We start from the raw sequence: 144179 nt of genomic DNA, 5'->3' as shown, positions 1-144179 counted from the left end.
TCAATCTTACAAGCAGTTACGAGGGTTGACCTGGTGTTTTACGGCATATTCATACAGAAAGCAAATTTTTGCCTCGTGTTCTGAGTCTGACTACGTGTGTTCATTCACCCCAAACAGTCACAATGCCTTACCATACATTAGCTGTAAGCTAGCAAGCAACCGCGGTGTGCCTTTTCATTTGTGTTCAGCTCAGCCTTAGACTGAACTCAGCACCCACCAGAGACTCTGGTTATTTATGTTATTTCCCTCTAGTCTTTTCGTTTCCCCTCTCATCTCTGTATGTTCATGAAGTAAAGTACATTTCCCCTTCAGTCAGCAGTCAACATGGACGAAGAGACTAATTACGGTACATTATAACATCCGACAGTGGCTCGCTGCTGCAGACAGGTTGAGATGCGAGAGTGAAGATAAATCCACTTTTTAATGCCAGAAGTTCAAAAAAATGAACTCTGGGGTCTCCTCCTGCTGCTAAACGGCTTCGGATCAGAGCGGCATCCGGTGTGACTCCAGGTGTTTATCCTCCGGAGGCTCCAGCTCTGCCCTCGGCTCTCTCCTCCAGAGCTCCTCAACGCTCAGGAGCTGAGTAGCTGCTCTGTCCCTCCGCTCCACCCATATTTTGCTCAAAGTTGAATAGCTTCAACTTGCGTAAATGATACGTGAATGGATGATTTGCATCTTCGCACCTTTGTAGGTAACTGTGCAGCACGGGAGTTTCGCTTCACTTCACACACCTTTACAGAAGATGGTGACCATATACTCTAAGTGCCATATTGCCCATGACTCCATTAGGGACGCGTCTATTGTTTTTTAACAACTTAGATGAAACTACACCCATATGACAAAAGCCTCTGCGATTGCATTTCCGTTACGTCCCTTCAGCTACTGTCATGCTTACACTAGCCAGCTAAGTCTCGTCTCATTTGTGTAAATTCATCAAATTAAGTGCCTCAATGCTATTTTCCATGTTACACATAATACGTCATCTATGCTTGACTCAAACTGTTGACTCATAGTCCTTCATGTTTCCCATTACTCAGCAACAGACATTCACTGAACATGCCATTAGGAAATAGCATGCTAGCAAGATAACTGTCTCATTTGTGGTCAGATAAAAAGTAAATTCATCAAATTTAAAGGCCCATTCTTTCAATTTTAACATTTTAGGGATAATGCCACTTGGTGGTCAATTTTTTGACGGGGCAGCATACTCGATAGACACATTAACACCTTTTAGGCCAAATCAGCATTATAAGTTGAGTTTTTTTGTTTTATTTGTTCTCTAGTTTATCAAACACTCTTTGCTCAGTTGACCTTCTCTTCTCAGAAGTTCACTTCGTCAAAGCTTTGCAGCATTGGCACATCAGGATGTGCTTGACTAAGTCGAGTAGATATGTTAAACAGTTGTAAAAAACAGCTCGATTTGCCAGCAGTTTATATCAGTGGTTACGCGTGCAGCGTTTCACTTGAAGAAAACACACTTGTGTTTAAAACCATGCTGACAGGAGGCAAAGGAGAAAATGGGCAGCGCATGCAGGGCATCAAGGTCACTGTGGCCACAGGGTGTATCTTTTTTTGAGGGTCATAAGGCCAAACTGAGGGGGCATGGCCCTCGTGGCCCCTGAGAAATTCCTGCCCTGCCCATATTGGCATTTTCCAAGCAGCTGTAGCTTAGCTTGGAACGTAGCTTTCGCCATGCTGTAGTGGCATAGTTTCATCTTAAGTGGGTTGAAGAAATGATAGACATGTGAGGGGCGTTTGTTGCCTATGAGTCCTCCCGTCTCTCCCATAATCAGGTGCATTGTTCGAAAGCTAAACACACTAAGAGGTCCCTGGTCAACATATGGGCAAAAATACCTGAGAAAAATAGTCGAAACACAGGGTGGCTCTAATAAATGGTGTACAGCGTCCAGTTAGCAAGCAGCCATCAGTTCTTCGGCTACTCGCCCGACATAAAGCTGTAAATCAGAGGGAGTCAGCAGATTACCGAAGCATGGCGTGTGGTTAGAGGCTTGCTGCAGGTGTGCGTTCTCAAACACGACAGTCGGAGGGAGAGAGAAATGGAAGAAAAGCCACAGCAGAACTGAGAGTGCACTTGGTAGATATGGTCACTTCCCTCGTCTCTCCAGGTGCAGCGTCGTATTGTTGGAAAGAAAACAAGGTCCCCCAGCCTCTCGTGTTCTAATTTTTTCCACATAACCATACGCATGTATAAAAAAGAGAAAGAAAAATGCATATGCTGTGTATGCTAACACGCATTGCTTTGAATGATCAGAACGCGGGTCTACCATGGCCACTCTTTTCACTGTTGTTTTTCACAATTGATGAGGATGCTAGGACGCACAGTCTATATGTGTGTTTTTCTTTGTGCACAACGTGTGTGTGTGAATGAGTCCCAGAGGGTACATCATGCTCTATGTTGCACACTGTTTCATCCCTCATTGTATATGACTCAAACACTAGCGTTCCCGTCCATGTTTATGCACCCCTCCCTCTTGATCGAAACAAACACAGCCTCATTAGACGCGAACACGCTCGCACACAGGCACATGCATACATACATAGAAACATACAAGCAGGATACATAATGAACACAGAGCCAGGGAGTAGGACAACATCCTCCTCTGGGTTTCAAGGGTGAGGTTTGACAGCAGCAGCTACAAACAGTGCTGGGTGACGTTACTTTATTACCCACAGAGAAAAGTACTTTTGCGAACCCCTTTGTGAGTCCTTACTGTATGTATGCTGCTTATATTGTCCAGGGGGCTCATTGCTTACTCTGCATGTACCTTTAAATATATTGACCCTACTGTCATTGCGTAGCCAGTCTATCCCTTTTACAGCTTGATATTAATAATTACGTTTGATTAAAAGCAAACATAAAATCAATAGGAAAACAGGCCTCAGTGCATATAACCAAACAATGTTCATGCAACATCAACTTTGTCTTTGCAATTCAGCTGCAATGAAAAAAAGATGAATTATCTGAAGGACGTGAAAGTAAACAGAAGCCGAGGGGTGCCTGAATGTCGGGGAGCTGTGCTTAGCTTGCAGGTGCTTCTCCAGTTTGAAGTAGAGCTCTTCGCAGCAGACAGACACTCACCACCAAGGCAGGATTTGCATTTCACTGTGATGTTTTTGTCCCTTTCACCCACTAATTCAAAATAATACTTATCTGACGTAAAGGCTGCTAGCTGGGATACATGCGCACTGACACAACCTTAGGATTGCACACCTGCCATTGATATTGCAGCTACGCCCAAGAAGCAGGAATAAAGCAGCAATGCATCTGGGATTTGTTTTTGTTTTTTGAGGCAACAAAAGAAAGAGCGAAATCGGCTAAAATTTTCACAGTAACAGGTTTCTTATTTGAAAACATGACTAAATAGCTGATTACTTGAACTGCACAACAAGAAAAAATCTGAGTTACAAACCTGTTTCCCCAGCTCGAGTCAAAGGCTGCAGAGCGTAATTTAAAACTCAAAGCATAATAAAGCAAATAGAAAATCCAAGAGTGATTTGCATTGCAATGGGAAGTACTTACGGGCATGCTGAACTGCTAATTCAATGCGCAAACGTGCACGGTGACGCTCACACATATCCACGCGTCCATGGGAATTTCACCTGTACAAGAGATTACCACATCGGCTTGTATCTTATAGATTTATACAACTATACAGGCAGCTGGTGCTTTCTAAACTTTATCTGAGACAAGGAGAAGTGAAAAAAAAAAAAAATCTACACCAGCAGTCTCCACGAACCCACTGGGTATAAGGAACGGGTGGGGGAGAGTTTGAAGAGACTGTAAAGGTGAACAGGTGAAAGAGAAAAGCAGACGAGTGTAGCTTTGCCTGCCACCTCTCTGCCCTTCATTGCTCCCCCCATCCCTGCATCACCTCGCCTCGGGGGGTTGAACAACTGCTCTTGATGGGGGGGCAAGTGTTCTCTCTGTTCTTTCTCAGTGCCTCTGGGTGTACTACCGACTCTCACTACCCTGGCGATCTCCTGCCGCCTCACACTCTCAGACTTTCGCACACACGGAAACACAAACACACGTACGAACACACAAGCGCTGTGCAGCATCTGAACCCTCTTCACTCTCTGCTCCCTCTCATCTTCCTATGTGGGGCTCTTTGTAGCCGCTGTGCCTGAGCTTGGTGAGGAGAACAGGGAGAACAAAGCCAGGGAAAAAAAAAAAAAGAAGAAGAAGAAGGATGGAGAAAAGAGGACTTAGGTGGTGGAGGAGGAAGTGGAGAAGGGAGGGGATGAATGAGAGAGAGAGGGAAGGAGCTAATGTTCACATCGCATTGAGAGTGTCGCCTGTTGTTGCTCACCGACCGATGTTCTGTGAGCGTTTGTGTGCCACAGCTTGATTTGGAGGTTGTCCCCAGCTGCGCATGGAGACAGCCGTACGGAGACGTGGCAGAGACTCTAATTAGACGGGCCTAAGTGTGCTGAACTGAGGGAGAACCCTGGAGCGTGAGCAAACGCTGCTCAGCCCCCCTACAAACAGAGCGGGAGGAGACCCCCAGCAGTAATTACAACGTTTCACAAACCAAGCAAGACACCTCCAGGAAGTTTTCAATCAGAAAAATCCTCTTCCACTCGCTGGGGAGCTGGAGAGGAGTTGCATTTCATTAGCCCTCACCATAGGGTCCTTTTAAAGAAGGGGGGATTAAGCTTCGACTGGGGGAGGTCATCTTGTTGTGTCTGCTGTAATGGCACGCCGTCAACTGTGATTCAGCATTGTTGGCAAAAATGCGTTCAACGCAGCATCTCCAGGGAAAACTGCAACATCTTAATAAGGATTATGTGAAATCATTCCAACACTCACAGTGCAGATACACAAAACAGACTCTTTACGGCACAAATACACACTCAGATCGCACCAATCATACCGGAGTGCTGAGAACATTCAGAAGCTGTTCAAAAAGGTGTAATTGCTGCATTTAAGTGTAAGCTCCCAGTCAGCAAAATTAAACTTCGTGAAGGAGTGTTTTGGTGTAATGGAAGTAACAACCCAATAATTTGGTATGACTGTGATGAATTGTTCTGGGAATCAAGATCTTCATTTGGTAAAAAATGCACTCTGAATGAGAATATTAGCAATTTTATGGCATGCTAATGACGCTCTTTTGAATGAGTGTTAAGCGCAGTTTGCGGAGTGATCTGCAGATCAGGAGAGGTTATTTTTTATAGGACTGCTGCTTTGTAGACAAGATGATGCCACATTCAACAACTTTGTCACGTCTCTTGCAGATCTCTTCAGATCTTTTGCACACAGTTTAATCATGGAATATATTCACACTAATGTCATGAGGGCAGAGTTGTCAACAGCTGGACTTTGAATGACATAAAATGATAAAGTTTTTTTTTCATTTCAATCCTTTGTGTGCTTGTTCTGCTCTGTGCTGCTGGAAACTCTCAGGAATTGATTGAAACTTGTAAAACAGAAACAGAGACTTCAGTGGTGGATCAACCTGAGTGCATATGTTGGGTATTAAGTGACCCTGGACTGTTATAGTTTTCATCCGCAGTATGCTGGGTGCAAGAGATAGCGGGTAACACTGTGTTTTCCTGTTTCGCCTCATGATAGTGCTTCTGTGTCGCTGCTGCTATCACTGCTGAAAAAAAGTTTGTTTATATTAGCTTGCAGTCACAGTAACATGATGCTGCAGCATCTGGGTGTCAGGTTTAGTGCAGAGCAGGCGCTGTAAGCTTCTGATTTATGAATCAAATAATTTAAAAGTGGAGCTGGAGCACGAGAATGATGAAGCTAGCTCAGATGACACGAGGAGACAGTGGTCCAAGTGGTGGTCCCAAGCAACGGGATATCATCCGATGGAGTATAAATAGAGATTTCACGAGTCATGTTCGCACATTTCAAGCTTTTCGTGTGTCATTTAATGCTGTTCAATCCACATGCAATTCCACTGTGAAGAGATGGCACATTTTTTTATGAGTTTTGGATGTGCGTGAAAGGGCGATGTCAGGTGACCTTCATCGTCATTGTGTGGCCTTCGTCGAAATGGTCAAAGTTATCTAACGTCATGTACGTAACAAAAGTAAAGTACATACGTTAAAATGAGTCTGTCGGCCCATCCAGCCACGCTGCCTTGCTCTTCATGCTACGCCTGAGATTTTTCTGATATTCGCACTTAAAACGACACCACCTCAAGAGACTAAATGGCACAAAATGACACGCGAAAGGCAAAAACGCATGGTGATAGCACGCGCATCACTTATGTGTGGTTACCTCAACATGTCTCAACCTTGCTGCTATAAACACACAAGTGATTCTCCAGGCCAAATTTCCAACTTGGACGGCCGGATCTCACAAGCGAGGCACTTTCCAGGAAAACCTTGGCTGCAGAAAAGGAATGAGGTGCCACGACTTCCAAACGCTGATGGATCATCTGAAAGTCTCTGGTTTGTCCAAAAAAACGCCTCAGCTGAGGAACTCCCACAGAGACGCCGGAGATGCCACATGTGTCCATCCATGCTCGACCGCTAAACAGCGAACCAGTACAGCACGCAACCATGGTGCGATTACCACGAGCATGTGATTTAAGATTCCTGTGCTGAATAATTTAGGTTTGGTAGGTGTTCAGGAGAAGTTACAGGGAGCTATGTATAAGATAGTACAGTATAAACATGAAGTAGAACAGGCTATGTTGGGAAATATGAATTAATTAACTTAGAAAAAAAAATCTGACTTCCATAAATGATACATAAAATGTCATAAATGACAAAAAATACATTGTTTGTGTTTATTGTTGTTATAAGACACGCAAAATGATTTTAACACTTGTCTTAATCTGTCTTCAACTTGCCTAAACTCTGAGGCGTGTAAAAAAAACACCATGACGTTAAGGGTTAACTGTGATTACAAATTTGGGCCGTGCTCTGATTTCAGAGTTCAAACATTAATTTAAGTTACTGAACAGTGTCGTGTAAGTTCTACAATACGTGCAGTGCACACTGCGTTCACAGACACAGTGGAGGTGGGATGGTGTTTTTTAACTAAAGCGTGTGTGTGTCACTGCTCTGTGTGTGTCGTGTGTATGTGTGTGTCAGGAAAGGTGTGAAAGCACGCTCGCGTGTCTCAAGCCAGAAGCATGCCAAATACTCTTATATGCACGCTCTCTCTCACACACACACACACACACAAATACGGTCGTGTTTCCATCACTTCTGGGGACATTACATAGACTTGCATTCACTTCCTGGAGACCTACCCGAACCATAACCATAACCACTGCTTGTCTAGCCCTGACCCGTACCCTACCCTTAACCTAAACCTACCCTTTCTCCAAGTCTTTCCCTTAAAATGACATGATTTATTTTAAGGGGACTTGAGCTTTGTCCCCAGAAAGTGAGAGTCCCCACAATGTGACTGTCTAAACAGATTTATGTCCCCACAACATGGGTAATACACGTCCACACACACGCACACACAGATGCATATGCACGCTGTGCCATGCATCACGGATAACAGATGTGCGATGAACAACGCTGCATCAATTATCCTACCAAGTTCACTCTGTAAATTAGAAAAGGATAATTATGTCGTACTTATTTTTCTACCGTGTCTATCTTTTTCACTTTTTCCTTTTTGGCATGGGTAGTGGCAGTTGTCATGGAGTGCATGTAAAATCATCTGTGCAGGTACAAAATGTCTAATCTATGCTTTTCCTGTTGGGATTAGCCAAGGATGCTGTGGTATGGCTGTCACAAAGTATTAGGGAGGCAAAAAGAGGAACAGCAGTGATATGGGACACCTACAACTTTACTGCCAGACCAAATTCAGTATTTTATATATATATTTATATATACTGGTTTGCAGTTTCAATGCACAGCAGTGGAATTATTAAACATATCTTGAAATGTTGCATTATTAATTCTTATTATATAAATTGTACTTCAGTGATAAATGAACAACTAACCCTCTTTTCACATACATGTTTCTGTATATTATTTGCTAACATCTGAAATATGAATTTGTATCAGCTTTATGTGCTCTTCCTCACTAAACCCACATGCTTTTACTTCACCGCAGAGATGGTAATTACAATCGCACTAAACAGGCTTGAACCGTATCAAAAATTAATTAATATCAAATTTATTTGGGTTATCCATTGCTAAAACACATGGTTTTTGCATGCTAATGCCACATATTTTGAAGCATTCCTGCAATTCAATTACTTCGGAATATCATTAAAGGCAACAAATTTACAGTTTAATTTGTGTGGACTATTTAAGTCGCTCCAGAGCTACAGAATCCCCTTCCTCTGTAAGTGGATTAATTAATTTGAATCAATAAAGTCTCTTAGTCGGGTTGCACCACTCCCTCAAAAAATAACTAACTCCACACAAAGCCTTATCAGCTGCAGCGGAGGTCCAAGCCCTCGCTATTCAGCTCAAGAAGGAAGTTTTGCTGAGACAATTACTGGCAGATGATTTCCGCCCTGTCTTTTGCTCTTACAGCTTTTTAAAATGTGCAGAATGTTAATTTGTTTGTGTGCTTGTTTTTGCAGCATGTTTTGTTTTGTGATGTTGTTTTTGTGCAGTCAATATAAAGTCTGTACATGCAGAGCTCTTTGCATTTACTCTATGGTAAAAGTTTTTTTTTTTTTTTTTTGCATATTTAGAATCAATATACTTTAAAAGAAGAGTTTTAAAGTTCGTACTCGTAATTATCCCATCAAAATATCCCATATAGTTAAAAAAAATAAAAAAAGACTTGTAAGGGGGCCAAAACATACAAACATAAACTCTTGCTGGGTCAGCCAGTGTTTGGTGGTTTGTGGTTCCATTTGAATACAAGAAATGTTGGTGTCACGGGGAGAAGATGAAGACGATGGTGAGTTTTAATTACACAGAATGCAGCACATTAAAATAATCATGCAACCGTGTTTGACAGTATAGTTTTTTCATACTTCCAGTTTCTTGATAACCCCGTGGTGTTCGGTGCAGGGTATGCACAGACATTTCTTATTAACCACCTCATTTTCAGTCAGCACTGAGCACTGACAGGTATATTAAGGTTAAGGCAGTGTTTAAATATATGATACCATCCAAGTTATAGCAGATTTAATGTATTTTAACAGTGACTAAGGAACCTTTATTTTGTTAGCATTTACCAGCAGTATATCCCATGAGTCTCAGCCGCAGATGCACTGTCCAAACGACATCACATCTGTGGTTGGTGATTGCTATATTTACTACCCAGTACAGTAGAACTGTACATACAAATAGATCTAAGAATGTGGACAGTAATGCACCACAGTGATGTATGTAGTATTTTTAACTCTTCAGAAAGAAAGCAGTTAGAGTGAGAAGAGAAAGCTAGCAGAGCAGAGGTTAAGATGGAAGGAGGCCTGCATGGAGGCATGTGGGGACAACTGTCTCAAGCGTTTCTCAACACAAAACAATGACTTATCCTGAAACATGGCATCAATGACTGAATGTAAGACAACGGCATGTTTGGGGATGGTGACCCTTGTTTCAAAAGATCTGTTATCCAGCCAAATGCTACATGTCCAAATAGTTGCAAACATGTCTTTTTTCCCTCTTTGCAGACTCAGTATGGACAGCCCCAATGAACAAACTACCCAAAGACCCTTTTTAATAATTTGGACACTTCTCAACTTCTATTCTTAAAATCTGAAGGAAGGATGGGAAGTAGGCAGAGCAGCCGCCTGCTGCAAGCCAAATTCTATGTTTAAGAGGTCTGGACACATTACTGAAACATGAACTTGTTGGCTGGATGGGAAATAGAACATTATTTTGCCACCGAGTTAAGCTTAAGAATACATGGATAAAAAACACTCACCATTTGACAGGTTTTGTGCTAAACAGCAGGAGACCGAGTTGCTCGATGAGTCACTATGACTACCCTGCAATGTAAAATTCATGTAAAGAACAATATTCAGCCTCCACATGTCAGTATTAAACATTGGTTTTGCTGTTTTAGTGTCATTTTACATTATTGGAAAAGCATAAAAGTGCCTCGCTACGCCTTAACACATAAAACAGCTCCATTGGATTACTTTTACATTTCTGTGCGCTCATGTTCATGGTACATTTGAATCCTACTTTCAATTAAGGATTTAGAACAGCTGTCTTTAAGCATAAAGATTATATTGTGTGATTTGTGTCGACTTTCTCTCCTGGTTTCTAAAAGCAAAGCCCAGTTTAGTTTGATACTTGCAGCCGCAGGAGAGCGGGTCTGAAAATAGTGTTGACAGATGACTCTCGTTCGTAGCCAGTCAGAGGATGTTTTGAGCAGCACCAGAACAGAGTGTTCATCAGTGTGCTGATTCTGTGTATTTCCTGAATAGACAGGTAGCAACATTATCTTATATTAGTGTATATATACTGCACATACACAGTATTAATACGTACACTCTGTCTGTTTCCCCCTCCCTCTCTCGCTCGCTCCTTCCTTCAGCTGTGGTGAGGAATCTGATGCAGAGGTGTTGCATTTCTGTTTGTTTAAGTGTCTGTCAGAAGTCCAGTTGGGAAAATCTGAACAGCTACACTTGTCCCCGAACCGAAAGCTGTTCAACGCGGAAGGCTTGTGACAGGAAGCATTATTTATCAGACAGCCCGAGCCAGCGTGTGCCCAGGATCTGAGGACAAGAGCGTTGTGAGAAAAAGATGAGAGTTTGGATGAGGATGAGATCAATGAAGTGACAGACTCTCTGCAGAATGGTCTCAGGCAGTGTTTGCCTCGCTCTGTCTCTCTTTTGTTGGCTGGAGCTGCATTTTAGGTAGCTGTTGAAAATGTGTATCGTCAACAAATTGCTATTTCCATTTATTTATTCCTGCTCCCTTTTATTTAGAGCCAAAGGTAAAGATATCCCCGTTTTTTTTGTTTACTTCTCAACCAAAACACAGACCTTGGCGAAATTATACTTGTCATTCAGTGCTATCCAGCTGCCTGAGAAATGAACACATATAAACACGGAGCATTGGTTTAAACTCCTCTAAAGGTTACAAAAGAAGGGCTGTTTTCTGATCTGGAGACCGTTCGTTGTGTACCTTTTTAATTTGGCGTTTTAAAGCTGCAGCCAAACCTGCTCCAGAGGAAGAAAATTTAAACATGAGTGGATGTCATCCACTTTCAGAAGGATACGCACATCCCAGTGAATAAAAGAAAAGAGAAAACATGTTTATAAGAAGCAGACATTAAGTTTATGTAAGTCTTAAATTGCTGTAGCGGCAGTGGCTCTCTGATGTTTACGACTGAGGGCCGTCAGTCAAATGGTGAGATCGCTGGAAAACGACACCATGATTAATTGTGCAAAATAGATTCATAAAAATGTAATTGCACACAATCATTTTTTTTAATATATTTGTTTGACAGTGTCTGTCAAGCAGAATTATAACCACACTTATAATGCCTCATGTCTTTCAAAAAGCTCTATAGAGGCTTTTTACATCATATCATGTATAAAACATGCATTATAATGCCTGTATGTATATAATAGCACAGATCTGTGTTTCATAGAAAGTGTTGCCTTTTCTCCACTGGAACGAAACCTTTTGTATATCTCTGCATTCGCACAATTAGAGCAGATGAATGCGTCTTCGTGTGCCGGCCTTGGCTCCGACACCCTCTAAGAGCTGATGGATTGGATCAGGTATTTGAGTCAAAATCAAGGACACATGTTCCATTTTAAAAGATCCCTTAGATCTATTCTAATGAGTCTGAAACCACAAGCCAAAGCTGTTTGATTTGCCAGCAGGATTGAAGCATCACATTTGTTCATAACAAAGCTGCATTAACTAATTACTCTCTCAGTGTGTGTATGCGTGTTTGACTAATGTTTAAAAATTACCATGGCAGTGATTGCTACTAATATTTTAAATGTTATTTACATTTTCATTGCCAGGTAATCACACTGATTACATGTTCATTCCTCCCAATGATGCATCTGAAAGTTGAACTTTTTGCAGGTAACTACAAAAAATATAAGATAGCTGTGTGTTTGCTATGAATATATAATAGTTGCACATACAGGATACTGTATATGTAAATTTAAATACCGTTGAATGGGAGTACAGCTATAAAGTATCTGGTCATGCAGTGCATTTTTCAATTCATGTCAGTTCCAGAAATGAAAAATGAAAGAAAGCAGAAGGTGCCCGGCACCATTCTCTGTCATTTCAGGTGATTTTTTTCCGTTAGGAGAGTGGTGGGCAGTTGGGCACTTTAACCTAAAACACTGTAATGGGTGACGACGCAGGGTTATACTGGCACTCCACATCCATCTACTCAGAACAGCACTACCAGAAACTAAGCTCAACCAAGAGATGCCCTTTCAAAATGCTTTTACCCCTCAGTGGCTCCACACAAAGGTGGTAAGTTCTTTTGAAATGACAGAAAATCAATACTGAGTAGAATCAGAGGCACAAGCAAGCACAAGTAATCACTCTGTAGTACTTTGTTTGGAGTAACTCGTCAACCTGTGGAATGCTTAACGTTAAACCTACGAAGAAATCGGAATTTTCTTTTCCGTCACCTTTTCCTCAAATCGAGAACATGCTATTTTTCATCCCGAGCCTTGCTCCTCCAGAAAGCTCCTATTTCTGCTTTGCTTTTATAGTATAAAGAAATACATGGTTATCAGCAGCCATTTGCACTTCCAATAACGACAGCAAAAATCCAGCCGGATGTGACCATAATCCACCAGCAGTGCCAGGGCATATGGAAGATCCAGAGACATGCCTCTCCATCTTGGTGGATCCATCTGTCAGTCTTTGGCGGTGCTTTCCTGCTTTCTCTGGCACATTTGACAGCCCCACGCCTCGGCTAGATTAGAAAATTACACAAATGTAAGGGTGGAAAGGTGTAATTGAAGATGGCAAAAGGGCTGATTGGGAGACATTTAAATGATTATTCTCCAGTGTTCAACACGGAGGGCGTGTGGCACACACTTTGAGAGAAACACTTTGAAATTATTACTGTTCCTGACAGGTGGATGACAAGCCTCGCTCTCTCTTTCTTTCCGTGAACCTATGCATACCCTGTCAGCGTATGTATGTACATGCGTGCCCACTGTGTGTGTCATTGCCTGCATGCGTTGTGTGAATGTGCGCCTGATATGGCTGGCAGGCATGCGTATAAGCCCTGTGGAGTTCCTTACTCAGAGCCACCACAAAGCAGAGAGGATTTACATCAGACAGATTACAGCACTGCCACCATGACAGCAGCTAATGGAAGAAACAAGACACCTTTTAATGAAGACGCTAATTTAAGAAACATCGCACTGTGCTCTGAAATATAAATCAGAAATGTAAATATAAATCAGATGAAGATGCAGCAGTCGAGGGAAGACATGGCCTGACACAGGGATGTCCCATCATATTTAGCTGGATTCAATACTAGATTGCATCTAATGAAGCCCTTCAAATAAAGTATTTTCCTTTCAAACTGTTGCTTCAAAAAAAGTCTTTGAAATGTTTTGCCAAGCTAATGGATTTCAGTGTATTCAGAAGTAATTTAATAATCTTGAGCAACAAATAAATTCATTAAACAGTTTGTTTATGTAATGCACATGTCCGTGTATGTGTGCAGATAAAGATCTTTAGGAGAAAAACAGAGAATTGCAGTTTCCTTTTTCCAACAGCTCATCACAGCAATTCACTGTTTTCTTACTTTTTCTTACTATTCTTATCCCGTTCTGTGTTGTCGTTTGTATAGCTTGAGTTCTTTTTGTACAGAACATCTGAACAGTTGCTTTCTTAAAATTGTTTCTGTATTTTTTTAAACAGGTTACGACTTCCACTCCATTGCGTGCGTGGCAGTCGTACAGAATACGCCACAATGAAACAACTGACATATCACTTTTTCCCCTGACATAGTCAGAAGTTTTCTATCTATGTGGTCTGAGTCAGAGTTGTGTTCTGTCATGTTAAATGCAGTTGACAGAAGAGCCAGGCAACACCCTAAACCTCTGGCCTGAGACTTTGTTTTCCCTGGGCACCGAGGCACTGTGCTCCCTCAGGCTTTGGTCTGCTGTGAGCTGCAGGCTGCGCTCCTCCTTCTACAGTCTCTCATGTCATACATTTGACATAAGCGAGCGTTGCACTCGTTTGTCATCAGAATCTCAAAGGGTCTAGCAAAGTATGGATATCCCTCAGTCGTCATATAATTTTACCCATATATCACTGCACTCACTACAAATAGCCTACTTACAATAGCTTCCCGAACTTTACATTGCCAGAAATACTGCAAGGTGCAAGAATAGAAATTTTATTACATCTCAGTCTGACTTTTTGACAACGACCAACTGGAACAGTTTGGAAATTAGTTGTGGAAGCAAAATCTGGATTTGGTCACTCCAATCATTTATACACACGAAAAAAGACATAACCGTGCCATCATTGGCATGAGCGGCTAACCGCTGGACCGTAGAGCCGTGCTGTACACGACACCAAACCCACACAGGACATGACGGTCGGGCATTTTTATATGTCTACTCACATCAACAGTTACATTTACAGAGTCAAAATTTAAGAAATTCCTTTCAGACTCAGGTTTAGATCAAGGGATCGACAGTTGTCTGAAACGTTCTCTCATCCACATAAAAGTTAAGCTGAAGCGAAACCACAAAGACCTCTGAAATTTGAGATTTGCTACTGAAAGCATAAATACATCCAAATAAATAGAGCTCAGCTGCTGATGGTGATTAATGAATCTGATGCAGATGCTTTACTAACTGAACCCAAGCTTAAGAGAGGAAGAAAATTAGTCATCAGAGTAATAAATCACAACACAGGAAAAAGAGGTCTTAAAACCTGGAAGACTGACTTTTCTAGTAGGTGTGTATTAAGGAGAAATGAAGAATGATTTCCCCTTAGATTATGCCAATAACCCACGTGAGCCACACACGGACACCACAATGGTTTCATTTCTCCTCACTATGAGAACATAGAAATATTGATTCAATGCATTGCTTTTCCCCCACAACTACTTAAACACATTTCCAAAAAAATATACTCAAAATCTAAAAAAAAAACACAACCTTTCAGACTAAAATGGCTGAAAAACATTTTTTGTCATCAGCAAACGTAAAGACAAAGGATGTTGTGCCTGTAGAAGCCATGTCTGTCAGTAATTGTAAAGAGAACTGTAATCTCTCATTACATGTGACTCCCCATCCAACTTAACATGCAAAAACAAGATTGGTTTAAGAGAATGAGATTTTCCATATATTTTAGGGTTCTTCATGTGGTCGGCACAGAGCTTCAGCATATGGACCAGCAGTAATCATGAGACACGAAAGTACTGGGCAGACGTACAGTTCGAGCCATGCAATGTTAATGACACACATGTGCACTAATGCACAGTCCGCAGAGAAAATACACTGCTAATGACTTCTCAAACATCTGACTGAGATTTCAATAAGCTACAGCGGGTGTTCGCAAACTAACTGATTTGCGACACGAAGAAGCTCGACGTAGTTAAATGCACTGACGTGACAAACATATCTGGTTATAGCAGAGTATGTAATGCTCTGATTCAACAAGCTAAGGATCTGCTCCTTATGTGCTGATGCTAAATATAGCCTTACTTTGAAAAATACACTAATAGGCAATTACTTGGCATGCTTTCAAAGGAAGTCGGGATCATATACTCAGTTAATATGGCGTTATTGAATATGGTACAGCATGTAGTTAAGTCTGGTTCAAATGGCATCACAAGTTCATCACTGTCTCACTTCCTATTGGCTTTCAAGTCAAAACATCTGCCATGGAGGTTTACTCAGGGGTGAAAACACCCAAAGAAATATGAGGAGAAAATGAGAGTTAAAGCTTTGAGATTTAATTGAATGATGTGGTTGCACTGTATCCAACATCAATGATTAAAACTTAAAGCGTGAATATTAATCAAGCGCTCATTTTTGATATTGTGGGTTTGGTCTGATCTACTTGTGAAAGCTTATGAAATGCGGCTAATCGAGAAGTCATCCTATTTTTTGGCCTTTCTTAGTCTTGCGCCAATATCTTTGACGTTTCCCCTAAATTGCAGATATGAAGCTGACGTTTCAATTGGACCACCCGTCACTTTAAAGATGGTGCCCGAGGACATAGTTTGAATCACACCATGCTAAGAAACGAGGAGAGCTTTTTCTGCCTCTCAGTCCTCAGACAACACCATATTATATATGTTTCGTTATTTTATTTTATTTCCACGCAACAAATATGGAGCCTTTCTTTTATCTGTATTTATTTCATTCAATTACAAATCATGCGCCGTGTGTGATTTATATTCTGAACGCCTGATAGTAGTTGCAAGACTCACATGTATTTCCTGTCCGACTGTCCTTTAGGAAAAATGTCAGAGCGGACTTACAGAAGGAACAGTGTGGGATAAAGAGTTAGCCATGGCACCAGTCATAATCCACCCTTCAAAAGAGCCAGATGGGGAGGGTAAGGTTTCAGTCATAATATTGTTTTTGGATTGAGGTGTGTACTCGCGCTCTCACTCTCGGGCTCTCTCAATCTCTCTATGTCCTTGTCTCTCTCAATCTTTCTCTCTTGTGCTCTCCAGCTCTCTTTCAAACCCTCCTCCTGCTGTGTTTTATCAGATCCTGTCACAGGGGGCCTCTTATAAAACCAACAGAGCTCATCAGGATCGAGCTCCAGAGGACCGGTTCGGTCAACCCTCGTTAATCTACCGTGATCCGGGTTGGGTTAAGGCCTCGCCTGGTATTTATCAAGCGTATCAGATTTTGAGTGCTGATTTTAAAGTCAGCGCTTGAAATCCTTTTCATTGGGAGTGATTTGTGATGAAAACGATGGTTAAAGGGACCGGAGCAGTGGTCCTAAATCAGCAGTCTTACCCTGAGACGCTTGATAAACATACAGCCCCTGGGTTTGTGTCTGGGCTGGTGGGGCTGTGGGGCAGAAAGGTATGTGCTTAGTGGTGATTGTGCGCCGCGGCCTCCCCTCATTCTCCGAGGCCGAACACACACAGAGCGACCTTGTGTGGAGCAGAGGGCTGGGCAGACACGCTGAAGTCAGCTCACGCCATGCAGTGCACTGTTGGCAAAAAAAAAAAAAAAAAGAAATGATCCTTCTGGATCACACACACATGCACACACAGCCGTGTTTCCATCACTTTTGGGGACATTTCACAGGCTTACATTTATTTCCTGGAGACTTACGTTAACCATAACCAATGCATGTTTAAGCCTAACCCAAGTCTTCACCCTTAAATTGAATGATGATTTTGATGACGGTTATGGGGACGTGTGTTTTGTCCCCACAATGTGAGGAATGCTTGTTCACACACACACACACGCAAACACATACAAATATTCACCAAAATCACAATATTCTGCATTATTCATTTTCATTTAAAAAGAAGTTTAGAAAACACACACACATACAAGTCTTCTTACAAACGATGCTCATCGTCATCAGCTTCGAGCCAGACTGTAGGGTTGCCCCAGACTACTGTAGAGTTGTTATGAAAGCGCTCATAAATCCACCCCGAGTTACATAAACCTGTCAGTGGGTTCATTACAATAATTACTTTAATTTTCTGTTGATGATTTAATGATAAAGCAACAGAAAAACAGAGAGAAAATAAAACAGAGTGAATGGAGTTTCAGAGGAGACGCCATGCCACGTTTCCTGTTGAGCGCCTGTCACCTCTCAGCTGACAGAACACTTTGTGCTTCGCCGCTGGCGCAGCCCACAGTGGTGTGAGCCACAGCGTGGACTCGGCCTCAGCCTCAGTGACACACACACAAACACACATGTACTTGCAACGCACATGTATGAACGCACACCTAAATACATAGGCTGCACAAAATCCTTACACCCAAACTGAACGGAGTGTGTGTGGACTGGCTAGTCCTCGTTTGATTGGAGCAGGACGGTCTCTTGACGTTTACTGACTGTGCTGCAGCCTTGCTGGTTCTTGTGGTCAGCAGTATGTCCCATACTGCTTTGCTGCTCTCTGGTTTTCCCCGTCTTGACCCTGACAACCAGTCCTTTGTACCTCAACACAGTCCCTCCACCATTAAAAAGGGAGATGAAACAAAAATGCCCTCTGACCAGCATAACGTGCAGGCGGTCGCGCAGTGCTCAGGCAGCCTCAGCTTCGTGGGCGAAGCGCAGCTCATGCCACCGTGATGAAGTTACTTTGATCAAGACACTGAATCCCTCCCTCATCCAGGGATGTCATAATTAAATTAACTCCCACCAACATCCATCAACCAACCCCCACCCCCACCCGAAAGATCACAGGATTCCTGTCCATGAGGTCATCACAAACACAGGCCGTCATGGTGACAGAAAATTTAGAAAATAAACAGATTAGCTGATTATCTATGCCCAGAAACATGTAAACAATACAACCGGATCGATACAAATATATTTACCTGTCAGAAGTGTGTGAATGCCTATCATCAGGGGAACACCACTGCTTCACCTGCCCGTGGTGGATTTCCTCTTTTGGATGTATTCTGGGAAAATGTCAATCTATATTCTACTCATCTTTCCTTTATATCGTCAATCTCTACATTAGCTTGGTTGATTTAAGAGGGATATATAAAACACTAATTTGGGTGTATCATTAGATTTTGGCACCAGGTATAAGACCTGACTGGAAAGTACTTGATAAAAATACAATTACCCCTGTGCCGCCCCCACAAAACTGTGCTAATATGAAAACAGTCACAGAGGATATTACGATTTAAGCTTGTTGATACTTCTGTTCTCCTGAATGTATCATTTAGAAAGAGAAATGTCTTACAGTCGGGATGCCAGCAGCTTAGGGAAACTCAAAACTTTCCCCTTGGATGAAGATGTATGATTTTTATCAGGTATTAATGAAAAAATTACATTTCCTGAACACTGTGGTTCTTTGGGGAAAAAAAACAAGACTGTAGGCGGCTTTTAGTCATAGATATACTCATTCAAATGAGTTTATAATTACCAAATTATAGGTGTACACCACTGCACCTGGTATTTTGACATTTGACGAGATGCTATCAATGCCGGCTAATCTCTTCCATTGCACAGTTTATTTATGATTCACATCGATTGCACTGATGCTGGTTATGAAAGGGGTTATGGTATTTGCATCACGGAAGTTTATTGGAAATATTTTACAGCTGTGATGCTCTAGGTCATCAAATTACGCAAGTACTAATGTTTGAGCTCTTAATCTGGGATCATCCATAATACAAGTCTTAACGAGCTGGCCCATTTTAATATGGCATCTTTTCTGTTAGATGTTTGCGGATGTTTATCTCCACCTGTAACAGCTCCGTCTGTACAGTTTTGAGTTGTCAGTGTGTGAAGGGGAAAGGGGGGAAGGGGAGTCTTTTTTTGCCCCCTCTGAAGATGGCAGCATTCTTGGGGGGGCAATAATCCAGGGCATATATGCCAGTGCTGACAAAGGTCTGGTGGGTGTGTGCTTGAAGGGGGGGACTCAGTGATCCCTCAAAGGCTAAATTTACTCAGGAGTGATGGGAACAGGTGGATTCAGCTGGGACAGAGGGGTAGGGGTAGGGGTGGTGGTAGTGGAGGGGGGCACTGGAAAGAACCAGACCTGGTTTCAGTTCAGAGAGAGATCGGGGGCAAACACACAACCCAAATCGGGGGTTTCTATTCAAAGCCAGCTGGTCTGGCTTTATCACATGCAGGACATTCATTTAAGACTTTTATTTTTTTGGTATTTTGTTGTTTGCTTTTTGTCACTTTTGTTTTCTGATCTTTTTTTAATTTTTGAACCCTTTGATTGAGCTGGGCCTTAGCTGGTGCTGCAGGGTGTGACTTCCTGGGGAAGCAGAGAAACGGCACGGGTGAGTTTCCACAGTACACCTATTCCCTTCCTTTTCCCCTCTGCTCTGGATCTCATTGTGTCAGTGGAAAACCTGTCTCTGTCAGGACTTCAAACCATACTCTGTGCACTGGGTCATGACATGTTTAACAGATTAAGCTGTAATTTTGATATTTGAGCTGCTCAATTTGAACTGCTCTGAAATGTATTTTGAAGGGCTCTTGCCTAATTGTTTCATTATAGCCTTTCTGGGATTTATGAATGATGTCTTTGTCATGTAGCCCAATACAGAAACGACTATACCAGTACGAACAAGGCCAAAAGATACACTTAATTGGTGTTTACTTTGAGTTTTTCCTGCTCTTGACAAAGTAGAAAGACACCAGAGAAGCTCGAACATTGCTGAAGGAGGTTTCGGGTCCCAGCTGTTGCCAATAACCTCTGTGGAGCACTTGCAGAATAGCTGAATGAGGCTCCTGGAACTGTGCGTGTTTAAGTTTTAAAAGTCTGCATTTTTATTTCTCTAAGGCAAGACAAATGGTTTAAGTCACTAAAGTGGAACTTTATATTGTGTAGTTTCTCTGTTTCTAATTCTTCACAGTCAGTTTAGGTTACTGGTACTTTTAAGGGTAATTGCTCAGAACATCTCATTGCACAATCTGGAATTATCAGTGAGAGAAAAGAGCACGGCCTTAACATGCTGTTTGCTTTAGAAATGACTCATTCCCTCGAGGTAGCTACCTAAGTGGCAAGTACACACTTCAGTAGCGATATGTGTCACACAGTTTGGTGTTTAAGTAAGACATATTGGGCAAACTTTTGATGCGAAGGAGAAACTTTTGTCATATTAAATGAACAGAGGGGTTTATTCCTAGCCAAATTGCTTCGCAGGAGACATGAGAATAGGTCTCTACTACAGGGCTCTCGTCCCAAAACAACCAACTGGAATTTGGTACTAAAGCAAAGGCTTTGTTTGATTGTAATGAGTGGTGAACAACTCTTGGATTTTTTCCTTCCACATTTGATTTAACCGATCTTGGATGAAGTAAGAGAAGTAATTATTACTCCTTAAGTATTTCTCCAGAGTTTGATATCCTTGTATATCCAGTTTAATTTCTGATTTTAATTTGCATCCCATATCTTTATTATGCTATTCGCTAACACAAATACAATTAACAATAATAATGACGATCAGAACTGTAATTGTCCATTCCTGAGCAAAGTTCATGCTGAACTGTACCAAAGCAAATTAAAGGAGATGAACAGGTTGAAATATATGTAAATCCATAGGGAGAGATATAAGTAGACATGCACTTATGTCCCTTATTTCATACCTGGGGAGGGTAACTGTCCTCATGGTATTAACCTTAAGAGGCAGGACCTGAGAAACTTTGACCCAGTTTACAGGAACCGCTCGGCCCTCACTTATTAGCTTTTCTGCCCCTGAATTCCATGGCTTATTTTCTTTCTCTGTAGGGTGGCCGGCGCATTTACGCATTCGTCTCTGAGCCTTTGAAACTCTCCTCATCCTGTCACTTCACCTTCACACTCTGCTATTAGTTTTATTGTTGCTGTTCTTATGCAGTATGAATAGCAGGGGGACGTTTGTTTATCTTCCCTGGTGATGTCTGAAATGTGAATATAGATGAAATTCAATTTTACTCAAAGTTAGGACGTCGTTCACAATGCAAGGGCTGAAACTTGCTGAAATGCGTTGAAGACAAAGAGATTTGCGGTCTGTGCTTGTTTGGTTTTCAGTGGAATGTTATTCAGTGGAGACATGCTGCTTGAATTATTCACTGTAAATTAATAGAAAGGTTAAGATACGGCATAGAAATAATTTGCCAGCATTGTCGGTAGTTTCCATGGTTATTTGGTGGGCACCACGGATCCAGATGCTCTTGAGTTACCTGAGACATGTTACTGTAGAAAGTGCATTTCATTTTTAAACAAATTATCACTGAACCAAGACCTATTACACATATGGAAGCAGTTTCAATTGCAGTGGCTTGGAAAGTACAAGTATCTTTGTTCCACTGTAATGCCTGACTGTAACAGCATGGTAATTTCCCTCTTATTTTTCCTCATTCTCTTCTATTGTCGTTATTATTTAATTTTGGAAGATTTCCAGCAGCGGTCCGGCCTCCTGTATGAAAACTCTCTTTCCATCTACCCCCCTGAGCACTGTTGAGGCCAGAAAACAGTACGATGCTCTGCCGTCACTACACAACGCTTGTGCGCCGGGGCCGCCTAAATCTACAAAACACGAGTGCTGGCGCGAGGCAGCTCCTTTGATCTGCAGCTAATCTCAGTTGCCTGCCTCCCCTCTGATCATGTCTGAATAAGAATGAGTCGGGGTGATCCTGAAGGCACAAAGAGCTTTAGACGCTGCCGCTCGTCTGCCGAGCTCCACCGTGTAACGTGAGCCTGCGCTGATGGTCGCTAGGCCCCGCTATCACACATCAGAGCTGGGGATCCCTTGTTTAGACACACATTATATTCCGCTCCGCTTGCTTTTCTTCACACTGAGATGCTATCAGCTGCTTGTTGAGAGTGTGGGAGAAGTTGCATATCCATGCTGAGTGATCTTTAATTGTCAAGGGAGTTGGCTGAGGCCAGCAGCTGCAGGAGGGACTTCTGCTGTGTAATGGTTACTATGGGAATCGGAAACAGTGATGACTGTAGGCTTTTGTGCAATAGCTGAATGCATTACAACATACGGGTTAGGCCGACCACATTATCAGTGAAACAGTGATCAAAAGATGAAAAGAATAGAATAGTAAATGATAAAATAATCTTTTGTTGCTGATGCAACTTCTCAACAGATCCTCTGTTATCTAAACCCTGATCTGAAACCTCTGAGACGACGCAACTGGTCAGGAGTAAAACAATATTTTATAGAGACAAAAGCTTTAGTCTGCTAGTCTGAAACCCTGTTTTTCCCATACCTTCACAGACAATGAAACCTGCTGAAGTGGCACTTACAGTATTTATGATATGATTAATTTGGCTGATGATGCTTCTCAACATCTGCAGACTGATGTCTGTTTTTTGAAAAGCACTGCTAGCCCCGCTTACTTCAACTATACAAAATGACTGCTAAGTAAATGGAAGATACACCAGAAATCCTCCAAGCTAAACCACCACATCCATTACCATTACCTTCTAAAATAAGCCACATTAGCATTTTCTGATCCGTCTCCACAGAGGGACAACACCGTGCCTGATAGACATTCATATAATTATTCATATATACTTGAAGATGACATACTATGAACGTTTTCTGGACTGTCACCACCATGGGTAAAATTTGTTTAGATTTAGTCACAAAACCTACTCGGTTAAGGTTCAGGAAAGACGGTGGTTTGAATTTAAAAAGAACTGTTGCTTAGGTTAGGGAACTATTGTGGTCATGGTTAAAAGAAACCAGTGTTGACAGTTATAGAAAATGGGAAACAAACAGCGGTCTCCCATGTCAGAGTCACATACTACACAACGTCACACGAATTCCACCTTTGCTCCTGAACCAATAAGAGTCGCGATTTGCACGGCCACAAGAGGTCCTCGTCAGGTAAACGGGGTCATGTTAGGTATTTAAACAAACAGCCAAGCCTGGCATTCTTCTGCTGAGGTTGCTAAATAAATATGTAGTGTAACAGCTCTTACTTCTCATCATTAAAACTTTCACATGTTGATCATTGGACTTTCTCAGTCTTGGGATCTATTCCATTGCACATTTGAACATTTAACACTAACAGTTCAGGAAACACCGCTGGGTACCCCTTAAACAGAGACAAAAAAAAAAGTAACACTGGCATCTCCCCTTTATGGGCACAATTAGAGAAAGGGCAGCGAGAACAATGAAATAACTGTGCCTGTGCTGGAGCAGTTCATAGGGAATTACTTTCCAACCATTCAAAAGGAGGAAAAATCATTAGCAGAAAGTGAGTCGTCGTCGTCGCCCCCCCCGCACATGAAGCAATCTAGATCTGGAGACAAAGAGAACTTTGAGCCCCTGATATACAGAAAGAAAGTCTGGCAAATACACTTATGCTACAGCAGAAGACACAGGAGGAGGGGAGAGGAACGTGCCAGTGTCACGGATTAGAATAAAACAGCAAGGAAATTAAAATAAAATTATTCAAATGTTTGTATGTGGGATAATGGTGACTGATATCTCATTTCTGTTCTGTCTAGATGATTCCTCTGAATTAAAATGTCATTACAATAGGCTATCGACCAAATTAGCACAATGTAGGGTTCAGAAATACTTTGTTTGGGGGAGCCCTCCAGTTAACCCATGCAGCTTATAGACTGGCAAGGGTGCAGAGCTCCCCTGCAGGCAGCACATTTAATTACACAGCAGTGTCTGAATGCACTTCTATAGGCGCAGCGTGCTTTTCATATGTAGCAGGTGGTGCACTGATGGCGCCTGTCTCGTGTATCTTTATGGCATACGTGACATTAAAGCAGTTTGATTGTAAAGTCAGTTATCAGTCTCGGCAGTTTCATCAAGTTAATTAATGTGCAGGTATCAAGGCTGAATAATCAAATAATATATGTCGACAGCAGCTGCTGTTTGGATTCTAAATATCCAAATTTTGTTTATCTATTATTATTCAACTCAAGAGGAGGCGCAGTGCGCTCTTTGAATTAAATGTGATCCACATAGCGGATAAAGTTTCATGAGGGACACAGCCTCATTTAGGTTAGTATGTGTGTCCGTGCATATATCCGTATCTACATGTGCACATATGCATGCTCGTACAGCGAAGAAGCAACAGGTCTGATCAGCAGCTCCCCAGCGGCTCTGTGTCTCAGCCAGTCAGCACAGTCACAGGACCATGGGGCTTTTCCTATGATGTAACTGGAGCATCAGGCAGAACAAAGGGATAGCTTGTTGTTCAGCTTGTGCCTCATCCATAATGCATAAAAGGTGTACAGACAGAAAACTGTTGGTTAAACACGACACATGCAAATCACCAGCGCTGTCTCTTATTTGACACTGCGCAGTAAGGGGTCGTTATGTGGCCATTACAGTTTCGGGGGCCTTCTGATTCTGTTATTATTGCATTCGAGTCTGTTTTGTATGGTTTGGTCCAACAGGGTGCTGTGAACTATAAGGACAAGGAAATGTATGAAATTACAGTGAATTTCATGCTGGCCAGACACAGTTAATGGCCAAACCGCACATAAAAAAACTGTTGTTATTGAAAATAAAGCTCTGTATGGTTTCACTGAAAAATGAGTCATGCCATTATGGAACCCAGCAGCTAATGATAAGTAGACAGAACTTTTTATTTCATTTCATTTTTGCTTGGCTTTTGTCCTTATTTTGAAAACTACAGGAATTACAGCCGACCAACGCCGTAAATTACTGAGGTGGCCGAGGTTTATGAGATATGTGGGATCATTTAATGTCCAAGGCAAAAATCTGTTTATTGGAGAGTGATTTCTTCAGTGTTTTAAAGTGACACAGATGGAAAGAAATAAAACGGCTGTATTATTTAATAAGCTGTCCTTCAAGTGCAAGACTTGGTAATTGACAGCAATTTCCATAGTAACATTTTGTACATTTGTATATAATGTATATCAAAATATGTCATATCTACATATATATATGTAACATATTTTTGCAAAGGCAACTGCCACCAGGCGCTGGTGTACATGGTAAAGACTCAAAAACACTTTAAACATACTGCATGTGGTGGAATCATCAAGGTGATATTGCCTGCAATCTGAATTTAGGAAGGGGAATGTCACCTTCAAATTACAATGGCTCATTTGAGTGTACAAATAAATATTTACCCAGAATCATGAATTTCTTTGTTTTATATATTTTGTAATATGAGGACATACAGTTTCAGTTAATTAAAAATGATTTTCCCACCTTTGCGCCCCTAATTATACTGTACAGTGGTACAATTCCTGTGACTGTAATTACTGATGATATTGCCCTCTGAGTTTCATTATAAGCCTTATTAATAAGGAGCTCCAAATCATGTGTAATATAACGCTTTGGATGACTTACACAAAGACCAAGCGCAGATCGGCGGGGAAATGTCTCTCATCTCTCCTACAAAGTGCGAGATGACTTCTAAGGCAAGTATGTTTTCCCTGAGAACAGAACCCAGATGTTCAGGCTGATCAAGTCCTGTATAATACGGATGTCATCTGTTAACATGAACACCGAGCGTAAGATAGTGCAGTTTAAATGTGTTAGATTTTTTTAAGAACGTGTAAATTATATGTTGCATAAATGCTCAAACATGCATGAAGAGCATTACAATCATTATGCACTCAAACACACATGGCACTTACGCTGATGATTTATCAGGCTGATGGCCTTTACAGATATGGATACGGAGCAGCTGGTGTCATACATGACATTTTGTAAATGTATTCATGCTTATATTTGTTGCATTTTGTAAAGAATTTCTTAATCTTATTTCTCAGTTTCTCTCTTCAGGCTTGTGTAATTTTTCCCAGGTTCTCCTACAGCTAAATACGTGGAGCAGAATTTAATCATACCTGATGGTGTCGAAGCGTTTTCGGAGGCTTTTCCATCCTGTCAACAATAACATTTCAAAGGAAAATTGCTATATTTACTGCGAATATTGCAATTGAATATCAAAATGATGTATTGATACGACAATCTAAAAATATTAGTATTTGGACTGCACCTCAAACATCCATATCGGTGTACCCTTAAGACACACACACACACACACACACACACCTACACACACGTGCAGAAGATAGATCCCCAGCTGAGCCTGTGATTTAAATTGGCCTGCAGGTCTTTCTGTACCCCCTGTGAAGAGTTTGGTCGTCACATCATGTCGCATCAATCTAGTGTCAAAACAGCAAATGTCTCTCAAATTCATTAGGGAACGAACGCAGGAAGAATGACTGAAAGCAGTAAATACCAAATAAAGCTGGAAGCATCCTCAGACATATCTGACACACAACAAATGTGTCTCGTAGTGCTTCCGCAATAGCTGGCTAATTCTCGGGAGCAGCGAGGCAGAGTGCTTGACAACATCATCTACGGTGACAGGCAGATTGTGTTTTCACGTGAGCATGATCGACAACAGATTGCACTGAGCCCGGGCTGTTCCTGTTTGCCCTGGAAATGTGTTTGTGTTTATCTTTTGCTTGAGAGAGGCATTCCTTTCTTTCTCCCTCCATTACAAAAAAAAAAAACACACACACATTTTCAGGCGAGCTGTTCTGCGTGTGTGTGTGTGAGTGTGTGTGTGACACATGCTGTGAAGTGACTGCCAGGAGAGGCTTAAGAAACAATCCAAGCAAGATCAATATCAGCAAACCGCACTTATGTGTTTGACTTTACATGCAGTCGCAGTTTCCCCTCCTCTCTTTTTTTACGCACGACGGATGCCAAACCTCACGAAATTGAATTTGCCCAAAAGCCTAAAGTGTGTATACGCGCACTGTGACATATTTGAAATTGTATAATTGTTTTGGCAAACTGTTGATTTTTCTTCACCAGGCTTCGATGAGACTGTCAACCCACACGTGACACACACACACTCACATCAAAACAGAAGTTCTGGGTTGGAGAGTAGGAGCGAGGGACAATGGCTAATGAGTGAGAAAGTTTCAGATAGGAAGGAACTAATAAGCTAGTTTGTTTTAATTAGGGGGAAAATACTGAAGATAACACAAATGCCACATCTTACAATCCTTAACATCTTCACACTTCTTGTCTACCTGACTGAATTTAGCAGCTTTAAAGGGCTTCACGTGACAAACTCTGAGCGACATAATACAATGTAAGATTAATCTGGCTATAATGCTTCAAGCTGTTTCAACCACATTCAGATGTAGTTGTAGACTCCCACTTGGTAATCTCTAGAGCAAAATACACTGTGGGTCTTCCCTACTTTGCATTAAATGTGTGAGAGCATGGAATGAGGCTGTTAGTATGCCTTCAGTATAAGTTTATCCCTGTAGACAAGTCAGACAGTCATTTATGAATATGCATGAGCCAGTGTTTGCCTCGTTTAATGATTTTTCACCATTCAAATATATTCAATCCACCCCCCCCCCATTTATTTCTTACTATTTCACATAGCCAGTGAACACACAAACACGCATGCACATGCACGCAGATGTTAACATGGATCCTGTTCACTAGGTGCAAGGTGCACGCAAACAATTACCATTTCACCGGCAGGTTCACTCTCTCTTCTCTCTTCTCCCCCTCGTGCTTTCCCATGTTTCGCCTCCTCCCAGGTGCCAACCAAAGACAACCTCAAGCATTGTGAACACTGAAAGGACCTCTCTGATGAAGCGCTGACAGGCAGCATAGAAAGCACCGAGACTGAGGGCACGCAAGACTGCAAGCGAAGGAACACTGAACGTGGTATGTACGAACATGCAGGCAATGTATGGGTGTTCATATGTCAGTTACATATTTAATGCAATTGCCAGTAGCACACACTTAGAGGTATGAAAGGAGGAAGTTGTGTCTGTTAAGGGTTTCAGATCTTTCATACACGAGGACGTGTGATGCCATTGATATCTGCCATGTTGCATTTATGAACCCACGGTGTCTAACAGACTACACCTTATTGATTACCATGGAGGTCTGGGGGCCGGAGGAAATGCTATTAAAGATTAAAGGGTCAGGTGATGTGAAGGTGGTGTCCCGAGTCATCAGACACCAGCAGCTTCAGTTACAAGCTGTAATGTCCGCCCGTCAAGCAGATTAGCCAGCTTGATTTATTTATTAACTGATTTCATGTCCCGCCATTTCCTACCCTGACAGACTGACTGGGTGGCTGGCGAGCTGCGTACATGGCTTATGCTTCACAGGTGAACTTCAAAGGAAGGGGAAGATTAGGGTGCTGCTCGGTGTCCACTTACACTTCACGGGCTCGTACTGCAAAGCTAAGCTCGTAAGCTTGGTTGTTTGTCTGTATTTGGATCAAAAAGTTTACGAAGTGACGTTAAACTAACATTTTGTGTAAAAAAAAACTCGATTTCCTGACGAAGGAAACTTAAAGGCCTTTAACTTCTTTCAGCATGGAAATGCTTAAGATTATCATCTGTATGTAAAAGCATTCAGAAGTATTGCTAACAGTACTTGTGTTCATCTAAAGATGGATGAATGAAAACTCAAGAGTGAGACCTGCAAGACTTTAACAGGCTTCATTCAAGACAACCATTAAAGTCTTTAAACTGATAGGGCAGCCATATAATGTGAGTATAATAGAACCGCAGTATTACAAGGCCTATCTGGGATGCATCTCTGTGCAGAAAGCCATTGCGCTGCCTGTCTGTGTCTTATCTGAAGTGGCAAACTTGCTCTTCTAATTGTTATCTTCACACTAATAGAGTGGATGTTTTGAAATCATTTGGTTGGATGGATAAAGGCTTGGTAATTCCCCCATGCTTACTGTCTGTGTCAGGGCTTATCTATGAGAGATAGCTGGGTCCTGGAGAATGATTGGCGGCGTGCACGGAGGTGGAAAGTTGATTCAGAAAGGAAGCAGCGTTCATGTTGCACAGACATGGAAGAAATATGCTGAGGAGTGAACGACTGTGTTATTTGGGGCTGAGTGAAGAAGATTAAAAAAAGGAGTTTATCAAACTTTTTATTGTCATCACACTGTAAGAAGTGTCTATCATTCAGTGTAATGTCTTAAAATCTCCTTTTTCCTTAAAATAATTCATTTTGTCCTCACAGCAAAATGACTCAAATCTTCACAACTGCTGCATTTTCTTGAAAGGAGAGATTTGCCTTCTCGGGCTTTTTCCAAAGTCTTCTAAAAACAAGTGTTTCAGGAGATTTGCTGCTTATCCTGTTGATGTTTTATTTGGGCGAGTCTGACTTCAGTTTGAGCATACTTCCCATTTGATGTGACATGCATGAAGCTGAGTGCGCCCCAACAAAAACATCAACTTTTGCGGCTCGGATTTAGCTGTCTCAAGTCGGCTGCAGACGCTTAACGCGCTCTCTGTTGGTTCATTAGTTAAAGCACACATTCCCCATCATGTTCCTCTAGTGGTCCTCTCTGAGCAGTTAATTGCGCGTCCACTCTATCGGGGCTGGCGCGATAATAAAGCATTAAGAGCCGTGCCTCTTTCATTAAAGTAGAGTTGGGAAATGTGAGCCCGCCCCCTTTCAGAGTAAAAAAAAGAGAGAGAGAAAAAAAAAATCGATTATTTCTCCTCGCACAGGGAGAGGAGAGGGTTTGGGGAAAGACTCGGTCAGGATTGTGGGAAGGAGCAGAAACAGCTTCTCAACATCAAGCTCCAGACGTCCAGCAGTACACCAGCACCACCTCCAACCACCGCCGCCGCGCCGCTCCACCGGGTCCGCTCACCGGCACCTCGCACAGAGACCAGGCGAAGCGTCCCCGCCGCCTCCTGAGCAGACACTGTCCGATCAGAGAGAGAGAGAGAGGGAGAAAGAGAGAGACAGAGAGAGAGAGAGAGAGAGAGGGAGGGAGGAAGAGAGAGAGAGAGTACTTTTCTCTGACATTATAGAGACTCATACCACGTACTGTAGCTTACTTTTTTTTCCTCCCGGCGACGTCCTCCGCTAAGTTGCGCTCCTGGATTTTAAGTGCGTCTTGGCGAAGTCCGTCACCATCCAGCAGCGGCTTCAACCTCTCCGTCAACCGGCCGGACCGAACAACCGGCGGACCGCTTCCCCTGTCTTTCACTTCAGCCGGACAAGATTTCATGCGAAATAAAGTAAGTACGGCGCTCGCACCACTCGCCACCCAAACACCCACAAGACACGTCGCATCATAGGAGCTTTATTTCTAATGTTCCGGAGGGAAACTTGGGGGGTCTATTCTGACGCGCGCTGCCTCAACAAAGTCTACTGCGTCTATTGATTTGTTGTGACCCCGATCGACTCATGCCGGTGACAACTAGCCCGTGTCATATAATTACAGGCTGACATCAAATAGCTGTTTATGGCCCGTTACAAGAGTCGAGGTCTGCCGTGTTTTAGTCAGTGTTACAGACGCGTCGACCTTGTGGAGCTTTCTCATGTCCACATGCAGGCGCAAAGCCCCAAAGCCACAGCTACTGAACAGGCTGCCCTCCCTTCATACAACATAATACATGTTGTACTCTTCTGCGCTGTGGGATGGCACAGGAAAAGTTGCACAGCTACTTTAAAATCTGCCTGATTTGTACGATTTGACCGAATGTCATAAGAAGAAACTTTAAAAAAAAGAAAGGAGAAATACATGCAGCTGAGAAGTTTTTCAATTTTAGATAATTTGCTTCGGAATAAAGGGAAACCCAGCACGTATTCTTACTTTGTGGAAATATAATTATTTGCCAGTTTGTTCAAACAAACTAAACTGAAGTGCACCCATGATCACAATTAGCCTGTTATTAAATCAGGATAAACTGTCCAGAGGCAACTTTCATAAATACATTAAAGAAGACAGAGTGATGTAAAAATTAATATTTTCCACACTACAAAACAACAGACCACACTTTGTTAGACGTGAATTCACGCAGACCAGACACACAGTGATAACAGCCCTGTAAATCTGTTTTAGGGAAGGCTTGGCGTGAGCAGGGAGAATTATAATTTGTTCTCTGTCACTTTGTGATTGAGGCTATTTAGATTTAACCCACCACAGCAAGAATGGTGTATTTTTACAGCGAGTTCACTTCAGTCTTGTGTGACTCTGTTGAACCTGTTGCAGTGAGAGGATTAAGAATGACACCATAATTAACCTGTGGCAACTTTCACAGGTTGCAGCTTTCTAAATAAATTTAGATGTATCTGTTTTGGACTTCACATGTGGATACGAGGCCTGCTGATGAAACGATGAGCCGGGGATGGTTGTAAAATTTAAAAGGACCCTAGCACACTGTTTTAATGCAGACCGATTGTGGAACTGACTGGGCTGTGTGCATTTAACTCATGCTCAGTCATCTAAGCATGAAAGTAAATCTGCACACCCGTATTCTTGTGAATTTGCTCTAAAGCTAAACAGCAATTTTAACCACCAATATAAGTAGTGTCCATTTAAAAAGTTTTTTAAAATGCCATTAATGTAGAGACAGCTCCACTTTCTCACTATTAATAAAACTAATGTAATATTCACGGCACATTTTCAGATCTGGAAGAACTATTAAATTTGAAATGCGGCTTATTAGTGACAACTTTGAAAAAGTAGAAAAATTTAAGTGATGAAGTGTTGCTGTCTACTACAGCATATCAACCTAATTTGTGACTCTGTGAAAAGCGTTCTGCAGGCACTCAGTCATTTACTGCATGATTGCTTTTCACAGTTATTTCAATTTAAAAAAAATTACAGCCTATACAGTGTAATGGGTATGCAACATTCGAGATGCATTATTGAATTTTAAGAGGCTGTCGTGCATTGTCACATTACTTTTTATAGTCCTTTATGCGTTTTTTTGAGTTGTTTAGTCTTGATAAAATATATAAAAGTGTATTTATCTATAAAAAGATTTTACACATGGCCTTCCCTCTCCTTCCCATCGTCAATGAAGTTGTTCTGTGTGGCCTGTCTGGCCTGTTGCTCTCTTGGGATTTAGCGTTAGGTTAATCCGCTCAGAGGAAGGTGAGCGCTCGCATGTGGACCCACGATTACACACAGAGGACTCTGTCAGCCAAGCTCTGTAATCTCAGAGACCCTGTGCAAACACACACACACACACACAGGCACACACACATGCATGCACGTATGCAGCCGCACTCAAACACACAAATGCATGGACAAAAGCATGGTCTGCCTCCTCTCTCTCTCGCTGTCTTTCTGTTGCACACACACACTCTCACACACACTCTCACACACACATGCACACACTGACACCCACGCTATCTGGCCTGCGCTGCTTTTGTTTCTCTTATTCTCTTAAGACCTCTCCCTCTTGACAAATCATTTGGGATTTTGGGCGCTGATTCACAAAACCAACAGTGACAACACACTCTTACCCTTCTCACAGAGAGGGATTAGAAGGTCACGTGTCCCTGTGATTGGCCAGGGCATTGAGCCGATTGTCAGGGCACTTTGCTGTACACCAGGGGCTCAGTGGAGCTTTAGTTAAGTGAAGGGAAGGGACACATTGAGTGCCATGGTCAGGGTCTGGCCATGTGCTTTTAAAGTGCTCGGACAAAATCAGCATGGGATGGGCTGTTGCTTATATCTTTAATCATGAATCTGTAATATAAATCCCATTAATGTGTGAATACTTATCTGAGTGCTGTGAAATATATGCTATCAAACTTGCATCTTTTTTAAAAAGGAGTAAAGTATAACACTGTGCTGCCTCTGAGCACAGATGTTTAATACTGTACAGAAGGCACATTTCAAGATTCCCTCCTTATGGAAAACCAGATCTGTGAAAACATTATTCTTAATGGAAACATCAGAAGCATTTATGTTTAAGCAAATAATTTAATAGCCCCTTTTGCTATGCTTTAAAGTTTTTTTTTTTTTTTTTTCTTTAATGGTTTCAAATATTTTGGAAGGGGTTTGCAGAGTTTGCTCAGTTAAACATCAGTAAAACACTCATTTGCAGATTGCAGGCTGGCAAGATCTGCAGGTAGATATTGAAGTACTGTAATTGGACTTCATGCCCTTTGGCTCAAACGGGAAGGTAATATAAGAGTCAATTGTAGAGAATCATATTTACCTCATATTTAAGGAGCATGTAATATCGTAAACCGTCAAGAGACATCTCTGTGTATCCTGTAAATAATGCAGAATATTTTGGTTTACGTACTTTCGCATAAATGCCACATTGAACACCTAAAATCCAAATGTCATAGAATAAAGATCTCCTCAGTAAAATTATCTGACTCAAATAATGCGGAAAATTGCTCAGAATAACTTTTTCTTGCCTGCTTATAAGCAGATGAGAACGCTTAACTTTCATAATAACCAAGGGCTTGTTGTATTCTTGTTTATTGCACAAGGCAGGTGTTCCCTCTTTTGCTTCATGGGAGGAAAAGTCTCTCTCTTTTTTATTACTTTCATACATTTTTATAGAACTAATGAAGAGTGCAGGGCTCGGCCTCGCCATGTGTTTACTTACTCATTTTGAACAGATCTCCCTTTCATTGTCCTAACTGTTGTGCATGTCAGAAATGTTTAGCCAAATGTTTGTTTGCCTTAGGAGCTCTGTCTGTGTGTCTTCATAAGAGCTGCAATTACTCATGAAACTTAAAAAATAATAATCTAAAGTAAATAACACAGTCCTTGAATGGTTTATAGTGGATTGAATGCATATATTTGAATATGTCCTGGTTTTTGCATAATGATGCAAAGTCTTCTTCTGTCTCTATCTAGTAATTAGCGGTGACGTTCAGCAACTTTCTCTGTATGCTGTAAGTGGATGGGGGTGTATGGGGTTTGTTCACTGGGGTGTTAAAGATCACAGAGGAATATATCAGCCTTTGATGTTTAATTGTATTGTAAAACACACTTTAGAATATTTCTGCATAAAGTAGACTTCTGGCTGTGCTGTGCTTTGTGTTTGCTGTTTCTTTGTGTGTTTGTCTGTCAGTATGTGCTGTGTGTCTGGGACGTGTGTGTGTGTGTGTGTGTGTGTGTGTGTGTGTGTGTGTGTGTGTGCGTGCGCGTTCAAGTTTGTGCCTCGTCTCCGTCTTTTTTTGCGCGTCAGAATGTTTGTGCTTTTGTGTTTTTTTCTTTTTTTCGTCTGAGTTTTGTGAGGTTGTTGCTGGTGTATATTCAAATGAAAATGCGTGTATTTCTTTTTCTCCTTTCTTCTCGCGCTGAAGAGGGGTAGGATTTGATGTCTTGGATGATGGAGCAGTCTGGAAAACAGTGTCAGTGTGAGTGCTGAAAAGGCAAACTGAGAAGACAGATGCACAGACAGACAGAGAAAGACACACACAGAGAAAACGCAGATCGAAATTTATTTGAGCCGAGGCGACTTGAGAGCACAACCAAAGAATATTTGCCCCCCGATCAGGTATTCTTCATTAAAGAGTGATGCCTTCGTGATGTCACGCTTAACACACTGATCTAGATGAACAGGATGTCCTGCCTTCTTCTTCCTGTTTCCTGTTTCCTGCCCAGCCTGCGGGTCATTATGGCAGCAGCTGCCTGCTGGGTGGTCTGTGCTCAGCAGTGCTGACCACACAATCATATCGTCAGCTGCAGCCCACCTAAAGAGACACCCAAAACACCTCACCATACTTGAGGCCTGCTCCCTGAAATATTTGGACAGGCAGAGAGTCCTGGGAGGCGAGGAGGCTGAAGCAGTGCAGGGAGCAGAGGACTTTGAATGATAAGACAAAGAGAAACATTTAGAGTAGAACAGAGGTTGGATTTCTTTGTCCAAACATTGGACGGTTCAGATCAGGCAGAGTGCCTCAGCATCGAAACGTAAAGGTTAAAATGAGGATTTCATTAACTTCCTCACCAGACACCTACTTTAGCTTTACCTCCTGTGAGGTTTTTAAGTTTTATTCAGGATCCAGGCAGCTTAGCGCGTAGACTGTGTCATACCTGCTCTAAACATATCCAGAATTGACCGGGAATCCTTTTTAGTGAGTTCTTGGGGTTATTTTGAGGCAGAAGCGGTCCCATCTTAAAACACACTGCCTCACCTGTGAACGGTGATGGGGTAACTTAATTAAAATGTGTTCAGAGAGAGACCCCCCCCATCATCTTCTGCCTTTTTGGACTACACCCAATGCCAAAAGAAATAAAAAAGAAAAAGAAAAGAGGTGTGGAGAAGGGGAGGGGGAAAAAAGTAGAAATGTTTTCCAGTGGCTGTAATTTATCTTTGTCACGACGGCAACGTAGCCGAGTCACTCTGCAACGTAGTCCGGTGAGACGCACAGAGGTAGCTCTGTGCCTTGGCCTCACACAAGCTTACATCCATCTGAAACCTCTGCTCGCTCGGCCGCCACAGTCTGCGCCGTTGCCATCCACGCTGCTGCCGCCGCTGCTGAGCTTCACCGCGTATTTTTAGCAGATCTTGTGTTCACGCTGGATTCAGAAGAATAAGGTCTCGAATTTTACCCAGTCAGGCTTTTGTGTGATGTTGCTCTTGTAATGAAACAGTGTCACACTAAATTGCCAATAATAGGCAGCACGAGTGACGAATCCATCACTTTTTTTCCCCTCTTCTAAGGAAGAATATTAGAGACTTAAAGATGGTGCTTGTTTTTCACCGTGGAGTTTCAGATATCTGGGCAAAGTCTGCAGCATCAGGAGGTTTGCCGTTCAACTCCGAGGGGACCGGGCTGTTGAAAATGCTGTTAACACCATCTAAGTCGAGAAACAGCTATATAAGAATCTCAGTGCTCTCCCTCTTCCGCAGAGCACACAGCTTAACCAGGCGGTGTCCTGCCAAAGTCCACACCAGTGTTCCTTTCCACTGTCATCTGTGCCATTCCCACACCAAAGGCCAGCCTGTAAAAGAATGCGCAGCGCAGGACTGCTCGGAGGGCCTGCGCTCGTTAGCTGACCAGGAAAAGCCGAGGAGGAAGCGGGACAAAGAAATGCAGAGAAAGGAAAGGTGGCTTTGCTGCAAAAAGAAAGAAAAAAAAAGAAACTTTTCAGCTGAAGCGCATCTGAAATGAAACTTAATAAGACACAATAACATACAGCAATATGAAGTGCCCTGAGGGTGGAGAAGGGTGAAGCAACGCCCCCCCACACACACCCCTTTTCTCTCACTCTGTCATTTTTTTTTTTTTTCACATTTCTCTCGTCCCGGCTCCTTCTTCCCCGTGATGTATGGCTTTTTCCTACAGTGGCTCTTCCAAAGTGCAGCTCGTGATGTCATTAATTTTATTCATACTTTATGGATGCTCTGTCTGGAAAAAAACGAGAGAAAAGGGAGAGAGAGAGAGAGGAAGAGAGCGGCCTAGAGAGAGAGAGGGGAGAAGAGATGGTGTTGCGGAAGGAGATTTTCAGTGCAGTTGCATGTATAATGAATGAGGGGGCACTTTGTTTGAAACTCCAGCCCGGCGCTTCTCTTCAAGGTTTGCTGGGCAGAGTGGGGCCTTGTGATCTCACACCAGCCACTCTCTTTATCCTGCCAATAGATGCTTTCACCTGGCACTGTGGTTCGAGCCAGTGGAAAAACAAATAACCTTGTGTGTGTATAAGAGAAACAGAGAGAGAGACAGAGACAGGGAGCACTGACAATGGAACGAGGGGTTGGTTGGAAAGGGTGAGGAGCGGGTGAGAGAGGAAAGAGGTGAGTTTGTATAACAGCAGCAGTGCAGTGACGCCCAGACGATACTGAGGAGAATACTGGCACCCAGCCCACACTTCCTAAATAGTGCTCTCTACAGAAATAGCTCAGCCTTGATATTGACTTTTGTTTGCTGTGCATGTGTGTGTGTGTGTGTGTGTGTGTGTGCATGTTTGAGCATGCTCAATAGGAGGACAGAGATGTTTTCATTGTCTGCTGAGGAGTTTTGGACTTTGTTAGCGTGTTATTAATGTTTGTGTGCTGCGGATGGATATTTTCTGCTCCTGGTGTGAGCATTAAAGCATGTGGGTGAGGGAGTGAGTCGGCTTTTTTTTTAAAGTTTGGGATAAAAATGGCCTCCGTCTTATTTTTGGCCCTGCGCTGGACTTGTGGCTGTATAAATAGCCGAGGAAGTGTGGGGGATACCTGTCGTGGCTCCAGCCTCCCTCCAGCACGGTCCCAGCGCCTCCACGTCACATCCATCCACCACCGGCCCACTGCGGTCCGCGGCGGATCAGCCCCCTCGGGGGCCGAGCAAACAGGATGGGACTCAAATTGAGGGTGTGAGAAAATCAGTCTCTGGAGCGAAACACAAAAGGACTCGCAGTCCAGCACGAGCAGCCCGGCCGGCACTGTCAGGTTTTGTAAAGTGCGGATTAGTTAATTTCTTTTTACAAACACGGAGCAGTTGGGCTTTAAGACGAGTGTCAAGATGGCAACACAATAGAAAGGCTTCAAAATGAGAGCCGTGTTTTTTAGACACTTAGTCTGCCAGCATAAGGTCATAGGGTGGTTTTCTCTCCTCTGTGCCATGTGTATGCCGAGGTGTCTTGTTAATTTCATCTCTGACTGTCAGGCATATGCCATGAGAACAGCACTGAGAGTGTTAACTTTCTCTCTTTGCCTCGCTGCTGTACACTGTTTCCCTCACATTCTGCTCTCACTTCGTTACGGGATGATATGGCTCCACGTTTTTGAGGGTAATGAGAGTTTTGGAACGATGGAGCCCTCAGTTAAAAAAGAACGTGTGAACCAGCTATTGCTTCACTGATAATGATGTTAGGATTGAGAGTAGAAATTACTTATCATAGCCTGTTTATACTTCTACATATACATATAACAGTTGTTTATCTCTGAAAAGGTTCAGATTATCCAGGGTCAAACTAAAGTGTTGTGTCTCAATTCTGTTATTCCTGTTATCCTTCACTGGGCATCATATTCCTCTATTAAACCATGTAATTATTTGGTTTGAATCCACATTGTCACCATGAGATGCTCTTTTATCTGTTTAACTGTCATCCAGCACAAGTGGTTGAGTCTGCCTCGCAGAAAGTTGAAAAACAGTACACGTTAAGCCTGTAATTATATCAAACACAGGCATCATCCCTGCTGCATATTGTCCACCCTCTAAATGAGTGGCACTCTACATTTTGGCCCCTCATAATCGGGGCCCCGTGATCACGTTGGGTTAGGGTTAGTGGGACGGAAACAGAGAGAGAGAGAGAGAAATCTTTGAAAAGCTTTGCTGCCCTTAGTGGCCCGTCTTTACACGGCAAAAGAGAAATCTGTCCTTTTTTTTCTCAATATGCTTTTTTCTCCCTTTCTCTGTGAAGGGAATTGTGCTGCCTGTTATTAATGTGCTTTTGACAGCTTAATTTGATAAGCGGGCTACTTGTTAAAGAAGCCTTGGATTGTTCTCATAGAAAGAACACGCTCTCCCCCCCGCCGCCCCCCTCCCATGTTCTTCAAAATGCTGCCGCACAGTCTGTCGATGACCCAGTTCTGAGAGATGGTCGAAAACAAGGAAGAGCAGTGCAAAATCCACAGGGAAAAGGAAGGAGAGAAGGCAAGAGGGTAGCGGAGAGGGAGAGCGAAAGATAGAGCGAGAAGGGATACTCTAAGTAAGAAAGGCACTTGTGGGAAGTTAACTCAAATGCCTTTCTTTCTTCTCTCACCTCCTCCTCCTCCTCCTCCTCCTCACTCTTCCTCCTCCTGCACTGAGCAGCCTACCTTCTTGGGCTCCTCTTCCCTGTAGCCTAATCGGAAGAGAAACGCTGGGAACGATAACGGGGATTAGCTTCCACTGCTCGCCAGCTCCCCTTGGTTAAGTACACGTGTAATGAGTTGTTTATTTGGGATAATGCACAGTAGGCGCAGCAGAAGCCCAGAGCTGCCCTTGCCTCCCTCCTCCTCCTCCTCTGCTCACACAGACACACGCAGCAGAAATATGTACATTAAGTAAATGTATAACACATGCAGTTACGCAGCAACATACGGAGTGTGAACATTGGCGTGTGCAGGTATGTGCAAATACATACATTCACACACTCCCACAAATACACCCACCCGGACAAATTCCCACACACAGCTGTGATGCAGGTCACTTGCTGTGCAGCGTTGTACATAGGGAGAAACACACGGAGTTTGGAGTCAGAGGGGTGGGTTCAGAGTGTGTGTGTGTGTGTGTGTGTGTGGGGGTGGGTGGGGGGGTAATGTTCTCAGGCCTTCCTTGGGTCATAAGGCGAGGGGATTTTTCTCAGGGTGAAGAGAAGGGGAAGAAATTGAATGATATGAGAAAAAATGAAGGGAAGGAACCAAGAGAAGGGAAAGGCATACGGCGTGCCCACTGGTGCGCGCGTGCGTGCGTCCAGCGCTGCCGTGCGCGCCACGTCTGTGTGTATGTACGTGAAGTGGAAAAAGCTGTTGCCTCGCGGAGGGGACGTGCTCTGCTATCATTAGCTTGAGGGGGGGGTAGTAGGAGGGGGCAGGCGAGGTTATGTGAACGGTGCAGCTGTGTGCGCAGCAGAGGGATTTGAGTGGAGGGTGTGTGTGTGTGTGTGTGTGTGTGTGTGTTGGGGGGGGAACTCCAGGCAGCCAGGTCCTTCAGTGAACCACCAGCTCGCAACACAGCGGAGAAGAGAAGAAGAGAAAATTCAACCAAGCAGCAAGCCTTGTGAACCAAACACAACTCGCCGCCGCCCCCTCCGTCCGCCATCCCTCCACCCACCCCCCCGACTCCTTCACTCCTCCGCTCCTCCACTCTAGCCCTTTACTTCCCAAATAGGAAAAATAAATAAATAACGATTGATGCTTGATGGCAAAGATAAGAGCGCAAGAGAGAGGAAGAGGAGGAAAAAAGAAACAGTCATGATTTATATATAGTGTAGGGTTCGCTTTTTGGACGGCCATTTGTGGCTTTACTGTCCATTTTCATCTCAATCATAATATTTATTTTTTTAGGAGGCGATACTTTTATGCCTTTCTTAAGGCTCTGTGGATTTTTTTTTTAAAATACAGAAATTTCTATAAAATGTTATCAATAAAACCTAAATGATAATTTTCATTTTCAAATAACTGTATTAGGAAAATTGAATTGTTGTTCAAGTTTGCTGCCTTTTTGTTCGGGGGGATTTCCCCACGACCTGACGTACAATTCCAAAATCACTCAAATTTGTTTAAAGCTTCCTCCCCGCCTCTCCCTTATTTTGCTCGCTGAAGGAGTCAGAGCCCACGTAGTGAAGGATGCCGCGGCAGACGAAGACCCAAACTTGCTTGTCAGCCCGTGTGATCAGTCGCTGTAGAGAGACAAGGCAGAGGTGGCTGAGAGACGACAGAACACAGAATGGCAACGGCGTGCGCTGCTAATGCATTCAGCCTGCCACCGTATCCAACAACAAGGCAAAATATCACACAACTCACTTCACAAGATGTTCCTACAACAACAACATCAACAGTAACAGACACATAAATGCGCACACACACACACACAAACACACACAGTGCCTCACACGGGCGCGCACACATGCATAAATAACCACGCGCAGCATGTTAAAAACCAACCATGAGGAACAAGAATTTGAAAGCAAACAAACAAGTCAGAATGTAAGCAACTTGTCTGAGACTTTGTGACAGAAAAATAAATGAAAAATGAAAAAAACACCTTTTGTTTTATGAGAAAGGGAGCTAAATTGCTGTGGTGCACCAGGCGTTCACTTTTTTTTTTTTTAACTAAAAAAACAAAAAAAACAAGTTCCTGGCAGTTTTTAGCTTCACTGTGAACTATGTTAAACACAATGGTGAGCGCCGGGCTAAAAATAGAGCGTGGTCAAACAGCAGTAGTGCTTTGGCAAGAGGGGTCATCTCCATGTGATACAGTGGCCTTCACTGTAGCCGCATATTGAGAGCAGAGGCACTCTGCCAAAGCTTGTAGCTTCACAGCAGTAATTTAATATTTGTTTGTCTCTATTATTTCACTCTCCCCTCTCTCCTTCTCCCTCTCTCTCTTGCTTATGGGGGTTAAGTAACAGTAAGCTTTATCAGATTACTGGGTCTGAGGTCTCTTTCAAACCTCTCTTTGCCATCTTGATTTTGTGCAGCTGTGCAGACTCTTTAATCATACGCTATCTTTTTTCACTCGCCCTCCCCTCCTCTCCACCCTTCTTCTCGTCGTCCCTCCTCCCTTAACATATGTTAATTGGCTGCTTTCTGTGACAAATTACGAGCGCTCGCTTTGATGAGGTCGGGTTGTGATGGTGCTGGGAGTGGAGTACAGTGGAACTGCCAGACCCTCGCCGGTTCCCCCTTAACCACTCCAAAAAGAAGCGCGGCACCCAGCCGATGACTAATGAGAGGCTTGGACTGGGTCTGGCCCGGCTCTGGCCTTGGTGGGGCCACTCCCCTAAACAGAGGCTGATCTGTAGGTACCGTATGCCGCAACACACCCTGCACAATCTGTGCAACCTTTCGTCTCATGCACCCCACCGCCAGCTCTCCTCTGGGAACTGTGAAGCACTGTGAGAGCAGTTCAGGTCGTGTGCTGAAAGACGTGTGTATATATTTTCTCCTTCTAGAGGTTGGACAGATTGCTTTTTGATTTCATTTGCTTGCTGTATTTGACAAATATGACTTGAAACAAAGCGCGGGATATGAAGTATAGTTACAACTTGTGTGTCAAGTTTACATTGGGCTTGTGGGAGTGTGTGTCTGCGGTGAAGGGAAAGTGCCTGGAAACATTATACCAGCCTCGCTTAAACAAACACTAACAGTGGAACAATCTCTGTTTAATGATGCGCAGCGTCAACAGTGAAACAATGCTCACCAATAATCAGCACAATCAGCTTGCGGTAACCAGAAAAAAGAGGAGCAAACCTGACATCATCCTGGCAGAGTTTGTTTTTTTATCTTTCTAAATGTTGGGTGGGGTGGTGGGGTGTCAGATCCTGACTCCGTCTCCCTTCAATCCATCCTACTGCTTCTTTTTGCTCAGTCTCGCTCTCCATCTCTGCCTCAGTCCCTCTCTCTCTCCCTCTCTCCCTACTCTACGATCTAGGTTACTCGGTTTCCTAGCAGAGCACAGGGACCGGAGGAAGAAAAAAAAAACCCAGAAGGTCGAATCTATGAAGGACATCCTTGTTGAAGTGTGCAACCTTCTACTTCTCTGCAAATTACCCACACGCTGTGCATAGACTCAAAGCAGTGCTGTGGCTCTCATTTCAGCTCAGCAAGGCTGTGACCATGACACATAATACTGTTGGAGTGTCACAACGACAGGGAGAGGCAGTGTTCTGCCGAGTGTTAACTGTTTACAATTTATGGTTTTTTATTTTTTTTGCTAAAGTGTTGTCCCTTTAAGTCGTGAGCATGTGCCTGGTGCAATATAGATCGATGCTAAATATGACAACTGTCTGTTTTATTGATTTTTTATGGATATAAGTTGAGGCCCTCAGCACACTGAACACTTGACAGTAGGGAGGTAGAGGAGATCAGCAGTGTTCAGCAGCTTCTCTGTTCGCTTGTCACAGTCACAACTTCAAATATAATCACTTCACGCGATAGCATCAATGTGGCATCCAAATTTGCTGATAAAGCGAGACGGGAAAATAGTAAAATCCACAACTTCCCCGCAGATCTGCCCGTCCCCACATGCTGACTTTGTTACAACACAGAGCCAAAAAAGGAAATCATTTTATTAGCCTCTTCCCATCTGCAAGTATGCAAAACAGATAATGACCCGTAAGCAAGCACGCAGTCCCGTGCCCACCGAGTCGGCGGACGCGCGCACGGATGTGCGTGCACACACACGCACGCGCGCGTGTGTGTGTGCCAACAAGGGTGACAAAATGAAGCTTGCGAAGAAATAGGAAGTGCGCCGGCGCGTCGTGGTTGCACGAGGGTTAGCCATGTTAGCATTAGCCTGCGGGCCTTAATTGAGGCCAGGAGGGAGCATTTAATAATTGCTGTCAGAAGATCAAATTTAATTCTCCTCTCTTCACAGCCACCACTGCTGTAGGGTAGAGTGAAACAAATTGTCATCAGAGATTTCTAAATGAACAAAGCTTTTAATTAGGGTGATTAGAATGCTGTGGCAAAGAGAAAGAATAAGGGGTGGCGGCAGCGGGGGTGTGATGAAATCATCATCTTCGCCATGATTTTTGGTGTTGATGCAGCGCGGGGTGGGGGAGGGAGCACGGGAGTCGGGGCGCACGACTACTGGGAAGTTTGCTGTGAGCATAAGTAAGCGTGGCCCATGCAGTAACGAGCCCGTAGCCTCGGTTTCAAACCTCTGACACAAACACACACACATACACACACACTCTCTGCCCTTCTCCCCCCACTGGAGAACATTGCTAACATCCTGAGACATTGTCATACTCGGCAGGGAACATAATTGGGTGAATATGTCAGTGCTTTGTGTTCTTAGTGACATGACTCCCGGCTGTTCCTGTGGGGGCTGGGTACACTCATTGAAGGGTTTATACTGCAATTCCACCGCATTGGTTCATTGTTCATTACAGTTTGTTTTTTTTCTGCTTGTTTTATGAGCATAATGTATAAGCCAGGAATCTGTGCAGCTACTGTAGATGCACACTTGTGAGTGATTATTCATGTACGTGTGTGCGTTCATTTTCTGTTCCCGTCCCTTCAGTGGCTGCAGTTGGTTGCACCTGGGGCCTGCGGTGCACGGGGCGACATGTGAATTGAGACAGTGGTTTACGCTCGCTGGAAAACATGACCTGCGGCAGAGCTTCGCAAATGACTTTACAATGACTGGAAAAGAGAGAGAGAGACAGAGAGAGGAAGAAGTGAAAGAAACTGTGGCGGGGTTGATAAAGTGAAACTCAAGAGAAGTTATTTGTGTTTGAACATCAGATGTGTGGATCCCCGCAATGTGCACCACTTCCATATTCAAAACCATTTCAATACCTCGATTTTCTCCCCCTTCTGTTCGGCTGCGCTCTGCCTCCAGCTCGGGCTGTGTCACCTCTGTAACATTGATTCTTTTTTGTTCGCTATCATCTTTCTATCTCTATTCTTGAGTGCGTCCATTGCCCCTCCTCGTGCTCGTGCCATGGAAAGACTGAATGTACTAAATGGTGATTCATTCCAGCCTTTCCGGGGCCTCTCCAAATTGTGGCTCGCCTATGCTTCTGCTTTTTCTTCTCTTCTCCTTTTTTTTTTTTTCCTGATACCATTTTTTCCAGCTTGGCACAAGGGTATGTGTGTGGCAAGTTTGTCATTGCGGTCCAAGTTTATTTGTTTATCACTCATGGCTATAAGCCGCTGTCACACCACGAAGCTGCTGACAATCGACAGGGAATGCCTTTTTAACCGCGACAGCTCCTCTTCCTCCCTGTCCCCGTCTGTCTGGCTTCGCCTCGCTTTCATGTGTGCCCTCTCGCTCGTCTGCCGTTGGCCTAGCAGCTGTGGCTTTACAGCCCTTGGCCTCCATTCAAAGAGGGGGGTTGACGCATTGTGTCAAGTCATTTTGTCCTTGGGGAAGTCAGCAATGGGCAATGGAAAGATGGCTCTCACCTGTCTCCATACTGGCTCTGACGGATGGCTACCTGTCTCCTTTGCGGCTCTGATGGCCCAAGGCCCCTGTTTGCTGGTGCTGAGTGAGACGTGCAGCTGCCCAAACGAAGGGCAGGACTCGTCTACCTCCATCTCTGCCCATTCATTATTACCTGACAATACCACACTGCAGTTGGCAGAACTCCTCATAAATAATGAAATATCTCAAGCGGAAAATACAAACCTGAATGAATCATCAAACATGACCTCACAATCAGAGTGTTTTTATAAAAATGATGGGAAATTAAATATTTTCCTGTGAAAATGTAGCTGCAGTCAGACTCAAATTTAATATTGTAAGCTGTTTGTTTGTGAACTCACTATCAGAAATACTTCATATACACACAGTATATGAGAGTTTAGAATAATTTTACATCGCATTTTACATGAAAAGCTGACACATCAGAATCGATCTCTCCTGTATTAGTGCTTGTATGTCTTATGCATTTTGAAGTGAATTGTCTCTAATTGCTCTTTCAGTGAAAGCGATGTCATTTAGTTTAGAAATGTTCGACCTGTTTCAGTTTCATGGCTGTTGCCATGCGACGTCAGCGCAGATAAGGTGCTGGATGAATTGGCAGTCAAAAATATAAAAAATTGCTTTTCTCACTGCTGATCTTATGATCTCATATTGTGCCACTTGAAGCAAAATATGCTTATTGCAGTTTTTTAGAGTTAAGTATCATAAATAAAATAAATACAGTTTGGATTTGGAATAAACGTAAAATGCTTTGCACAGTGAATAAGTGTGAAGTTAACTTTCGTTTCTTTTGATTATGAGTTCCCTTGGAAATCTAAGTATACGGCCTCTTGACCATGTAAAGCAAAAGCGACATTTTAGGGAACTCAGTGTAAGTATTTCATTGCCAGTGAGCGTATCGCTTCTGTTTATTTGCATTCATCGACTGTTGGCGATTGGATTTTGATTCCAGTTTATGCTCTGTGAACAGAGTGATTTAGGGAAGGAAGCACCTTTAGCACCTTTTATTGTCTGTGCCTGCTGATGTCACATCCTTCCGCCGAGCTGTCTTTCTGTGTGTGTGTTTCCTGTCTCTCTGTCCTCCGGGGCCCTGGGGCAGAGCTGCCGGATTGAAGGATAAGAGGGGAAACAGTGCTGGCAGAGTCTCATTAGTATGAAAATCAATTAAGTTTAAATTTGAAGTATGAAGTTATAAGTTGAGGAATTGGTTGAACTGGAGTTGGCGAGAAATTGAGAACTCATCTTGTAGCACTTGAGCTGCTACTTATAACAATATACTTTGTTCCATAATGTCAATCTGACTTACGAGTGCTTGACAGAGTGTGTAGAACTTGTGCCAACCACAGGCTATTGGCTCACTTTCCTCCTCATCAATAGACAGGTGTCTCAGTTCAAAGGCACACAGAGATTGAAAATAGAATACATGTGAAAACTGTCTCTGTCTCACTAATGATCCAGCTAAATCATGAGCTAATAGAGAGAGACAGGTGAAGACATATCCTCCAACACACATTTAAGAGCACGCACGCACGCACACACACACACACACACACACACTACAGCCTCTCAAATTCAAGTTTAGCTTGAACGCTCACTGGAAAAAAAAAAAAAAAAAAAAAGGAATGAACACATTATAAGATGATCCACCGCTATCACTCTAATCCCCAGATGTACATGTTGCTAATCTCTTTAGCCGCTAACATGTTAAATTAGCCCTAATATCTGCTGAGATTCAGAGCCATAGAGGCCCACCTACGCATGGGCTACCGCCCAGGTTTAGGTCACTCTTCTCCCCCAGCACTCGAAAAAGATACAGACATTAGAGTGGGGGGTGGGGGTGGTGGGGGTTGAGGGAAGTAGCAGTGGTAGCCATTCGTCACCCTGCCTATCTCGCTCTGACAGATGGGTAGTGCGGCGTGCCACATAGAGGAGTCACTGCCTGTAATGACATTAGAGGCACAATGAGACCTGATACACATTTTTTCTGTTCCCATCCTGCCTGGCCATCGACTCGCTCCTTTGCTTGATCCTTCCCCTCCTCTCATTTCTGCTGGTATATCTCCATCCATCCTGACAGGAGATAAAGTGCTGTGTACCACTCTTTCCAAATAAAGCACCAACACACATAAGCGCAAACACATCTGCGTTTATCCCGGCGCACGCGAACATAGCTGCATCAAAAAACACAAAGAAGAAACCTCCAAAAATCTACACATCTGAAAAAAAAAAAACTTTAATGTTCTCCAGGAAAAAAAAAAAAATCTTCTACATGACAGAAATGCTCAAGTAAAAATGGAGCAGCGTGAGTGTGTACTGACATTCAGATTGTATTTGGAAAACCATATTAAAGCGCTTTTTTTCGTCCTCCTCTTCAAGGAAATGGGAGTTTATTTAAAAAGAGAGAGCGTTTATTTAATGTACCATACACCTCCTAAAAGGTTTACTTACTGCAGTGTAATATGTTATTTCAAATCCTTGCAACCACATTTCCTAGGAGGATAGGGGATACTGGCGTTATATATACTTTTTTTTTTTTTTCAGGACACATGCTATTACCAAATGTGTTGCAGATGTACCATGAGCCGAGGCTGTGCTGCCGAGGTGGGGTTTCTTGGAAAAACATAGCCAATCCTGTCATGATAAATCACCTTCCCCAATTTGCTGTAGAATTAGGATTCGAGAGCATCAGCAGAATCCACAGCCATGCTAGTTTCATCACAATTCTCTGAATGCAGAATCTAATAGATGCTTGTGCGCAACTTTTTTTGTTCTTGGAACTAGCATTCATGCTAGTTTCTCCCCCTCGCTCGCAAACAAAACTCCGCCGCTGTCTTTCAAAGTGACGAATTAGTCCCAAGCATGAGTCAAGGTAAAGTTCCTCTTTTTGCCACCCCCTTGATTCGAAGGAGTCGTCTTCAGTGTCTGTCCTCAATAACAAAGCCACATTAACAAGCACCCTGCAGACCGTCTATTAGAATGTGAAAAAGCGCCGTGTGCTGTATATTAGTTTTTAGTGACTAAACACTTGGGAGAGAGGCGACCTAGAATCAAGCCTTGTGGTGCACTGAGTGTATATGTTCTCATCGTCCTCTCAGCTCCACTTCTGAGACACAGAGAGAGAGAGAGAGAATGCTCATTAGATCTATGTGCTGAATCGCTGCTCCCTCTCCATCTCTCCCATCCTCCCCCAACCTTCATCCCTCTCTCTCTCTCTCTCTCTCTCTCTCTCTCTCTCTCTCTCTCTCTCTCTCTCTCTCTCTCTCTCTCCGTCCGTCTGCTTAACAGATGGGAGGGTCGTGGATACAGCTCTTCCCCTCCCCCTGGAGAGGCCTGGTGCCTGTTCAAAAGATCCCTCTTTATGCTTCACTCCATTTCCCTCTCTTCTCTCCGTTTCTCTGTTTGTCTCCCTCCGCTCTCCTTCTCTTTCGTTGTCACCCCTCCAACTCAAAGCACGGAGAGTTGGGACCCAGGATATGAACAAGCAGAGGGGGCAGCCGTTGTCCTTCTGTCTGCTTGGTGCCAGCTTGCTCTCTGACCTTAGCAGCCTCCCGCTCCAGCCTCCTTCCAGTTACCAGGCTCGTGTGAATGCAGGCATACCATTAGTCAGACTCCACGGAGAAGATAAAGAAACTCTTTTGTGTATTCTTCATTTTCCACAGCTCATTCCCTCTTTCCCTACGCCTTACTTTGGGATTAGTAAATTGGCTTAATGTGTACAAGCTTGTTAGTTCTTTCTTCGGGCTCGCTCTGTGTGTCTTCGTCTTTCTCTCTTGTTTCTTTCTCACCTCATGCCCTCTCAAGGTCAGGTGTCAGTGTCGGTCCCCCGCGAAAGAATCCTGCCAAGGATTATCGTCCTCTGCCGCCTCGACCGTGTTCACGAAGCAGTTTTTGTTTCCTGCCTTTCCCTCCGTTTCACTGTCATGGCGTCACGAGGCTAAATTGGATTGAGTGATTCAGTGGTAATCTGTTAAGTTAAGTGATGCTCTATCCACCACGAGGGAAGGAGACGGAAGGAGAGGGAAGGGAGCCCGATGAGGAGGTGGGTGCTCAGTTCCTATCCAGGAGCTGCCTGGCACTCATATGGGACGGGGGCGGGTGTGAGGAGAAGTGGTTGGGGGGGGTTGGTGGCGAGAGAGGGGGGCGAGAAGTGGGGACGGAGGGAACTTGCGTTGTGTAGGAGGAGGTAGAGGAGGTAATAGTGAGGAGGGGTGGGGGGGTTGGCTGAGGCGGGGAGGCATCGACACGGGGCTAAGCGGCTGCAGAGCCTCACCTCAGGGAGCGTTGGCTGGCGCTGGGAGCCAGAAGCAGGGATTAAATGTTCAGGACACGGGCTTAGTCTTAGCGTTAATGTTACGTAAGGCCTAAGGTGTTGCCCCAGCGGTTGTTGACATTGAGAAGTTCAGCTCTGCTCAGTGGGCTGTGGGAGGAACGAGGAGGAGGTGGAGGCCAGGAGGCAGGGATCACAGAGGTAACGCCTCCTTGTTTGGAGCCATGCCCGGGCTGGGTAGTGTTGAGTACAAAGACTGGGAGGGGATGATGCTGTCAGCCTGTGATTGAGGTACGCCGGCTTGATTGATATCCTTGTCTGGCTGTCTTGTGCCAAGCGCCTTAGTGTTGGCTTGTAATCCTAGTTTGTCTGACAACATCCTTCTTTGTTTTCTTCCAGAGGGCAGCTCTTTGTTTTTCTGTCTATGGATGGGTGTGTTTGCGCAGAGCAATGCTAAAATGTTTTGGATAGCCTCTTCAGAGCTGCCACAGAGTTATTTTAGGTCTTGTTATTATTATGATGGTGCAGTCCGGCTGTTGTCCTAACTGCCAAATGATGCATTTATGTTTGTATTTCATTTCTTCCATAAGTGGGCGTATTCCAAACCATCAACTCAGCAAGTTTTTTGTCATGCGTTTCATCATTGTTCATATTGTATTGTCTCACTTTGTTTTGCATCTTTGTGTGATGGAAGTTTTTGGCAGAAATATACACAATAATCAATGTGATGCTATTCCTTGAAAATTGAATACATCTTGCAAATCTGCATATGGACCCCAGGCCGACATCATCATAGTGGCCTTAACTAAACTGAACACTACTGTGCTATAGATTTTAAAAGAATGACACAGGTAGTACACAGCCTGTGTTTTCTGTTGCACATGAAAAGATCTACAGTCATGTACGACTGCTGCAGGCCTCGGTCTGTCACTTAGAGCCACAGCATCCCTGGATGTCCCTATTACACGCTTTCATTATCAATGTCCTACTCTCGCACAAAGAGGTCAAGTGCATAGCAATGTGCTGCGCTCACCTCAGGGGTTTAGAGCTTTCTTGTGCTTTCTCATGCATGTTACTCAATAAATACATGGATTCAGGTTAGGGGAAGATAAAAAAAAAGGAAAGAAGGGGAAAGGAAGTGCATTACAATGCGCATGTATGTGTGCGGGAGTGTGCAAAGGAGAGAATATGAGAGTGAGGAAGAGAGCAAGGGTGTATGAGAGAGAGGGAGAGAGAGTGATAGAGAGAGAGACTGAGACTGACATGTCTTTTGGTGAAGCGGTGTCGTCTTCCACATCAATGTCTGATGCTTGTGCTGCCAGGTGCCGGAAATCTGGTTCAGAAAGGAGAGAAGAGAGAAGAAGGGGAAAGTAGAGAAAAAAAGGCAGGGTAGATGGAGGATTTTTTTTTTTTTTTTTTTATGTGACGGCGCTGACAGCTCCCCTGCATTGCACTGAGCTTAAATAATGGGATGCTCATTTGCATAACGAGGGACGTTATCACCTCTACTGTCAAAAGAAAACACAACAACAGTTCTTCTGCTCCTCCCTGAGATAGATTGGGTTGGCCTACTTTAGCACTCTGGAGAGATGCACTGGAGCTCTGGCTTAGCCAAACTCACACAAGAACACACACACACACACACACACATGCACGCACGCTCACATGGACACAGTCGCTCACTCACGCAAACTTTTTGGAGCGCAGCTTTCTTCTTCGCACATGCAGTCCAGCTCATCAGCTGCTGGCCTCCGCTCTTCAAACACGGGAACACACACACTCAGCTGTGCACACACAAGCAGACGCACAAGTGCATTTGCTCAGATGCTCCTCAGATGCACTCACTGACATGCAATGTGTCCAACTGGATTAAGTTGATGTTGGAATTTTGTTTGACTTGATTTCCGTCTCTAGGAAACGTCCTTTTTTACCGTGTTTCAAACTCTTGGCACCTTTTTTTTTTCTTTTCTTCTTTTGTTTTTTTGGCTTTGTTTTACCAGAACATGCCAAGACTACGCTCGCTTTTACATCTGTATTCCATCCCCGCGACTCACGCCTGCCATTTTGGAGATGAGCTGCAGATAGAGTAGAAAAAGCTGTGTCTGGCAGTTCCACTGTCAATACAGTGCAGTTCGTGGGAAGAAACAAAATGTATTTCTCAGTCTAGAGGTAATGTTACAGTGTTGGTGATTAGAGCGTTTAAGTTAGCGGCACTTCCAAAACACTGTCAAACTCTCTGTGAACGAGGCGAGATCCTGACAGCGCTGTCTCCTCTCATAGTCGGTGCCTGGGAAAAAAAATGCAAAAACTGATTTGCATGATATCGACAGTGAAAAACACAGCAGTTCTCACAACATTGTTGACAGATTCTTTGTCTTTCTTCACCCTCCCTTGTGGCTGCCATGATGCCACTTTTATTATTTTTTTCTCTCAGTATTTTGCCATATTTCATTTCATTTAATGCTCATCCTCTCCTCCCCCTCCCCATTTCTTTCTTGCAGGTACGGATGCTGGAATCTTTGAGTTGATTGGAACAAATAGAAAGCAGAGACAAAAGACAGATAAAGAAAGAGCAGAAGAGTGAAGAGAAAGAAGAAGAAAGAGGAGAGTGAAGAAAGCATAAAGTTCTTTAGAAAGAGGAGAGAAAGAAAGAGACGGGGACGATGGGGAGGAAAAAGATTCAGATCACGCGGATTATGGATGAACGCAACAGACAGGTAAGTCCCTGGGGGATGGGAGGATGGATGAGTATGAGGGTGGGGAAGAGGAGGGCTGGAGGGGAGGGGGGAGGAAGGAGAAACACCCTACACCCCACATAGCCCTCAACAATGAGGGTCTTCTGGGAGTCTGGGCAATATGTGAACTGGGCGACAGAGAAGCGTATGCGGGGATATTGCTTTGGGTGGAAGACTTCCATTGGCTTATAATGGCAGGTTTGTTTCCCCTCAAGCTGACAAACCAGTGTGAAGGCACCAGGAGGATTTTTCCCTAAAGGGATTTGCATGAGAACATGTGTAATTCTCAAAAACCCATTCTGCATATCGCTGCACGCACTGAGGGCTTTGGCCTACACACAACTGTAGCGCCCTTCACACACCCAACCTCTCACACCATGCCACCCAGTTTAGCTCACTGGCAGTGGAATATTACCGGGCAGACGGTGGTTGGAGAAAACATAAACAAACAAACAGACAGGGATGGGATGGTCTAAAGTGACACACCGGACTGGGCCAACAGGGTGGAGATGAAGGGCTACCTGGGAGACAAACACTGAATCAGTATTTTTCATGAGCTAAATCAGTAACAGAAGGTCTGCTGTAGCTTTCCTCTGCTTAGCCTTGTTAAATCAGAGATACTAGAAACCGTCAAAGACCAAACCTAACAGTGGAATTCATGAAAGGCACTGTTTAACAGCTGGCAGTGCTTCAGTGAGACATAATAAATTGTGGACAGCGTGATTCAAGCAGACGCTGCCGTCTGTGGCAGGAAATAGATAGAGACAGAGTCTCTCACTGCCCCCGAGGCCCACAATTGATCACTTCCTGTGGCACGACTGACCACTGACACTTTGTCAGCTTCCTGGCAGCCCAATTGGATCCATACGCTGCTAGCATGGCCCCTGGATCACAGGTCAAACACGCACAAAGACGCACGCACCTTGTCCGAACAGAGGCCTGCTTCATCGCTTTCTCCGCGTCTTCATCGCCTGACATCCACAATAACAGTCCACAGCCAATTCTCGTGGTGCGCTCAAGAAACCCAGTCATTTGTGGCCAGAATAAACTGACATAAAGAGGCTTAAGGAATCGATTCTTCAGTACAGGAGGAGTAATTGAAGAAGATTGTGACCCCTGTCATGACTCAACTCAATGAATGTAACTGCAAGTAACAAGAGGAGAGTGAGAGGGGAGTGAGGATGTGAGTGGACCTGAGACAAAGAAGAAACTTCTAATAATCCTGATTTTACTGTTTGCCATACTTCAGTGTGCTCGTCTCGAAAGCAGGGCGCCTTTAGAGCCACACCTGCAGCATGAAAAGGAGAGATACGTAAGGAGAAAGATGAAAAGAAACAGGCAGGGAGGGTATGTGACAGTATGCATCTATGTGGTCTGTGTTCTGATTTATGTATTTGTTACTGAAGGAGAGACAGGCAAACAGAGAGAGAGGAAGAGCGAGGAGGAGGTCACAGAGTTTTAGATGAGGACTGAAGCTATCGTGTTGCAGCAGCACCCTCACTTCCTCCTTACTGTTATCTCAGCCCTTCTCTCTCATCCCACCTTAGACTGGGTCCGCCAGTTGCACCAGGCACTCCGGCTCCTGCGGATAAGGAGGGAAAGAGGGAGACAGGAAGGACACCTGAGGGGAATCGATGCCTGAGATATCCGGGCTTTACTTACAGGGGGAGGAGGAGGGAGGAGATGCGCGAGAGAGAGAGGGTTCAGGGAAAGGAAAATCAATATATCACTGGATTTTGTTGTTTTGATCTCTAAAATGATAGATTACTCAGTTAGTTGTTTGTTTAAGTCCGATCGCAATTCCTGCTGACATGATGTCATTGAGTCATGTGGAAAGCACCTCATGCACGCATGGCGTTCGGTGTCATTCAACCTTCGGCCTACATGAATGACATCACTGCATTTTGTAGAGGCGGACATCACAAGACAAGGACAGAGACAGACACAGAAACTTAAATTTTCTTCTTAAAAGCAAAAAAAACGGAAGCTTTGCATTTGCATATTTTCACTTCCTTTCTGAGGAAATGTCCCAGGGCCCAAGCCAAATAAACAGCAGAGGAATTTGTATAGTGTTGCTTTCAACCACACATTCTTTACATACTTTTACTGTTTCATGTCTAAAAAGTTTTTCCATCTTCTTAAAGCTCCTCTGTGTTTAACAGATTGGTATTAGTTGACCTAATATGCATATCCAACAGCTCCTAAAGTTATATTAAACAGAACATGGTGCAGCTCCAGTCTTTTAACAGTTCCCCTGATTCGTACATGTCTGCACACGCACTTCATACTGCAGTCCTCTTTGGAGTGGCACCACTCTGTGTGGCTGTCAGCGCTACCTTGCCACCTACCGGGCTGCGCTGCCTCCCTACCTCTGCCCTCCCTGCAGCAGCGGTATCATAGTGGGCACAGGGCCTGGCTCTCTCTGGGCGGCCACTTTGGGCTGCCACCCCCAGGCCCTGAAACACTTCCCCAGAGCAGGGGCAGAAGGGCCAGGCCTCCCTGGCGTTGACTGGCTGCCCGGAGCTCTGGACAGTGGGCAGCAGTGTGTGAGCCCTGGCTCCAAGCCCCCTGACCACTCAGACCCTCTCCCAGCCTCGGGCACATGAAAGAGCCCCCTGTGCCATAAACTCATGGGCTGCACACAGAGAGCAGACTCTCTCGCCCAAGCTAGCACACACACAGATAGGTGCTCACACCTACACTACAAGAGAGGTGCGCAGGTGTGTGTCCATACGTATGCTGGCATAGATTTGAGACATAGCAGATTATACACCCAAACACATATTTAGACGGTGTATTTAGTATTTTGTTTATGCAGCACGGACAAATACATGCTTGTGAACACGAGTACACATCTAAAACACATATCTTTCTGGAGTCGGTCTTGGGGATCGACTAATTTACTGCAATTGGCTCTAATTAGTGTTACCTCTCCAGCCAGTACACGCAGTGGGCTTAATTTAGGATGACTTGTTTGTGGAAATCTGTGTGTATATGTGTGTGTGTTTGTGTTTGTGTTTGTGTGGGACATGTGGTTTCCAAGGGGGAAGGGACCCAGGGCCAAAGGTTAAACATGGATCAGGTCATCAGTGACAGGAAGTAAAACAACAGGATCTCCCAACTCCCACAAACAACAGTCACACTAACACATACTTGGCTGGGAGAAGATTAAAAAAAAGATGTTTTTATGTCTTCCTGCGTACGCCGCTTCTCCCCCCTCACCCTGTTAACTGCAGCGCTGCAGCTGAAATAAAGGGTCTTTTTGTTTCTACGACAAAGCATTCTTCTCTCCAATCAACAGCACTGGGGTGAGAAAATGTGCAAGTGAAATTAACAGCAGGAAAATAATGAGGCCCACAGGGTAGCTACTCACCCCTGCACCCCTCCTCTAATTCCCTGTTTCCCACCTTCCACCATCTCCTTCTTTTACCACAGCGAGTGGCACTCCTCTCTGTCATATGTTCAGCGCTGCAAGACCTCACCTGAAAAGGGCTCACTAAGCTCTCACCTCCTCTCTGCTGTATTTTTATTCTCTTTTGCCTTCCCAACTTATTCCTTGTTTCTCGTTCACATGTTCTTCACATGGTTCATTTTGCTCTCTCACCTCCCTCTCCAATTTTCACTCGCTAGAGAGTCTTAATGGTTTTGTCGAGCTCCCTCTCTTCTCTCTCCTTTGTCCGCCGTAGTGCTCATTATGTCGGGCTTTTAATTTTCAAAGGGAAAGTTTGTTGATTTATCAGGCCGCATTTTGAACATTAAAACAAAATTATGTGTAAAAATAAGATTGTTGAAATATGTTGCATGCGCAGCCTGTGGACTGGCAAGAGCAATTTTTAGCTTTCTTAAAAACGACTTTGCGGGAATGGATGATAATCTGCAGCTCATTTACATCTTCTCTTCATATTTCTCCCCTTTTTTTTACTACTAGAAGCAAATTCTGAGCTGTGCTTGTAATAAGAAGTCTTCATTTTGTGAAAACTGGGGTTAATAGGGTCTTCTTGCAGCAGAAATCACTAAAACAATTAGATGCGTAAGGAAATGTAATCCATGTGAAAATCAGTTTGAACCATTCGGCTCCTGTTTTTTGGGGAAAACTGGTGAAAGTGAAAACAGCGTGCCTTAAATAGACAATATCTGCCTCAGTGCCACTGCAAAAGTAAAAGCTCATCCACCTCAAATAAGTTATTTTTGTCATTCCAGCCACTAACTTGGGCCTTGTAATGTAACATCCACTTTTTTTAGTCAGAGGGTATATCCTTTTCCAGTTGCGGTTCTTCAGCGTAAACAAGAGCATACAGAGAAGGAGCCCAGCCAGCCATTACAGCGCTGTCCTGAAATGTAATTACAAGCTCTGGTAAGAAGAACAATCTAAACTGGCATGTATTTTGAGACATCTTTAACTAAAATTGGCATAATTAAGACACCACTCAGTCAGTTCTACAGGTTAGCTTTTAACCACTCAGAGTGGACACTCTGGATTCAGAAACCGAATGAAGAAATGTTTGCCGCCTCCTGGTCGTACTGTATAATGAAGACGCGCTGAAGAAGGATGATAAGTGGGGTTTTGAGGAGAGAGAAGAGCATAGCATATATTAGAGGTGGGACAAAGACTCTTTTGTTGTAATGCCCCTCTTAACAGCTTCTTTGGCTCAGAGGCAGAGTTCAGGACCAGGTCTTGGGCTCCTCTTATTCCTTTTGCGTAAGCCCGTGTCTTCCTGCTTGGCCCCTGACAATGGGATAAGTGTTTGTCTCGAGACCAATCGCGCTGCTCCGTCGCTGACTGACATTTATGTGTGTGCATGCTTGCGCGCGTGCGTGTGTGTGTGTGTCCCCGCATGGCCATGTTTGGTTTGCTAACCAGCAGTTTTCGGTGCCTGTCTCTCCACTCCTCCTCTTCCTCCACCTCCTCCTCCCCCAGGGAAGCAGGCAGGAGGTGGGAAGCAGAAGCGAAGCCATTGTGAAGGGGAAGCCACTGGCCTCTTCCTGTTATGAGAGGAAATGCATACAAATGTGCTTCCTGTGCGTCCGCCCCCTCTCTTCTCCCTCCTCCTCCCTCGCCTCTCACCCATGTGGCAGAGAATCAGCCACTATCCCTCCTTTCTTTTTGTTCCTCTGTTGATCCTGGGCGTTTTTCAACTTTTTGACCAGAGGAAATGCAACTGATTATTTAATTTCTTTTTTTTAATTGGTAATTTTCCAGTGATGGCATGCAGTATATATAACTACTGTATATACACACATAAACACACAAGAAAGCCAAGCAAAAACAAATTAAAATGGGTTGAATGAAAAGTTCTGTAAGAGAGGGTTATGCATGGTCACATGTTTACAGGGGTGTGTGTCTGCATGCATTTGTGTGTGCATGCGTCAGAATCTCTCTTGGGATGATGCTGTGGAGGAGGATAGGGGTGAACGAATAAGGCTTGTGTGTCACTATGAGCCTACAGCGTACGTTCATTAGGCGTCTGCCTGTGAGTGAGTGCTCATTGAGAGTAACACTAGATAACAGCCTGTACATATATATAAGTAGGCATTTGTGTATATACTATTATGGGATGATGGGAGTGTTTTCGTCTGCTTCACAAAGTTAAAGAAAATGTGCAATATCTTATTGTCTTCATGAGCTCCTCCATCACAGAGTAATCTCTGAGAAGGCTAAGCTGCTGTTGTGAAGTCTGGTTAATGTTCATAGCTGCTAAGGTTTCTAAACACAAATATTCAGGCCAAGATTCTTGATTTTGCCGTAGATGCAGAGCTCGAATGCTTAGAGTCGGTTGAGTTTTGAGAGTTGTCCTCATAAACTTGTGTTGCATCTTTTTTACCAGAAGTAGTGTGTGTAGCCTCTAACTGCTTCACAAGAATCTTAGAAGCATACAATGACAGTTCAAAAGCTAAGCGTCTCATTATGCCATGAGGGTCCACAGTTTTTCCTGTGTGTGTGTGTGAAGATAGGCTTCACACCACGGTTACCAATTTACTGTGAAAAGACGCACTTGAGTTCACACTCACGCACTTACACTGGTCCCTTTTACCAGTACACACAGTTGCAAATGTGCTGTAACGTCACGCTCTCTGTTATTAACATAGTGGTGTGTCTAACAGCACCCACTGACCAAGGAAGCAAAAATTACACCCACACTGACATACGGGTGGTTTACAATGGGTTTTTTGGTTCGACAACAAAGATAGAGGCCTCATTCAGTGTAATAAATAGATGTTGTTACTTCATACAAAGGCTGTGCACCAGCATCAGAAGTACGGGTAGTATAAATTAGAAATAAAATATAAATAACTGGGATTTCTGCATAGTAATAATCAGTTTTTTTACTTGACATATGCTAGAAAAATGGCACATAGTAAAACTTTTAAAAGTCCTAAATTTATTATCATAATAGTTTATTATTTTATGCACATACACTATAGCCTTTCCACTACTGGACAACTATCTGTAAAGGTTTGTAGTTCAGGTGTGCCTTCCTCAGCACCTGTTTTTGAGTGCAGAGCAGTCAGTCCTCGAATGCAGGTCCAGCGCACCAGTTTCCTGCTGCTGTTTGGACTGAGAGAGCTTATTTAAGCTTGCACAGGAAAGGCAAGAGGTGACATCACCAGCTTGAACGTTGATGGGCTAAAAGTGTCACATGACAGCATCATGTGAGGCCATGAAGTCAGAGTTACCTCAAGTGGTGAAACTGAATACAGAACATAAAAATTGCATAGCTGAGATACAGTACGAATTAGCACATCTCACATGATGTTTGCACCAGTATTTGCCATCAAGACAGCATTTATGCACAGGCCAACTGTCATTTAAAATGTGTGTGTGTGTTCTTGCTCAGTGAGCATGCTCTGTATATGTATTTCTGGGTGTATATGCACAGTGCTGGTAATGATTTGGAGGTAGCAGGTTGTACTTGTCAGATTGAGATGTGGGGGTGTGGTGTGATATTTATGTAGGTGTTATTGTTTGGTCAGTTAAGGCTTTTCATAATCGCACTCATTCTCTTCCTGTGGTGTTGCTGAAGTCAGTCTATGTGTGAATTTTAATATGTGGGAAACGCACGCACGGTTCCTCATTTAAAGTGTGAGGCTCAAGACGACTTTGATTGGATTCTGCTTTTCTTTTGCACGCGTTGAAATGACAAGCAGCAAACAAGCTGCCTTTTACCTTACACTCGCCGTGTGGAGTGGTCCTCCGATACGCGAGCTGTCCGAGCCAGCATGTGACCCTCTCCTTTGAGACTGGCAGTTCTGGACCTCTGGGACACGCACCCGGCCCTCCGTGCGTGCCACGTGCCACCTTTTGAAACATTAATGGCCCCGGCAGAGTGTGTGACTGAGTGAGTGGGTGATAACGGAGCTGGGCCGGCAGCTAGCTGTGTCCTGCGTTTGCCCCTGGTGCCCCTTGCATCAAAACACCCAGGGAAGACAACACTCCACATGTCCTGTTCCTGAATAGTCTGCTTTGACCTTCTGTCCTACAGTCCTGTCATCTTATTGACTCGCTCATGTGCGACTTGTACTGTAGCTTTGCTGTTGTGAGGCTGGCGAACCCCTTCAGGGTGCGTTTGTTTCGGTTTTGGATGGTAGAGCTCAGAGTGGGTTGGATATGACAATTAATCTTATTGTCACGAGATACCTTTTGATCTCACAGCATTAAGAATGAGGCTTGTTTTTTTTACATTCCAGTATGACTGTGTAAATGTCAGCATGGTATTTAGAGCCCAAGGGAGTTTTTTCGCCTCACGCCGTCGGCGAATCAGATGAGTGTTTGTGCCGAGGTGCAGAACCTGACATTGCACACGTTGGTTTGTACGGAGCTAGAATGCCGTGTCTCTGGTTTCAGCCTCTGTTGTCTGACACAGAGCTCGGCATGACGCAATGACATCACTGGAAAACTTTTAGGTGGGGAAGCTGGTCCAGGATGCAGCAGTTCATGTAAGGTTTTAGCCACTCTGGGTAGAGAGGGAGACAGAGAGAAAGACAGGGTAGAGGTGAGGGATAGTTTGATATTCAGTTTCCCTGGTGCATCCTGGGAGATATGATTTCAGGAAATCCAAAACTATCTATCAATATCCATTGAACCCTATCTCCTCTTTCAGACCTCGGAGTTGTAACAAGAAAATGTGAAGGGCAATGCATGATAGATTTATGCCACAAATCTATTCATGCATTACTCAGACCTACCACACACACACAGATCTCTATTTAAAGGCCTTCTTTGCAAAGGTTTTTGTTAAAGTCTTCAGAAGTGTTTTCAGAGCATGTTTAACTGAGTATTGGGAGGTTTTCATTCTGTATTTTTTGGCCCACTTAAGTGTCAGAAGAGAATAGACAAACATGCAGTTAATCAACAAACTGAGATCATTAGCTACCAGCTGGGCACAGTTCTGGCAGTATTTCCTCTCTGTAAAAAGCTTTGTCGATACAGATCTCCAATGTAAATAATACACAGTCGCAGAAGAAAATAAAAGAAAGTTTAATACCAAAAAAAAAAAAGAAAAAAGAAAAAGCAGAGAAGGAAGCTGGCAGTGGCACATTTTCTCTTTTTCCCATTCAGCCAAAGAGCTTACACACATGGCTTGGAAAAGAAACCAGGTGCAGCTCACTGGAATTAACTCACTTTCACTGCTCTAGTTTTGATCCAAACAATAGAGGAATAGAGGCTGTTCTATTTTGACAATGTGGGCACTTGTATGTGTGTGTTATTAAAGGTACCAGTCTTCACACACACACACACACACACACACACACATAGCCACAAACAGAGAGAAAGAAAAAAGGCCCCATTAGAGAAGACAATTTTTGTGGTTTAAGTTGAGTGCATTGTCACTATTTGAGCACGCACAAACAGCTTCAAGCACAGGCAGGGAACCCATCCGTTATTTATATCAATGGCTTGTTATTCACTACGAGAGGCGGCTAATTGGGTAACACAACAACTGAACAATGTGCATTAATGTCGCTGTGAGGAAATAGTATGCCTCAGCTATTTTTTAGATTAAAATACTTATAGGTGTGTGTATTTTTTATCGTTTTTTTGTTGTTGTTTGTCGTTCAGGCCGTATGAAAGGGATGATTTAAGGTGACAAATGTTCCATGATGAACCTTTCTGCGCTTTGATGTACAAGCAATAACTGATCTTCTTTACCGTTATCTGTCTGAGACAGAGCGTTTTCAGTTCCTTAAATGTAAGCCCAGCTTCTTTTTTTTTCTTTTTTTCCTGGTATAGTGGATGGGCTGTTGCAGTCAGGTGGTGTTGAACCATCAGCAGACTTCACTGTGTTTTAATGCTGAACCACATCTTTTAACAAGGAAAAGTTATTACTCCAGATTCCTCTTTATTCTGAGTGAATATGTCGAACCTCCGGGACTTTTTTGCTGTGATGAAATGTTTACTACAAATAAAAAAAAAGCTTACCAGATTTGGTGTGGTGACAGTTATCTATACATTGTTCTCACCTCAGCTAATCGTTAGCCGCTAATTTCTTTATCTCCTTCTTCTACCTAGGTGACATTTACAAAGCGAAAGTTTGGCCTGATGAAGAAGGCGTATGAGCTGAGCGTGCTGTGTGACTGTGAGATTGCCCTGATCATCTTCAACAGCACCAACAAGCTGTTCCAGTACGCCAGCACAGACATGGACAAGGTCCTGCTTAAATACACCGAGTACAACGAGCCCCACGAGAGCAGGACCAACTCCGATATTGTGGAGGTAAGTTACATGGAAACGCAGACGGCGCACATGCATGCGCGCACAGATGCGCGAGAGCACACGCGTGCACGGACACATGCACGCTCATGCAAACACACAGAAACGCACAAGCAGACAGATGGTGACAGCATTTGTGACTCATTCAGCAACCCTTACTTCTCTCTTTTGGTCCTCACACTGAATGTAGTGCAAGAAATAATTGCTCCCGTAGTCTGTCGGTCTTCCCCAAGGCTTCAGTCCCGATAATCACTTTTAAAAAAGGTACTTCAAGATTCACAGCACATCATTCAATTCAAGAAAATCTGTTGATTTAAATTGCTTCCTTGTGTCGTGTGTACTTTGCCACATAAAAGTGGTAGCCATCATTGATCCGGACCTCTCAGATTGTCCCCTGTGGTGTGCAGCCACCCACCGCTGCCTTTAACATCTTTTCACCATTGATGTGCCTCTTAGACGAGGATGTTGTTCTGGCTTGCTTTGGACACATGTCGCTGGTTTGGCTCAAGGCTATGCTAAACAGTGCTGTCAGGCCAGCCAGTGGGCAGGTAGATAAAGCAGGAAATGACGCTGGCACCCACCAGGATCCTTAAGCTCTCAACGTGAACCTGTTATGCAACATTCACACTGTAGCTCTGACAAACCTGCTGCGCCACACACACACACACAGACAGACACACACACAGACACGCATGCACTCATGCACAGTTTATCCTTTTCTCTTGTGCGCACACATTTATGCTCACACCATGCTTGCTGATTGAACTGCACCTGTCCCACAAAATAATGTTGAATAAATTGTATTTTTCGACTGTATGAAAAGTCACATACAGTATATTCAGTATTCCTTGTCTGCTCGCTACATGGATCCTTTAAACCAACATGATGCCTATATTGTGTTAAATATGCAAATCCAGATGGCATTTTTCAACCCTGTGACATTACATTAAATAGAAAATTCTACATGTGGTATACATTTCATGCATGTTTGTCTGTAATTCAGCATTAAAATATTGTTTGTGTTTCATGACTCCACTCATCTACCCATATATGGTAGTTTTTGAAATATTTCAAATGAAGCTTGGATTTTTTTGCAGTATAAATATTATGATAGATACACCAGGTACATTTTTTAGCAGCTCAGAGGTCACAGAAAACCTCAGCTGCGTCCATATGCTCGGGTTGTAATCCGACCAGCACCTGATGGTTGCATCTTGTTAATTTGTTAAATAAACGCGGTCACAATTTATGCACAACATTGTAAGTCTGCCATTGTCGGTTCAGGATTTTAAAAAGATCAAATGTAAAAGTGAGGAGCAGTTGAGATGTAATGAATGTTTACCGTGAGCGCACACATACCTATGGCGCTGGCTGGCCAGTTTAACACTGAATCAAACAGCATGTTTTTATCTTTTTGTATGGGTGTTGCTGGGCTCGTTGCCCAGCCGTGGACGGTCAGGCCCACCGGGAACACTCCTGCTATTCCAGATGGCACTATGCACCTGACTACAAACCTTTTGAATTTACACATTGATATTAATTGTGCTCTGCTTTGGAAGCAATTTGCCTCGCATTATTCCTTTCCTTTATATAATTACCTGTTTCTCCGTATCATGTTTGCAGGTTGAAAAAAGCAGCATGAATAAATGTATAGCAACATATTGTTAACGTAACAGTGGTCCGCTGTTGTCAGCATTGCTTTTGTTCCATCACCGTTTCCGTTTGGTGCAGTCAGATATGTAGTGTGTTAATGTAGCTCGTACATCAAGGGATACAGCACTCAACATATGGCTGACCTTAATGATGAAAACAAAGAGAATGGACCGGGTGCATTATCATGGACAATGTTTAGAGGCACAAATAAATCCAGTTGACACAGAATAAGAGCTTATTCTTTTTGCAATGAGATGCATGTGCTCTTATTCCCTTCCTATAATTCACATTATTGAGCCTATTTTTGAATTATTAATGGGGATGAGGCTATAACTTTATAAGCGAAGGCTCTTTTAAAACATGAAATCAGTTTTATTGTAGTTATAATATGTTTTGCAACTTAAAAACATCAAATAATCAGCAAAGCTGTTTACATCTAAGCTTAGTTTAAGTCTTATTAGAAATCCATATGAATTGCACAGCAAAATTAACCATACCCAAGTCTATCAGAAGGGATAAAAAATAATCCTCTATGCATTATATCATTTGCATTAACCCATTTAGCATCCACTCATATCCCGAGTGTGCCTGTAAGCACTGACATCCTTTATGCACCAAACCCTTCAGCCACTGTACAGTCAGTGCATTACCCTGCCCCAGCTCAGCCAATGAAGAGAGCTGTCACATGTTTCAGCAAGTGCCTGTGACGAGAGCTCCCCGCTTTGAGGCTCTCTCTTTAACTGTGTCTCCATTAGAGAGCAGAGGATGGCTAACGTGTAAACAGCCGTGTCAGGGGAAGACGCTGAACAGCCTAGTGGGGGTGAGTGCTGCGGAGCGCTACCTACACTGTGATCCCTGGAGGACTCACAGTGGGAGAAATCGATCTGAAGAGGCCTTCAGCCTTAGCCGCGGCGTGCTAACGGGATTGGCCACAGGGCTGACACCAGCACGTTTAGCAAGGGTGGGAGGGGCGGGGGGGAGCGAGGGGAACTGGGGGTTGGATCTCTCCCGCCGAGCCTTGTGTGCCGCTGCTAGGCTACGTCACAGGTGCAGGAACGTGGGTGGGTTGTTGAGTTTGGGGGGAGGCAGGAGAGAAGCGGACTTCCCGTTGAGATGGCAGGATGATGAGGAGGAGGTCAAGAACAAGATGAGCGGCTAGATTTAAGGACAGAATCCCCCACAGAGAAACAATAACAGCTTAGATGCGGCATCCGATAGGTGGCATATTTAATTTCAAATTTGGAGAGTGCTCTTCTTTTGAAGTATACAAAATGCATGCATCTCTCTGCCTCTGTTGCTGCTTTGCCTGAAGGTGTAGTGGGAGGAGAGACAGAGGTAGGGGAGCGGAGCTCAGAGTGTGGGCGGCTGGCATAGAGGCCTGCTACATTAGCAATAAAGCTCTATGTAATTAGCATGTCTTTGGTTGATAATTAGCGTTGTTGAGAGAGTGGCACAGAGAGTGTTGCACAGCCTCTCTAGCTACAGCATGTTTACAAGAGGCTGGAGGGCTTTTTTCCTCTCACCCTCACTCCTTTTCTCTTTTTTCATACAGTTTTTCATTGAACGCACATACATAAAAAAAAAATAGTATGTTTTTTCCGTTATGTTGAATCTATGTAGAGGTCACCGGGTGTATGTGAGAGACAGAAATAGGGAGAGAGAGAGAGAAAGAGCAGTGCTAAAGAAGGTCTTGATGACTCACTTGAAAACAGTCTCAGCTGGGAATGACACTTCCACAAATATCTGTGAAAGCAAAAGACCAAGAAACCAAAGCTAACCCTCCTCTGAGCGCAAGTTGTAAAACAAAAGAGGCATTGCTAATCAAAATGGCTACAAGTTATTATCGTCACATCCGCGATGCATGACACCCAGAAACCAACAGTAATCACATGAATACAGTAGCAATTCCAAACAAACCGAGGAACTGTTTTTCATTTTTCATGTTTTCAATGGTGCCATTTAATCTCAAACTGCATGTACTGCCACGCAGGGTACAGCGGTGTCTACGCTCCCCCCCCAGAGATTGTAATAAAACATGTACTGCACCGTGTCATCAGCCGCCACGCAAACAATCGAGGAGGTCCACTTAATTAATGCTAATTGTTCAAAGAGACATCTAAGCTCATCTCGGCTCTCGTAGCTTGATGAGAGCAGACGCGGAGGCAGAACCTCCATCACTGGCTGTCCAAGTGTGTCGTCCTGGCAGGTCTACAGTACACTCTGAGTCTGGCTCCAGATAAAACAGTCAAACATGCAGATAGATTTCCTATACTTGCTGTCTGCCAGGCCGGTTTCCTGGACATGTGAACGGCATTAGAGGAGAAATGGGAAGCCGTGTTGGGAAGTGACAAGAGAATAGATCCATCTCTCCCTTTTCCTCTCTTTTTACTCCTGCTTAAGAACAATCACTTTGAGCTCCTATTGGTGATTTATGATGCCAGTGTGGGGGTTGTTAATTGCAATAGCACATGAAAGAGTCCTTTCTTTCCCCTCCCGATGATTGCAGCCTAAACCTAAGCGGCGCTGGCTGGTTCTTGCTGTGATTGAATGGCCCCAAATCCAACAACACACTTGGGCTGTGCCAAATCCCTGCTCCACAATATGTTTGTTTTCCCCTCTGTTGAAACAAAGAACACAGGTTTGTGAAACAACTAAAGGGTTAGTGAGTGAACTGTGATAGCTGTACCCCCCCATGCCTGGATATACTTGAGTGGAAGGAGGCGAGCACGCTGTAATATTTGTGTTACACAGTATGCACACACACAAAAGTGAGTTTGGCCTGTGTAAGTGTGTGCTCGCAATGGCTGCTCTGCACGGGTGTTTGCGTGTGTACATACATGGTGGCAATTGGCTCGAACCCCGCGGAGCTGACGGCATTGTGATGACCTCAGCCAGCACAGCACACTCTGATGCCATTGGCTCAAGAATCACATGGAGTGGCACATGGCCCTTGGTGCTGAGCAGACCTGCCTACCTGCCAGAAGAACGGCCGTTGGCCAATCCCATTTCCAGCAGATTAACCTAATCTGAAAGTTCAGCTCACCCTGTAATCTTAAACAGCAGCAGCAGGGATCTGGCTCTCCACCGATCCTCAACTCATTTCTCTGCCTTCTTTTCTCCTCCCTCTCCCTCCATGTGCACCAAGAAGGAACTATTGAATGAGAGGGGGAAGGGGGGGACAGAGGGATGGATGAGTGCAAGAAGGGAAGGAGGGAGGGAAAGAGGGATGGAGGGAGGAAGGCTGGTAATTATTTCCAAAGGTCATTCTGTTAATGACTACCCGCTTGGCTAATGAGATTCAGCAAAGCTCCCTCACCATGTTTCACCCTGCGTATGTTTCACCCGTGTGCCGAGATGTGTGAGAAGCACAGGTGTGATTTCAGCCCAGTGACAGTCCACTAGAGCGAGGGAGGGAAAGCAGGGGGGAGGGTGGGGGGTGTAAATGAAGAAACATAAAGGGAAAATAAATCAAGCACGTATGTCTGGGAGATGGCAGAAAGAAAACGAGTAATGTGGCATATCCACACAGTTTAGCGCATGTCTTGCACAATGTTTCAATTGGCAATTTCCTCACACTCTAACAGACACCTCAAAAATCTCCTTCTTTATTCATTTAAACGCCTTTTTCTCCGCTTTCTCATAATATTCTTGCAAGTCAACGGGACATGTGATCTCCCTCTCTGAAGTGCCAGTGTGCTCATGTTCTGCCTCGCTCTTGTGAAAATATTTTCCAGCATGTGTGCTATTTTATGTGCTTATTTGGTTTCTAAACAGCATGGAGAACATTAGCCTTAAGGAGTTTTCTGTGTTGATCAGCTCACTGAATGACTTCTTCTCATGGCTCTCAAATACTGTATAATTACTCCGGCTTGAATGCCTTCACTAATTTACCCTCTGCGATTTTGACATGTGTCAGCATCCAAGAGAAATAAGGGAATCATGTCATATCTCCTGTCTTACAGTTGTCCACAGTAATTTTGCATGGAGTCATTTCGAGGTTTTAGGATAAGGCGCATGTGGTGAAACATGAGGTGGAGGTGAGGGGTGGGGCTGTCGCAGCGATCACAGGGCCTCAGTGTTTACAAGTGACGAAGCGATTGGCAAGGCTTGTTTTTCCTTGGGAGCTGAGGATTAAGGTCTGAAGCTGCTTTGACTGACTAAGTAAATTAACCTTGCGACATTGGCGAGATAACAGTGCAGCAGTTCGTTAAAACAAAGATCCTGATGACAGTGCGTGTGCACGCTTAAACGCAACTTCAAAAAAGAAAATGCTAGTTAGTACGTGAGGTTGAGAATTAGGCCCACATGTTGAAGAGTGGGCGAGAGAAACCACTGTCAATAACTTTTCACACATCTCTGCTTTCAGTTCATACTTTGTATTTACAGTGTTAACAATGGTAGAATCGAAATCGTTCACAGACTTATAAAGAAGCTCAAAGGTTGGTGGAAAAAATAAACAAGCTACCACATACTATATACAGTATATGCGAAACATCTGTCTGGCGTTGAAAGTGTCGTGAAGTTCAACAACAGAGCTGCGCCTTTGTCCTCCCCCTTTTCCTGTCTACACCCTTCTCCGTCCCCTTCTGTTTGGCCCCGAAGCCTCGCTCAGAAAAATGTCTGCTCTGTCGCGTAGGAAAGGGTGTTGAGACAGCAAAACGAGAAATAGCCGTCCGTGTTTTCCTCTAAATGCATCCATGTCGATGTGATTGGTACTGAGCTCACCACATAAAAACCAGTTTGTTAGAAGGTCAGAATAAAGCACACACACCCCCAAAAAACAACCACCACCATCGCTGTCTTTTATTTGATGTACTTTTTTCCTAATAAATGCCTCAAAAAGTGGTAGCGGTCTAAATATAGTGTGTGGTGAAGCTAAAAATAGTTGCCTGGCTGGCGGTCCTTGCTGGGAGAGGGTAGAAGAATAGGCATGGAATCTCTCTTTCTCTTTCTCTCTCTCTTTTTGCCCCCCCCCTTGTGTTTGAAACCGGGTGGGTGGGGGTTGTTTTTGAAACAGAGGAGTGAGTAAGCGAAGTGTCAGGCTATTCATTCAGCCTCCGACTCTCTCTCTTCTTGAGGATTGACCATGAAAAGCTGCCCTCGGCGACCACATGCATAAGACCATCGGCCCGAGACCCCGCGGTGCCCATAAACATTTGATGCCTTGTATAAAGACCTCCGTTATTTAATTCACTTGTTTTTCTCCCGCCACACTCCACCAAACAGTGGCTTCCTGTCTGCTTGTTTCCAGAAATTTTTTATTGGAGAAAGTACTGGAAAGCGATGTTATCTCTGTCAATAGAATTAAGTGTGCTTTAATCAGCAGGTTTTCTTATAAAACCAAAGAAAAGTGACAAACCCTGAGAGGCATCACCCTCACAGCTCCGCTTCCTCGCACAGCTCCACATTGTCTGCACACGAGAACACATCTGTCTGCGGCGCCGGCCTCAGACATGAAGAGAACAAGTTTACTGAGTTCCTATTTTATAGACTATATGCTTCCACTTTTTAAGAGAGGCTAAAAGCAAGATGACAGATAATGTATGTGATCTAAAGGCTGAGCATTTTATTCCACATCAGACGGCCGCTGCCCAGAAAAGCAGAACCTCAGACAAGAAACTAAGTAGCACTTGGATCTCTGTCAGAGGTGTTTTTTAAGGTCAATACATTGAAGCGGAAGTCTGAGGTACTCACACAACAACAAAAAGAGGTTTTAAAAATAGACTGTTTGAAATGTGCCAATATGTGGTCCCTGTGGTGTGGAGCGGTGAAAAAGGCAGGCCACTTCTGAGGACACGCTGCCAAAAGGCAAGGCTTTTCCACTACACAGCCCAAAACAATTCACGCCAGCCATTAAGATGAAATGATGCCTTGTTCTTTGAAACTATTTGTGGAAAATTCAGAATAATGAAGATCTATTTTTATAGATGGCATTCCCTGCCCTGCCCGGAGCTTCCCCCCTGGCCCCAGCCCCTCCCCTGCCATGATCGCTGCTTTGGACAGGGTGTGGAAACTCAAGGTCACAGTATAGAGGTCAACCGGCTGGTCATTGTTACTCAAGGCCTCCCTCAGGCTCCCTTTTCCTGCTGTGGCACCAAGCGATAAGAGACAGTGAGACAAAAGACGATAAGTGACGATCGGTGGGGGGACAAAGAAGGAACAGAGGATGGCTGGAGGGGGACTCAGTTTTACCCAGTGCCACCCTAAGAGAGCTGGAGTCACTTTGCTGAGGCTGTTACTGTCTGACAAACTTGTTTAATTGAAGGCTTTCTTGATAATGTCACGGTCCACTCACATACGTGGCACTGCATAAACTTCTCATGTGGCTTTGCAGCATGCACAGCGGGCATGCGAGTGTTTTCCACCCAAAATATAGCCCTGACAAATTGATTTTTATGTTGAATCAGAAATATGTATAGACATATTCTCATTTCTGTCATTTGAATAGAGACGTATTATGCAACTGGAGTGTAGACGGGCTGAAAGATGGGTAGGTTGAGGGTGCAGACATAAGTGCCCTCTTTATTCAGTTTCACTGAGCTGGCATTGTGTCGCATAATGTCTATCTGGGTAATTATACAGTGTAGTGACTAGTTTGAATGACCACTTTGTTCCCAGGGCCGGGATGCTGCTGTAGCAAACAGTGTTGGATTCTGACATGTGCTTAGTGTTTGTCTATTCCATATGGGAAACACTGCACCATCTGGTATTGCGCTGTGTCCTGGCTGGCTAAGACTGTCTGTCTGTGAGTGGGCTCTCGTCTGCAGTGGGCTCTTCTTAATGGTGATTTTAGCACATGCACCATCAAAATGCCACAGTTTGGACGAATGTGGAGGAACCTTGTTGCGCACAGTCCCCCTGCTGTCTTGCTTTCTGTCCGTCCCACTTGCTCTCAGCACTTTTCTCTATTTTTGCTCTACCTCTCGCTCCCTTTTTTAATGTTTAGTCAATCTAGTAATCCCCTGACAGCTAGTAATTACACAGTTAGCCATCGTTATTACTGAACACACGACCACTTCGCCCAGGGATGATGGATCCCAGGCGCCAGCCTTTGATTCCTGATTATAGTGCAGCAGGGCACCAGGAGTAAGGGGCTTCAAAGCCACCAAATCACTGAAAAGCCATTGATGCGTCGTCTCAACCAGCGCATAGGGATGCACAGATGATGACTGAAAAAAAAAAAAAAAAAAAAAAAAACTAGGCAGGGACAGACTGTGATTTGGGGTCCCATTCCTCAGATTGGTAACCTACAAAATTAACCGTCTCCCCCCCAAATGCTAACTCACACACATGCACACACGCACACACACCATGTAGCCATCATCCATGGGCATGCCCCTCGACATGGTCCTGGCATGTTCAAACCACGCTTCATGAAACTGTGGCCTTCTTGCCTTTGGTCTGCCATCTGCTTCCAATAAGCTAAGCCAGCCTGATCCCTCTGATGTTCCCTCCACTCTGAAAAGCAGAGAGAAAGAAAGAGTGAGCGAGAGAGACAGAGAGAGTGGGGGGGGGGGGGGGGGCAAAAACGAGAGCAAGTAAGAATGAGCCAGACAGACAGAAAAAGAAATAGAAATAAGGAGAATGGGAACACATTTCAAACATACTATTAGCCCATCCCTGCCGCGAGCAAGGCCACCCTGAGTGTGCTTATTGTGCAGTGGTGCTGGGGGGTCTTAATCCACAGCGGGTCCACTTCATGACCACCTCCATCTTGTTATTTGTGATGGGAAGGGACAACGTTTCTCCCCGCCGCCTCACCCCTACTGACACCAAGCCACACTGCTCCTTACCAATCTGCGCTGACGAAATTGGGTTTGTCAATTGGTAAAAGCGAGGCAGCTCCCTGTTGTCCTGCGGTTTCCAAACTGTTCCTCTTTTTGTCACTTTTTTCCCTCTGAAACAATCCCGAGCTAAATCTTAGGTCTGTAAGTTAGGATACTGGGTATTTTTTTAGGTTAAACCTGTCATCTTCCATTCAGACTTTTGCACATTGTGTGAATTAAAAAAGCCTATTTAATTATTGTAGCCTCTAGCTTCAGCTGACATTTTCATGAAGATTATTGAGAAGCCCTTTTAAATTAAATTGCGGTTCATTTTTGGGTCCGAAACCAGTTACTGAAAAGACTGTAGTGCATACTGTAGGTGCACCCTGTGGTCACACTCAGCCTACACACATTCTCACACATTCTGAAGGCAGGTCTGTACAATTTGCATACTGTCATGTCTTCAAGGAATATCTCTGATCGTCAGAGTGAATCAATCTGTTCTCTACCATTTTTAACATTGTGACAAACAGAGGCTGAGACCCTGCCAGGCAAAGCTGTTTATTCCAGTACCATTTTATTATATTTTAACAGCACAGCAAACATGATTAACCATAAGTGGCACAGTTATTAATGCTTTTATATTGTGCTCGTCTGTCAGCGACTTGTTTTCCGTCGACTGCTGAAATGTACTGCAAAACCATAAACTGCTGCATTTATTGGGGGAAAGTCTTTGTTCCCTTGCACAATACTGTCTTCTTTCATAAGTCTTGATTTTGCTTGCAATAGTATGTGTATTCTGAAGACCATACAGTGTTGGCAAAGATATAAAAGGCCCATTATAAACTGGCTGTTTTTGTGCAGGGTTTTTGCACTGATGCTGTCAGCCGTTGGGTTGAAGACATTGAGAAACATTCATCGGCCTGGCTGTCGCCAATAGCCATAAACACAATATTGAATGTGTCGTACCCTTCAGCCACTGCCAAGATAACTGCAGAGGGGAACGGTCAGCAATGAAACTTCTTCCAAACACAACCCGTCAACTAGTCTATCAGAAAGATGTAGCCATCACGCCAACAGTGTTTTGACTCGGCTTCTGTTGAGATGGGCTGGTTTTTGCAGAAAATCCAGGGAAGAGGACAGAAGCGGGGAGACAGAGACAGACTGAGCAGCAGACTGAGACGGAAAGATGGGGGCAGAAAGACGGATAGAGGGATAGAGAGGGTGAGCAGGGTGGCAGAATGCCGAGCAGACGGATCCTGGTATGGCAGGAGCTCTGGGCAGGCGTCAGCTGTCCCTAGCAGACCCCCTGGGGCCACCCAGAATTCACACCCAAATACCCTCCACAGTTTTTCTCAAGAGCTTCATGAAGTTAGCACCCACACCCCAAACTATGAAAGGCTGCAATTCTCCTGTAGTTAAAACACCAGATAAGCCAAATCTTTGACAGCAAGCGATAAAAACCATGAATCTCTCGTAGCTCGCGTCTGCTTCGCTCAACCTCCGATTATCTCGATCCAGTCAAGGTTGCCTCTCGCGGCCTTGCTCACCGTACTCCTCCAGCTCATCTCAGCCCAGCCTAGTCGAGGCCAGCCTAGCCGAGGGTACGGCGCTGAAGGGTACCGATGAGACGGGTGTCTAAATATGTAGGACGCCGTGTCTATGCTGCGCCTGCTTCACACAGGCCCTGTGACAAGTCGAGTCATGAGGGAGCATCATGAAGAAGGAGTTTAATTAGGAGCAAGCCTCCAAAGGGGCCACGGAGAAAGACACAGAGCCAAGCAAGCATACACAGCTTTTTTGCAGTCTTTCCTCTCTGTCATACTTTTTCTCCTCCTTCTCTCACACTTACTGTACTCACTCTCCCGCAGCCTGCCTGGTGACTGTTCACATTGTAGTAGCTTGTAGCTGTTTGCTTTAGCTTCCCCTCTTTGTCCATCGATCTCATGAACTGGTTTCTCACGTCCCCGAACATCCACATTTTGCCATTTTTCTCTGTCGTGTTAAACAGTAGCAGGAACGCAGGAAACTTTAGTCTTTTTCAATAACTTTGTGAAAAAAGAGAAAAAAATCATCAATTAATTAATGGTGAAAAATGGCGCTTTTGTAAACAGAGGCAGTAAAATGGCTTAAATAATGCTCTACAAAAAGTTTTCCTTTTATGCCAGCAGTCATTTTGTAAGAGGAAAATAATGAGTGTTTCTTTATGAAACTGAAAATCCTAGCTACGTGATAAATTGAATCATTTTAATATAAGAATGATAATCTGGGTGACGATTTTGTGCATAAAATTCTTGGCACAAATGAACTCCACCAAGTGTTTTGTTTAAACCTCAGCCTATTAGCATATTCCTCTTACCCTTGCTCCTCTTTATTTCAATATGAGGGCAGCGGCTCTTTTTCCAATGATCGTTATTCTCTCGGTCATTTTGAAATATATGGTTTGATGTGTCTCATATAGTGATGACGTCACTGAATAACAGACTCAAAGCCTTGTTTGGAGCAGCGGTGGAGGGCTCTGTGGAGCAGAGCCATGAAATACAAAACAAATGCAGGGCACAGATAAAGCAATGGGCTATTAGAGGAGAGGAAAAGATATAGGATGACAAGAGTAAGGCAGCAGGGTGTTGAGGGCGCAGGAGTGAGAGGCCCTTCTATGGCTATGAGCACTTTCAACAGATCTGATTGGTTGCCGGCCTGTGTGTCAGCCTTTGGCAACAGGTGTGATGTCTTTAAACAGGTGGGCATAACTGGGATGAGTAGCATACTGCCCTTGTACCGCACCCTCAATGTGCTGAGCCCTGCTGGAAAGCTAAGCCTGGGCCACATGCTTCATAGTCATATAACACTCACGTCCTGGCTGCCTGCACCCCATCAACACCCAATGCAACCATTGCCCAACCCCCTGCCAGACCACCAGCTCAGTTGCCCCATATGGGTGTCACCTTTACCCCAGCCCTCGTTCTCCTCTCCCAGAATGGAAGTGAATCTCTCGTGCACTCGGCGGCGGTAGGTGGTGGAAATCTGTGCAAGTAGGAAGAAAAGTTGTGTTTTTTCTTACATTCTCCTGTGAACGGAAAAGGCCAGCGGTTCAGCTCTCGTCAGTTCGATATGATGCATCGCCAAGGCCAGAATGAAACTACACAAAAGAAACAGCAAAAGTTTTACATCTCACGCCTTTGCCAAAAAAGACAGCATGCTAAACCTCTGCAACCCCTTTGTTCTTTTGACTCATCCACCTCAGATCGAGCAAGAGTGCCTGATTCACCGCAGGTCTGTTAGAAGTCAGATCTCCTGCATCTCCTTGGTTGATTTGCTTGGTGTGATTTCCTGAAGACTGTCAAAGATGTGAGAGACGCTTTCAAATTCTGAATTCCAGATTTCCACTCTGGGGGCCAAGTGAGGATTCAGAGAGAGAAAGAGGAGAGCCAGCAAATGTTGACACGCTTACAGTAGCTGCCTCGCCACGAGACGCCTCAGGAATCAAACAGTTATCGCACACACAAAAGAAGCCCTCTAAGTTCACTAAAACCACACTCAAAACAGGCCTTTGTTGTGCTGACATGAGAGATGACTGGATTGTTATTTGTTTTCTAAACAGGCAGATCGCTCCCTGTCACTTCTGCTGCTGGTTGTGATGGAGTTGCTCGCGCTCGTATCTCTTCCGCGAGCGAGCGCTGACGGAGACAAACAAATGAGAGGAAGAAGTTCACCGAGATTAACTTATCTTAGCATCCATCTCCCTCCCTTCTCCTGCTCGGTCTCTCTTTCTCTCTTTTTTTTTTTTCTCTCGACGCTAACACCCACTCTCACACACCCACACAGGCACACACAAACACAGACTCATTCCCCTCTTTCCCCTCCCACACACACACACACACACACACCAGAAGACACACACACACACTGCATATACAGAAAGACAGAGACGCACACACTTGATCAGCATCAAATACAGGGTGTGCTAAAGTAAATTTAATTACGTCTGTCTGATATGGAGCTTCAGATGAAAGTAGGAGAGCGCAGTGTGAAGCGACGACTGCACAGACAGGAGCAGGCCCGTGATATTCCTCCTGTAGACTAATCTCCCTTTATTAAAGCCAGGAGGAGAGAGGGAAAGGGGAGTTGGGTGGAGGGGGGGTGGTGGTGGTGAGAGAGAAACTGAAAGGGGGTTGGAGAGGAGAAGGGGGGGGGAGGCTTTGATGAGATCTCTAACTGTCAGCTACTGTACTTTTCCTCTCTTCTGCTCTGTCTTTGTCTCTCACTTTGCGAGGCAAATGAACACAGCAGCCATCGGTGCGCGCCCGCTCGCTCAAGCAAACGCACCCTCGTGCTATCACACGCCGTAATGCGCTCGGAAACTTATCCCTGTTGTTATGCTTGTCAACAATATCTAAAAAAGGACGGAGGCAGCTCTCTCTCCCTCTTACGCGCTCTTTGTGTCTCTCTTCCACTCGGAGGGAGTGGTGAGCGAGTGGAGTGTGTGCTTTCCTGCTGTTTTCTGGCCACTCTAATGGGGGCAGGTGGCCATCAGGTGGCCAAAACAGAAACTGCCGCATTTAATAGCACGCACACGCACCATAGTCATGAACTCCAGCACCTCTGCTGTTTTAAGTCTTTTTCATGACCCACTGATGATTATGGTTATAAAATTGTGTTTTGCTTTTATGACTTTTCCTTTTCCTGTGTAATTATGAGGTTTCAAGGTCCCGTGATTTGTCGTTTTGGTCAGGAGTTTGATCATTTGTTATGTCTTGTTATTGGATGCAATTAAATCCTTTGTGCCATCTTGAGTGTTTAGCTGCATGTTTATTTGTTCACAAAGCAGCCAGCGTATGCATCCTCGTGTCGCCTCACATTTACGGAGGTTAGAATGGAGCCTGCCAAAATGATTCATCCAAAAGGTTATAGATCTTTTGTGGAACAAAAAAGAGAAAAAAAAAGACTTTTGGAAATGTATTAACAATGGCCAGATACTTCCCTCTGATTGGACTTTTGTCGGGATCGATTCTAAAAGGTGCCTCCTCACAGTTCATCACCATTTGTCCCCCCCAAGCTGTTCACCTGGGTTGCTGTTCCCTACCCCAAAAGCCCTTCAACAATATTGTGCAACTGCTCTGTTTGCAGACATTGAGAAAGAAGGGCCTAAACGGCTGTGACAGCCCAGACCCCGACGCAGACGACTCGGTCGGCCACAGCCCCGAGTCTGAGGACAAGTACAGGAAAATAAACGAGGACATTGATCTGATGATCAGCAGACAGAGACTGTGTGTAAGTACCTCTCATTGAACCCCGAACCCTCCTCTCACCTTTCTTTCTTTTCTTTCCCCTTCCCCTCATGTGCTTTCTGTCACTTCGTCCTCGTTTTCGTCACCTGTTCCTACCACCCATCTCTCCGTCCCTTCGTCCGTGTCTCCCTCCGTCCACCTCTGGTTGTGGGACCTGGCAGGCGTTGAGCAAGAAGGAGAACAAAGGCGGCGAGAGCCCGGAGCTCGAGTCTGCTCTCATCCTCACCCCACGCACTGAGGAGAAATACAAACAGATTAATGAGGAGTTTGATCACATGATTAAAACTCATAAGATACCTGTAAGTACTGGGTTGAAGCTACGTTGCACCCTCAGCAGGCTAACAAATCGCTGACTGGCCGGTAACTGTTGAGCTAACCCAGCTAACCACCATTGTTTGCCACCAGACTAAACACCCAAAGTGAGAGTGAGAGTAAGACTACAGTGGGATTATATTGTATACTTACAGTGAAAGAAATGACAGCTCTTTGATTCTGCTTGATTACAGTTGAGGAGCGGTCCTCTAATTTGACATAACTGTAACCATAACTAGCAGGCATCTTGGCTATAGTAATTGCAGACGTTCTCTCATGACAAATTTTAACCTCACTGGGTTCCCTCCATGAACCCGTTACCCATAATGCCTTGCCTGGCTCTCAGGGGAGGTGCGGTCTGCATGTGCTTTTCCTTTTCCTGCACCAAAACACAGCGCTCAGTCACCCGCAACAACAAGGACAGACGCTGTGGCAATGAAGCAGCAGCAGACATTCAAACACTCCTCAGCACATCTCATAATACCTCAGAAAACCTAATTATCCTGCATCCTTGCTTAAATAGTTGAAGCCAAAATCTTGTGCAGCTTTAATAAAGCGTGTTTGTTAATGGACGTAGATATGTCAGCATATGTCAGTTGCAGAATTTATATTATGTCCTGTTAATTTTGCAGAGGAATCTACTCTGCAACCAGCTGCCAGAAACCTCAAAATAAAGGCTGCTTTCTATGTAAGCTGAGCCTGCCCTTCATTCAGAAAGCACCATATTGGAATGGTTAGCGCTGCAGCCTCACAGAGAAAGAGATAATTCCATGGTAGATCATTCAGAGAAGAACAGTAGTGTCTAAGCCGCGTGGAGCAGGGGGAGATGTGGTTAGAAGCAGTGCAGGGGTTGGTGAGCTGGGGTGGCGTGGCGGGGTGGAGTGGGTTTGGGATCGGAGCTGGGTGGGGATGGGGGTGGAACAGTAGTGGTGGTGTTGGGGGGGGACTCTGCACACAACAAGTGGCAGTTCAGCGTGTGGTCAGGGTGGCTGCCAAGCACTGGGCCTCTGGATTGCAGGGGACTGTTGAGGGGACTGCGGGGAGAGGCGGAAGAGGAAGATGAGCGAAAACAGGAAGGATGGCATCGGTTAAAGGACAGCTCACAGACGGGGCCCTAACACCCAGCGATGGGGTGTGTGTGCACGCAACTGTGCACACAGACACAGCTTCCCCCACCGCACAGAGAAGTCATGAGGTAGAAAAACTCCAGCGAGGAATCCGAGATGGAAGAAATTACTGAAAGTCTTCAAAAATAAAACCAGAGAGAGCCCCTCACTGGTTACGAAGCTTTTGGCTCGCCCACTCTTGTGTAAAGTTGCAGTAAAAGCGAAACGTGCAGAGGCTCGCAGTGAAATATGGTTAAAGTAATTGTCTTTGTACTTTGAAATAATATTTGGCCCGTGAAAAGCGTTTTGGCGAAGGGGAGAAGAAGATGAAGCAGCGCTAAGGCACATATCCCACTTCCACGCAAACCAGGCTGATGATCCCCCTGATGCGCTCCCTCCCTAACTCTGAGACACATGGCAGTAATTTAGGGCCCTATTTTCTACTTCCTAAAGCTAACATGCAGGATCAACCACTTCCAGGGCACTCCCAAGGTTAAGCCCTTCTGCCAAGTGACACAATAAACATGACAAACTAGACGCCTGGGGCCGGGCTACCTCTGCTCGTGTTCCTGATGAGACTGCTGACTGATCTGAGTCTACCACTTAAAAACACTTTGCATTAGCTCCATGTGACAGAAAAATAAATTATTCCTAATTGCATTTCATTCTCCAGTCTTGAAGCTACTTTTGTAAGAAATACTGCAGGCTTTTTTTAGTGAGGTGAAGACAGACTGAATTATCTTTAGCTCTTTTAGAACAGTGGGATGCCATTGGCTTTATTCCCAGTAAACCATAGCCTTCCTATTTCTTTAAATGTATTAAAGCAGGAATGCAGCTCAGGGTGTATAAATGCCGGGTCCACGCCACAGTATTTCCTCAGGTCAGGCCTTTGCCTTCACAATGACAAATATCACAACATGTCAATGGCAGGAAGATACCAGTAACCCACCAATGCTGTATATCATCTGGGGGATGTTAAGCAGCTCTGAGGGGAGCTTTCTAGGCACTTGAATTTTTTGAGCAGCCTTCCCTTTCACCATCCATGTCGTCTTTGTCTGAAGCAGCTGTACCCTTCATCTGTGCATGGCTGTGTATTGTTAGTTGTCCATTTGTCCTTTTGAACTCTTTTTGTCTGCTGCAGTTGGTAGTCAAGAGCTTTTAACTCCCTTTGTGCTCCTCGACGGTTTCTCAATCTCTCCCTCTTTCTGAGCCCGTTCCTTTAACGCACCTTGTATTAGCTCGTTCGCTCGCTGCCGTCTAATCGTACTCTGTCTCTCTTTTTCCCTCTCTTTCTCAGCAGGCCGTGCCCCAGTCGAACTATGACATGCCCGTGTCCATTCCTGTTAGCAACCAGAACAATCTCATTTACAGCCATCCTGGCGGTTCTCTAGGCAACCACAACCTGTTGCCACTGGCGCACCATGGTCTACAGAGAAACAGCATGTCTCCCGGAGTTACTCACAGACCCCCCAGTGCAGGTAATACAGGTAGGGCCTTACATGCACTCACGCACCCATGTACATGCTGGTATCCCGTCTGCCCATCCTCTCGACTGTGTGTGTACCAGTCTGCCAGGCTCACACACATCAAATGTTTTTTTTTTTTTTATGGCAATATTCCACCTAAAGGCAATGAATGACTCTAAAGTCGTCTCCTGCTGGTAAATATTCACATATTGCCTGCTCAGTATTTTGTTCAAAGTAAGTCGATGATTTAACATCATATTAAAGCCCAGCCCGCAGTCTCCTTGATTTAGTGTGAGGTTCTACACATGGGATGTCTGGCCCTATGTATAGGCATTGAGCTGCTGGTGACATAAGCAAATCAGGCCTGTTGGTTTGTTATTGTTGTCCAAAGTCCTTTTTCTGTCCCTCTGGTCTGAAGGCTGCTGCCCACACCCTCACCCTGTCATTACAACTGGATGCTAGAAGCGCCAGCACAAACTAAATATGAGTTTTGGCGCTCGCAGCATCCACACCAAACCGCACACGTTCTGGACCCTCCCACTCTTCCACCTCACATGGCTTAAAAATAATAATGTGTCATTTTTCTTGGACGGCAGCTGAATGTATCCACTCGCAGCGTCCAGTCGCTCGGAGTGTTAAGGTTTGAGTGGGAAGTAGTATTACTTCTGGTATCAGTACACGTTTGATGCACACGCGCACACACACACACAGTGGATTGTGATTAAATTGAGTTAGCTTCTGAAAGGCCGGCGAGGTAAGAGACGGGAGGCGCAGTGCATGTTACGTGGGCGTCTATCCTCTAATGGTTTTCTCTCTTTTGCTCTCTTTCATCTTTCAGGTGGCCTCATGGGTGCTGACCTCACCACTGGCGCAGGCACCAGTGCTGGTAAGAACGGTCTCCTCTTCTCGCACACAGTTGTCTGCTCACACACACACACACACATACACCCACACACACACACACACATTCATGGCACCCACTCACCCACTCTGGGCCGTAAAATGCATGACTAATAGTAACCCAAACCCAAGTGGAGATTTTGTCCATGATGTGTTGATGTTAGTGGTCGTGGAGTTCATCTGGGAATGTTTGCGCGGCGCTGGGGCTGTGACACATCCTGCCTGCTTTCAGCTATAAAACGGCAGAACAAGTGGAGGGGGAAGCAGAAATAAATCGCACTATATACCGAGGCAGCTGATTGACTGACAGGCAGTCAGAAGAGACGCCGGGCTGCTGAATGTACAGCTGAATTTTCTCTGTTTCTCCGTATGATGAGCCATCTTTCTGTCTACCGCCTCTTGCACGTAAATTCAAAATGACAACACCCATGGCTCCCATTTGGATCAACTTGCTACGCCGCACAACCTCGCTTCAGAGAAACTGCTATCATATGTCTGCAGCTAAATTAATTCAGTGTTTGCAGTGGCTCGCCATGCCGTAATGACCCTGTGGAGAGTGGAGCAAGCCATGTTTGAGGAACATGTGTGAGGAATCTTATGTGTTAGCTTCTGTGTGTCATGGGTTTGACCCTGAGGACATGTCAGGCCCAAGTTTATGGCAAAGAGACTCCCTTTTAAAGGGTTAAATTTTACAGCCTCTACATACAGTGCAGAGTGTAAAAAAGGAGAGTGGGGGGGTCAGTGGGGCACAGCTGGCCAGCCTTGTCTGGCCCCTGGGGCTCCATCACAAGGGGTCAATGCCTGGTTCCTCTGTCTGGTCACTCATCACACACACACACACAACAGGAGCGTTTGTTGTGGCGTGTGTTCCGTCGACGGCGTGCTGCAGAACATGCTTCAAATGTAGCCTTTGTGTCACCGCGCTGGAGGAACAGAGGCGCTCTGTGAGAGCTGCGTGTCGCTCAGCAGCGGCGAAAAACACGACGTGGAGAGAGAGTCATGTGGGAGCTAAAAGATTCCATTCAAAGCTCTCTTAAATCTCGTCTAGGGGGAGAGAGAAAGAGCGTGTGTGTGGGGGGGGAAACCCCAATGATGAATATCCACTGATGGTGGAAGCATGTGTGCAAAGTAGAAATAGTGGGGGAACACAGATGGAAGTGTTCTGTGAACTTGGTCAGCCATTTTAATGATGTTCCTCTAAGTGACTCAGTGTGAGGTGGCCCAGCCTCTGCGGCACCACGAGGCCTGTTTTAATGTTCCTCCTCTCCTCACCGTGAGTGTTGATAAGCTGATCGTACAAGTAGCCGCCTGGCCCGTGGGTGAGTGTCTTAAGTGGCGCGGCCTAAGTGCCGGAGGAGGGGCCTCGTGCATGTGGACGTGTGTGTGGTTCAGACACGCACATAAACACAACACCTCCTTTGTGCCTCACATGTCATGTTTCCACTGTCTGTAAAGAGAGAAGGACAGCTTTCAGAGCGCGGTTCACATGGTATTAACATTATCTGGGATGCTGCTGTCGTTCGGAAGGACCGCAGTCTTCTGCAGTGTCGTCAGTTTGTAAAGTTAGAATTAAAAATGTTAATTTAGTGTGAGTTTATCTCAGTCTTGAATGTTTTTTCTTCTTTTCGTGACATTTTTCAAAATCTCACAACCTGTGCCATTTACTTTTTTGGGTACTATTAATAGTTAATGAAGTTGCAATAACAAAATCTCTTACAGTTTTTAAAAGGGAACAAGTCATTTTTGTTATTAGTAGCTTAGCAGCAGTGTTTTCATGACTTGAACTCCAAACATATCTCGACTCCCCATGTAGAAAATACAAACTTGGGAGGTTCATTGCAGCATTAGTGTGAAGATGCACTATGTTTTAGTCATATCTGGAGATAATTACTGAGATTTGGCCTGTAAATTTAATGGGAACACAGGCTTTTTGTTTATCCTGTGCAAACCCAGACATGAAGGTAAAGTCTAAATCACACAAGGTCTCCAGGTATTTCTAGTCCAGTGCAAATAGGGCACGTTACCGAAAAGCTGAGTCATCACATCTCTAGTTCTATGGAAATATTGTGCGAGGTGTGTATGTGCATATGTCCGCTCATTTATATACAGTATGTGTTCAATCTGTCAGTTTGCTGGCTTGGAGAGAGCACGGGGTGAGGAAAGAGACAGAATGTGAGTGAAAGGGAGAAAGAGAGCTGACGAAGGGAGCTCCGGACCGAGGCCCCAGCTTGTAGAAACCTCTCACCTCCATTTATGCAATTATGGAGCTGTCATCTATGCTCCGATCAGCACCGCGCTCACCAAAGCGCTGCGAGGAATTAACGAGAAACTCGTGGCACGTCTCACCTTGATCACACACCAATTACTCCCTCAAACGAGTTACACCTTTAAGACATCATTGGTCAAAATCGAACAGAAGTACGAGCTGAAAAGGACACATGCAAGAACTGACAACAAGTCAGGGATCAAACAGTCTTCAGCACCTCACACCAACTGTGCAAGTTGTGAGCGTGAGTGTGACACCTTAGTTCAGTTGGAGAATTCAGGGTTGAATGCACATTTGGCCAAACCGCAACGGAAGAGTGTGTGTGTATGGGGAATAGAACGCCTGTTAGACCACAACAGGACATCAGAATTTTGTTCAGTAACAGTAAAATCTACATGAGTTTAACCACACCTCTCCTTTATGTGTGTGTGTGTCTGTGTGTGTGTGTGGGAAAAAACGAACACTGTGGGGGCGGGGGGGCTTTGTCAAACACATGCATTTGGAGGTGCGCTAAGTTGTAACCATGGCACCTTCAGATTGCAGTCTTTCAGCTATGACCTCAGTTGTCCCCAGCTCAGAAATAGCAAAAAGCTGTTTATCTGAAGATCAGATCAGATGTCACTCTATGTGTGACTTTTACACAGAAGCAAAACACACTCCTGGCTGGGCTGTGTCTCTTTTGGTACTTCCTCTAAACGGCTGATGCCAGCCTGCGCCGCGGCTCGACCGTGCATAGTTGCATTAGAGGAGGAGAAATGAACTCTGGGTATCGCAGCTGATACTGTAGTTGAGTCGACGCGTCGCCGTTGAGCGCAAGTGTCCTAAAACTCAGGGTGACCAACAGAAGTGAAAGTTACAGTTTCAGTTACGATTCTTCCCTCATTAGCTTAATTAGCTAATGATTTTACTTTTGGAGTGCTTGAGGACTGGCCTATGCCACTCATGATCATAGTCATCTAGCAGATAATTGACCGGGCTGCAGCCGTCTCCACAGGGTGGCGATACACAGATGTCTGATTAACTGTCACCAAGATGAAGTCCATGTCATCTTGACCAAAGTGCGTATTAATGTCTCTCTATAGCTCCCTCGCTTTTTTTATTCATCTGTACAGAAACACTGATGTACTTCCTGCTGGGTTATTTACCAAAGTCTGTGTATGTGCGGTGTGTGTGTGTGTTTTATATGTGTGTGAGGTCTCATTCATCTATCTCCACATGCACCCACTCAATCTCACAAAGGCCCAGCCATGAGAATGAGAGAGCGGGAAAACTGAAGAGGCAGCTGCCTCTTTGCTAATGTGAGATTGACACTGGAACTAAGAGGGTCCAATACAAAACACACACGTGCATCCATACGCATGGCTCGTGCATAAGCAGTCTCTCAGCGATGTCTCGCAGAGTCTCGAGTCATACTGTGGTTATGTGCTCTCAGTGTGGCAGAAAGTGGGTGCTTATATGGAATCATGTTCATGCAAAATTGTATACTGCAAAACATACAAAGTCTATGTTGTTAACATCAACTTCTACAAGCTCACACATCACGCATGCTAGCAGAGGCACGAACACACGCACACAGCAGCAGTCGCACACACTGTTTTTCTCCTCCTCTGTCAGACGGCCTCATTTTCTCTCACCGCTAGCGGCCGTTTACTCTTCAGATTGTTCAAATTGAGCTTTTGAGACTTTTCATTTCCAAACAACAAAAACCTCGCTCTCAAATTAAACAAAGATCAGCGAGGGAAATTGCCCAGGAAGACATCTGCGACTCATTTTCCCCTGGAGTATATGATTAGGAAATTCATTTATGTCTAACGTATAATTCCTGCCCGTCTTTCAAGTGGGAACGTCCACACAGTGCCCTGTGTTCTACCCCTTGGAAGAAGGAAGGAGAAGTAAGGGGAAAAACAGCCTGTGGGATTGGGTTAGAAACAAAGACTATGTTGCTTGCAAGAATGCTCCGCTCTCAGTTTTTTTAATGATGTTGCCGGGATTTTGCCCCACCGGTTTTTGAGGAGGAAATGGGTGCTGCACTTGGCCCTCCATACTTAAAGCAACGCAGATCTGGTGGCAACCCCAAGGCAGGGTCTTTGTCTGGAAGAACCACACGTGTTTAACTCTGATGGCCAAATGATGGGCCCCATCCCTCTGTGGTCTCGCTACCCGTAATTAGATGTTTTTACACGATTCGCTGGCTGTTGCAGTGCACATATAGCCATAACTGACTGTGAAAGAGGTGGAGGGTGAGGTCCTCTCAAGGATGCCCTGATCGTATGGCGGCCGAGCGAACAGCAGTGATAATCGAGGCAAAGACAGCGTGTGTTTGACCAGTGTGTGCCATTTTCACGAAACACGATTCACAAGCCGGAAATGCACTCCTGTAGTTGCTCATTAGGCCACGCCATCATGGACAACAGGGTTTCCAAGATTCATTCAACTTCTGAGACACGTAGCTGTGCTTTCGGCTCTAGTGCCACTCAAGATCGCCTGTATGTTCAACATGTCTCTGCCACATTTCTTTGCCCTCTCAGGAAATGGATACGGGAACCACCGCAACTCGCCAGGTCTGCTCGTCTCTCCGGGCGGCATGAACAAGAACATGCAGGCTAAGTCCCCCCCACCCATGAACTTAGGCATGAACAACCGCAAACCTGACCTACGTGTGCTCATCCCTCCTGGTGCCAAGAACAACATGCCCTCCATCGTGAGTAATCCCTCCATCCCTCGTTTCATGTCACAATTCCTCTTTTCCCCAAGCCCGTTCCCTACTGTATATCTCCCTATCTATGGAGGGAGGGGAGGGGGGTCTTTGTTTTCTACGGAGGGTTTGTTTGCTATTGTTTATTTCCTTTCATGTCCTCGCTGCAGCTTTCATCTCCTCATATCAGACTTGGGTTGATGTTCGTGATAAGCTTGACTTTAGGCACATGACATTTTGGTTGTTTTTCGCATGTGTCTTCTTAAATAAACGCCCGTCTTTAAAATTCACCTGTGGCCCAAGTCTGATATACTGTCAGACATCTTCCCTCTGCTGTGTCTGTGTGCGTATGGTGCTTATAGGCCCTGATATTTCAGTTAGTAAAAACAGTTCTTAGCATCCTCTTTTCACGTTAGTTGTGTTTCCGTTGGGTCAGTCCTGCAGCAGCCCCATCCCTAGATGCACACCGCTACTATATTCTCACTCACACTCACTAATTTGAATTTATTACCCTCCCCTTTTAATGCTGTCAGTCTGAGGATGTCGATCTGCTGTTGGTAAGTCGGACTGCCACTCAAATTTAGAAAACAACAACCTTAAGAGTCTGAAACTTGAGAGGTTTTCCGATCAGAAGCTGCTTAGTTCTTGAGAGCATAGCGTGCCTGATAGAAGCGAGGGCGTTGCAGTCTAGCCTCTTCATCTGCGTTAAGTTTTTGCTATCACCGCTCAGATTATTCGGGCTAGATGCAGCGTTTTTGAGAAAAGCGGTCCAGACTCTGGAGAAACTTTCACCTTTATTGTTGCTGAGGGCTCCAGCGTCGCCTCGCCTGATGTTTTGTGAGGACACATAGTGCCATCCGGTGGTGTGTCAGTGCAAAAGCAGCCTGGCCTCTTTTCTCCTCAGCCGTCTGCATCACTCCTCCCTCCCTCCCTCCCTCCCTCCCTCCCTTCCTTCCTTTTATCTGTTCTCCTGCGTACAGTCTCGCGCTGCACAGCTCACAGCTTTCATTACCCAGGTTGTACAAATGAAGGGCAACAATTTCATTTTGCATCAAACCTGCACGCTTTTCTGCCGAACCCTCTGCGACGGTAAAGTGCCTCTCCTTTGCCATCGCTACCCTGCGTTGCTGTGGAGACCGATGGTGTTACTATAGCGACAGCGGGCCCTCGGAAAGGGTGGTAAATGATAGGGTTGGCAGGGTTCAGCCGTGCCGCATGTCAAGTGATTAATTTCCCCAGAAGTTGGCATCACATTCATTCTCTCAGCATCTGTTGAGTGAAAGAAAGAAATGAAAGGAAAAAAAAAAAACTTTCTTGGTTTATTGCAGTTTTCTGTTTGTTTCGTCTGGGACTCGATTGCATGTTCTCAAACCTCTCCCATCTCTCTGTCCTCTCCTCCTCTGTCACAGAACCAGAGAATAAACAACTCTCAGTCTGCTCAGTCATTGGCCACCCCGGTGGTATCAGTAGCAACTCCCACTCTGCCAGGACAAGGCATGGGCGGTTACCCGTCGGCCATCTCGACTTCTTATGGTACCGGTATGTACCTCATACATACATATATACATAACATTTAATATTCCAGCCACTCTGTGCAAATAAATCAGCAAAACAAGTTTAGATTCAGATGTTGTGCACCAGTAAAAATTATAATTTGACTCACTTCAAGTGTGTGTGTTGCCTATGAAATCTCCTTCCTCAATTTAAATGTTATACAACAATCGAACAGCAGAGGGTGCTATTGCTACACCAGCTGACAGCTCATGCCACAATCACAACAGCATTCATCAGAGCTGAATTCTCCTTGCAACTTTGTATGAACTTGCTCTGATGTGTCCTCCCCCTGTGTGTTTGTGCGCAGAGTATTCCCTGAACAGCGCAGACCTGTCCTCACTGTCTGGCTTCAACAGCGGCAGCTCCCTTCACCTCGGCTCAATGAGCGGGTGGCAACAGCAACACCTTCAGAATATGCAGCATTCGGCCCTCGGCCAGCTAGGGTGAGTGCGCTGAGCTGAATTCGAGGTGTTGTGAGGATGCATGATGTAACGCGTGAATTATCACCAGAGATTATTTTTTGAGACACCGAGAGGCCTTCACTGTTTTCTGCCTTCGTTTGCAAGGTCCAGCACAAATATGACACCTCCCTGTTTTAAGGAGTGTCTGTCAGTGTGTGTGTGTGTGTGTGTATATGCGTGCTTGCGTGCATGTGTGACGGACTGACTTAAAGATCACTTTAAATTCTTGCTCTGTAATTCTGTAACCCCTTGCGTTTCCTTTCCTTCCTACAGAAATTGCTCTAGCTCTCACTTATGTCAGGGTTCAAATCTCTCCCTGCCCTCTGCTCAAAGCCTGCACATCAAGTCCGAACCTGTTTCTCCTCCTAGAGATCGCACCAGCAGCACACCGGGGGGCTATGGTGGCGGGGTACCACCTCCCCAGAATCCCTCGTCCCGCCAGGACTCGGGACGCTCCCCTGTTGATAGCCTGAGCAGTTGTAGCAGCTCCCACGAGGGCAGCGACCGCGATGAGCACAGGAATGAGTTCCACTCACCTCTGGGACTGGCCCGGCCCGCCCTGGACGAGCGCGAGAGCCCCTCCATCAAACGGGTGCGTCTGTCAGAAGGATGGGCCACATGATAGCTCTGTCCTCTCCTCCGGCAGTGCCCCGAATTGCCCTGAGCCCCCGACGACACAGCGTTACGATGCCCCCCAAGTCAGCTCCCTCCTCTTCCTCCTCTCACTCGATACCACGAGTCACTCGCCACCCAACCCCACGGCCTCTCTCCTTTTATCTCTTTAATGCTGAAGGAAAGAAAAGGGACAGCCCTTTTCAAAAATCCGTTTGTAATTTCTTTTCCTTTTTTATTTTCTTTTATTTTGCTGAGTGTGTGTGCGTGTGCTATACATATTGACATTATATAAACCGGCGGGGTGTTGTAATGGGGGTCTGGGAGGGTGGGTGTTGGTTGGGAAGGGATCCGGGGGTATTTTTTGTTGGGGAACTATGCATAAATTGTATTGTGTGTGGATAAAAAGAATCACGTATGCATATATCTTTACACGTGTGTGTATGTGTACATATATGCATATCAACAAATAAACAAAAAAAAATAGTCAGGTACTCTGTTTCATAAAACGTACTTACACTTTGCCTCAGCGATATATCAGTGACTAGAGACAAAAACGAAAAATAAAGAAAAAAAAAAAACATTAACATGAGAGTGAGTGTGTCCAGTGGAAAACACCTTAGCACTTGAGTTGGACAAACAATACATGTGTACAGTGTCAGTTTCATTGCTATATAGCTTCTCTGCAGTTCTCCCTTGCAAAAACGTGTGTTAACATTAGATGATGTCATGTTGCAGGTTCAACGTATTTATGTAAATAGAGGGTCAAGGGGGGAAGGGCAGGGGTCAACAGTTGCCAGACATTACAAGATTTATTTACTCACTAAATGAAAAGCTATTATGCAACATTTGAAGGATTGTACAGGTAAACGGGCAGACCCAATGCGAGACGTGTGGAACCTTTGATGATTTTAGCGCTCCCCTTAAAGAACGGAGCTCGGCGAGGACCACCCTTTGATCTAAGAGCTACGTTAGTGTAATCAAGAAAACTCTGGATCTAGTATTAATATTCAGTGTTAATAAACAAAAAAAAAAGGAAAAATAAAAAACAATTGTACGATACACTTGCTTATATTTTCATATGAAAGGAATACAATGCAAAGCATTTTTGTGGCTTTTTGTAGTTTCTATAAGCCAGAATGTGTTTTTTGATAGCTTTGCTAATAAGAGATGGATAGTTCACCCAGAGGGGAAATGACAGGGCTCTGACGCCCTAAGCCATGAAAAACAGACTGAGATCCAATGCTTTGCTGAACTGTTTTATCTTTGTAGAGGTTTGTTTTTAAACGTGTATTTCTAATTATATATAATAATGGTAATATTAAGAATCTTTAAAAAAAAAAAATCTGTGAAATTAACATGCTTGTGTATAGCTTTCTAATATATAAATATATATACTAATGATTTTTGTTGGTTTCTTAGTGGAGTTTCTATGTGCAGTTGCACATGTTGTCTGGTTTGTTTCATTTGAGCCCTGAACAGCGCTGTTCAGGGGTGTATTTAGTCTAACCTTAAAAACCAGCTGGAAAGCACCGCCAGGGTTTGTGTGACGGAGGAAGGACGGGCCTGAATGCTGAAAAACAACCTGTTAGTGGAAAATGTCATGAGACTGGAACTGGGGATGACACAGAAAATAGATGTTGACACATGATGCACAAGAGCGTCACGCTGATGAGGAAATATGAGCGACCCTCAGTCCGGTCTTTAAGCGAAATTATCTCATTTAATACAGTGATATTTGTTCTGCTCCATCTCAGATCTTCACCACAATCTTACCCTGCGCTCCAGAGGCCCGGACGCAATCTATACAATTTTGTTTTAGATCATATATGTAGTATAATTTCGCCAGTGCATCGTTTGTAATTACCCCGATCATTCGCTAACTTCAGCTGATTCTGTGTCGTCCTGTGACTCCTCATGTTCCACTCTTCAGAACAGGGTTCCACCTCATTTCCCACATGTCACTGACAGCTCAGCGTCAGATACACGAGGACAAATTGATCGAGCTGGTATGGAAGAAGCACAATTGTTTATTTTAAATAAATAGCTGTTTTGTTTTTTCTCTTTTTTAAACAATGAAACTAGCCACATATCTCTCTGCCTCCCACTCCCGTATCTGCTGTCACTTAAGTGTTATGATATTTCTATGTGCATATTTCATGCAGGTTCACTATGTTGTTACTGTATACAGTCTGTGTAGTCAAACAGGGGCAGAGCCTCTATAATGGTGTTCTTCTCTTTTTTTTAAAATTCAATACAAAAAGGTTGAGAAAAAAAATAAACATGATGTTTCAGGCAGCATAAGTGTGGAGAAACCAAAGCCAGTGGCATTTCTGTGTTGTAAACTCAACTTTTATTTTCACATTCATTTATGGTTTTTGCAAGCATTGAAACAAGACAATAAAAGAATTTGCTCAAATGTACAATTGGTTTCACATTTCAATTTCAGCCAGTCAAACGTAGCTTCAGGCATCGAGCTGCACCGTCAGTACCAACCATAACTCACATGTTTAGCTGCACATGCGTCCCCCTGTGCATCGAAAAGGTTGCATTTACAGACAGAATGATTCAGGCCTGATCATGTGAAAGGCGGCCTCGCTGTCCACTTGATCAAAGCACGTTGCACGCTTCTGATCGTGCTCACTGATTGAAATCATGCCAACGTGTCCTGATGCTTCATTAGCGTGCTGTAGTTTGGAAATCATTTTAACCAAAGACATGAAGAAAACTTGTCTTTATATCTTTGTTTTTTTTCTCTTTGTGTTTGTTCAATTTGAAGCCATTTCTTTTTCATCACCTGTTGATCAGTTGTTCTTTGTCATTATTATAATAGCGTAAATGTTGGTACCTCAAAATTGACCCAAGCAGTACCTCAGCTGATGTTTTGATAAGTCACTCGCAGTGAAAAGGGGAGACCATACAACTGTACAGCCATGTGTAATAACCATGTAATAGGTCCCTGCATTCACATGGGATTCTCTGTTGCTCCACCGTGTTTGTGGTTTATTTAAGTTGTATTCAAAAGCTGAAAAGGAATTTTTAAAAAAGAGTAATATGTTACAATGCTTAAAAAGTCAGTCTGTAGTATCAAATGTAGCTTGTATAAACCTGAAAACGGGGGAGGTTTGGAACTAATGTTTTCTGGAACGCAAGAGCGGCTTTCAGCGGCATAAGCTGGCCTTTGTCGCCACTTGAGACTAAGATGGTATTAAATTAAATCCACATCTCTGTAACTCAAGGGACTTGATTCAGCTGTATGTAGTGAAAACGTATGGGGATGAAATAAAAGTCTCCTCTGCTGGAGGGAAAGGCTATTTGTATTTTGCAGAGATTTCAGTAAAGTTACTGGCTTTCTTAGTTATCCTGATGTGACTTGGTGTGATTTCATTGTGTTTGACTTGTTTCTGCATGCATCTCTGAAAGTCGCTTTCATAATGTGCAGACTCAAAAAAAGAAAAAGAAAAAAGTCAGTGGCATCAGCCATTGACTTTTTGGTGCCGTAGCAGCTTCACTTGAAGACAATATAAATTGCACGACATTGAAATAATGACAATAGCATCATTTTCACATTAGCTTCAATCCATTTACGTTTTGGAAAATGTGGCATTTTAACGTAAACATTCATCCTGAAGACATTGATTTGACATTTAAAGCCAAAGTTTATCTCACTTAACATTACAGTGGCATCATCTCACAGTGAGACATTATGCTGTGCACAATACACAAAGACCTTACATTCACATTATGAGCAATGCAAACAGTGATCTGCTCCTGCAAATCAGAATCAGAGACATGTGAAAACATTAATTCCCCTGACACACACACACACACACACACACACACACACAGAGGCCTACTCCTGGACTGCCGCATGCATTCCTGAATAGAAGAAGAAGAAGAAGAAGAAGAAGAAGAAGAAGAAGAAGAAGGAGGAGGAGGAGGAGGAGGAGGAGAAGGAGGAGGAGAAGGAGGAGGAGGAGGAGGAGGGAGGAAGAGCTCATTCAGTAAATCCATGATTTTCTTTTTTTTCTGGCTTCCTCGCAACAATCAGGTGGGAATGTGACGCAAAGAGCGCAGTAAAATAAAATAGTGCATGTTAGATTAGAATGGCGGAGGATGACGCATTTCCAAAATCGGAAATAAGAGTTACACATTTATTAAGGGTTGATGATATGATTGCGGAGCGCTGTCAACATAAAAACACTGTTTAAAAAATAAAATTAGACGCATTTTAACCAAACTGCGCGTCTTTCGGCAGGCTTTTGTGTTTCGTTTCTATACACAGCGTGGATCGCGTTTTTTTCCTCTTAACCTAAAAAAGGTTTTTTAGTCTCATCGCTCAAAGTGGATGGATATAAAAAAAAAAACAAGTAAACAAAATGATGTTTTCCTTTAGAAACCTCCAATTTCGATAGCGAGCTTTTCTGTTGTCCCACAGTGTCCTAATGGCATTTTTATTGAATAAAACCTGTGATTTTTATCAGCTTTTTGTTTTTCTTCTGGTCGGAATCTGCTTTACAAAGTTAACCCTGTTTCAAACACCAGGTTCATATCATTAAAAGCAGGTCCAGCTATTCAATTCAGAGCTGCGTGCTGAGACTCTGCGTCACCTGTGACTCAGTTCAGCCTCAGGCCCGTTTAGAAACACCTTTTCGTTAATCAGTCCCGTCTGATTAAACGCTTCTACAAGAAAGAAAACGCGTGTTATGATGCAGCTCTGCCTGTAAACGCAAATTTAAACACTCCTTCCACCCTCGTGATGAATTTGACTCTCATTCATTCCAGATTTTAATTTAAAAGCAGTGTTTTTCAGCCGGTGTCACAATTAAAAACTCCAGTTTCATTTTGCGACTCTTCACATTAAACTACTCATTTGGGAGTTAGATATCCCACCTGTATGTGAACTATCATACATTTATTATTATTTTTTAAATATTCCTTTTTGTTTAAAACACGCAAAAAGCAGGACTAAAACCAAAATCCTCACTGTTATTTTATGGTTTATTTATTTATTTATTTATTTATTTTAGGCCTGTCTCGCGAGGACTGTAACGCACCTTCATGGTTACAACTGTTTTAGTGAATGTGCACAAAATCGAACATAACGAAATCATAAATCCTTTCACAGTCTGCAGCATTTTATGTTTATTCTCTTGAAAACACTGTAACACGAGGTATGATTGACGGCACTGAGCACTTTATATGACATTACTGTAACGGTGTATTTTATGTGCTGTGTTACTGCAGTGTTCAGATCGGGATCTGTGAGGCTGAAGAGAGACTTTTGTGATTTTAGAGATTGTGGCATATTTTTTTTTTTTAAATCTCCACAACATCCCTGCAGTAGGTGAATTCTTCTACACTGTGATGCGTTTTCGCAGGTTTTAATTAGGCCCCGCTGCACGAAGCCCCTCTGCTGCTTCATTACTTGAAGCCTGCAGCCGTTTCAGAGGATTTGAAGGGTTAATTCCAGAAGCCTGTGGTGAAGAAGCCCGATAAAGTCACTGTGGGCACAATATAATTTATTATCTGTCAGAAATCGTCTATTGCGACAGCAGTTCTCACAGCTTCTCCAAAGGTCAGACTGATGCAAGACACGTCGGCGTTTGAACGGGCGAACAGGTCGCTTGAATGGGATCCATGGCTTGTTAAAACTCTACAGATACGAGGGGAGTGAAAACCAAGGGAAAGGTGAGAAAACGTGTGAAAATATGAAGGAACGAGCGCACGAAAGTAAATGAAATGAATTAAGACAGCAAAGGCCTGCTTGAATTTAAGAATTTAGTGATATGCCAAAATAATAATAATGATAATAATGATGATAATGAAATGATAATAATAATAATAAAAGCTCTGAACAGTGATGGCCTTCATGAATATGGTCCAGTTTAGGCTCCAGTTGGCGTCTCTTTTGTAGGTCAGGTGTAGCATCTCATCGATCTGAGCTGAGGCAACAATTTATTATTATTATTATCATTATTTTAATAAAAATGCTATTTTTAAGATCGTGCGTGCTCCTGAATTGTGTGGAATTTTACACGCAGTCATTTGTATGATGAGAGGAGGGCGGGGTGGCGGCGCCAGCGGCGCGCAGTGTATACCCCCAGTGACCGTGAAGGATGGCCACGTCTCTCACCATCGACATTCTCCAGAATCACCACTAGATGTCACCATTTAGTCATCTAGTCGAACCCTCGCTAACCTTCACCCTCCTCATCCTCATCCTCGGTCTCCAAAGCTATTCATGTAGATCGAGCAGACATAAATAAGGCTGCGTGCTCATCTGTGCGCTGCGCGGACATTTTTCATGGTTAGTGTCAGTGTGAGATGGAATATTCCGCCTCCCTGATCATTTAAAGCTCAGTGTTACTGTTTAAGATCTGATTAGAAAAAGAGGGATACTGCCTAGTGTAAAGTAAAGCAAGGTAATAATAATAATAATAATAATAATAATAATAATAATAATAATAATAATAATAATAATAATAATAATAATAATAATAATAATAATAATAATACAGGGTGGAAGCTTGCATGTGCACATTTAAGCTGACTTGTGTTTGTCCCCTTGAAGGACACAAAGTATTCACCGGTGCAGGAGACGCCTCACACTTACAACTACAGGTATGTTATAGAAAAAACAACCTGGCTGCTTCCTTCATTTGAAGGTGTTTCATCTCACTAAATTCTAAACGGTGGTTCAGACGAAGCTCTACTGTTACAAACTGATGCCTGGCCTAAAACTGGGGGAGAAATTAGGTGTTTTTGCCTCAGTGGTGATTTCTGGAAATAAAATTTCGCTCCACGCTTATTTTGCTTACCTCGTTTTAAATTAAACATGTTATTAAATCTACTGGAAGACGAATTATTGGCTCTTCTTACATCTCCATAAGAGAGCATTACATAGATGTAGAAATAATATGATTAAAAAAAAAAAAAAACCCACATCACCTCATCCGCAAAAAACACGTTTTTCTTGCCTCTATATTACCGCAAAATGCAGTTCTATTAAATACAAGTTATTGAATGAACAGAAGCAGAGAGAACATAAATTGTGTCTCTCCTACATTTGATTCAAATGAGGATCAGTGAACAGCGGAATGCTCTCCTCCCCAGCCCCCATAACAAAACTCTGCACCTATCCTCCAGTCTGTGCTCCAGAAATGGTTTTAAAAGATAAAGACTGGTGTGTTTCACCCTGCTAATGCTCAACGCCTGGCTTTCCAACAAAGAGGGGATATGAACGAATTACTCAACCTCGACTCTTTTTCTTAATGAGAATAAAGCCACCAATCGAAGGAATAAGAGGTTTGTTAAATCACCTACAAACCACCACCTTCCCAGACTCCTTCCTACATAAAACTCCTGTCACATCATTAAAAACAAACCAGCAAAGCATCATCTTACTGGAGGAATTACAGCTTGGTTTGGTCTAGAGCAAAAACACTACACACCCTTAAAACTCTCATTTACGAGCTTGCTTATTTAGGTTTTTAAAGGTAAACGAAGGTGTGTGCGTCCTTTATCTGGTGGGAGGTGGTGGAATAATGGAGACGTGGGTAATACAACAGAGCGGACTATTTAAGCTCCCGGGGAGCAACATAGAAGTAAGCAACGTCTTATAATATTCTAGTATTTCAGAACAAGTAGCCTAATGAGGAAATATTACTTTTAAGAGTGAGGAGCCCAGCACAGGTGAGGTAACGGACTCCCGTGGCTTTGAATATCTTTACGTGAGCCAGCCTGACCAGTGGTGTTGAGCCACGAGCAGTTGAAGAGCAGGGTTCAATGGGGAGGGGAGTAGCCTATAGGGACCGGATCTGCTCTGGCTGATACCAGAAAGTTTGCCCTCCTGGAAAACGTCCCACCAACTCGATAGAAACGTCGCACGTAACCAAGCACCGAGCCACAGCAGCGGCACCATTTGGATTTTGTTAATTGGAGGTAAGTTAAGAGGTCTGATCCGGGACCCGGCTTTCTCTGGGAGGATCACAAAGACGCAGCGAGTGCGGCGCTGTTACATAGGGGGGGAAATGACAGAGATGCTTGTATGGAAATGTCTGTCTGCTATTTTATATTAAGTGATAATTGCGGATATATTTCCCTAAGCGCTTGCGCTCGCAGGCGCGCACTCGTCTCTGGCACCACGGTGCGCGCGCACGGACACCGAGGAGACAGCCCGAGCGATTGTAGCCTAAATGTCAGCGCTGCGTCACTGGATTTCTTACAAACTGAGCAGGAGACTTTTGGGTTATTAGTTTCCGCACAGCCCGTGTCATTCTCTCGTTACGAGGCAGCCGTCTCCATCCTCCAGGATCACCTCCTCAGTCTTACCTCTGAATCTGTTCTATTGTTTGCCCACCAGAGAGCTCTTTGTTCATGCATGCTGTATTTGGGTATTCAAAGGCTTTCGGCGATTTGCATCATTCAGATTTAAAAATAAAAATTAACTGTTAAGACCACAGAGCAGCCGGTGCCAGTAAATAAAGACATTAACCTACGATTTGACTATGAAATCTGCTATTTTAGGTAATGAATGTCAGCGCTGTAACAGGCTAAACAAGGGCTTTGCATCTATATAAGCGCAAAAGCATGGAAAATAAACACTGAGCGATAAGTATGTAATGCAAATCTATCCACTGAATATGCATCAATATTAAAAATAATACGCACACCAGAGCCAACGGCGTCGGAGAATTGAGAATGGCGGAGCGGGTCGTCTCATTACGCATGGGCGGCTTTCCACGCAGGAGCAACGGTCCCCCTTCTCTTCATGTCTCCCTTCTGTCCCGTTCACATAAACGAAGCCTCTTGGAAAAACAAACAAGGCTATGCTGACTTTCAAAACGGCAATCAAACACCCAAGAACTGGCTGGGGGGGAATTACTCCGACTGCGGCCGGGCGGACTATGTAGTAAGCGGGATTTGCATATTTTGATGCGCTAATTGCCTTGATGTATTTAAATATGGCTGCACGTAGCTGATATGCTTGTCTACGTCATTGAACGTGCCCTCGCTGTTAAACTAAAACGTGAATCCGGTTGAATCTAATGGATACGCCTGCAATTAGGCAAAGAGGAGGGGGAGCAATATAAGAGAGGATGCTTTGCGTTCCCAGTTTGCTGTCTTTTCAGTCACATGATGATTTTTTTCCCTTTTTTTTAGAAGACGTGCAGCAAAATAATATGGGGGGAAGGGGGGGGGGGGGGGGGGTATAATTTCACTCTGAATATTGTCCGGTGAAAATAATAGAGCGGCTGCAGCCTGACGCTTTTGCATCAAGGACAGAGAGGAGTGGTGTTCTTGCAGAGCGCAGCGCTCCAACTCGTTTTGCAGAAAGAGACGAGAATTATAATGTATTCATAAAAACAATAAAAAGTGTGTCATCACCAAGAGAATTAGCTGAAGACACAGGCTACTGGTAGGCTAGTGACAAGTAGGTCACCTCATTCTAACTTTTTTGTGTCAAAGATTTCTCTTATCTTTCTTTCCCTGTGTCTCTCTTGGCTGCGTGTGTGTGTGTGTGTGTGTGTGTGTGTGTGTGTGTGTGTGTGTGTGTGTGTGTGTGTGTGTGTGTGTGTGTGTGTGTGTCCACTTTGGCAGGGGCCACGCGCGCTTGTGTGTGAATCTTATAAGATTACCTCTTATTAGGCTACTGGGAGCAAGGTGAATTCACACGTCCAGTATAGGCCTGTAGTCTACCTACTGTACACGCAGATCCAATCAAAAGCGTCTGAGTGAAGTTTAAAGTGCTGTCTTTCCCCTCCTTTTCGTTTTATTATAGACCTGATTCCAGACTTAGTTTGGGAATTGCATGCAGCAAATCATTTCCCCTCTGTCTGAAAACCGGTAAATGCGTTCCGTTTGTCAAAGCGTGTTAGCGAAGCGCCTGCAGCAAATTCATTACCACCCAACTGCGAGGCTCACTTCGTAACCTGGTCAGGGAGAAGGAGGGAGAGGTCCACGCCAAACCGCGAACAATGCTGCCTCAGTTCGTGCGTGCAACAAAAGAACCGAGGGAACTTGTTTGAATTTCAGAGCACGTCCTCTCCTCACACAGAAGGATGGACTTTACATCCCCTCCTCCCCCTCCTCCTCCTCATCATCATCACCCCCTCCCTCCTCATCCCACCCCACCACCAACAGGGGAAAAAAAACTTGCACACTCTGAGAGCTCAACTGTGCATGCACTTTTCTATTTGGTGCTTGTAGACGTTATGGGAAAGTTGTCTCTCTCCCTCTCCCCATCCCTCCCTCCTTCTCCTTCTCCTCGTCTATCATGTGCTTGGGATATGCTCATGCTTTGCACAGAGCAGCTGAAGCACGCCTAATGCAGGCTACTGAGTGTTAGCGGCAATTTTAAAGTGATGCCCCCCCACCAAATAATACGGCTGGGATATTGGAAGGGGAACATATACCACATCACGGTGCACACGGACCCATCTGAACACCGCTGTTCTCCTCCTGCTTGGGACGCTTTCTTATCGACTGCAGTGATTTGACTCACCTTTAGGAAGTAAGTGCAACTTTTGTGCCCGTTTTAATAGGCTGCGTAGAGGCAACCGTGTGCGTAAAGGTTGCCCGTGTGCGCAAAAGTTAAATATGAGGCTTTAGATAAGAAAAGCATAGTCATGGTAGTGATTTGGTTAAGAGTGGATGAGGACTGTTGATTTGTGGTGAGATTCCACTTATTAGGACGGAAATGTGAAGTTTGAGACTGTGAATGTTTCCTCGCACACTTTGGAATTAGGGCGCACGGATTAGACTTTTTGGCACCGTTTAGAAGCCGCTGTATATAATCCAACTGTCCGGTTAGGCTGTGATATATATTAATACTGATTCCTTTTACATTGTGAAGTTTATTGCCGGCTGCTTTCTGTATATTCTGCCTCCTACGATTAAGTTCACTTCAGAGTGTATTCGGCAGTATTCCTAATGCGTCTCTGGTTATCTGCTTCTGGTCCTCTGCTTTCTTGCTAAAACTTGTGTTGCCTGAAATAATCCTTATTAGGCCGCTAAAAATGCAAATTTCTACAATAGTGAAGACACAGACTTTAGTTAGTGTAGTATCGATTCAGTGTGAGAAATGTGATCTCGGGAGCGAGCTGTTTCAGCTTATTTCAGAGTCATCGTAAAAATGGACACGTTTACGCAAGAAAAGACGCCAGCAAAACACATAAGAATAATTATTTTTCCTCAGAAAACGAGTTGAAATGTTGGGCTGCAACAAAAGTAAAAAGAAAAAAAAAAGTCCGATTTACATTGAGTGAATAACGTCACCAAAATCGTCACACAATGTCTTGAAAACAAAGCGTTCATTGTGTTGTTTATCCATGTGTTATTACGCACGGAAGCCTCTGTTCAAACAATAAAGCTAATAATACGAGCACAATTGCGCCCTTATGATATTTTTTGACTTCTCAGCACTATCATTAACCTCCACGGGAACACAGCTTATTATAATTTCAAGAGGATCAGCAGGTTGTAAGTTTAAAAAAATGGTGTGCTGTGATTAAAGCATGGCCTCTGTGTGGGAGGCCCATCCTGAAGCCTCCTTTACCCTAATGAGGTGCGCTTTATAATGTTGATCTTAACGATATCAAGTTGGCCTTACAGTTTACCATCCAGCAGATCCACACGGGGGGGGGCAGAATGATTGTGGACGTGTGAAAATTGGCGATGCATGATAAGAAATAAGGAGAAGAGCAATGTATGCGTAAAGCAGTGAATCATGAGAATGTGCCGTAGTTTAAGTGACATTAGGACAAATTCAGCCTGCTAGCTTGTGTCATATGTTGCAGGCGGAGTGTGTTAATGGAGAGAGGGGTGACTGAAGCATAGAAATAGGGATGCAATAGCTGTGGCTGAACATGTAAGGCACAAAGTGCTGTTTAAAGTAAATAATCCCTCATTGAAATGCACAGGCCTTGTGACTCATATTTGCTCATTAAAACACCTCTGCTTTGCTCCTCCCCCCGATGAAACGAGAGTAAACTTGGGAGCCTGATCTAAAACTGTAGCAAGTGAATGGAGACCTGAGAAAAAAAGGAGAAAAAAAAACACGATGATGATGCCATTGACAAATAATACGGATTTAATTTGTCATCACCTCATAGTCTCACACACACACACACACACACACACACACACACACACACACACACACACACACACACACACACACGCAGACAGACATGAATTGAGTGGATTAATGTCACAGGCTAACTTTTCCTCCCCCTGAACCGGAGCTGCTTTACGGTCCGAGCAGAATCAAAGTTGTGCACAAGGTAGTGGCTCGGTAACCTGCAGTCGCATGCTGCTGCGCATGATCCATCACATGTTCCGCTGCCTGTTATTGTTGACTCAGTTACAAAGATCCCATATATTGACCCATTTGTGCTGAGCTATCGGTTAACTACTTCCATTTCTGTGGAAAAGTGAGCGGATTAGCACGCGGACACGGTGAAGCGCTTGGGCTTTATTTCGCGCGAGGCGACACTTCGCCAGCCTGAATATCACTGTAGTCTACCCTTCGGATGCGACGATGACCAAAAAGCACGAGGCCAGTAAGGATTTCGACGCAAAATCGAGTACGTGAGAGCAATTTAGCTCCTACAGCGGTTCCTCATAGACGAGAATGGGAGCAATAACCGAGCGGGTGGCGTGTTGTTGCGAATAGAAAATACAGCCTGCATTGGATAGACAGAAGACGCTGGCGCTCGGGCAGCTCCAGGATGCTCTCTTCATTGAGTTCTTTCATTTTTATTGATTAATTGGTATTAAATCTGATCAGATCTTCTGTTCAAAGCAGTTGAATCGCTCTCATTCTTTGTTAAAAAAGGAGGAAAAAAACGCTTCTGCCATCCATTTTCATCCCTGTGTGAGAGCAGGCGTGCAGACTGCTCGGTGCAAGGCGGACTTATTCCAGCGCGCTCTGTGTAATGGATGGAGATTGTGCACGGATAGGAGGGTGCATTTGCGATTTTTTTTCATGACATCATCGCAGTAACATTGTCGTGGTCCGAGGCCTTTGACCTCACCGGGGTTGGTCCATATTTTGGCCACCCCCAGCCCCCCTATCGTTTGGGGATGGCCCTTATTCCCCCACTCTTTTCAGACCGACCGACCATGCAACCTGCAGAACGGACCCTTTGGCTCAGAGTCATCGGCTTCACCTCTCCTTAAGTACATGCTGGATGTGAAAGGACAACTTGACACTCTTTGGCCAAAAAGCAAGCTCCTGTCTTTATAATCCGAAACATTTGCGTCGTAATTCCCTGTGCCGTTATTGCACTTTCCACAGGAAACCGGATTTCCCCCCTTCTCCACCGTGTTTCTTCTCCGCCGGCCTCACAGGATATCTATTGCTACTGCCACAACGACTTAATAGAGGCGAAAGAGCCTTTTGTGGGATTGGAGCTATTTGCATTGCAAATTAGGGCCCCTGTGCAAGGATGACTGCACCTTACCCGCGATTTTCAAGGCCTACTTCAACTCAGTAATATTGGTTAATGTCAAGTGAATATGACATTAACGCTGGGATAATATATCTTTTCGAAGAATTTGCGCCTTTTTACACCGGGTGTAAAACAGCCGGGGCTGTGCAGTAGTGGCCCTCAATGGCAAAAAGGGAATATAAGGAATATAATGCACAGTGTGACTTGAAAAAGGATACTGGTGACTTTTTTGCTTAATGTATCTGAGTTCTGAGAGACGGAAACTTCGAGACAAGAAGAGGAAATGTACATGTGGATTATTGCAGAAGATTTGGGAAGTGGGTTGTTATCTTTGGTTATCTAGCTGTATGAGTGTTCTGCTCGTCATAAAGCTAGATAACCGAAAGTAAAAACTACTTCCAGACTCGTCGAGGACTTGAGGAGGACTCATGACATATTCCTCAATTTTCCCATGGAGCTGATTGTAGATGCTGTGAATATAACTGTCTTTGTTTTGATATTATTTTGATTTTCTTTGTCATTTAAGTTTGCCATGTTCAGCAGGAAGGGGGCAGCTTTGTTTGTGCGCTTGTCTTCACTTAATTAAGAACTTTTTCAGAGAGCATGTTATTGTTGTGCACAGAGGCGCGCTCACCTATCAACATTTAAACATGTACACAGTCTCTCTCTCTCTCTCACACACACACACACACACACACACACACACACACACACACACACACACACACACACACACACACACACACACGCACACTCTCTCTCTTTCTGTCACACACACACACACACACACACACACACACACACACACACACACACACACACACACACACTGAACTTCCCTTCAGGCCAGATATTGCATGTTAATATTTACAGGCCGAGCCCATTTGATCCTTTAACATGAGGTGCGATTTTACATTTTATTTAATTTGAATGAAATTTCATCGTAGGCTCATCTCGAGCATTTCATGGGAATTAAAGAGTGACATTTACGGCTTCTGTGGAAACCCACGTGTGCGCCTGCATGCTTTTTATTTCAGCATGATCGAGTCCGGCCAGGAAACGGCGCTGGCATCCCAAACAGTAATAATTAGGACGTATACTGAAGTGACAAAAATGGAGAGAGAGAGGGAGAGAGAGAGGTGGGGGAGTGGGGTTAGGAGAAGGAGGGAGGTGGCAGAAGAGGGAGGAGAGGAGAGGAGGGAGGGAGTGAGGGGATTGGGGTGATGTGTGTGTGTGTGTGGGGGGGGGGGGGGGGGGGGGGGGGGGGGGGGGTCGGGCCTGCTTAATTGATTCCGTTAACCGCAGTGCAGGAGATGTGAACGACTGGACGATCCCATTCCCACGCTCGGTGGGGCAAGTGGCAATGCCATGCCCCGGCCCAATATGACAGACAGCGCCGTGAGGGCCTGGAGGGGCTGGGAGGGGGGAGGGGGGCCGACAGGGGTCATGAAAAGACGTCAAGTGCACCAGACTCATCTGCATCCCCAAAGAATGAGGCGACGTTTCCCAGCCCCAGCCGACGCGGCGCTCCTGAACTTGGAGTAGTAACGGTTGTGAATGCGTAATGTCTCGCCAATTGTACTGATAATGAGGACTTTGGGTCATTATCTTAAAACTGTGCGGGTTTATGGATTTGAAAGGGATGTGCTGCAGCTATGTAATCCTGCGTGGCCCCACTTGTGCGCGCGGACACAGGCGTTGGAGGCTACTTCTCCTGAGAATTAGTAACAGCGCAGATAATGCTGCACAAAGGAGTCTGGGGCATCTGAATAGGTGACCTCGAGGTGCATTGTGTGTATTTGAACTTGACCGTGAACGCAGCAATTTGAGATTAAAGTTGCTGGAAGAAAATTTGTTAAAAGCATTTTGTGAGTGTGGCAACATAAAATTGTGGGGGGAAACACACGCAGGCTGGAGGTGAACTATTGGTGGATCAGTGCTTTAGGGACAAACCCAACGCTCACTTATACTGACACACACTTTAAAGGTCATAGGACATTTGGCCGGTCTCAGATATAAAAACATCGGCCTTACAGTGTTGTTACAGTGGATGTATTCTTTGGGTACAATTTTATTAAGGCTTTCATCAGGATTTTTGCACTTATAGCTATTTTATCACCAATAAGTGATGTGTTTTTTTTTTCTGTCATATGAGAGGCTGTTTCCGGCGCGCAGACCACGTGTCTAAAACAGGCCCGATCGTTTTTATGACGTGTTTGACTGTGCCGGGATAAATCGTACATTGTCATCTACAATCATTGTCCCCTCGTTCAAAGCGTGTGTGTTTAATTTCCAAATATCTGATTAAGTCATAGTTCAAGTTATGCTCAGAAACCTGTGAAGCTGGCTATTTTGCAACAGAGGATTATTCAAGTGCGCTGTTAAACAGAGCCACACTGGCTGAATTCAACACCGCCTCAGCTGAAAAGGTCTCTTGCCGACTTTCTCACACCGTCAGACAAAACTAGTGTCTCTTGTTCCCGACCCCTGTCAAAGACGGCATACAATACCGGGTCGTTTACCCGAAAGAAAATTTGAGAACACAATTTGGGCCGAGCAGCGCTGAATAAAACAAGTCTTATTGTCCCCAGTTAAGTCGATTGAAATCGTTGTCTAGCTTTATGAAAGGGAACACTGTTTTCAAGTCTGGGGGCCACACTAAATGTCAACCCAGAGTAGGGAAAAAAACGTAGGATCCGTAACTAAGCCAGCATCTCATATCATTCACTAAATTTTCTACAGCAGCTCATCCAGCATGCCTCTCTTACAAAACCTGTGCATAATACAATGCTTTTTATCCAAGCCTGATTATTTTTTTTCCTGAGAACAGACAGTAGCTCATTTTACTCAGACAATAGGTTGCAACAAAATGTGCTCTCCTACATTTATATTCCAGCTTGTATTTATCACAATCAGTATATTTTTAAAGGTTAAGAGGCTTAAGTCAGTGTACACAAGATGTTACTGGCTTGAATCGCTCCCTCCACAATCCTCACCTGTAGGCCCATCCTTCAAAGCATCAAGCAGAAAAGGACCATAGTGCATACAGTCAATAGGAAATGCAATGTGATGCTGAGATGCATTGTTGCCTGGAGAGAGCATCACCACATGTATGAAGCAGCTGCAGATCACACTTGCATGCATCTCCCCTCTCGGCCACTTTCAGCGAGCCTGCATGGGGGGGAGAGCTGCTGTATGGGTTGGCAGCAGTTTGCATGGTCTTTACTGCCCGTCTCTGGAGATCGAGTAAATCTCAGCGTTTTGTTTCACATTAGCGCTTTTTATGAACAGCGACAACCGTGGCTTCCTCGAGTCCTTAAAAATAATGAAGTGCATTCTCTATCTGCGATGGTGACGCCATATCTAAAAATTCAAATTCACCTGCTGCTGGTGTAACGCTGCATTTCTATTCTTGCCTGTGTCTCTATAAATGAGGCTGAGTTATTGTGTCCTCTAGAGTGTGTGGTGGCCAGAAGTATGCTTTAATAGTATATTATTTATAGAAGTGTTCCTGCCATACAGGCATGTTGCTGGAAAAGAAAGGCCCTGCTATTCATTTCACAGCGCCCCCATTTCCATATATTTATAAATATAGGCGTGCGATTTGACTATTCGCGTAGAAATGGGTGGTGACAGTCCCTTTTCCTCCTCCTTCGTAAATGGGTGCTACGTGCTCGGCTGTGCCCTCCTTCCATGCTCACACATGCAGTGCGCCGCAGCCATTGTTGTCACGTGATATGTTGAGTAACAAAACCATGGCGACCACAGAAGGTGTTTTCATATTCATTGGATGGGCAATCAGCATATTTTATGTGAGCGTGCCTGGGGTTTTTATGTGCTTCCCCTGTGCCTCTCTGCTGTGTATGGCAGGTGCAGTAGCAGGTTTATAATATGTGTCGGCGCAGGGTAATTTCTGTGCCAGACAAAGGATATGAATATAGTCGTCATCTGGGTGCCATTTGTTAATATATGTGTTGCATGGCTGTATTTTTTGCCAGTCATCGCGGCCTTCTCTCTGATTGTTTTGCAATAACAAAGCGGTTAGACGTGTGGCTGCGTTTTTAGCAGAGGTTGTCATATTTAGAGCAACCATGAAGCGTCATCTGCAGCATTAGCCCACTACAGTGGAAACTGTTTCATCCAGGCTAACTGAGCAGAACTGCAGGGCCATTTTCCTCCTCCTGAGCCTTGTGATAGGGCGAGAGGCTCCATGTGCATCTACGCATGCACGTCTGTGTTTGCACGTGCGCTTTCCTGCGCGTTTTGTCTCTGCGATTAACTGACCCAGGCGTCTCGGATAGCGAGCGAGGCCGCTACATCATGTTGCTGAAGGGGAACAATAGCTGTGTCTCAGTCAACAACGTCTGTCTGTCTGGCTTGGGCCATGTCTCTCTCTTTCTGTGTGTCTCCTGGACATGAACTTGAACTTGAGACAGGCAGCCAGACACCATCTGTGCACCAGGGGTAATGAATTCAGTGCATTCATGGCTGTGGAGCAAGCCAGGCCACCGCCACCCATTGATGAGCAGATGACCCCTATAGTCTGAGTTAGCTCTTCATCACTAATAGAATTCAACAATACCAGCTGGTAGTAGGGGAGTTTATTTTGTCTGTTTGCCTAAAGAGAAATAAGAGTAGTGGTGTGCCAGTAGTGGTCGAGCTTGCACGCATGTGTGCAGTGTGCGTGCTTGCATGCATCTGTTAGCTTGTCAGCGTTTGAGCGAGTATGCATGAAGCCCCGTGTGTTTCTCCTTCCTTTTTATCTTCATCTCACCATATAGTTTATGCAAATTAATTGACACACACCCTTTCCCGTCCCGTATACTGGCCCTTTCCCTAGTAAAGCACCGGCCTGCTGTTTTAACGACACAGCCGTGCTGAATTTATTGCCTTGATAATTGAAAGGGCCGGTTCAGTATTCCCCCTGATGAAGGGTAGTAAGTGAATGAGGCATAAACCTTAAACAAGCCAGGCACAATGTGAATTCCTGCAGGCCCTCCTTCTCCTCCTCCTCCTCCTCCTCCTCCTCCTCCTCCTCCTCCTTCTCTTCCTCCAGCTCAAGCTTCTGTCACAATCACACACACACACACGCATGCGCACACACAATAAGGCTTTTCCCTCTGGTTGGTGTCGCCACGGCAACGGTAGGTGAGATCACCGTGCGCATGGCAGCATCAGCCCCTGCCAATGCAGGACAGATTCCTGGTTTCTGTGAGTGTCTGTGCGATTGTGTGTGTGTTAGTGTGTGTGCATGTGTGTGTGTGTGCGCGTGTGGAGTGCTCTATGCAAGAAACTAGAATGCCACCCACTCCCTGTCTCCATGGCAGTGTTCAGATGTGTTTCCTGTCAGGTAACCGCACACGCATTGGTTAATTGAAGGCTCTCTAGCTTCCTCCATAAATTGAGGTCATAATGTTAATTTAGCTCCTGACTGAATTGCGAGTCTGAGGCTGTGGTTTCTATTTGTCAGGCGAAACAAAGTCTCAGAGTCTCCATCGGTCTTTTACACACATACTGGCACACACTAACACGCGAAAAGGCTTCATTAATGGTGTCGTTGGCGATTAACGGGGATCTGATCGACGTCCCTGTGTAACAGACCAGCCAGCCATAACTTGCCAATAATCCACTAAGGAATGTCATGGTTGGGCCCTTTTTAATGACATCATGCATGGCCACTTGAGCGTCTTGTGGGGACCAGCGGGCATGCTGTGCTCTGCCACGCTGTATGGCCCTCCCCTTCAGCTAACTGCGTGGATATGCATGGCCGACATGTTAGACAGGCACCTTGGGCTCTTACGCACGGTCAAAGATCTCTTCCGTACGTAAAATAATGTGACTGCGCTTGAACGTGAGTGAGTTGTATTGTCTGTACGGTGTTGGTTTGCTGTGTGGCGTGATGAGAGTATTCACCTCTCGTGGTATTAAAATGATCCCTTTGGTAGAGATACAGAATAATATACAGCTAATAAGTAGACAGACATTTACAGTTTTACCATGAAGTGAAATGTAGGACTAAAAATGAGTCCCAGAAAAGGTGTCAGTGAAACACTAATGTCATAACAAAGGACTAATTTTCTGATTATCTATAGTCAGCCTATGTAAAACTGTGAGCTTGCATTTATTCCCTTAACTGTCCATCAAGCTGACAGTTGCAGCATTGAAGGGCGAAGCAAAGCCAAAATGTGGTTATCCCAAAATTGATGTTGCTAACACCACCGTCTGTATTTTTCCCAAACCTGCCTTCTTAATTGAAACTCTCCATCAGTATGCTTGCTGGTCTGCCACAGCAACTGCCTACATGTCTCTTATGTTTCAGCACTGACCGCAGAACCTGACCACTGCTTGTCAAAAAAGTTCAATCTAGAGGCAAGAAAAAAGGTTTTGAGATCAGTCAAACCTTCATAGGGCTTGATCCCATTTTTATTCGAGGGGAACAACTGTTTGAGATTTCTGATCTTCTGCAGACATAATTTAGACAATGCAGTGGTTATCTTCAGCTTCAGTGTTTTTTTAAGTGAACACACATGTGACATTGTTAATTGTACACAATGTGTAATACAAGCAGTGTTGTTGTTAATGATGTTTACAATATCCCAAAATTTAAGATAACTGTTTTTATTTTGACACAAAATCTAACCGCAAAAGTTGCATGACTTTAAGTAGAATTTGATGCGAATGCAACATCATATACTTCGTGCTTTGATCTCCAGTTATATTATGGCTGAGACGTAGCACAAAACACATTGAGATATGTAGCAGCATGATCAGATATCAACACTGTGGCAGCAGCAGTGCACAATAAGTCTGTGTGCATACATGCTATTTCTGCTCCACATGTCCAAAGCTGGCTGTGGTCTCTCTTCAAGGATATCTGTGCCCTGCTTCCGTTTGATTATGCAAATAATATGCACTATAAATAAATTAGTATAATTGCATCTGAAATATGCTCTGAATCTCCCTCGAAGATGAAAGGATGTAAATAATATATTTCGTGTCACTGCATTATTCATCGTCTATTAATTACAAACATCGGGGCGCTCAGTCTCAACATGCCATATGCTACATTTAAGTGGTCTCCATGTTGTTTTTTTATTTACATTATGCTGTATGTACATGCACGATCTGTCAATATCAAGGTACTTGTTTCCAGATTGTAATGCTAATTGTCTCTCACTGTATTCACTCTCAATTTCCTATTAGTGAAGCCCCAACACTGCCAGTTTCCACACCTTAATTGGCTTTTATTGTTGAAATGATAATTAATGTTTGAACAAACTCTGACTCTGTAAAACACAACATACCTCTATTCACTGTCTGAACATCCGGATTTTTTTTTTCTTTTGTCATATTATGCATGAGCACGTCTGTATTATGTGCCATTTCGCAAGAGGAGGGGCTTCAGAAAACATTAAATAAGCATAAATACTGTAGACGTGCGGCCACAACAATTAAAATATGCCCGTCTTTGCGCTCTTTGTAAAGCATATGGTGTTGAGGCCTGGATGCAATTTGAATACGAGGAACCATTTGAAAAATATATGCTGTTCGGCAATTAAATTATATGGGCTCTCGGACTGGGGAACCAGTACCAGCGCATATAGAATAGTGAGCAGTAGTTGCTACGCTCGCATTAGCATCTGGCCCTTTTATGTAAATTTGATGAGAAAGGACTCATGCATATACGCCAGGGCCGGGCTGTACTCGCCTAATATCCTTATTAGAGAGGGGTGAATTAAATATTTATCAGGGGGGCTAAGGGTTAGGAAGGGGGGCCTGTCCTGTGTTGTCGTGAGGACCCGAGGTGGAAGAAGGGGGAAAGGGAGGAGGAGGTTGGCTTTCTCTACGAGTGTCTCTCTCTGCCTCAAGGTGCCACCATCTTAAGGCGTTTGGCAGTAGTGAGAGTGTGAGGAGGGTAGACCTAAAATGTCCGCTGGCATAGACACGCGCACGCATACACATTAACGCATACAAATTTCTGTGTGGTACGTGGACAGGAACACAGAGCTCTGACAGTCAATTATTCAATTACTGTCATCGGCAGCTATGTGTGCTGAGTATTTCATTTGCATGTATTAATTCCCTCGATTACTGTCACCTACGAGATCGGCCTGTGTTTCGCTTTCTATTGCCCGCCGCTTACTGGGTACGAGCGCTAACAGTAGCACCACGGCCAGCAGAACTTAGCTGGTATTTGCAGACATTTAAAGGATTTCAATTGACCATTTCTATGTATTTTCCAGCCCAGGGAACAATTTGTAGGTTGGCTTTTATTGAGTTCAGCTTGGCAAAACACTGTAATATGACACACTGGGCATTTCTATTTGAAAATACTTCAAGTTACATGTTTTAATGTGTTTATTTACAGTGTTAAATAGCTCTTTAATTATGAGATTATTGGCCTTTTTAAAGTTCCACACACGATAGAAATAAAAGTCAACATATTGTACACATCACAAAGGTGTACATACCTGAACCTTAAGGATAAAGGTGCTGCATTGTAATTTTTGAGAGCTTACTGATGCTCTTATTGTGAGAGTAAAGACGATACCTTTCTTCTAACCGTTACACCCAAAATGATACAAACGCTGCAGAAAGTCGGTGACAATATTGCCAATTTATGTTAATCAGCGCTGTACTGTTCCTCCTATCATTTTCTGTCTCCTTCTGTCGCCCCGTCACATACACACACTGTAGCTGACCTCTCCTATCTGTTAATTATCATAAATGTGCTTAGTGAGGCGGCGTACACACTCACACACACACACACGAACAGCACACAAACACACATTGTTCAGCGAGATACAGACACAGCATTAGCATTCCCTTTCATCCTGAAGTGCTCCTGAGGCATAGCATGAAGAAGAATGTGCAGGAAATTATTCAAGATGAATTATAACACACATCATCCCCATTTTTCGGGCATCGGCACACACACAGACTCTCACGCATACGCGGTTAACCAGTTGAGGAAAGTGTGTTATTTGCCGTTTTTTTACAATTAGAGTTTCGCTTTAAATTGGTTGTTGATGTGTAAATTTATTTCTGTAGGTACATCTGTACTGCTGCGTGTGTATTCATCTGGAAATCATCATTTTCAAATGCTAGAAGTCGTCGTGCGTGTGGATGTTATGTCTGTATGAGCTGTGTGTCCTTGCATAGTCAGCCCGTTGTCCCTTTTTACATGCATAAAGTATACATACAATATCAGCTGTTCCCCTTCCTACCTCCCCGTTTCCTCTGATGAGTGGTACGCCCCGGCGTGCTGCCAAAGAAGTGAGAATAATTAAGCGGCTGCGTGTTTGAGCCTGGCGTTGGTTAATGGATTGTTACCGGGAGGAAATGAGACAGGCAGCATGGGGGAGCTGGGTGGCAAAGCAGACCTCGACTTTGGATAATGAAACACTGAAAGCCACCAGGGTGGAGAGCAGACACACCTCTCGTAGAGGAAATGCTTTTGTTCTTTGACTACTTCTTTTTGTCATATAGGTAGGTGTTATTGGTGAGGAGCTGCACAGAGCCAGAGAGGCACAGTCAGCTCTGCATCGCTTAAATCAAGATGTGTGCAGGTTTCCTGATTTTAAATTTCTTCCAGCGTGTTTCAAATCAGCGCAGCTCACTTAAACATCATTTTTCCACTCTCTAAAAATACCCCTCGTGGGTCTTGTATGCGTCCCTCTTTATGTCATCTTATATTGCCTGTGTGTGACTGTGTGTGACATGTATACACACACGGTTTGCATTAGCATCATCTGCATCACCTCACGCTTTAGAGAAAGCAGGGGTTGATTCCTGGCACTGTCGTCGCCCGTGCGGCCCCCCCACCCCCCGACCACACTACACACACATGTAGGCTAGAAGCAGAGTGGCGGTGGGGGGGGGGGGGGGGGAGCGGGGCGGAAGAGGGAGATAGAGGAGCAGGAGGGAGATGGGATGAGACAAGCCACACAAGCCGCAAAGGGAACAGGGTGAAGGTGGAGGGGGGAGTGCTGTATAGTTACCCTAAACCCTGCCGTAGGGCTAGAAACACACACACACACACACACACACACACACACACACACACACACACACACTGGTTTGCCACACAACCACAAAACACGCTCAGGAGAGTGTAGAACATTGCACTGGGGAGCACGAGAATACGTCCTGCATAAAGATATCCTAATTGTTTTTATTGGCTCTTCTTACCACTCCTCAAGTGTTAATTGAATTTAAAGGTTATGGTTGTTTGACATTCATGTGTTTTCTTTTTTCAGGATCTTTGATTTTAATGCATTTTTGCAGTTTGTACTTGATGCAATAAAAGCAAATAAAATCGAGAACTAAATCAGAAGGCTCTCGTGTGGTTGTATTATTGATTACTGCCACATGCAGCATCATGACGGTGTGCGTGTCAGTGCCAGCGTGCGGTTAGGTGTGTGTGTGTGTGTGTGTGTGTGTGTGTGTGCTCTTTGATATGGAGCTCTAATAAAACGTGGCATATGTCAGTTTGATATTGACATGCCAGAAGAGCCTCACAATCACTTGGGACCACAGCAGGAAATAAATCCAGGAGAAAGAAACGATGTACAGTAAATACTCTATATGCCTGTATATATATCCTCCTAATGAGTCACAACCGGCGCATGAAAATGAAATGGACTGCTACAGAATTTGGATGAAAACAAAAGCAAAAAAATTTCCCAATTGCTGTTCAATGGCAGCATTTTTGACGTCTGTCTGGATTTTGACTGGGAGAATGTCAGCAGTCACATCTGTTTATAAAGCTGAAGGACAAAAATGAAAAAAAATGAAACAAAATATCCCCCATTGTTTAAGGATGCGTTCAAGTTCATCGGCATGTTGCTGTGTGAGGTCAAAAATGAGGGTCACAAGCTCAACATTGGCTGCTGCAATCTGTAATAGTTACCTCTGACCTCAAATGGACATGGTCCTTTAGCCTCGACATTTCACTTTTGACCTCCTCATGCTGGTGAGAGGAGGCAGAGGTCAGGGGCGGTTTAACAACATGGCTGCTGAAACGCTGTTAGCATACACCAGAATTAGCCTGTCAGACTTCACTGCTTAGACCAAAATTTACCAGGTTTTGCTGCAACATATTTAAGTATCTATACATCCATAATTCAGCTTTCGACTTCTGCGTTAACATTTGAACAAGGTTTTGTAGTAAATTTTTGAAGCATGAAAAAACATCCTCTCATGACCTTCAAATGATCTGCAAAGCAGCTGCTCATGCGCCATTAAGGGCACAATAGCAAGACTTGCTATTTGTGGCAAAGTGTAAAGGTTGAGACGACATTTGCACAAAGTTATTGCCAATTTGGATTCCTGCAAGTAAACTTAGCCACGGTAAATGCTACCTCTGTTTCCTCCTTCCACCGTATACGTAACTGTGCATTTGCTCTCCCCTTCTCTCTTTTTAGTGGAAGCGAGTTAATTGTGATTTGCTCAAGAGGAGCTGTTCAACATGTAATGTAAAGGTTACCTCTTGGTAAACATATTCACTCCCTGTGTGTGTGTATGTCTTTTGTTGCTGCAGTGATGGAGACTGGGAGCTGTGGAGTGGAGGACCACAGCAGATCTCTGGGATTTTGCTCTCCACTGGACCCACATGAGGTGAGCTTGGGTTGATAAACCAATGTGTGTGTGTGTGTGTGTGTGTGTGTGTGTGTGTGTGTGTGTGTGTGTGTGTGTGTGTGTGTGTGTGGTGTGAGTATAATATTAGACTATATGGGCTAAATTAGTATTTGTGTCTATGCCTGCTATTCATTTTTGTGTCCAGCAGAAACAACCTAAATTTAGCCTAATCACACCGAAACAGCATTATTCCAATTTGTGGACTCCAGGAAAATGTCTTTTTTTTTTTTTTAAATCAAATTCACAAATCACTGAGCTCTGAATAATTTACTTGACATGTGAGTGTGATTTTATTTATGTGAAAAACACAGATGCTAATTATATTGTAAGTACTGAAATTTTTTGCCAAAAACAGCCAAATTTCTTTGTTGGCAGGGGTTTTGTCTTTCCCCTCTGTGCCCGTCTCTGCTCATGTGTGAGTCTGTGTCCATGTGTGTGTGTTTGCCTGCAGCAAAGTTAGCCCATGTGTGTGTTGGATGAAGGCATAGATGTTAGTAGTGGTCCAGAGGACACAGTAAACAGAATAACAGCGGTTTGAAGGGAGCTCAGGCGATGTGATCGTGGGCAATATCAAATCCCATGACCCATCCTTTGCCCTGTGGTCCATACCAAAGACAAGAAGCACAGGGGAAACAGAGGTTACTGTTCACTGTTCATCATCGCAACAACACAACAACAACACACAAACATACACACCAACAGGAGCTACAACCAGGAAGTGATTTTAAAAAAATTTCCTCTGGCCATTGAAATCCATGCGGTAGCAGTAATTGCCCTCCGCCCTGGCATTGTTTGCGTTGCGTGCAGGACATCTTGTTCTATCAATTAGACCTCGGGCCATTATTACACGTGACATTTTCTGTTATTGAAGACAGACAAACATTTTAATGAGCTGAGCTTGCTCTCATGACAAGGAAATATTCAATAAATTAGCCGGCAGCAGATTTCCATCTGCGCTTCATTTCTGCTTTGACCCCGTTTTTCTTACGAGCGTCTGAAATAACCGACATACGTCACCGTCAGCAGAAAACCCACAGTGGCACTTTATACCTACATGCTTATGGTCTCGATGGTGGGAAACAATACCACACAGAGGCACCTTTGGTGTGAAAAAATTAAAGCGAATGAAAATACCCCTGTTACTCCCCATGTTCTGTGTTGAGAATTCGCAGAGTCAAAAGTTTATTTCTTGGTGATGCTAAAAAAAAAAGAAATATAAGTGGCTAAGTGAAGAGGTGGTATGTCAGCGCCCATGGGTCTCAGTGTGCGGTGGTGTTACTCGTCCTAATTACTCCCAATACTCACACACATTTGGTGGACTGCTCAGAAGGGCCAATTAGAAGGGCAGGGCAAGTCACTGGGTAGGAAAAGTCAGTGCTCAACTCTGTAGCCATCTAAAGTATACCACAGAGAGATGGCGTCTTACAGCGAACTCTGCAGTACATTTCCACAAATTAACGTTTTTTTTTAATATATATATATAGAATGAATTCTTTTCCTACCGTAGAACTTTCAAACAGGACATCTTGGTGTTTTTCTGTATTTATTGTACACGCGTCATTATTATTCTGACATCATTTCAACTCAGCACTTAGGACTCCTGCTTGATTGTGAGTGTAGCCGGATCATTGTTGATAGCCAAAGATGTTAAAGGTGCAAAGTGAAAACCACTAGCCCTTTGTGAAAGAGGAAGTTGTTACCTGAGACTTCAGAATTGTGTCAGTGTGTAATAGAGGCGGGTCAACAGCTTGATATATCGAACACTTTGCTGAACAGCTTTAAAAAGCGGATTTTTGAATAATAAAAAAAAAATCTCACTTTCAATAGTCATAGTTTTCGCTCGGTGATCCAATGAGATACCACGAGAGCAATGTCTGTGGAGCATCTTTGCAAACATTTTCTATACGTAACAAACCTTAGACAGACCTCAATCTCTCTGCTAAAAGCCCAGCCTTAAAGTGTGTCAGGGTCATTACACCCCTATATCTGACATTGCATTATTTAGTTAGAAAGGTAAGCTTTTTCATAAGTAACCTCTAACCCCCCTCCCATCAGCCATTGCCTGGCACAGAATATGGCAGGGTCATAGGTTTGAATCTGCGGAAACCAGGACAGCTCCCCTCTTTGCAGATGCACATGCACTTTGACAGTATCGGGAAATGCTCCCACTTGAAAGGAGAACAAGGAGTTTTGTGGAAGGGTCACATTCCTCTTTGCCTTAGTACCATTTGCTAAATGTTCAGATAAGCACCCATGAAACACAGAATGTTTACTATACAGTGTCGTTTGTTTACATTGCATCGCCTCATTTCCTATGCTATACTCATAATCATCTATCAGACATGCGTATTTGGAGTACAGCTGCTTACTATTAGGGTGCCAGCGGGGGTGAGTATTTATAATGTGGCGCCTGCGTTCGTGAATATAAACCCTCCAGTGTTGTAGGCTGGCTTCTGTATCATCAGTGCTAGCCCACAGCGATTAATGAAGTCGTCTGCATGCGGCTGCATTATTAAGGAGTGCTAAAGCATCGGTGCGTGCGTGTGTGTGCGTGTTGTCTGCACAGAACAAAAGATGCCAGCATACAGAAAGATTTCTCAGTGGCTCCATTCACAAACATCCAAGAGAACAGTTGCATGCAGGAAAGATAATTTATGAGCAGCAAACGGTTAGAAATGATGAGTAAAATCAGGGAGGCAACTGAGGGACAAAACAGCACATAATTTATAAAAATATTGCAAAATATATGAAGGGTATTTTTTTTATTCCAATGATTTAGTTTCCATCTATAATTTTCCTATTTCCTATTTGTCAAGTAATTCCATATTTCATGCTTGGATGCAAACCTTTCCCTCTGCTATATATTGCAGATGCTCATGCCTCTTAGCGATAGCACAATATGTCCTTTCCATGGTTGTTCAAAAATTCCACACAACTAGAACACACTCATCTTTTTCCCCTCATTCTGATGCACTACATTATCATCGGTGTACCAGGGGATGAGTCTGGTATTTGTGGAAATCTCTTCTTATCAATTTATAATTAAAACTGATAAAACTACAGTTTTTTTTTTGTTTTTTTTTTAATTTAATATCCAAGTAGCTTTCAGCGGGCTGTGTAACAGCGCTGCGTAGGGAAGGTTTCTTCTGCATCATCATACAGTCAGAACAAAGGATATGCACATCGTAAAATCATGCAAATGAATGCAAATCGCTGGCAGCAAGGAATCGCGAGGTGGCAGGAGGGGAGTTTGTATAAGCAGAGGGATGCCAAGGACTTTGTATACAACACTTGCTGGACAATCTTCCTTTAAGTTGTGGCAGATAACTAAAAATATATTGCTTTCAAATCTGATTCCAAATGTCTTCTTCACAATGTTTGGCATAAAAGCAAGACTTTGTAGAGTCTGCTCTGCGTATAAATGCTGGGTAGATCTGTTTACTTACAATGCCTAAACAATATGGAGCTTTGTATTGTTTCCATTTTGCTGGAAATTTCATTTTTTTTTATGATGCAACAAAATGCAGTGCTCATTCAAGAGGCTGTTGTGAAACACAGAGAACACAAACATGATACAAAGGCTGCAGCTTTGCAGTGTGTGTGTTGGGATGATGCAATATTGTGACCGAGAAAATGCAGAGCAGACATTAGTAACACCAGCACTAATGAAAGTCTGCTCTCCAGCTCACCCTCCCAGTGCAAACTTTATCAAATGTGCTGTTTTCAGAAGGGCGTTCAGTAACTGGGGGGATTAGGTAATGACAAACTAGGTCAGTCTCCGTTTCCTTTCTGACATGAAAAGAAAAAATATGCTCGTATTTATTTGCCTGTTTAATTGATTTGCTTCTCACCACGACCACTGAAAACACCGGTCGGGTTACTGCATCAGGATAATAGCACAAATGCATCACATGCAAAAAGATTCATTTGTGTGCTTGAGAGTGAAAAATTTGTTCTCTCCTTAAATTATATCTCATCATTTTTAGGATTCATAATACAACACCGCAGTGCACGGTGCTCAAAGTGTGTGTGTGTGTGTGTGTGTGTGTGTGTGTGTGTGTGTGTGTGTGTGTGTTTCATCACAAATTAATTCTAAACTTGTATCCAATCCTAATTTGTAGATAAATCCTACAATTATGTAATAACGTCCTGCTGCAATATATTTAATCCATTTAAAAGGTGTTTTTTTGCATTTTCTGCTGCACGACTTCCTCTGACTAAATGCTGATGTGAACGTAAACGTGCTTTAACAGCATCACGTTCAGGGCTTCTCGTGGCTGCGCAACAGTCGGTAATTTGTTTCAACTTGCGTACAAAATAAAAATCATATTTAAATAATGCTGCCCTCCTTCAGACACCACACACACACACACGCACACACGTGGACTGCCCCGCAGACACAATATGGTAGAGGAGAAAAGGGGGAGGGCGCAGACAGACGTTCACAATTGTGCATAATGATGTTAACATTCCTGCATGTCTAATGCAGGGGATACTGAGACAGACACTAGCTGGTCGGTGGTCTTGCTGTGTGTTGTGTGCGTTCACGGGGATAAACTGTAGCAGTGCATAATGATGTATTAATTGTGGCCTGCTCTCGCCCGTGTTTGGGCTCCTTGCCGAGGTTACTACATGGCCTTTTGATGCGATCGTTAATCTTATCGAGCATATGCATGATCACACTGCACTTTATTTTCCAGTCTGCTTGCACGGAACTGTGGGTGCACTGTAATCCGAGTAAAAGCAACCACTCTTGTTGTTGCTTTGTGCAAAATTGCAGCCGGCGGACATATGTTTGCTGTCTTTCTCTCAAATGATGGTTCATTTCGGAGTGATTAATCCAGATTTACGCAGGCGTTTAAACTGGGCAAAGGGATATCAGCGCATATCAGTGGCCGGGATTTTAGGAGATAAATGGGAAAATGAAAGAAATAGCATGGCAACAACAATTTAAAACACCCTCAGTCTGAATTTTTGCTTTCACAAGGACCCGTTTAAACGTGCGCCTTAATTTCAAATGCATGCACCACCAAGTGATCCTCCAACACTGTTTTTATTTTATTTTTTTCCCAACTTCCTCCCAAAGAGAAAGACGCAAACGCAAAAGGAGGGGAAGTGAATATGAAAATGGAGCATTGGCATCATAAAAGATGGAAACAAAGAGGGACAGACAGCATACACTGAGAAGGACAGGCAAAAGATGAAGCTCATTTTTCCATGGGCACCCAGTGGCGTCTGCATTGCAGATCGCTGAAATCCCCCTCGAATGCGTCCCTGGGCTTAAGGCGGGGTGGGGTGGGGAAGGGTGAACAAGGGATGGGTTTATGCTATCTCTGCTTTAGTACACTTTGTTTTTTTTTTCCTCCCCCCACCGAAATATATTTTTTCTGTCTGCATCAAATGTCAAGTTAATTTCCTGGGTGCTATGAGGGATGTGTCCTCCCCTTCGGTATGTGTGGCAGGGCGGTGGATTGTGGCAGGGTGGTGTGCGTGCCGGTGTGTCTGTGTGTGCGTGTGCGCCTGTATGTGTTTGTGTGTCTGTGCCTGTATGGGTGAATGGGGAAAGGGAAAGGGGCATGGCAAGGCAAAGAGAGAGGCGAGAGGTGGTGAGGGGGGCTCAGTACAGTATCTATAAATTGGCTCTCTCTGAAGAGCTAGAGAGGTGTGTTGAAAGCGTGCACGCATATGTGCGTGTGTGTGTGTTTCTGGTTGTGTAAGAATATGATCCAATTATTAATAGATGCTTCTGTCAGTGTACCTATTCCCATGTGCCTGTCCTTTTTTGTGTGCATTCACATTTTCAGCTCTTTTGAAGGTTCATCTAAATGAAACACTAATGCAAAAGAAAGAAAAAAAAAACACAGCATATATTATAAGAGATGCTTCGTAATTCAATGCTGTTGAATTACTAATTCAAAAGCAGAAAATGCTCCTCGATTTCCACATATTTCTGAACATCACAGTCATGTGTGGAGAGAAATTTGCTCCGACTCTCTCATCAGCTATGCTGCATTTCCTGGTCACCGACAACAGCGTCTAAAGCTCATTACCAACTGATATCTAGTAGCATATTATGTTAAAAATCCATGCGTATCAGTCTTCTTTTAACCTTGTTGCTTGGCAATAGCAGTCTTTGTGTCCTTCTGCCTTCCAAGGCTGGGCCATATTTTATTTTATTTTTTATTTAATTCCTGCCATTATCATTGAGTAATTGTGCCCCTCTGATATCCTCACGTCGAATACTTTGAGATTCAACTCAGACTTTATTTTCTCCTTTTTCAGAAATGTAGTAAATTTGTGTCTCTGTTGTTATTTGTGCACCACTTTTTTTTTTTTTTTAAAAGGACTGTGATCTAGAGTTTATATGTGTGTTCAAATACACACTTTTCTTTTAGTGGCGTATGCACAACGCTTTTTATTGCATGTGTGTTTAACTGAGCATGTCTGTGCACGCGCATGTGTGTGTGTGTGTATGATTTCATGCATTTTTGCATGCGGCCGTTAAGTGTATGAAGCCAAACTGTATATTTTGTATTGCAAAGTGTAAAATGCCTTATTGCAGAGAAAGGGATTATGCATTTGTCAGTCGTGCTTACGCTGATGTATGCTCCTGCCCCACAAATGTCACATCCCATAACCCAGAAAAATTACACCAGTCCCACCTAATTACGCATATTCATGATGCTGTTTTGCATAGTGCTGGTAGCATACTTCTGTTACAAGCCACAGAGCTGAGGGATGTGGTTGAGTGAAAAGGCTTTCAATCCACTGATTCAGTGCGTCTCCGCCACAAGCATCAGCTTGATAACGCTACCTCCATGTGATTTTTTTTTTTTTTTTTTTTTTTATGATCTGAGACCATTATGAAGAGAGAGTTTTCTCTCATTTCTTGCAGTCAGTCATATTGCCAGTGCCTGCAGCATGTTCAAACCTATTGGGAATTTTTAATAAAGAAATTAGCGTTGTCCCAGATTATGAAGGTCATTTTGAAAATAGATCAGATTCAACTGATGGCTTTTTGAAATATTTTGTTTTATGCACCACCTCTGCTCTGTTTCTTTTGCCTCTCTGCGTTTATTTCTCTCTCTTCTACTCCTCCTATGGTGGATGTGATTCTCCTGGTCACTGGTGACAAAATGTAAATCAGAGGGCGACAGTGCTAGCAGGTGGAAGCAGAGGGAGAAAATCCAAATCAAGTTATGACTGTAGAAGAAAGACAGGGGAGGAAGTGTTGGAGAAAGAGATGGAGGGAGAGCGAATAGACAGAGTGGATGAGTCGTCGGGGCTGACTCAGTGGCTTATTGTGGCACTTGCGGAACAGACTTAATCAGACTTGGCCCGGCTGTAATGAAGGAGAGGGTCCAGGCTGTGCCACTGCTTGGGTAAACAGCGATTGTTTCAGTCCAGGGTTCCCAAACACGGGCAACAATGGTACTATTGTCCCGCCAGCTCTTATTAAGAGTGAACCAGAGATGGGGTGAGGAGCAGAAGCGGGGAAGGGAGGTGGGTGAAAAAGGGGCAAGAGGGGATAAGGGGGGTAAAAAGAAGAGGTGCGGGGGAGAGCAGGAGCGAGTGGGAACCTGACAGGGAACAGAGGAGTGGGAGGGGGAGGGGGAGAAAAAGAGAGGGATGGAGGGAGATGGCAAGAGGTGCTTCTCTGATCTTCATCTTTTTTTCACACTTGCGTTGCGTCTTCTTTTCCCACCATCTTCCTTTTGTTTCCACATTCTTCTACCTTCTCAGCCATCATCTCCCGTCCTTGTCTTCTCCTCTCGTCCTTTCATCCGCACTTCCTTCCCGCAGCATCCCACCAGCCACCTACTCCATTCCCTCCATCTGTCCTTTGTTCCTCTTCGTTTTTTGCGTTCGGGGTGGCGAGGGATGCTTTGCCTGTCATACCACCTTTGCATCACCTTCCCCATGCAGCGAGAGAGAGAGAGAGAGAGGGTCAGAGAGAAGAGGAGCGAGGAAGAAAAAGAGGATTGGGAGGAGGGGATGAGAGGAGCAGGGGATGGAAAAGGGGCCGAAGCGAGACAAAAAGAAAAGATCACGCTGCTTCCTGGCTTAATGAACATGGGCAAAGGGTGATCACAATAGAATACATTATGCTCTTGTTAGTAGAGGCAATCAATTAGCAGAGAGCTCACCACTGGCACACCATCTTTCCCGCCTGGGCACCGGCTCATTCACAGCCCGAGCGAGTGGCCCGAGGAACCCCCTCGCTTCGCCGTTTTTCCCACCCTCAATGCCCAGCGGCCACAAAAGCTTTGATTTAATTCCTCAATGTGAAAGGCGACAGCTGAATTTGCGGGTGAATTTGCATTTCCGCCACATTCACACCACATTATTTAAAATATCAGTCAGCTTCCGCTACAGTCAAAGGTCTTGGCGCAAAGTAAAATGTTAGCGTGTTGGGATATGTGAATGCATGTAATAGCATATATATTAGCCAAAAATTAATCCCCAAACCCCATTTAATCCCTCTCAGCTATACCAATAAAAGTGTTTTGATGCTGATTGGACTTGGTCAATGGAAAACTGTCCTCTGACAGCAGACTGTACCCACCAAAGCTTGGCTCCACACGACAGGAATCAGACATGACAACGTCTCTGTGACTGACGCTGACAATTGCATACCAAATTGTCACTCAGGTCCCATCAGCAATTCATACAGCGGTTGGGAGAAATTCCTTCATCCTTTTCCCCCCATGTTTTCTTCTTCTTTTTTGTGTCAGCTGGAGGAATAGCTCCAGATAATGGCAGCAATCTATATTGTGAAAGAGGCAAGGAGTAGTTCTGCCTTAACACAGGCACAAATCACCACTGTCTGGCTGAGGATCTGTAAAAGTGTCGGTGATGAGTAGAACACACCGCTTTCACTGAGGAACTTTGCTGCGATTCCAGGCAGAGGTTAGAATTGGAGGAAACAAAAGGAAATGAAGGAAAGGGGGGAAAAGGAAAAATTGTATATCAGGGTGTTGGACTTTTTTTTCTGAGGACAGTGCGTGCTGAGAGGAAGATGGCCTCGGGTTTGGGTTCAGGGAATCTGTTGTTGCTGTGTTTGCCAGGGCATTTACTCTCTATGGCCATCTGGAGATTGTGTGTGTTTATGTTTGTGTGTGTGTACTTGTACAGCTATCTTTGTGAGAACCAATTTGAGTTTTAGACCTTGGGAGGGAGGACATTTTTTGGAGAGTGAGGACATTTATTTGTTAGTTTGAGACAGACCTTCAGAGGGACTGTTTGAGGGTTCAGACTTTGTTTTAAGGGTTAGGGTTTGAGTAAAGGCTGGGGCGACACATTTAGTCATGATGGTTAAGGTTACGGTAAAGGGCGATGAGAGTGTATTTCAATAACACACACAGTTTGTTATTTAATCTGTATACACATTTTAAATCACTATGATGCTTGAAGTTCAACATGATTATTCAACATTTTTACTTTTCCCCCCTAAAAACTGAAATACTGCATTTAAGGTATTCTGATCAGTGAAACTCACCAGCAATCAGTCTTGAAATGAGGGAAGTTTATTCTACAGTACACATGGTGACTTGAAATTCAAGTGAACTAAGAATATCAGCATGATTGTAAGTATCTGCTGCTGCTCCAATATAACAGCCATCATTTACTAGCTATTACTACTCGGACTGGCACATGACCTCAGTGACTCGCAACCCTACATTTAAATCAAACTTGTACAACACACCCTGTGCCAATCACATGATCATAGACTGCGTGGGAGCAAAATGAACAAAAACCAACAAATAATAATAATAATTGTTCCTAGACAACTACTAGAATTCATTTGTTATGGACAGGATTCAATTGGTTTTGAATGAAAAGTGTAATTTTAGTTCAACAAACAGGTGATAAGGTTTTTTTTTTCCATTTGTGTTTACCCTCACAACAAAGCAAATACTTTGAACACCGTGTTGTTTAGTGTGTATCTTGTGGATGCATTGTGTGTGGGCAACAATTACAATATGTGCAGCATGAAAAGAGAATAAATAATATATAAATGCCGAAATCTATGGTTCGCCCATGTCTGCAAGGGACGTCTTCTCTGCCCCGAATCTTGCTTGTGAAGCCTTTGTCTTCATAAGAACATAAACACCTTCATTATGTGTTATAATATAGAGATGAAGTCAACACAGTGAGTTCATATCTCATTCAGCCTTTCTCCATCTCACAATGTAATGTTAAATTTAAATTGGGCATTTAATGTATTATAATGTCTGATTTTGCCCCTTATTGTCCTTTGGGATCAAAGCCTGTATCACTACCTTTTTGTCTGAGTTTGTGTGTCTTCTCGTGTGCTTGCATTTCCAATTTTAGTTAAGTCCCACTACACTTGTGTGGTTTTTACCTATATGAAAACATCCACATTGATTGCCTTGTACATGAAATACAAGGCTCCTGCTTATAGTCCACATGCACTGTTTTTAAGAGCTTCTTCCCTAATGCATGGATGAATAGAAAATGCATCACAATGTACACACTTTCTGTTGTTACCTGCGGAGCTGTAAAGTGGATTTTATCTCTTTTAACATTGAGTGCATGTGTAGAAGTGTTTTGTTGGTCTTCAAAGTGCCTCAGAATAGTGCAGGGTTGTGTTTTGACCTTTAAAAGACAGAAAAAAAACCATTTTCCTCACAATCTCAGTGTATACTGTATGCGTGCTTGTTTGTTTGTATCTGTTGGAATATTAAAGTGCAAGTGCAAAATGCTTATAATGTATTCAGTGTTTTTAGGCTGCAGAGGGCATTGTGTTCTCTCTCCACTTTGAAAGTTGAAATGTTCAACATCTAATGGATGGGGAGCAGGAGTGGTAACGGAGGGCATGAGAGGGAGATGTGCTCGCTGTTTGAGTAATGCATCTGACAGAGTTTTGGTAGAATACCTTCAGTCTTGATGTTGCAGAGAGCTTTGCTTTAATTAGAAAAGCCGTCATTTAATATTCCCTAAAAGTTTTTGTACCTTTGTACATTTTTCAGCCCAGCCTTTAAATCCTGAATCGTTTTAGGTTTAAGGTAAAATCATTGTCCTAAAACCTGCTCTTGAGCTGCGGTTAAGCTTTTCTCCTTTGTCTTTGGTCAGTCTCTTCCTCTCCTCTTTATCCTTCTCTTCTTGATGATCTCCTGCGCTCCCTCTCACTGCTGGCTCTCCGTGTACAGGTAGTCATGCTGCTGACATTTATGTCCAAGCAGGGCCCGGTGACATGGCCTTTACCACCCCTCGCTGGGTCTCCCTTCGCCGGCCCTACCCCCTACCGTCATTCTTAACCCAACCAAGTCCTCTTCATCAGAGTGCATGCATGTGTGTCTGTTTGTGTGTGTATTTGTGTGCTTTGGGACCATCCTGTGTGTACAGTGTCTGTGTGTTTAAGCCATGTCCAGATCAGCCACATTCATGCTTGCCTGTAGGCTGTGTGCACAGCGGGGGACATGGTATGGAACAAGCGTCTTTCTCTGCTGGATGCAGAGTGAGCAAACACGGTCACTGCAGGCCAGGAAGTAGTGCAGCACACGTGTGACAGTGGATAGCTCACTCTGATGTGATAATGTGATGAAGCTGTTTTTAAAATTTCCACTTTTGTAGAAGCAAAGTGAACTTCTTCATAAATTCAAAGGCTGTGAAATCTTTCCGGCATTATTCACTGTTGATATTTTGGAAATATTTTGACTGTTACAGAATTTTGGAAGAGCTATTATGTGCACAGACGAGCAAAGCCTCATTGTTCTTCCTCTCAAACACACACATGCTCAAACACACAGACGTGCTCACCGTCCCTGCAGCCATGGGAATGGAGAATGCTGAGGTTCAAGGTCATTTCAAGTATTCAGCAGCCTGGAGCTCTCCATTGTCAGTGCGCAGCATCCTTTTTGCTCACACATGCACTCACAAACACATGCACTCACAAACACATTGCTGCCAGGCGTTCATTCCACAAACCGCATCCCGCTAACGCTCGCATCCGAGACAGCAAGTGTCTGTCAGGTGAAGACATGACACATCGGAAGTCCACTCATATACAACAACAACAACAGTCGCAGGTGTGACTCTTCAGTGGAGGCACAATTATCCATTTTTGTTTCTGTACCATAGCTGTTCAGACACAAAGGAATGAAACGTACGACCATTGGACAGTTGCTATGTTTCTGCCACCACTGATTGTTTATTCCTCGTGCTCTACAGTTTACAGATTGTGCCATTATTGTCTTAAGTTCAGTTAACAGTTACCATTGTTTGGCACCGAATGATTACTTTTGTTTGGTTTCTATTCAGTAAACGATCGAGACCTTGTGGAAATAGTAGAGATATCGAGTTTTCAGAGGCAGAGCGAAGGTGAGGGAGGCAGGGAGAGAGGGAGAGCAGCAGTGGGTGTGATTAGCTCCTTTGTTGGAGGTCTGTTGAGCTTCATTGGCTCCAGAGAATAGGTTCCTAATGAACCCAGCCAAGCTTGGACCAAACTTTGCGCTGAAGACAAACTAAGTTATGGTGGTCTGGCAGAGCGCTGAGGGCGAGCCGACTGATATACAACGCCTGGACATATGGTCCCCCCATCAGGGCCTCTCCCAGCCACTTTCTCATGTCCTGGCTTCTGTGTGTGCGTGTATGTGTGTGGCTTTTGTGTGTATGTGTCAGAGGGGATACACACAAGAAGAATATTTATAGCGTGACTCTTTTTTATATTTGTTTGATAACTCATTGGAACAGAGAAACATAGAACTGGAAAAGAAACAGAGGGGGTAAGGGGGGGTGCAGAGGGGGGTGAGAGAAAGAGAGGCTGGTTGATGCTTACTGAAAGCGACAGAGGAGAGAGGGCTGCAGGCTTTGTCTTTCCAGCTGACCCCAATACAGAATCCTTTCTGACACGTCCTACAAGACATGGAGTAACTGAGTAAATCAGGCCAACCTGGCTGTGGTGTAGCAGTGACTGGGCCATAACAGATGCGATATGGAGGGGCACCACATGCTATCGTGATGAACTCATGACATAGGCGAGAATATGAAAGTTTGAAGACTTCATACACTTTCAAATCTCCTGTTGCAAAAGTGCTGTTTATCCGCTGACAGCTCTTTTTATGTTTGCGTTTGTGCCCGTGAGTAAAGAGGAGGCGCAGGTGAGCCTGAGTGTGGTTTGAGGCTAATTGTTTGGGTCAGGGTGGGAGCGTGGGGACGGATGGCTTCCGTGTCCCACCAACAAGGCTCTCGGTAACTGAGCCGGCGAGGGGGAGAATGGGCCCACTACAGGGCCACACAGCAGGCTCAAACAACACTTATTCTACTGGCCAAACTGTCAGCCAGAACAACTTCATTGTGCCCAAAATTGGAGTTGAAAGCAAGGCAGAGACTTGGGAGTGGTGGGGGCAGTGGGAAGGTAGGGAGAAAAAGGGGAGGATGCAAAGATAGAGAGGGGGTCTGTGGGAAACCGGGGGACTGCAAAGGGGGGAGTCCCAGAGAAAGTGCAGTCTTGGGGATGAATAGGGTCAGACGGTGTGAGTTCATTTCAGTGAGGAGAATTCCCATAGATCCTACAGCACGGGCAGACGGCCAGGAGCAAGGCAGTGGCTGGAATGGAGATTTATTAAAATGCATTCTGGGAAGAGAGGATGAGCTGTAGCAGTTTTGTGTTCGAGTGTCTGTACCACATCTTGTTCACACTATTCAGCCAGGACAGACACAGTTCTTAGACAATGGCAGCTGATAGTGGTGCATACAGCATTTCACTAACGTGCATCTAGAGCGCGCTCACTCAACTGCTGCCCTTAAGTGTTTAAAACATTTTTTTTGTCAAGCACAATTGCAATCATCTACTTCTTGTGTTGCCATTCTGTGCAGCCCCTCCCTCATTATGGCAATATTAGCTCATGCATTTCTCAAGCCTATGCAAGAAATAGCTGTGCCACACACACACACACACACACACACACACACACACACACACACACACACACACACACACACACACACAGGCTACCCATAAGTATTAGACACTTCTCTGCAGGATTTCCCTGCTGTGGACCCCAGGAAGGAACCCAGCCACTGGCTTTGAACTGTGATTTGTATATAGTACAACAGAAAGCCCCTTTAGACTGACACTAAACCAGTCTAAATCAGTCCAATGCTGATTTACGTCACCATTCTGCTCTTTGTCTCTCCTCTCTTCCCCTGCTGGCTATTTCAAATTCATCTTCCTGCCCTCGGTAACTACTGCAAAAGGGTGAAGAAGTTTACTTAGTCACACTGAGTTTAGGGAGATGAGGAAAGTCTGTGATTCTGTGTGTGTGTGGGCGAAGGTGTGTGCGCTCACTCTCGCGTGTCAGTGTGGTTGGCTCGCGTGTATGTGTGTGTGTGCTTGCGCGTGTGCAAAATGTCGAAATGTACACACACACACACACACACACACCCCTGTTTGATCCAGAGCTAGCCCTGCAGCTCCCAGAGACTCAACAAAAGGCCTCCTCTATCCATTGTATGAGCTGTGTGTTTCCCAGGAGAGCTCGGGCTCAGTGAGAGAAGGGCCCCAGATCGCTTTCTCCTGACATGGATGTTTATTCGCTCCATGGTCCAGCAGAACACCCTCAAAAGGACTGGCCTTAGCATTTTGACGTGCATGACACATAGTTTTTGGAAAAGAGAAGAGGGGCTGGAGGGTGTGAGAAGGGAAAAGAGAGAGCGAGCGTCTTGACAGATGAACAGACATGCAAGACAGACAGATAGAGGAAGGGCCCGTCTGTGAAGGTGTTCTCAGTGCACTCATATGAAAAGGAATATTCATGGTGTTCTCCGCCATTTTATTTGCTCCTTGTCTTTACACTAGTCAGCTTTCTTGTCAACCTTGTTCATGAATGTAGATCCACCCGGTGGGTGGGTAGAGATCCCCCCCCTGATCTTGACAAGCTCTCCCATCCCTGACTGCATACTAATTTCTCCAGAACTACTGAACCAGTGCAAAACAAATACAAGTTGCCAAGGCTGCTCTTCATTGCTTGAGCAGGAGGGTCTTAGGAGGTTAGCAGATAGTAGCTGCCTATTGTGGGTCTGTGATTAATCAGATTGTCTGCTGTGGACAGAGAAGCTTACAGGGACGGCTGTTGTCGCTGGCTATATGATATCTTTAAGAATCCGTCAATATGTCTGAGTTGAAAATCCTGAGCTAATGAAGGGAGGGGTAAACAAAAATGCACCCGTTCACCAGTCAATTAGAAGTCCATCGAAACGCTCAATGCGATCAGTCGGACAATAACAGATTTTGACGACGGCGGGTTTCCAGGATGTCTCTGTATTTCCTGTTAGACAGTGATCTGTCCCCAGCTGCTCTCTTCACCAGCTCGTCTTTATCTAAGAGTTTTGAATGCTATCTATCAGAGTGCTTCACTTTCTCCGGCAATATCTAAAAGTTTCCTTGAGATTGAGAGTGCCTGCGGGGTTGACCATAGATCTCAGCAGAGCCGCAGAAGCCGACAGTTGAAAACAAACATGGTAGGCTGATACCATCTAATCTGTTGAACACCATTATCGTCTAAGATATCGCTAGACTCCCCTCCATACCCGCGTGCACCCACCCTCCAAACCAGACTTACTCTCTCCCTCTACACCCTTTGAGGTAAAAGCTTGTGTGTTGAGGCTGAGACTGAATGTAAGCCATTGTTATGGTGTAACCGGACTCCACAGCAGGTTGTTTGATCCTGTTTTGGGCCTGAAAAGCCCTTTTTTTTTTTTAAAACTTGAACCACCACATCAGCTGAGAGGGTCAGACAACAGACTCTATTTGCAGAGTCTTCCGTCTGTCTGCTTGTTTTTTCTTTTTTCCTTTCTCCTTTTTCATCCTCACTCTGTCTCTCTTTGCCGGTCTAAATCTCTCATCCAGATTTAGGCTGGAGTCTGAAGCTTTAATTACCATAAAGAGGAGCGTGCAGTCACTCACATGCTGTACTCTGACGCAAATGTATGCTTTTAGGCACACTCTGTCGCTCTCAATTTCTCCCTCACTCTCTCTCACTTTTTCTTTAAACGGGATCTTCTTGTACCGCTCTCTCTGTGCAGACGCTGGGATTATATTTCTCACTTGCACCTCTGGTATGGCAAGAGCAAAAGAGGATGTTACTGGAAAGTGTTTAAATGACAAAAGCTTTAGTAAGTTGTTTTGTTCCCCCACAATACTTCCAATGATACATCCAAGCTCTTGTTTCGTTCCTGTGTACCCAACATCTTTTCATTATTTACATTACAACATAGAACCATGCCGGCGTATTGTCAAATGTTTTTGGGCGCTGACTTGCACTTCTACGCCTTTGTTGTTGTTTTGGCATTGTATTCTCAATTTATGATCTGTTTGCCGTTCAGTGTGGACAATGTGCATGCAAATATCCTCGTCCCATTATGCCGGCTGTCTTTGTATGTCAGCTTTCTTCCCTATGAGGTATAGCTGAAGAGTTGGAGGGGGGGTGGAATGGCGCTGTATGTTTTTGGAGGGAGATTTGCACACACACACACACACACACACACACACACACACACACACATATACGCACCCATCTGTGCCCCCCAACCCATTTCAGATGTGAGAAACTGTACCTTCATTTGCATAAGAATAATTGACACTTCAAATTAGCCTTCCAATCAAAGAGGATCCTCTTTTTTTCTCCAGCATATGTGCAGACACTGAGCACTGCCATGCTGGAGAATATGAAAGGGAGGGCAAAAGAGAGCACGGATGGGAGGGGACGTGTCATAAAAGATTAACCCTTTCATTTCCTTGTCGCAGAGTGGAGGATTTGATGTGCCTTTTTTTATTGGAAATATTACTTGATATACAGTAAAACAGACTTTTGTAGGGGAATAATAAATGATTTCTCCTCTAAATCAAAGGCTTCTGTGACTGCCTGCTGGTGCAAAATGTTTCCCCTGATTGATAGGTATTTACCTTTGAAAGCTTTAGATGCACTGACTGTGTTATGTGCACGTTTACACATCTATATTCACCTCAGTGACACTGGGCGCAGGCCAATAGAGTGAGTGCTATTAAGTAGAGTGTGCAAGCGTGTGTGTGTGTGTGTGTCAGTGCGGATGTGTGCCGATTGAGGGTTTGCCCACATTAAACCATTAAAGCAAGTGCATTGTTGAATTATTGATAATGGCTAATGAAAAGGATCAGATCAGGATAAACTACAGGCTTAACCATAGCCCTGGGCTAGCACACGCACATACGAAGACAAGCACACACACCCAGAGCATCATTCATTTCCCCTGTTCGACATCTATTTTAGGTTTTCTGAGACAAGCTTTAAACTGGCACTGGCTCTGTCTACACGTCACTCTTCATTGTTCCATCCATGTCACATTACAACCCACTGAAGCTAAGAGCAATGCAGGCCCCAACACTGGGACAAGATAGCTGCCGTGCGCTTCCAGGCCTCCCCAGCTGACGAGCACAGAGCCTTTCTGAGGCTGAGCCGGTTTTTCGGGGAGAATAAGGGACAGGGATTCAGTTTTGGGGGGAAGGGGATAGAGAATGGGGGTTGAGGGTATGGGGCTGGGGATGGGGGGTGGGCGGCGGGGGCCTCGGCGCCAGCCCCTCTGAAGCGCTCAGCATCCCCCCGCTTTTGGGATGGCGGATGTGTCTGGGGGTATCCATGACAACACTGCTGCATGCCAGGGACATAGCACGGCAACATGGCCAAGCAGAGTTGGTGTCTGTGTGTGTGTGTGTGTGTGTGTGTGTGTGTGTGTGTGTGTGTGTGTGTGTGTGTGTGTGTGTGTGCGCAGATCCATTAGGGCCCACATATCTTGGTGACATTAATATTCACTCAGTCAGACAGCAAAGCTGCTGCAGTCTCAATCAGGCTGCTGTTAGACAGGCATGTATCGCAGACACGTTTATTTCAGCCTTACACTCAGGCTCAACATGAGCCCACAGTATAAATACTCTCCTGTACGTGAATCTAAGCCTGTTTCTGTAGTTTGACACAGTTTTCAAGGAAAACACCTTCTCGCTAATGGTTCGGCATGGCACAGTTTTATGCCTGGACTATATATTCTATACTTTCACAGACACAGAGAGGTGCACCCTCACATTCACTCAGGTCATGAAGCACAGGTCAGGACTCCCTTACTGTCTAACAAAGATGCACACACACGCACACACACACACACGCACACACACACACACGCACACACACACACACGCACACACACACACACACACACACACACACACTTGCATGTACACACAGACTCACACGATCACACTCTTAGCTCTTGCACAGATCAAGCTGTGTTATAATAATCCCATCTGGGACGGCCTGGATTCTCACTCAGAAAGTACCCACATAATGATGCTGTGATGAGTTCCTGTGTGTGTGTGTGTGTGCGTGTGTGTGTGTGTGTGTGTGTGTGTGTGTGTGTGAGAGAGTGAGAGAGAGAGAGAGAGAGAGAGAGAGAGAGAGAGAGAGAGAGAGAGAGAGAGAGAGAGAGAGAGAGAATGGAAGGTGCTTTATGTGTCATGGGTTCCATACTGTTTTATATTTTAAACCCATATCCTTGCCTACACACATGCACATGCTCACTCACACACACACACACATGCATGGAGAGTCAAACTCAGATCCTGTGGGGGTGTATTTTTAACCCCGGCTGCCTGTGCATTTGCTGAGGGGTTAAAGGCCTGAATGGTGAATCAAGTAAATAATTCACAATAGCTGAAACTCTTTCGATGTAACCTCAGAATGAATGGGGGAGGGAGACCAAAGAGACTGAGTTACATGGTGGCACACAGCGGTCTAGTCCAATCCTACTTAGTGTTTCGACTTTCCTTACAAAGCACACACAAACAAGTAGGTCAAAAAGCAATACCCAATAAGCCATAAAGGCCTCTCATCATCAAGTGAAGACTGATTCTGTGCAATGTGAGCAGCAGTGTTGCATGTTTTTCTACCGCACGTATTCTATGTGGCACTAAACATTATGCCTGTCCTGTGTTTTTAGGTTGGATGGAGACCTCGTTTATCATGACCCCCACACAAATCATAAAGACCGGAGTCTCCGTGCTAAAGACGTCAAGGATATTCAGCTGATCACAGAGGTGACTGCGCTCTCGCCTTTCCAGCATTAGATGGGCTATATTTCACCAATTCCCTGCTATGGATCAGCAGTCTCTGCATCCCTTTTCTCACAGACTTCTATATGAAAGTTCTGTAAGACATTTTGAGTGACATTGCTTCTGTCAAACGGCTGATTGAAGGAGACACGGGGAGAAATGCTGTGCTAATGAAATCGTCTGACCCACATCCTTTAGTGCTATCCATTTCTCCAAAGACACAGAAAGGGCATTTATACAGGTAAACCATGACTGGTCCCTGAAGTGAAAGAGGGTTTTTTCAGAAGGAAGAGGAGCATCCATTATTTACTATACTGGGGTTGCTAGACACTTAGGAGATAATGCAGTGCTTCAAGCATACAAAACATAGAGCCTCCTTGGTGCTGGGGAGGCCATTGTTGTGTGTTTTGAACATGTCTGTTTCCATCCATACTGACAGATGAAAAAGAATATGTCTCCCTAAGGTTCAGAAGCATGGACAGAGATAGATACAGAAAGTAGGAGAGGGAGCGAATGGGATGGTGGTGAGATGTGTTTGTGTGTGTGTCAGTCATATTTTTGTGCATGTTTGGTATTCATGTCTGTGCATTTGTGTACATGTGTGTCTATTTAGTCCCCCAAGTCTGTGTGTTGGCATTGGTATGTACAATAGTCTGTATCCATACCCCAGTCTTATATTATATAATGCAAATGAAGTAGCGTTATTCATAGTGCGAGCACACGTCCTATACGCGCACCTATATGCATGCATGCATGTGTATGCATCATGTTTCTCAGTCTGGATTAGTAGTCCCTTCCAACTCTGATAGGCTTCAGTCGAGTCTTATTCTCTGCAGATCAGCAGCAGCATCAGTTGCCTCCTCATGGAGAGTGGAGGCATCTGACTGCAGTCTACTGGGAGTAGTTAGCAGAAGGAGAGCGAGGCATACAACTCCTCCACCCGATTATCAGACTCGGGGCAACACCAGGCACTACTTTCTGCCTTTATCAGTTTCCCAGGGGACACTTTGACATGAAATCCTTTTTTGTGGATGAGGGGAGACCTCTCCCAAAAAATTCTGTATTTTTCCGCATAAATGCGCATTGTGACGGAGAGCATGACAACTATCCATGTTTGTGAGTCTGGTCTGGGAAATCTGAGTCTATTGGCACTGAAGAATCCCTGAGATTAAAACGATAAAAGAACAATATAATTTTTTCATTACACTTAAATTTTAGATATATTATTTATTGAGTTAATACTTTAAGGGATATTTTTTTTCTATTTTCCACATTTTGGCAGTTGTTCCTTGTGACTAAGACAGGAGCATCAATCTTCAGCAGTTTCATTGCGAAGGCACAATGATATTGTTAGAAACAGAGTGTGTGGAGTGATGCAAAAATAGATGAGACCACCGCCGATAACCGCCAGGTTGATTCACTCAAACTGGGTCAATCTGGCAGTTATAGTAAATTCATAGTAATTCTTTGCAAATGGTTTGAATCACTAAGAAAAAAAAAACTTGACTAAACTGCTAAGAGACATGTTGCAATGCCCTGTGGGTTTTCTGTAAAGCTCTATCTAGAGTTGTTTTCAATGCAAATATTTCACCACAGTGAACATAGTCATCTCTGATAGGAAGAGGGCCAAAACTATAAAAACATGTCCATGTTTATAAAGATACCTTGACACCAACTATCCTGTTTTGAGAAGCTCACTTGTGGAAAGCATCTTGTTATTTCCATCGACCATTGAACTGTATATAAGTCAGAAGTACAAGTTACATCTCAGGCCACACCCCACTCATGATGTCATGCAGGTGTTTTGCTGTCCTGCTAAAAAAACTATGATGTTTAAAGGTCCAGTTTGTATGATTTAGGGAGATCTGCTGGCAGAAATTGAATATAATATTCATAATTACGTTTTCATTATTGCACAGTCACCTGAAAATAAGAAGAGTCATATTTCAGTTACCTTCGAATGAGGCCTTTGCAGCTGCGTAGGAAGCAGGTCCTCTTCCACAGAGCCAGGTTGCACCGCCATGTTTCTGCAGTAGCCCTGAAAAGACAAACCAAACACTGGCTATAGAGTGTCTTTCACGTTTGGCAGTCATCATAAGTTCTACTACCTGCTTGGAAGGGGACAGGCGAGGCGAGGGATACTCAGTTGGTTGCAACCTCACCTCTAGATGCCAATAAATGTTACACTGGTATACGGATATTTAGCAAAAATGAATGTTTTTCTCTGCGTTTGCGCCTCTTTTTGATGCAAAAATGTCACCACCTCGATTCAAGCACAGCCATTGTTGCTTTGTGTAATGAGCGTAGGTCTGAAACAACAACAATGGCGGACTACTGGTTAGGTTACGTTTGGTTTGAACTGCTCGTCCGTGTGCCGCAAAGATGTTAAATAATTACGAATAATTAGCTGCTATTGGTTGTGCTTTCATGTTACTAATGCCAAATTAAAATAAGATAATTACGCTTGCTCAGAATGTTCTTCTCTGGTGTTTAACATATCGTCAGTGTAGACGTTATCGCCACCTACTGGCCCGGCATGCTTGTTTGTGCATTTGGAATCAGTTTTTATGTTGCGGTGTGTTTGGAGATATTTTGTAAAACGAAGGTCATGCGGCCAGAAAACATCAGGCCTAAATGTCAGCAATTCTAGATGGGCAGGTTTGAGTGCAGGAAACATGTCAGGTGATCTCTATGCATAGCAAAACATCAGCTTCACCATCCACTGACTGATCCACGGTCAGAAATGCCACACACTGAAAAGTTGATGAACATTTTTGCAGCTATTTCAATTTTCACTTGCCTCAGTGTCAAATGCTTTGTTTGATGTAACCAGAACATCTAAAATACTGAGAGCCATCAGCAAAGCCCTGGACCAAAGCACACACACACACACACACACACACACACACACACACACACACACACACACACACACACACACACACACACACACACACACACACACACACACACACACACACACACACACACACACACACACACACACACACACACACTGCGGACATCATCCTTATATAGGCATTAAACTGCAGTGTCAGCAGAGAAGATGAGGAGGATGCGGAGAGAGGCATATGTAGCTTTGACTAAGATCAGCTGCCACAGATAGACAGACAGGCCAGGCAGGCAGCATTGCCCTTGAGGTGCTGTGAGCAGGCAGAGTGGTGTGCTTGAGTTGTCTGAATCCACCTCTCTTCATCTTTTAGAGCTGGTCTGAGTTTGGCTTTTGATGGTCCAGGGACCCTCTGCCAACCCTGAACTGTTCTGTCTTGTCAAGCAAACATCAGAGAAATTTGTTGAAGGAGACAGCCCCGGCCAAAAAAGTACTTTTGGACATTCTGTATTCCTGGAAAAAGACTGAGGAGAGATGCAGGTTTATAGCAACCTGTGAGGGACACATCCACTTTTGAGAGATTTGTCTGACAGCATAAATCAGCCAGTAGATTTAGAGTAAACCTTTAAGAGGCACCTCCTGGAACCCTGAAAGGACATGTTGCTCTGCCTCTGTTGTTATGCAGACAATGACACCACACACTGACGTTTTCACTGAGCCAATCAGGCTTCCTTACTGTCTCCAATGACCCCAGCTGTTCCGTACAGCCTATACATTCGTATTGGCCCCAGAATACCTCCCATGCTTGTCAGCGAGCTCTATAGTTTGTGGGAAATGCAATACCATAATGTCCTTCTGGAGGAAGGGAGTGTCAGGTATGGCAAGAGTAATGGAGGAAGGGCTGGAGGTGCAGGTAACCCAGGTTAGACCGGGTGTAAAGGGGATCCGATAAGGCGTTCCCCAGACCCTACAGTCTCCCAGTCTCCTCTATGAGAGAATAATAAGCAGCTGTAACCCTGAGACACTCCCAGGCCTGTGTCCTCAGCTACAAAAACCTTCGCTGGGCGTCTTATCAGGTTCTAAGGATATCACGTAAGACAATACATGTGAGAAGTGCAGGGGGAACAATGAGAGGAAAGTGCAGTGTGATATGAGGGGGACTAATGTCAGCGGCTATTGTTGAGGCCTTTGTCACCGTCAAGTACACCGGGAACTCACAGCTCACTGAACTCCTTTCATTCAAGGATCTCGCTTTGGGATGTGATGAAACTCTACAACAAGTGCTGTCCCTCATGCTTCAGCTGTGCACACAGGGGTTGTGTGTTTGTTACTGTAACTGACAGGTTGCTGGAAGAGCCTCACCAGCTGGGAACGATGATTTAGTCTCACTAAAGGGTTTTCATGGCGATTGATTTGATGACATGTAATATTTGGTAAATAATCAGCTCAGGTACTGGAATGTCTATGAATTGTTCGAGTAATTTTCATATTTCTCTTTTTTAGGTAGATGAATCCTGATGAAGTGGAGAGGAGCTTCAAGATGTCCGCTCATAAACCTCACATTACCCCGCTTGGACCTGCACCCTCTTCTTTATTTCTCTGACAAATACTATGACCTTGCACTAATATACCAATTAATTTATTTTTTCTAATTTTGTACATGTGAGAATACTATGGAAGAAAATATTTCACGCGTTGAAACTTCTATTTATTTCTTGTAATTGATGGAGTCTAACAAGTATATTTTTTGACAGCTAAATAAAGGGATTTTTTTTCCTTCAAGAGATGTTTCACTTGAGTTATTTTCTGCTTTCTGTGTAGTGCTTTGCTACTCCAGGTTAAGAACAATGTGCTTGACATAATTGGGTCCTATTTGGTTATGAAAAGAGCACGCGTGCTGATAAAAGCCGGCAGGGTGATCAAAGCTGCCGCGCGTCCTGATCAAAATCATACACCTGACACGGTTGTAGTCTGTGCAGGCAGACTTACGAAATGTGGGGAAACAGATTTCAGACAGTACCCAGAAGCCTCTCTGTTTAAAATCAGCTCCATCCTGATTGTGTGCTTTTTTCTTTTTTTTTTGGTGTCCTGCTGTCTGTCTGTCAAATCAAATGCGCAAAATATGAAACAATTAAAAGCCAGAATGACGCTACGCTTCTGTTCTACGCCGAGTTATGTTGCCTTTTAAAGAAAAATAGAACAATTTGTCTTTTGTCTCCCTTCAAAGTTTCCCTAAAATTCTTCTGCTACGAGAAGGCTCAAAAGTAGGATCCATAAAATCTTTGACAAATTGTTTCTTATGGGCAAGAAGCCTAATTTTTCTCCCTTTTCTATCTTTCATTACTCTCCATTCATCTTTATGTGCCTCTCCATTTTCCCCTCTCCTTCCTAATCATATTAATTCTCTCCGTCCCTCCCCACTTAACATTCATTCTCACTATTTTTCTCACGCTTACTCCATCTTCATTTCCTCTACCAGCATCACTCTTCCCCTCTTTCCTCCGACCGTCTTTCAGTCCCGTCTGTCCCCGCTCGTCCTCCCCCGCCCTTGCCCATTCTCTTGCTACCTTTCTCCCTCTCCCTTGTCTTCCTCTCCCTCTCAGATGTCAGATCACAGTCTAGTCTTCGGCTTGCCCTGTCATCACATTTTTCACACAACCCCATCCCTTAATTGGGCCTGTATCATCATATCATATCATGTAGAATATCTGATCACAGCAAGAGATGAAAGATGGCCTCCACCTACTGTATTCCCTCACAGACAGACAGACAGACACACACATATACTGTAGACTCATGCCAACACACAGCCGCGCTCACACAAACACACACGTCAGCGGTCGTATGGGACGGGAATCTGAGCCGATGGTTCTGTCTGTGTACGTTTTTACACCTCATGTTTGCACCAAGTTGTCGATGTGATTGTTACAGCATGACAGGTGAGATGGTGTGTATTCCAAGAGTGTCCAATGATGTTTGTATCAACCGCTAGTGGCTTTTGTGATGAGACAAAGGATGCCCTGGAGCCAGCGGTGTCACATCTACAGGTAACTAGCAAAATGAAGGCAACATCAACAAAAAGTGTCTCAGGAGTGCTAAAATAGCTCCAACATGTCTTGGCGTCAACTTGAAGGCTGTAACACGAAATCTTGTGCAAGATATCCCGTCATTCCTGCAGCTGGCGGAGGATGCTCCACTTCAGAAACATACTGTAACAATTAGCTCTGCAATGAAACACACAGCCGCGGGTTTCTGGTTTACACTGTGTTCATGTTCTCCGATGGCTTCTTCCATCCAGAGGGGTAAAAATGACAGACAAAACACCCACAAAGGCCTTATTCACAAGCATGTGCTGCAATGTCCTTCAGGTCTTTCATGATTGCCACACGGCTGCATAATCTTAATTTCTTCTCATATTCCGAACAATCAAATTTCTGTTGTTGTTGACAAAGCTGTAATAGCATTTTGCCATTTCCATCTCATTAAATCTTGATGATCATGCCGTTTTTGGACAATGTCTATGAAAGGGCAAATGTTTGCGCTTTATACCTGAAAACTAAGAATACGTTCATATCCACTGGTTCTCGCACCAGTTTGTAGGTGTCGTCTGCGTCACACCGATAACGGGCAAAATTTAGCGACAGAAATGCTTCATCATAATGAAGGTGATCACACAGCTTATGCAATGCGGCAGAGCTGCTGTTTTCTAGAGTTATGACCTGTTTAACCAGTAAGTGATTTGGAGACTGGGCTTCCATCCAAACATATCACAAATTTTACCCGAATTGCGAGAAAATCTGCAAAAGAAAATGCTAATAAATGGTCGTTTCCATCGGCTGCTGTTGGTTCATTGAGATAAGCAGTAGTTGACACCAATTTCCTCCGCCATCACAGAGGGAAAGGGCGAAACAAGATGACATAATTAAAAGAGCATCAGTCAAACCTCAAATGGTGAAAAAACAAAATTAAACGCATGATGGAAATATGACGTGTCTGTTTGTTTCATGTATTAACGTGAGGAAGGTTAAAAACGATGAGGACGCGTTTTAATATGCAGAAACAGCTTCTTCTTCTTCTTCTTCTTTTTCTTCTTCTTCTTCTTCTTCTTCTCTCAGAGCGGAAACAGCTGATCAGTCTTGTGAGTTACACATAACTTGTAAAATTAAGGAATCTTTTTCGAGTTTAGCCATTTCCATCAACCTTTTCGAACGTGATAATTCAAAAATACATTTATGGAAACATGGCTTATGTAGGTCTGAAGTATTGAAAAAGGTCAAATCTCAAAAGTGAACCCTGATCTGTTTGTAAATGCGGTTTCATTTCGTGAGGATTTATTTTTTAGCATAGAAAGCAGAATGCTCCGAGCAGCTTTTTTAGCCAAAAGCTGAACAGAGTCCTGCTTTGAATAAGCCTTTTTTCCTCAAAGGTGCTTCTTTTACTGTATATCCACAGGAGCAAACCGGTGAAATATGAATGAACAATCTTCCCATAGCAGCACAATGCACCATTGCAAAGCCTTTGCTTTCATTGTGTCTATATTTCCCAATACCATGCTACTCACATGCTACTCGGTACATACAATAAGCCTTATAGTATGTGCAACCATGTGCAACACACAGTATGCTGTAACACAAGGACTCGGGTTTGAATCAGGGCACAATGAGGCTAACGGGCCTGTTTTCTTTTGTCAGCTTACACAAATATCCACACATTGCAAGTTATTAGTAGAGACCATTTAGGCCAGCCGTGATTCATTCAAATAATTACTGTAATTCAACTATTTGGGGTTTTCTAAGCAGCTAGAAATCGTTAAGATCATGGTTTGTTTAATTCTTAATCAGAGCCCAAAATAAGCTGTAAGCCTGCTTCTGATTTCTCCTGACATGACAAGAATAATAATATGTTTTAATGAGCCTGGGTTGAGGCATGGGCATACATTTCTCATTAAGATTCAGGGCTGGAAAACATGTGAAAGCTTTCATAGGGTGCTGCAAATACTGTACACCACAATGTTTTATCGCGACGAATACCTCATTAATAATGTGGCTTTATCCATGAGAGAAAATGTTCACCGCAGATCATATTGTGTTACACCGGCTGGTGGATGAATGCGAAGTGAAATCCAATAGAGACAGATTCAAACACGTGAAGACATGGATCACAGTTTAAATAAGTCTTCCTGGAATCATAATGCAGCTGTCTACATCTTTCAGTACAATTGAATTGAACCAAGAGCATTTGGGAACCACAAAGATCTCAGATGGCACTTACTTAAGATTGATCTCTTGAAGGCAGTAAAAAATGCAAAAATGCACGAGTTCTACTATTGACGCAGAGCTTTGATGAAAAAAACCCTTTTTTTATGTTAGGTGTTGTTTTGGCCCGGGAACTTGACCTTGGTAGCTGCTGGCGAGGAAAAGTAAAGAATAAAACTTCTAAACTCCATTATGTGATAGAACTTTTTTGCTCCTTTCTTTGTCTCCCTCCTCTTTTTTTCCACTAGACGGCACAGTATTTCACTTTTATCTACAGATAGCAGGACTTCGTGTTATCTTATTTTGTTTGGGAGAAGATTCACAGGTACTATCCGCCCCATGATCCCAACAGACGACAAGATACAGAACTCCAAGTCTGGAAACTTCACAGTGAGAAAAATGAGGTCTTACTGAGACTACCTTTGGTGTGTGTTTAACCCTCTGGTTATTCCCTTGGAAGATGCGGAAACCCAAGAGGCTGCTGGCTGCATGGTGTTAACAGTGCTTTAAAATGCAATGCGAGGATGTGGGTAGATTTTAAAAAGCAGCTGGTTTAAGAACACAACCAAAATCTGGTGCTGGAAACGGGAGTTTGATTGGATGATTCGAGTTTGGTGGGGGTTAAAGGGAAAAGGGGACGTTTTTAAATGAAAAGCTCGTCACAAATTAACTTTTCCGTCAGGTACATCAACCAAAATAACTTATTCTACAAATCTGCGGCTCGTCACCTTTTCTGTCTGACGTACCTGCCAGATGAACTCAAGCACCTCTTCATCAACACCAACCACCGTGTTTCAGAAGAGCTCATCGCTTTCAGCTGTATGAACGTGGATATTGTGGACACATTTCTTTCATACAGTCGGAACTATCGATGTTTAGGTCACTTTGGTCAAATGTGCATTTGTATTGCTTCTGCTTAGAGTGGTGGAGACAGCAAGCTTCGACCATTTTTCCATTACTTTTAGCTTTTTCACCATTTATTCATCACTTTTAGCTCATTATTTCATCTGTTCATCTATTACTTTCAGCTATCATTTTCAAACGTTTATCCACTATGCTGTGTGATTTAAACCATTTATCCACCACTTTCAGCAATTTAACCCAATTATCCAATATTTCAACTAATTATGCATTACTTTTAGCAATCTGTTTTAACCACGTATTCATTAGTTTTGACGAACTGCCCACACTTCTCTGCACAGTTCACACAGCGATCTGAGTTACAGCTCACTCAAAATGTGTGGATTTTGCATTTTAGCATGATTTCTATTTCTTCAAATCACTTGAGCTCCTCCACAAATTTTCCAAGTACCCACAGGCAACTGCAGAAATACCCCCGGGGTGCGCGTACCCCCGGTTGGGAATTCGCATAGATGATCTGTGCATCTCATTGGAACATGTAACAGGTAACGCAGCCCTGTAGTGCCTCAGTTTTTGGAGGACGCTGGAGATTTGGAGTCCTGTCTCCTCTTGTCATGGAATCACGACGGCCCACCATCACACACTGCCGTGACATGCTGAGGCTGCCTTGTTGAGGCTGGACAAGGACAGACGACATCGCCTGTAACATGTTGTGTGAATGTATATTTGTTTGTGTGCGTGCGTGTGTGTGAACACGCACACGTGTGAATGCGTGCGTCTCTCTCTGTGCTCGGTCGAGAGTGATTGATTTTGAAGTGCAGAATCTTGACAGAGTGTTCGGCTATCCCAGGAGGCACGAGACCACAGGGCCGAAACAGACGAGCAGCCTTCACTTTCTTCTTCTTCTCGCTCTCTTTCTTCCTTCTTACTCTCTCTCTCTCCATTCTCCCACCTCTGTCCTCTCTCATTTTCCACATCTACCCCCCCTTTCAATCTAACCCCTCTTCCTCCATGCTATTTCTACCCACCTCTCTGATGGGTTTATTGATATGTAACATTGATATTTATTGCTGGCTAAAATGAGCCTCCGTCTTGCAGGTGGTGGGTGGGGATTCCTGATGTGGGTCAATAAGACTCAGACATGCCTGGTGATTTGCTTTGAGGGAATTCACAGCTGCTGTGGCTTATACTGCTAAGATATAGCCTGTGTCAAACTCTCATCCATAGGTAGAAAAAAAAAACAAGAGATGTGAAATGGAAAGGTCTCAAGGAACATTGCAGATTTTCAATATTGTCTAAATATAACAGCGTGTTGGCACTCTACAATCTATCCACTCAACTATCACTTACTGTCCACAGCGAGGTGTATGTACAGTATATAGGCACTGTGTATGAAAGGGACTGAGGAAATAAAGAGGTTCTGTTACATGTGCAGAAGCAAATGAATCCATATGTGCTCCTTCTGCCCTTAAATCATATATTTGTGGCAGCCTGAAAACTATATTAGAGGTGAAAACATGGAATTCAATTCACACCAACACTTCCGAAGCCATCATGGCGACAAAATCCAAATTAATTACACTGATGATTGACAATATATTTCCCATATAAAAAGAGCACAGCTCTGGAGGCAGCACCCAGGAGAGCCCTGTTAGATGCTATTGAACCGACTCACAACGGCAGCACAAACTTCAGATTTGGATTCTTGAATTACACTGTGTAGTGTCTTCAACCTGCTGGTTGTCACAAGGACTAAGGGTAACAAAACAGAGGCAGTGTTCCTCGCTGCTCCGCCATTAGTGATGTCGTGTCACCCACTCCTGGGGCTCCGGCTTTGTTTTCCCATCATGCCCTTGCTGCCTGCTGGTTGGTTTAAACAAGCAGTATTCTTCTTCAGCCTTTCAATTATACCATGCCCCGCAGCAGCGCCCTGCACCCTCCACATACACTGAGACGGGAGCTAAGAGAGTAGGAGGGATTGATTTGAATTTGGCGTTTAATGGTGTTTTGGTGTTCTTGTGTATTGGCATTGTCATTGGTTGGTTTTAACTCTGTATATTTTTTGAATTAGGTATTGTGTGGAGTGACACACCCATACAGAAGAACTGGAAAAATTTTGAAATCAAGCCTGAGGTTCATTTTGTGGTGAACCCCAGCCTGGGGAAAAAAAAGGTAACTTGAGAGTTCAACAGTCAAAATAATTTTTTTCCACAAACAATTTAGGCCTGCTTTGTGTTTCACTTTTATCATCCTAAATTTAAAAAGTCAGCCTCTCCACTACTTAATTACCAAAAACATACTTCTTCTATTTCTGTCCCACTATCTCGTCAATCCCTCCCATCTCCAAGTCCCACGGCAGCTCGACACGGGTCAAGTTCTCTTATTGAAAGGGTGAGATAGAGGCTGAGACCTCGTAACCACAAAAGCAGGCCGTCTAGACAAGGCCCCGCAGTCCTGACCCCAGTTAGACCCTGTCCCCCCAGGGGCCTATAATACCTTTGTTTCCATGTTGATAAATTCTATTTCCTGTCGTACTAGCCGCACAACAAACACCGTGACATCCAAACTTTGAAACTTGGACTACAGGCACGCAGGGAGCAGTAAGTGACTTAGTGTCCTGTAGAGTGGACAAAAACGGAGGCTTTAATTTTACAGATGTAACGACAAAAAGTAGCGTGAGAATATTATTTAAAGCACATTAATCAGCAAAAAATGAATAATTGGTGCTTATTTAGCGTACAAACTACTTGCAACCATAAGTGTCCGTATTAAAAAATAAAGTAATCACTGTTTAAAATAATTCTGTGTTTGTTTTACTTTGGTCATCTGAGTCGAACTGTGTTTGTGAGGGCGGCGTGAATACGTCTGTGTTATGTTGACTTAGGGTCCTTGGTTCCCATAGACACATGTCTGGATTTTGAGGTTTTGGGGGGTGCTGTCTGGTGATTTAGCCATGAATTATCATCCAGACAAATTAACATACAGCCTTAGACAGAGTACACAAGAGCAGGCCACTTCTATTCAATGGCCCACAAGGGAACCCGGTCTGCTGGTCTGAGACTCCTCATCGTGTCATTGTTAGCACATGGCCTGCTCATGGCTAGGTGTTATGCTAATTAGCTAGTGTTTGCACATACATGTGCGCACTCTGCCATCAGTATGTTGTCATAATGTCTACATGCCAACACTTATTATCGTCTGGCTGGGAACAAAGGGTTTTAAAAGACAGACAGAATATCATCAGTGGCAGAAAAGGTGAGAAAATTTGCGGAAAAAAAATGGGGGGGGGGGCTGGTAAATAAATCAGCCGCTGCACGTCTAAATCCAAGGAAATATCACGTCATTGTACGATAAGCAGTCAATATCTTGCTAAT

At 44.1% G+C, this 144179-nt stretch overlaps 1 protein-coding gene and 1 long non-coding RNA gene across 22 annotated transcripts; both read left to right on the top strand.

The window, feature by feature from the left end:
- Positions 1–29996: 29996 nt before the first annotated feature.
- Positions 29997–88229, top strand: mef2cb (myocyte enhancer factor 2cb). 21 transcript variants are annotated; one of them, XM_070965030.1, is made up of 11 exons: positions 29997–30535; positions 51618–51833; positions 61360–61563; positions 76107–76250; positions 78986–79163; positions 79990–80037; positions 84846–85018; positions 85546–85569; positions 86422–86551; positions 86874–87009; positions 87301–88229. In XM_070965030.1, exons 2-11 carry the CDS (start codon positions 51780–51782, stop codon positions 87647–87649), a joined length of 1440 nt encoding a protein of 479 aa, XP_070821131.1. In that variant the 5' UTR covers positions 29997–30535; positions 51618–51779; the 3' UTR covers positions 87650–88229. The 21 variants fall into 21 exon arrangements, with proteins under 21 accessions (XP_070821131.1, XP_070821128.1, XP_070821129.1 ...); XM_070965027.1 differs by having other exon boundaries at positions 78986–79172; XM_070965028.1 differs by having other exon boundaries at positions 78983–79163.
- Positions 88230–97675: 9446 nt separating this feature from the next.
- LOC139332881 (uncharacterized) lies at positions 97676–136471 on the top strand. The gene is made up of 4 exons (XR_011602301.1): positions 97676–98155; positions 112639–112715; positions 131727–131823; positions 136193–136471. It is a non-coding gene; the product is annotated as an uncharacterized lncRNA (long non-coding RNA).
- Positions 136472–144179: the final 7708 nt, after the last annotated feature.

Source organism: Chaetodon trifascialis, chromosome 6, assembly GCF_039877785.1.
Source record: "Chaetodon trifascialis isolate fChaTrf1 chromosome 6, fChaTrf1.hap1, whole genome shotgun sequence".
Lineage (NCBI taxonomy): Eukaryota > Metazoa > Chordata > Actinopteri > Chaetodontiformes > Chaetodontidae > Chaetodon > Chaetodon trifascialis.
This window is presented reverse-complemented; position numbering and strand designations above follow the sequence as displayed.

Excerpts from the sequence above, each read along its gene's own strand:
- mef2cb (XM_070965046.1), top strand. The coding sequence starts at position 51,780 with ATGGGGAGGAAAAAGATTCAGATCACGCGGATTATGGATGAACGCAAC. Across the intron at positions 86,552-86,873 it reads CTCGACTTCTTATGGTACCG|AGTATTCCCTGAACAGCGCA; the intron begins GTATGTACCTCA and ends GTTTGTGCGCAG. Across the intron at positions 87,010-87,300 it reads TCGGCCCTCGGCCAGCTAGG|AAATTGCTCTAGCTCTCACT; the intron begins GTGAGTGCGCTG and ends TCCTTCCTACAG.